At 44.9% G+C, this 121,896-nt stretch overlaps 1 protein-coding gene and 1 long non-coding RNA gene across 7 annotated transcripts; both read left to right on the top strand.

Annotated features, from left to right (window-relative positions):
• Positions 1-16,285: 16,285 nt before the first annotated feature.
• LOC135967374 (uncharacterized) lies at positions 16,286-31,122 on the top strand. Its single transcript, XR_010581445.1, has 3 exons — positions 16,286-16,757; positions 26,598-28,621; positions 30,619-31,122. It is a non-coding gene; the product is annotated as an uncharacterized lncRNA (long non-coding RNA).
• Positions 31,123-38,468: 7,346 nt separating this feature from the next.
• On the top strand, positions 38,469-63,215 carry PTGS1 (prostaglandin-endoperoxide synthase 1). Of its 6 annotated transcripts, none has more exons than XM_005580874.5 (11): positions 38,469-38,508; positions 38,608-38,694; positions 45,416-45,532; positions 45,950-46,090; positions 46,292-46,435; positions 48,803-48,984; positions 49,096-49,179; positions 50,951-51,197; positions 53,902-54,188; positions 58,043-58,190; positions 59,712-63,215. In XM_005580874.5, the coding sequence occupies exons 1-11, from the start codon at positions 38,502-38,504 to the stop codon at positions 60,065-60,067; spliced, it is 1,800 nt and encodes a 599-aa protein (XP_005580931.1). In that variant the 5' UTR covers positions 38,469-38,501; the 3' UTR covers positions 60,068-63,215. The 6 variants fall into 6 exon arrangements, with proteins under 6 accessions (XP_005580931.1, XP_065386188.1, XP_045229726.1 ...); XM_065530116.2 differs by having other exon boundaries at positions 53,902-54,077; positions 59,712-60,821; XM_045373791.3 differs by lacking the exon at positions 45,416-45,532 and having other exon boundaries at positions 59,712-60,821.
• Positions 63,216-121,896: the final 58,681 nt, after the last annotated feature.

Below are 121,896 nucleotides of genomic sequence, written 5' to 3'. Positions count from 1 at the left end.
ACCCGCCTCTATGCAGGGGAGCTGTTTTCTTCTTCCTTCCTTCTTTCTTGCCTATTAAACTTTTCGCTCCTTAAAACAAAAACAAAAAGAAAGAAGGGAGGGGAGCAGAGAGAAGAGAGACGCATATATAGGTGGAGACGGAGTGAGGCAGTTGGAGATGTAGGGGAGAGGGAGGGTGAGCCAGGCCCGGTGGCTTTGGGCAGCCCGAGGTTCTGGCTCAGGGTGTGGGTAAAGGAAGTGTCACATCAGCCCGGCCGGGGCTGCAGGGACTAGATAAGGATGCCTGCCAAAGGAAAGCAGGGGAAGGAAAGACGTTTACAAATGCCTCTAGGGGCAAAGCCAGGGAGGCTGCCCCAGGCCCAGAGAACAATGGGTACTTGACTTCAGTGGGTCATTAATGAGACAATTAATGGAAAGAGTAACATAGGCCTCCCTGGGGAGGACTTGGAAAATGGTTAAGTGGAATTATTGAGGGCTTGCGGTGGCTCTGAGTGGGGGGCCTTTTCCCCCACAACCCAGATGTCCAGTGTGGCAACTGCACCTCCCCTGCTCCTCCAAATATGCCCGGTGCTCCCTCCGCCTTGGACCCGTGCTTTTCTATCCCTATGCATTTGCTTCTGCCACATCCTCTACCTGGAATGTCTTCCCCTGATTACATCCATCTATGGAAACCCCACCCTTCAGCGGGTAAGTAAGCATCCATACGGTGCAGTGGTCAGCCAGGGTCATATGTTTCAACAAGAATAGGGCCCTTAACACATGATGGGCAGTGGAAGAAGCAAGCAGAGTCCTATTACAGCATGATGCTATTTATACGAATTGGAATTACATAGACACAAAGCAATTCCTTTAAAAAATGATGCCTACTTTGCATTATAAAATGTTTAAAAGGGCAGGGGGAATTGTGAGGGATACTTGCTAAATTCGTAATGGTGATTGACACTGGGGAGTGGGGGGAAGACTTAAAGAATACGCTAAAGTCATCGTGTGTGTGTGTGTGGGGGGGGGGGACATGTACTTGAAAACTTGACATAATGTTAATTTGGAGCTGTGAAAATAGGTGTGGTTGTTAACCTCGTTTTCTGTTTTTATTTCCCCTGTACTTTTAATATTTTTTTTCCCAGGGAGAGAAAGAGAGATTCTAGCTATCCTCCACACCCATCCCAAATACCTCCGACTGCAGGAAGTCTTCCAGGAATGCGTCCGCCAATCAGACACGGTCTCCCTTTTTCACTTGTACCAAACTCTCAGGGCTCTAAGCACTTTCTCCCTCACCTTTTCCCTTGTGATGTTCATGAGCCGCCCCTCAAGGGCAGGGACTCCCAGTACAGGGGTATCTGAGACTGAGCCTAGGTCTTCCACCCTCTTACTGCAGGAAGAAAGCCAAGAAGGTGCTGACTATTTCTCAGCTTCAACATCCACAATCCACTACGGTGTGGGGAGGTGGGAGGGTGGGGCTCCTGAAATTCCAAGCAGGGCTTCTAGAATGAGGATCTACCTCTAGTGGGGAGCTGCTATTCAAAAATGTTCAGGGAGGAAGGAGGAAGTCTTGTTTACTGTGGCCAAGGAATCCTTTGTTGCTTGTTAGCTGGTTGTTTATGGCCACATTGTTAACAAGGCCTCTAGCTAGCAGTGTTCCCCAACCCATCCTAGTGGGCTAGAGATGCATTTAACCCCTTCCACCCAAAGCTACAGATTAAAAAAGAAAACAAACCCAAATTCTAGCAGCCCACAGCGAATCCCAGTTGCTGGTTTAAATGGAGCCATTGTTGGCCAGGCATGGTGGCTCACACCTGTAATCCCAGCACTTTGAGAGGCAGAGGCGGGCAGATCACCTGAGGTCAAGAGTTTGAGACCAGCCTGGCCAACATGGCAAAACCCTGTCTCTACTAAAAATAGAAATCCCTCAGAATTCCTCCTGCCCTTTTAAACATTTTAGGCATTGTTTTTAAAGGAATTGCTTTGTGTCTATGTAATTCCAGTTCGTATAAATAGCATCGTGCTGTAATAGGACTCTGCTTGCTTCTTCCACTGCCCGTCATGTGTTGAGGGCCCTATTCTTGTTGAAACATATGGCCCCGGCTGACCACTGCACTGTATGGATGTACCATGTTTATTTACCTGCTGCTGAAGGGTGGGGTTTCCATGGATGGATGTAAAATACGGGCATGGTGGCGGGTGCCTGTAATCCCAGCTACTCGCGAGACTGAGGCAGGAGAGTCGCTTGAACCTGGGAGATGGAGGTTGCATGCCAGCGCACTTCACCCTGGTCAACAGAGTAAGACTCCATCTCCAAATAAAAAAGAAACAAAAAACAAAAAACGATTCCCCAGCCCCCAGCGAATCCCAGTTGCTGGTTAAAGTGGAGCCATTGTAGAGAAGGAAGGAGAAAGGACATCAGTCCCATCTCTCCCATCCAGGCAGCCACTACTTATGGAGCATTTACGTGATGCTCAGCCCCTAAGCCACATTATCTAACTTCATTCCCACAACAGCCCTTTGGGCTTAGATTTTTTTACAGATGAGAAAATGGGTTTAGAAAGGCCAAGTGCCTTGCTCAAGTCACAGGTGGCAGTGAGTGTTGGAACTGGGACCCCCATCTGACCTGTTGGGGGGGTCTCGAGTCTGCTATAGCTCTCCCCACTTCTAGACAGCTCTCTGTTTTACAGGTGGGATACTGAAGCACAGAGAAGGGAAGAACTCACCCACTGGCGACAGTCAGTAAATCGCAGAGCTGGGACTTGAACTCAGATTTCCTGATTCCTCCCTGCTGCTTTGGCTGCTGAGTGGAGTCTAACAGACAGCAGGTCAGACCACACCTTGGGATTTTTGAGCCACCGGGCTTTGAGGCGTCTTTAAGCCTTCATGGGGCAAAAAACTGCAGAGTTTGGGGAGCAGAGAAGGGTATTAGAGATAATCTAGTTTGGCACCCTCTTTGTAGTGATGAGGAATTTAAGGCCTAAACAGGGCAAATGACTCACAAGAACACTGATGTCAGAAAGTCCATGCCAAAATAAGCAGCCTCATGATCCACAGAGTTGCTTGGAGTCTCAGAACTGACTGATGCCAGCTTTAGAACCTGTGTTAATAACAGGTAACTTGGTATCAAAACCCAGAGCAGATTGGAAACTATAAATTACAATGCAGAGAAGGGCAGCTTTCACACAGAGATGTCTGTTGAATGAGGAATACACAAATGAATGAATGAATGGACTGCCAGGCTGATTTCTGGCTTCTACCTCACTTCTCTTCCTCCCATCTATCTCTCGCCGTCAGATTAATAACCTTAAAACACAGCCTAGGCCGGGCGTCTGGAATCCCAGCACTTTGGGAGGACGAGGCGGGCCGATCACCTGAGGTCGGGAGTTGGAGACCAGCCTGACCAACATGGAAAAACCCTGTCTCTTCTAAAAATACAAAATTAGCCGTGCGTGGTGGCGCATGCCTATAATCCCAGCTACTCAGGAGACTGAGGCATGAGAATCACTTGAACCTGGGAGGCAGAGGTAGCGGTGAGCCGAGATCGCGTCATTGCGCTCCAGCCTGGCAACAAGTGCAAAACTCTGTCTCAAAAAACAAAACAAACAACAGCAAAAAAACACAGCCTTTGCTATAATGTCCTGCTCAAAAACATTCAGTGGCTCCCCCTTGCCTGGATGACTGAATAGCCTCCTAACCAGCCTCTCTGTTCTTCATGCCTGGCCCTCTGATCGGTTTTCTCCAGAGGATAAACTCTTCAAATGCAAATCATGCCACTAGCCTTCAGAGGCTCTCTATTACCCCCAGGAAAAAATCCAAAATTCTTAACCCAAGGTCTTAACTACAAGGTTTGACTATCTCTCTGACCCCATCTCACCCCAGCCTCTCCTTGCCCTGGCTTCTCTCAGCTCCCCACCGGTGAGTGTCACTTCAGGGACTTTGCACATACTGTTCTCTCTGCCTGGGTCATTCCAGGCCCTACTGGCCTTGCTAACTTTTATACATCCTTTAGCTCTCAACCCAATGTCACTCCCTCCGGGCAGCCTTCCCTGACCTCCCCAGATTGGGTTCAGCAGGTCTGAAAGCCTCTGTTCTTCTCCCACACCGCACTATCCCGTCTGACTATATGTAATGACTTTCATGTCTGTCTCCTGCCCCGACTGTGAGCTCTGAAAAGGCAAGAACTGTCTCATTCACACTGCATGCTCAGTCCCCAGGAGGAAGCCTGACACACACTGTATACTCAACAAGTATTTGCTGAATGCACAAATAAATACATGTGACTGCTTAGTGAAACTGATTTAGCCATTCAACAAATATTTAAGCATCTTGGAAGATGCTTGTTGAGCACCTACTAAGTGCCAGGCATGGTTCTCCACACTCCACAAGGCAAACCAACCATCACAAAGTCCCTGCCTTTGTGGAGCTCACGGTCTACTTGGGAGAGACGGGCATTAAATCCATAGAGAAATGACATAGTGCCAGGCATAGCTGAGTGCTGTGAAGGAAAACAAAGCAGGAGTCAAAAGAATTGGGAGGGCGGTGTCGGGGGTGGGGGTAGGGGGTTGTCACTTTAGATGGGGCAGTCAGGGAATGCCTCACAGAGGAGGTGACATTTCAGTGACGAGCCAGGGTTTCTGCGAGACACAGACCCTCCCCTGCCTGGGGCTGGCTGGGCCACAGGTGTGTCCAGGTACGGCAGGCCCAGGTCCCCAAACTCTTCCTGCCTCTTGGTTGGAGGAAGGAACCCAGAAGAGGCCTTAGGTGAGGCTTTGAGGCCGGTGCAGAAGCCTCAAGCTGCTCTTCACAACAGCTGTGATTGGGCTCTTTCTGCATGGCGAGAGGCAGCGATTGCTTTGTGCACCGAGGACTCGGCTGATTGTGGTGGGTGCCGGGCGATTGGCACCCACAGACCGCGGCCACCAGGGTTTACCATACACCCCCAGCGCCATGGCGGGCCGTGCGCAACGCGCCAGCCCAATCTCGCCTCCTATATTCAGAGTTGATTAGACGCTATTTCTGCCTGGATTTTCAGAAGGCTCAAGAGCTTTTTTAATCACTACAGTGGCTCATTACGGTTTTGCAGTGACACTCATGTCCTTCAGTTCTCTTCTCAGATTAGATTCTATAGTCAGATGAATATTGGATGATTTCATTACATACAAATGCAATCAACAGTTTTGCATAAATTTCTTCTCTTTTCTTGAGTTTCAATTGACCCCAGCACCCATGGTGGCAGGCGCGATCCACATGCAAATGAGCTGGGTTTGCAGTGAGGAGAGGGGCCGGGAGGAGGCGGGCACTTGTACCAGCCCAGGGAGGCAGCAGCCTTGATTGCTCAGGCTTTGGGAGAGGGGCCTTGGAGGAGGGGACACCTGCAGTGGGCAGCCTCTGTGGCCAAGATTGGGCACCCCATTCAGGATAATGTTTTCCAGGTGAACTGAGGCACAGGGATGCTCCGAGTAGGACAGGCTCTCTCTCTGGGCAGAGACTAGAATGTGAAGTTAAGGCCTGGCAGCTGGGCTGGCAGGGGTGGGTGTGCTCAAGATGCTTGGAGCAGTGGCTATTTAACAACTGGTGTGGACATGTTTCAATCTTTTAACAACTGGTGGGGCTATAACAGTGCATTCCTGCTGTGTATTTGCTGCTGTTGTTATGATCATAATCACTGTCATTACTCCCTTTGGAGGGCTTGAGCTGTGACCCTGTGGGCAACCAGTAAGAGACAAAACCCAGCCCGAGGCAGGTGGGAAATTTTGGAGCCTGAGGCAGTTGTCTCCGGCATCATTTTCTGGATTTCTCTATTGCTTTATTGGGTGGAGGGCCAGGATATTCTCAGAATTGGGCCTCAGAAGTATCTTAATCCATCCATTATCTGATGCTTGAATCCTCTCTATAACACCCTTGTCCAATTGTTTGGAAACTTATCCTCCCCAGGAATGAGAAGCTCCTTCCCTGTAAAGACCCTCTTCCGCCTCACATAATTCCACAGTGAGAAGGTGCTTTCTGTGACTCCTGAAGCCACCCTCCCCAGCCCTGACTGTGCGCTCTGGGCCCAGCCCACCTCTGCTCCTTTGCCCTGTTATAGCCCCTGAGGTCAGCCGCTGGTGACTGTGCTCTCCTGGGTCACCTTCCTAGGGCTGGTCGTCTCGATTCCTGCAGCTTCCATTCCCAGAAGGCAGCCTCCAGCCTCCTATCTTGGTCTGCCCTCCAAATGCTTCTGGTGGCTGTCACGATTCATAGTCCAGGCCTGGACTTGACACCAGGCTCAAGGCTGGAGGGTGGGTGTGGGGAGGAAGAGGACCCAGGGCTAACAGCTGTATATCCCACACGCTAAGCATTAGAGCTAAGACAGGGGTCTGCACTTTGCAAACCTCACTTCCTTTGTGCAGCTTCTTTATAAAATCTTCAGACATAAACACAGACCTGATGGGACCCAGAGAGAGACATGTGGATGCACAAAAAGTCAGGGACCCAAGCTACTGCCATCACGGACACGATGGAAGCTGGAAGTGGCTAGCCAACCATGGGCAGGAACGAGACACACCTGTGCAGCCGCCGCTCCAGGCTCAGGTTCTTTCCCGTCACTGCCCTCAGCTCCCTAGATTGGGGTTGTAGAGGTGCAGGAATCTGAATTGAGCAGAGGGCTCCCGTGTGGCTGGCAGGACTACTGAAGTCTGGAGCGGGGAGGTCTGGGTAAAAAGTCACACAGCATTGAAGCGAGAGCCTCCTGATGCAGGCTGAGGGCCACTTTCTTGTTCCTCTGGCTGCCCCTGGGGACCATTCCCTCATCATTCTGTCCTTCTGTGTGTAGTCAGGAAGGTGTCTTCTTTCCTGGTTGAATGGACGCCCCCCTCATCCACTCATTGCCTACACCTCTGCCTCTGCTTCTGCTTTCGCTCAGCCTCCCTAGGCTCTTTCTGCTTGCATCTCTGTGTGCATTTCTCTCCTATCTCTCCTTGTCTCCATCTCCCTGTGTGTCTCCTTGTCCCTTCCTCCCCCATCCCTTCCCTTGCCTCCCTGTCCATCTCCCCATCTCCCTGGGTCTGGCTGTGTGTTCCCTTTCCCAGGCCACATCTGCTCCTTTGCTCTCAGATCACATGTTGCCCAGAGCTGGCCTCTGCCTGGGATTGGCAGAGTTGAGATCCTCAGGACTGCTCCCTCTTAGAGCTGTGGCCCTGGAAGGAGGAGGCAGGGGAGGGGCTCATTTCTGAACTCTGGAGCCTTCCTACAGTGACCTGCACTGGGTCATCTGTCCTTCCCTCCCAGGACAAGGGAAGGACGGCGGGGAAGCAGCCAGCTCTCTTTCATCACAGACCCATTCTCACTCAGGCTGGAAGAGGGGGCTGGAGTTGGGTGGGGAGGGTTCAAGAGGACTCCCACTGACTCTTCAAGCCGACTGGGATCATCCTAGACTAACCTGCTGCTGTCTGTGGCAGACTGCCCCCAAAGAAGCTCCCTTCCTGCCTCCCCTCCCCCAGGTTCTCCTGGCAGAATGAACCTAGCTTGCCTCTCCTTTCCCTACTCCCCTCTCTCCCACCCAGGCACAGAGGGCTGCCTTCCCCTACCATGCCTGCTTTCCAGCCTGCGCATTAGCACATGCAGGATGGAGAGGAAATAGCTGAGCTCTGGAGGCTGATAGGACCATGCCAAATCCCAGCTCTGCCACTTGCTAGCTGTGTCATCTCAGGCAAGTGACTGAACCTCTCTGAGCCCAGTTTCTTCCTCTATAAAATGCAGACAATACTCTTTCCTCTGCAAGGCTGTCATGAAGATTAGCTTATGTGAAAGTAGCTAGTACAGAGCTGGGCGCAAAGTAGACATTCAATAAAACATTTGTTATGAATAAATGGATGAGTAAATAATGAGTGAATCATAGAATTGAGACATGCATAAATGGGGCATGGAGACGGAGTGCCAGGTGTCAAAATGGTACAAGCAGAGGCAGGAGGTAAGAAACCCTGGAGAGGGGACAGGGAACCATGAACATGCGAAGTACAAATGCAGAGTCAGGGGTCGCAAAAGGAAGTCTTAGGACATGAGGCAGAAGTGGCAAGGGCCACATCCTGGCAGTGTGAAGGGCCAGGCTCAGGGGCTTTTTTTCCTTTTCCTTTTTAAAATTGAGCATCCCTTGTAGCAGGGAAAGGAATGATCAGAACTTACTGAGGGTCAAAAATGAATCAGGCAGCTAAGAGTGATTATGGCAGCAGCTACCGCAAGTAGAGGCCTCGTGCTGGAGCATCTGACAAGCATTACCTCATTTAATCTTCACAACAGCCGGTGAGGGAGATGCTATTACTATTGTTTTCACTTTACAGTTCAGGAAATTGAGATCTAGAGAAGTAAAGTGATATTCCCGAATCACGCTGCTAACAATGATCCCAGCTAGGATTTGAATCCTGGTCTATTCTGGCTCCAGAGCTGGTGCTCAGTCCCTTGGCACCACTTGGCCTTCTGAAGGGAGGACCCCCACATCCCTGGGCAGGTGAGGCCATGTGAGTAAAATGGCTTAAAAACACTTTGAGTTAGTGAAGGGGAGTACGAAGGGCATAAGCAGAGTGCCTGAATATGAGGAAGATAGAAGCTTGGCTTGGAGGAATCAGGGCAGGCTTTCTGGAGGGAGCTGGGCACAGAGGCAGAGGGGCAGCCCAGGAGTGAGGCTGAGGCAGCCCTGATGGGGGTGGAGGTGGGGTGGGGGCTGTCACCTAGGGCCTGGAGTACAGTAGCTGTGCTGCCTGCAGCCTGGGGCTGGGGCTCTTGGCCAAGATCTGCTTTTGACTGGGGTCTACATCCTTAACCCCACCAGGCCCAGCTTGTGTCTCATCTGCTGGTCCCCAGAAAAGCAAGAAGATCAGGGTTCTGGTGACTCCAGACCTGGGCCCCATTCCCAATTCTGCTACCGTACCCTCTTTTTTTTTTTTTTTGAGACAGAGTCTTGCTCTGTCACCCAGGCTGGAGTGCAGTGGCACGCTCTCGGCTCACTGCAACCTCCGCCCCACCGGGTTCAAGCGATTTTCCTGCCTCAGCCTCTGGAGTAGCTGGGATTACAGACATGCACCACCACACCCAGCTAATTTTTGTATTTTTAGAAGAGATGGGGTTTCACCATGTTGGCCAGGCTGGTCTCGAACTCCTGACCTCAAGTGTTCTGCCCACCTCAGCATCCCAAAGTGCTGGGATTACAGGTGTGAGCCACCACGCCTGGCCTGCTACCCTCTTGCTGCAGAACTTTGGCCAAGCTGATGCCCCTTTCTGATCCTTGCTTTCCCCACCTCTGAAATGGGGTAGATATGCCCACAGCTGGGTGCAGCAAGGGCCAGCAGGGTCCATACAGGGCCAGGTTCACAGCAAGTGCTGAGCAGTGCTAGCTCCTTCTCCCATCTCCAGGGGCCTCTGAAACTCTGAGCCGGGCCTGGACACCATCAGAGAGGGTGCGCGCTGCAGAGGTCAGACTCTGAAGCCAGTACAGTCTGGATCTATATTGCCTGAATCTGTATTGCTGTGTGGTCTGGAGTAGGGTACTTAACCCAGCTCTATGACAGTCTCCTCATCTGTAACATAAAGATTCTAAGTCCAGAGTCCCTTCTCTAAAACCTGTAAAGTTTGACTTTCAGAGTTTTTCTTATTCTAAAGTCTAATGCAAAACATATCCTGTGTGCTGCGTGACCTCCCAGTGGGGTCTATGGCATTTCTTATAATTAAACTCACTCATTTTTTTTCCCCAAAAACTTATAAATATTCATATCGGGTAGTGAAATGAAGACCTAAAATAGCCTCTCCTTAGTCCAGGTCAGATTTGGCATCAGACCTACGGAAAACCTTTTTGGTCACTGAAGCTTTTTGAATTTCGGTCTCGTGGTTAAGGGATTATGAGCCTGGAGTATTTGCTTGTGGGGCTGATGAGAGGATAAGATGAGTTCCCATACACAAGGCATTCAGAACCATGCCTGGCACATAGTGAGCACTTGAGACAGAAATGGCAGACAATGGGTTCCTCCCTTGCTCAAAGCCTTCCCATGGCTTCCGTGTCCTTGGGATAAAGTACAAACAATTTAGCATGGCATTTGAGACCCTTTATGGTTGGTGTCCTGCAAAGCTTGATTCTCAGGTGTTACCACTGCCCCTCATGCCCTAAACTTTAGATTCATTCTTTTGTCAATTCCTCAGTCACATCAGACCCTCTTTCTTTGGAGGCTGTTTCACTTGCTGTATTTTCTGCCTGAAATGCTTCCCCTCTTCCTAAACTTCCTTTATTCACTCTGTATCATCCTGCAAATCTCACCACCCTCATTTAAGCAAAAGTCACCTGCAATGACTATTGCCTACCTCCCCCTCTAGACTGTGGTCTCCAGGAAGGCAGGGGCCACGTGCATATTCTTCTGTGGCACACAGTTGGTGCTGAATGAATGAACATTCTCACCCATCAGTGGTGTTGCGTTTAGCTCTGGGACTGAATAGCATTCGTTGGATGAATAAATGAAACATAGCTTTGGAAGGAAGATCCCTAAAGGAATCTTCCATCCCTACCTCCACATGCACCCCAGGAGAAAATTCCTGGAATGCTTTCCTCCTGCCCTTTCTAACTCTCATCCCCCTCAGATTCCTTAAGTGATTTTAAAACAGGGGACCCAGTCCATGCAGGGGGCCATTGGGGCCTCCAGAATTGCAGGGCCTGGAGGAGGCAGAATCAGTAAATTAGGCAGAAACTACTTGTCCGGGGTTGGTAGAGGCCTCTGGGGCCCGGGGAGCAGTGGGTAGGGCAAAGCGGGCCTCCAACACTCTGCAGCAATTGATATAAAATAAACTCCATAATCAGGTAAATGCATTCGTGCGGGGGATGGTTCCCGTGCAGCTGTGGGCGTCCCCCAGCCGGAGGGGACCTGTCTAATCTCAGGGTAATGAAAACGTGGGTCTAATTACCGCAGAGGGCCGAGGCCTGGGCCGCGGCCGGAGTTGGCGAGTGGGGGCCCTGGCAGCGGAATTAGAACATTTAAGCTGTCACACCAAATCCGGGAGAGGCCTGATTACCTGGCCCTCGAAGAGGCTGCTTTGGTTTGGTGTCGACTATAATTTCCTGGCCACCAGCCGTGAAGCCAAGGGCCACCTTCTCTCCCCTGTGATGGGGGTCCAGGTTCTGCCTCTTTGACCCCCCACCCTCACATCAGACCCACCCGGGGGAGCCCGCCTGGGCCTCCCAAGCTGCCTGTGTGGGGTAGATAGGGGAACAGGTACACCAGTCACACATACTGGCTATGTGTATGCACACAGGTTATAGGTAAATGCCTTAAGGAAAGCGTGTATACTGGCAGAGGGTGAATGAACATGCGCAGATGTGTATATGGTACATATACATTTGTTGTGTGCACACTCTACTTTGGAGTGTATGTGTGGGGTGCAGGTACAAGTGGTATGAATATACTGGGTGTGGGTAAATGATAGGAGATGTGTCTACGTGGATTATGTGCAGGTGATCCAGCTTTTTTTTTTTTTTTTTTGACTTTTTTCTGAGACAGGGTCTTAGTGTCACCCAGGCTGAAGTGCAGTGGTGCAATCATGGCTCACTGCAGCCTGGACCTCCTGGGCTTAGGCGATCCTCCCATCTCAGCCTCCTGAGTAGCTGGGACTACAGGTGGGCACCACTGTGCCCAGCTAATTCTTTTTATTTTTGTAAAGATGAGGTCTTCCTATGTTGTCCAGGCTGGGCTGATCCATCAAGGGGGCAAGGGAGTGGTTCGTGCAAATGGGCTGTATGTTTATGATGCTACATATGGGAAACGTGCACACAGCAGGGCCACATGTATGCAGGTTACATGTAGTATGTATTCACAGTGGTGTGTGCTGGTAAGTGTCATGAAAGCAAGGAGGAAGTCTATTTTGCTGACTGCTATACCCCAGCACCTAGCCTGGCACATGGTAGATAGCTGTTGATTGTATAGATGCTCAATGACTAGAAGCCGTTATCTTCATCAAACAAACGCAGGAACAGAAAACTAAATACTGCATGTTCTCACTTACAGTGGGAGCTGAATGATGAGAACACATGGACAGATGGGGAGGAACAACATACATTGGGGCCTGTTGGAGGGTGGGAGGAGGGAGAGCATCAGGAAGAACAGCTAATGGATGCTGGGCTTAATACCTAGGTGATGGGATGATCTGTGCAGCAAACCACCATAGAACACGTTTACTTATGTAACAAACCTGCACATCCTGTACATATGCCTCTGAACTTAAAATAAAGGTTGGAAGTCGGGCTGGGCACACTGGCTCATGCCTGTAATTCTAGCACTTTGGGAGGCCGATGTGCGTGGATCACCTTAGGTCAGAAGTTCAAGACCAGCCTGGCCAACATGGCGAAACCCTGTCTCTACTAAAAATACAAAAATTAGCTGAGTGTGGTGGCGGGCACCTGTAGTTTCAGCTACTCGGGAAGCTGAGGCAGGAGAATCACTTGAACCTGGGAGGCAGAGGTTGGAAGTCAAATAAATAAATAAACAAATAAAACTATAGATGCTCAATGAGTTTATGTCTGTGTGATAGGTACAGGGGAACTATGTGAGGCATGGGTTAATGATGTGAGCATTTGCAGTCTACACGGAATGTGCCTGATGTGTGTGTGTGTGTGTGTGTATTTGTCCCCATTGTGTGATTGGGGTCACGAGCTCGAGACAGTACTATGGAATGCTGAACTGCCTCCTCCACTTACAGGTTGTCTGACCTTAGGCAAGTCATTTAACCCCTCTGAGCCTGACTTCTCATCTGTAACACGGATACTAATAATCAGAGCTAACGTTTACTGAGCACTTAGTCTACGTGTGGCACTGTACTATACGTTTCTCATGCATGATGATCTCACTGATTTCCCAACAACTCGAAAAAGGAGGTACTACTACCTCCTTACAGATGGGGAAACAGAAGCTTGCCACAGGTTAGATAATGGTGAAGCCAGGATTCAAACTCAGGTGATCTGACTGTGGTGTGAACTTTTGGCTGCCAGGCTAAATGAATAGAACCTGTTGCATAGGCCTGTCCGAAGGATTGAAGGAGGTCATCCACCCAGCACTGCATATGGCATGTAGTAATCACTTGGTAAATGTTATTGCTATTATTTGCATGTAGATATGGGACACATAGAACAGCTACAAGAATGTTTGGGAAATGGGTATGTAGTATATTTGTGAGAGACAGATGTGTAGGTGTGTTTGTGTGGTGTATATAGACATACATTTACACAAGGTTTATGACACATGTATTTGGGTATATGAATATATGATATATTTTACATGATGAACACAAGGCATGTAAATCCATGTCTTATGATGTCTTTGGATGTACTGTATCGATATGTGGCTTATGAAATTAGACAAGCACATACTTGAGGGGTGTGATACACATATGGTCTACCTGGGGTCTGCATATATATACATCTAAGCTGCAGGCATGGGCATAAATGTGCACATGGCACACAGTAGGACACCTGTGTGCATAGAAGTGATACATATTATAGATACAGATGCCATAGAGAGAGATCAGATGTAGGCCAGGTGGTGGCTTATGCCTGTAATCCCAGCACTTTGGAAGACTGAGGCAGGTGGATCACTTGAGCCCAGGAGTTCAAGACCAGCCTGGGCAACATGGCGAAACCCTTCTCTACAAAAAATAGAAAAATTAGCTAGGTGCGGTGGTGTGCACCTGTAGTCCCAGCTACTCAGGAGGCTAAGGCAAGAGAATTGCTTGAGCCTGGGAGGTGGAGGTTGCAGTGAGCTGAGATTGTGCCACTGCACTTCAGCCTGGGTGATGGGAGTGAAACCCTGTCTCAAAAAAAAAAAAAAAAAAAAAAAAGCATGTAGCAGATATAGTATGCATGTAACATATTAGACTATGTACATACTGTATACCATGCATTTATATGGTCTAGTATGTGCAGATGTATGTGAGGTGCTTATGCATGGGGTATTTATAGGCATGTGGATGTAAGCAGAGTGTGTTTGTGTAATACATATTCTTGGAGGTATATACTGTATATACTTTTGAGATATATCTGTTTGTGATACGTATTTTGTGCATCTTTGCTCCAGTGTCACCTTAAGTTAAAATATCCATAGCCACCCTGTTTAAAACAGTCCCAATTTCCCACCACAGTCCCTTCTTCCCTTTTCTCCATGAAAGTGTCGATTTTTAATATACCATATAATGCAGTAATTTAGTATGTTCTGTTGTTTCCTCCCTCACTAGAGCATAAACTTCAGAAGTCCAAAGCTCTTAGTTTTTGTTGTATTGGCCACCATCAATTACAGCCCACTGCAGCTTGTAACTCATGGGCTCAAGCGCTCCTCCCTCCTCACCTTCCCGAGTAGCTGGGATTACAGGCGCGCGCGCTGCCACGCCTGGCCAGCTTTTCTGTTTGTTCACGCTGGACCCCCAGTGCCTGGCACAGGGCCTGGCCCCTGGTAGATGCCCACCCACTCAGCCACCACGTGTGGAAGCAACACATGGATGTCGGCGCAGGCAATGCGGCTGTGTGGGGCACGTGAAGCGTGCAGTGGAGACTTAGGTGCATGGCACAGACACGCATGTCACAAGGGGTGCGACCAGCAGAAGGCGTGTGCGCGCGCCTGAGTACATGACGGTCGCCTGCCCGCTGCTGCCTGGCTATCGCTAGGTCACCTCGCACCCTCGCCCGGCAGCCCTCGGTGGGCGGCCCCGGCAATCTCCCGGGGCGCGACCCCCTGTACCCCTGGCTGCCGTCATTTTCCGGCGGCCGCAGGGCGGGGAGTGAGCTGGCCGCGGCCCGGCTGGGCCGGCAGGAAGCGCGCATTGTTTGCGGGCCGCGGCCCAGCAGGGAGTTCCCGGCCCCGCGAAGACATAAAAGGAGAAAGAGCGCCCGTGGTGCGGCCCGGGCGGCCGGGGGAAGCGCGGCCCCGCGCTCCGCTGACCCTGGTGTCCATTCCCGGCTCCGCCCCTTGGCTTCGATGCACGGGTTCGAATCCCGGCTCGCCGCATCCCTGAACCTGGGAAATGAACGTTGTCTGCTGGAAGCCTATCTCAGGGAAGACCCACGTGCTCGCCCCCTCCACTCTCCGCGTCCAGTTTCCTGCCCTGCTAAAAACCCAACAGTCTCCTGAAAAGAGAAGGTGCACAGTGAAACCCAGGATTTCGGAGAAAGGTTTCACCAGCTAGGAAACCTACCACTGTAGCTTGAGCCATGCCCCACATCTCTGGCCTAAAACACCCTCTTCTGAGGGGAACGTTATCTGCAGGCACTTTTATGGATGGGAAACTGAGGCCTGGAAGAGGAAAAACTTGCTCAAGGCCTTCAATCACAAAAACCCTATTGTGCAAAATTTTTACCAACTCAGGGACTTTCTCCCATGCTTAGAGGCGTAGCCACTTTCATGGTGGTTGTTGATTGAAAAACTGATGGAATGATCACTTACTGGGTGAACCGGCATCACACCTGATGCTTACTGAATCCTCACACCCCTTTTAGAGGTGGACATGAGTAAACTGAGGCCCAGAGAGATAAAGTGTCTTGCCCAAGCTGGTTGAGGAACGGGGCTCGTCGGCCTTGCTCTGGTTTGGGAGATGTTATTCCTGACAATGCTGGCACCATAATCTTGGGCGGGGACATATTTGCATAAGGGTTAAGATCTAAACAAGTCAGGAAAAAGTAAGGAGTTAGCAACCCCACCCATTGCAGCCCAGCCCAGCCCATAGTATTAAGCCTGGATTGTCCTCTTGCCTCTTTGGGGGGAAAAGGTAGGAAAGGAAAAGGTTGAATATTCACAGTTCCCACAGGGGCCCAGAAAGGTTAAGTGAGTGGCACCAGGTCACACAGCAAAATGGCTGTGAAACAGAGGCTCCACCCACACACAGCCAGACCTCTGTTTTTGGGGAGAACCCTCTTCTGCATTCTGAAATTCTGGGGACCTGTCCTGAGGTGTCTTCACCCACTGGGCCAGGAGATTCTGATTATGGAGAAACGGCCTACCCTCCACCCCTGTCCCTGCCCAGTCGGGGAACCCTACACCCGGGGGTAATTGAGATCAGATGCAGCTGTGGCTCACAGAATGCTCCCTAGGAACCTGGAAGCATTTATTGTCTGGAAGAGAATCCAGGGCCGTCCTCCCTCCCTTGCTGTCCCCTCCCCAGACGGCCCAGCAGAAAGTGGATCGGGCCTGAGGAGCCTCTGGTGCTGCCCCGGGTTAGAGCAGCGGCCTTGATGAATACGACTGCTGAAAGCGTCTTCCTGGCTTCCTCCTTCCTGGGGATATGGTTACAGGGGGTCAGACTTCCTGCCCAGCCTGCCTTCGCCTTTGCCTTTCTGGCAAAGTGTGGATCTGCAGGCTCTTCTCCTGCAGGCAGCTCCACACGCCCACCCCCATGCCTTGCAACTGGGGCACCGGCTGGCCCCATTTCATTCAGAGCCCAGCTTGAATGTCACCTCCTCAGGGAGACTCTCCCTGGCCACCCTATATGAACCACCCACCTACCAGCAGTCCTTCCCTCTCACCCTGTTTAATTCTCTTCATATCACTTATCTTTAGTTGGGTGGTTCATTTATTTTCTTTTAATAATGTTTATTTCCTCTCCCCACCGCAAGAATGTGAACCCTGGGAGGAAGGGGACTTTGTCCTGCTCACTGCTGTATCATAAGGCCTGGAACTGTGCTTGGCACACCTGCTCAGTAAATACTGATTGAAAGAACAAGGCAAGGACTGAGCGCCTACTTTTGGCCTCTGAACTTGGAAGTTGACCTTGAATCACATTGCTCTGAGGTGAGGTTTACTGTTTCTGATCTCCACCCTCTGGCTTGTCCTGATTGCATGTCTCTGGTATAAAACCCCACTTTCTTTTTTTCTTTTTCTTTTTCTTTTCTTTCTTTCTTTCTTTCTTTCTTTCTTTCTTTCTTTCTTTCTTTCTTTCTTTCTTTCTTTCTTTCTTTCTTTCTTTCTTTCTTTCTTTTCTTTCTTTTTTCTTTCTCTCTCTCTCTCTCTCTCTCTCCTTCCTTCCTTCTTTCTTTTTTTTTCTTTTCTTTTTTTTTTTTTTTGAGAAGGAGTCTCACTTTGTCACCCAGGCTGGAATGTGGTGGCATGATCTCGGCTCACTGCAACCTCTGCCTCCCAGGTTCAAGTGATTCTCCTGCCTCAGCCTCCAGAGTAGCTGGGATTATGGGTGCCTGCCACTACACCTGGTCCCTGGTCTCCAATTTCTTGTGTCTGGATTTTGGTTCCCTCTCCTCACTCAGCAAGCCCATTTTACATGGTAGTGCTATGAAGTCTCGGGTGGGGTGACTGCTGGCCAATACCATACCTTTGTCTGACTTGAGAAAAGGTGCTCCCTAATGGGAGGATGCAGTCCTGCTGGTCCCCAGCTTGATCAACAGAAAGTGAACTCACATGAAGAAAACGGACCATCTTTTTTGGCTGATGCAGCCCCACACTTGGGCACAGGTTGGCTGATTTCAGACTCCACAGGTGTGTGACTTGTGCTTGGTTTAATGCTCTACTGCTATTGTCTTGAAAATTTTAATATTTGAACAAGGGATTGCATATTTTTATTTTGCACAGGGCCCCTCAAATTACGTAGGTAGTCCTGATTCTACACACAGTCCTGGTTAAATGTTAGCTGTCCCCCTTATACAGATGGGGGAAGGTGAAGCCCAGAAAAGGTGACCATTAATGTGGCTCAGTGAAGCCTGGTGGGGCAGAGGCTGGTCTGCCAGCTCCCAGCTGGGTGAGGCTGGGCACACTCTGTTTTGGGGGAACCAGCCATGGTCCCCCACCCACAAGTGCTCAGGATCAGAGAGAAGAGAGATGATATTCACTTGTTTGCATTGCCCGGACAGAGCAGGTGCTTGGTACTTGTGGGGGACTGAGGTGCTGGGGCATTGTGGTAGAGGGAGTGATGCTTTCCATTAGGGGCTTTGGAGAAGGCTCCCTGGAGGAGGTGTCAAGGGATCTGACATTGAAGGATGAGGAGGGTTTGAATCAAGAGAGGAGGGGAAGGATATTCCCAAGAGAAAGTCCAGGACGGGCAAAGGTCACTTAGTCTGGATAGGAGAATGAGGATGACACTGGAGAGGTAGGGACCTCAGTGTCAGGGTGAAGATTTTATCCTCTGTGTGGGCTTGGGAGAGTCCCCAGCTTCTACTCCAACCAGAGCAGATCAGTGTAAACATGTTTTCTGTTTCATACATGGGATGGAGGTGCAGGGGGTGAGAGGGTCCTTGAATTTTGTTTGTAAAAAAAGAAGTTGCCTCTAAAAATATGTTTAAAAGCCACAGCTGTTGGGGATGGAAAGCAGAGAAGGAATTAATACTCCATCTGGCAGCTCTGGCCTTCTTTCCTTAAGGAGAGTTTGCCCTCTTTAAGGAAAACCTGGAGCCTCATAGAGGGGCATGTGTCTGCTCTGGGTCCTTGGTGTATCTAGAACCCAGGACTCCTGACTCCTAGATCGGTGCTTTTTTGACTCTGTAGCTGCAGGAACTCATCTCCACAGGCCTGTGGTCCAGTTTCTGTGGTCAGGTGGCAAAGCTGAATCTCCAGCAGCGATAGATGCTCCCTTTTCCCTCCTCTGGCCCGCCTGCCAGGCCAGCCCTGAAAAAAGGTGGCCTATGCTGCCACCTGGTGGCCACTCACAGGTAGGGGAGGGTGCCACTTCTCTGCTGGGAGCTAGCCACACTATCCTGGTAACTGATGGTCTAGACAAGGGATCCTGTGCTTGGGTGGGGATTGCCCTGTTCTGGGGCATTGACCCCTTTGGGAATCTGGGACCATTAATGGTGGTATGGCCCACCTCAAATCTGTTCTTCCTTCTATCTTTCCCAGTCTAAGGGACGTAATACCCTAATTGTCTAATCTGGAAGCCTGGGTTTTACCCTTGACTCTTCCTACTCCCTTTTCCCCTAAATCCGGTCTGTCCCGAAGTCCTGTCAAGCCTACCTTTTAGGCACATATGGCATGTGTCCCATGCTCTCTATTCCCAAGACCACGACTCAGGTCCAGCTGCTTCGTTGTCCTCACCTGGTCTTCTCCCCACTCAGGCTTGTCTGCAATCCACTCCGCAGGCTACATCCAGAGGGACTTTGTTAAAATGCATGGATACTTATGTTCTCCCTGCTTAAAACCATCAATGGCTCCCTATTACCCCCAGGACAAAACTTAGCCTTTTTGCCAGGAAACCCGTCTTGGGAATAGTCCCTTGCAAACCCTCTAGCTCTGCTTCTCACAGGCCCCCTCCTTCCCCTACTAATTGGGCAGCATAGCATAGTGGTTACAGGAGTAGATGCTTAGATGCTAGTGCCTGGGTATCTGCTTTTTTTTTTTTTTTGTTTTGAGTCGGAGTCTCACTCTGTCGCCCAGGCTGGAATGCAGTGGCACGATCTCGGCGCCATTCTCCAGCCTCCCGAGTAGCTGGAACTATAGGTGCCCACCACCACGCATGGCTAATTTTTTGTATTTTTTTTTTTTTTTTTTTTGAGACGGAGTCTTGCTCTGTCACCAGGCTGGAGTGCAGTGGCACGATCTTGGCTCACTGCAACCTCCACCTCCCGGGTTCAAGCAATTCTCCTGTCTCAGCCTCCCGAGTAGCTGGGACTACAGGCTACTACTGTGGCACCCCGCTAATTTTTGTATTTTTAGTAGAGACGGGGTTTCACCATGTTGGCCAGGATGGTCTCGATCTCTTGACCTTGTGATCCACCCGCCTCAACCTCCCAAAGTGCTGGGATTACAGGTGTGAGCCACCGCACCCGGCCCATATCTGCTTTTAAATTTCACTTTTGTCATTTGATAACTATGTGACCTCAGTCAGGTTCCTTATCTCATTTTCCCAATCTCCAAAATGGGGTTGATGATAATAGTGCCTAAGGGGGTTATTGTGAGGATTAACTGAAATATCATGTAAGAAATTGTGCTAAGTCGGGGCCTATTACAAGGTTAGAGGGCAGAGTCTCCACGCAAGACAAGACTTCCTTCCTTCCTTCCTTCCTTTTCCTTTTCCTTTTCCTTTCTTGATGGAGTCTCACTCTGTTGCCCAGGCTGGAGTGCAGTGGTGTGATCTCAGCTCACTGCAACCTCCAACTCTCAGGTTCAAGTGATTCTCCTGCCTCAGCCTCCTGAGTAGCTGGGACTACAGGTGCGTGCCACCAAACCTGGATTTTTTTTTGTATTTTCAGTAGAGACGGGGTTTCACCGTGTTAGCCAGGATGGTCTTGATCTTCTGACCTTGTGATCTGCGCACCTCTGCCTCCCAAAGTGCTGGGATTACAGGCATGAGCCACTGTGCCCGGCCCACCTTCATTTCTTACATTTTTTTAATTAAAAAATTAAAAAATCATTTTTGTGTTAATTTTTTTCCCCGGAGATGAAGTCTCACTATGTTGTCCAAGTTGGTCTCGAGCTCCTGAGCTCAAGTGGTCTGCCCACCTTGGACTCCCAAAGTGCTGGGATTGCAGGTGTGCGCTACTGTGCCTGCACAAAAAATTTTAAAGTTTTAAAGTGTATTCATTTATTTGTTTATTATTATTTTTGAAACAAAGTCTCACTCTATCACCCAGGCTCGAGTGCAGTAGTGTGATTATGGCTCACTGCAGTCTCGACCTCCTGGGCTCACATGATCTTACCACCTCAGCCTCCTGAGTAGCTGGGACTACAGGCGTGCACTAGCATGCCAGGCTGATTTTTTATTTTTTGTAGAGACACAGTCCCACTATGTTGCCCAGGCTGGTCTTGAACTCCTGGCCTCAAGAGACCCGCCCATCTCAGCCTCCCAAAGTGCTGGGATTACAGGCATGAGCCACCAGGTCTGCCCACCATCACTTCTGACACCTGCTACAAGTTCAAGAGGTTCCCTAAACCACCCTCAGGTTCTGTAATTTGCTAGAAAGACTCACAAGACTCACTGAAAGCTGTTATACTCATGGTTATAGTTTATTACAGGGAAAGGATACAGACTAAGATCAGCCAAAGGGAGAGATGTACAGGGCAGAGCCCAGGGGATTTTCTTTCAAGCATAAAGTAAAGCTTCCATTGTCCTTCTCATGGAATCAGAATGTGTCACTCTCCTAGTATCAATGTGACAATGTCCGTGGAGTATTGCCAACTGGGGAAGTGCACCTGAGCTTCAGGGTTCAGAGTTTTTATTGGGGCTCTATTTTCTCTTCTCTAATTTACTTTATTGTAAGAATATAGCATATTTTATATATATATAAAACATATAAAATATGTGTTAATCAACTGTCATGTTATTGGTAAGGCTTCTGGTCAACAGTAGGTTATCAGTGGTTAGGTTTTGGGGGAGTCAAAAGCTATATGTGAATTTTTGACGTATGGGGGTCAGTTTCCCTAATCCCTGCATTATTTTTATTTTTTTTGCAACAGAGTCTCATACTGTTGCCAGGTTGGGGTGCAGTGGCGTGATCTAGGCTCTCTGCAACCTCTGCCTCCTGGGTTCAAGCGATTCTCCTGCCTCAGCCTCTTGAGTAGCTGGAATTACAGGTGCCTGCCACAATGCCCAGATAATTTTTGTATTTTTAGTAGAGAGAGGGTTTCACCATGTTGGCCAGCTGGTCTCAAACTCCCGATGTCAAGTGATCTGCCTGCCTCAGCCTCCCAAAGTGCTGGAATTACAGGCATGAGTCACCATGCCTTGCCACCCCTGAATTGTTCAAGGGTCAACTGTACTAGCTGTTAATCCACTTGAGATGTAATCTACTTCTCAAGAATTCCTCAAAAGGGGAGCTCTCTGTCTCTGGGCCTTTGCACATGCTGTCTTCTCTGCTAAGAACACCTTTTCTCTGGGAAGACCCTGGGGACTGAGTTAGGTGCCCTGCATGTACCTCACCTGCCTCCTCTTCTCCTCTTTCCCAGGACTTATCTCATGGTCATTGTCCGGTCAGTGGTCAATGCCTGTGTCCCCCACCACAGTGTGGGCACCTTGTGGGTACAGAAGCTTCTGTCTTATTCTCCCTTGTTCCAGGTGCTTAGCACAAAGTAAGCACTAAGGAACTGGTTATTTTATTTTTATTTTTATTTTTGAGATGGAGTCTCCCTCTGTGGGTCAGGCTGGAGTGCAGCGGCGCAATCTCAGCTCACTGTAACCTCCACCCCTCGTGTTCAAGCGATTCTCCTGCCTCAGCCTCCCGAGTAGCTGGGATTATAGGCGCGTGGCCCCATGCCCAGTTAATTTTTGTATTTTTGGTAGAGACAGGGTTTCACCATGTTGGCCAGGCTAGTCTCAAACTCCTGACCTCAGGTCATCCACCCGTGCTAGGATTACAGACGTGAGCCACTGCACCCAGCCAGCAGGCACTGGTTATTAAGTTAAACTTTGAACTCCGTGCTATAGGATGTAACTAAAAAACTAGATTAGACTCAGAAAGGATTTGAAAATAAATAATACAAATCTGGTGAAAAGCCATGGCCAGAACAGGGGCATTTCCTCTACTTCATAATGACATTAACCATTTAAATGCCAGGTTCTGTGCCATGTGCTTATCCATGCTATCTCTTTTCTCCTTTAAAGCCCATGCACACAATTATCTCCATCTTAGTGATGAGAGTTTGGCCATTTAGGGAGGCAAAGTGACTTGCTCAAAGTCACACAGCTCGTAAGGGCTGAGGTGGGACTCATGCCTCTTGGAGGAGCTTGCCTCCAAGAGCTTGTCGCCTCTGGAAACAGTGATGCTGGCAGGGAGGGTGATTGCTGCTTATCCAGGCCTGGGTTGAGATCCTTCCTCTCTGTCTATCCCCAGTGCTGTTGGGGGTGGGGAGAGGGGTTCTGGGGAAAGAGGAAGGAAGAGCCAGTCCAGCCAGAGGTCAACAGAGGAGCCGGAGGAAGAGGGAAGGAAGAGGAAGAAGGGAGGGCTTGGAGCGTGCTGGGATTCCCAGCTCCCTCCAGTGCCTGAGTTCGTGGGTTCTGAGAAACAGGACACTCTCTGGGTTGGAGGTGGGCTGCCTGAATTTGACCTTTTGGGCAGATGGGGCAGAAATCAGGGCCCCAAACAAACTCCATCTTGAGAGCCAACTGGGGAAGGACCCTGGCCTGGGGGCCAGGAGCCCTGGATTCCAGCTCCTTCTCTGTTTCTTGTTCTCGGGCAAACTCCTTCCAGCTGTAGGCCTCAGTCTCCAGATCAGTTGAATGGAGGTTTGGGCTCAATGACTTGAGATACTCCCTACAGAAAGGCAGGAAGCTGGGCCTCAGAGAAGGCCTGGGGAGGGAACTGGAGGTTGGGTCAGGATGGGTGCTAGTGGCGCCTGTCCATGGGCCTAGAGCCTAGTTCCGCAGCCACCCCACCCCCTCCCAGCTTCTCCTCTGCCCACCACACAGACCACATGGCCTTCTCTTCTCCTTTTCTATATTCAGATATCCTAGAGTTCTGAGGAAGGCCCAGGCTGGTGCCCAGGAACTCTGAGCTGCTGATGGAGTCAACTCTAGTGGGAAGGATTGCAGTTAGAGATACAGCAGGTCACAGGCTTGGGAGGAGATAGCTGGGCTGCAGGAGGGGCCACCCTGAGTGCCGTGGGAGTGGTGAGGGGTCTTTTTGTTACCCTAGCCTGCCTCTGGCCCAAGAGCCGTCCCCCAAGTGCTGGTTGCTTCTGGAGTCTGGACTATCCAGCTGGCTGATAGGGGTCGGAGGGGGGAAGGTGGGTGGGAAGGAATGCAGCCCTGGCCTTGTCTGAGAGCTCACTCTGACCAACAAAGTCATGGAGGCTGTGCCTGGCTGGCTGGGGGGCCTGTGGCCAAGGGTGCAATGGCTGGATTCTATGTTCAGTCTAGACTAGAACTTGGTTTGACTTGAACTGAATTTAGTAGAGTTAAACTGAGTTGGGTTGTGTTGGGTTGGGTTTGGTTGGGTTGAGTTGATTGGAATTGAGTTTGATTGACTTGGGTAAGGTTTGATTTGGGTGGGTTGAGTGGAAGTAAATTGAACTGAGTTGAATTTAGGATAGTTGAGTCATTAAACCCCAGCCCTATCCCTCACAAGCAGCCACTCTGTGGTGGGAGGCCAAACCCCTGCTTCCTCCTCTCCCCTGGGCCTATGAGGCCTTCCCCCTGGTGCTCTCAGAATGGTGCCTGCAGTCCTGACCCCAAGAGGTGGAAGAGTTGGGGTCAGTGGTGGATGACTCTCATCAAAGGGACACCCAGAATCTTCTTGGCTCTCCTCCTCCCCACCCTCCAAACAATACATTTTACTAGAGAGAGGTACAGAAAGGCACAGAGAAGAGAGAGAGATGGAGGAAAAAGCAAGTCAGTGAGGCACTGCTCTGAGAAAGTAATGGCATGGCGATTGATACTTCTGTTCGCAAAGATGGCTTCTGGGGACAGACACTATTGTTTTCCCACCCACCTCCCAGCCTGATGCTCAAATCTCCTTAGTCTGGGTTCAGATTCTGGGTTCTCCAGCCTCAGGAGGGCCTCATTCTGATTCCCCTAACTCCGAATGATCTGGGGCAGGCCCCCTCCAGTCTCTGAGTCTCAGTTTCCCCATCCATAAAATGAGAAGATTGGCCTCAGTTTCCTTCCAGCTCTACTGTGTCTAATGCTAATTTTATGACTGGGGAAGTAGCTTTAGCTCCTGGTTCTCAGGCAGTCGGGGCTGACCTAGGGCTCCCCTGGTGGAGAAAGGGTGGAGGGGATGAAGGGACAGGGGCATCTCCGTTTAGGAGGAATAATTCCCCACCCAAAGCTTAGAACATGAAGCAGATTGTGCCAGAAACAGAGACAGAGAGGGAAGAGTCAACGAGAGGAAGACAGCAATACAGAATTATTGAAAGAGGAGGGGAATCCAAGACAGCCACACACAGACAGAGCAGAGATAATGAGAGAGAGAGAGAGAGAGAGAGAGAGAGTGAGTGAAAGAGCGCAAAGCTGATAAAGGCAGGCAAAGGAGGACTGGGCCATAAAAAGGAGGGAAGACAGTGCCAGGCAGATGGAGCAGAGAAGCCAGGGACAGAGTTTTCTGTTCCCTGGAGGTCAGCTCAGACCCTGCTTTTCCCTGCAAGGTATCCAGTCTGGTGGTCCCTCTTCTGCCCATCAAATCTTCTTTTGGAATTTTCCCTGCCCCCCAATCTAAATCTCCTCCAGATCTCACCTCCCTAGAGGTGGTGTGGGCAGAGGTGAAAGCCCTCACAGGCCTGAGGCTTCGTGGCCTTGGGGCTTCATTAAAGGGTAGTAGTAAATGGCAAAGTCAGGGAGGAATAATAGTTATTATATGTATGGGGATGTGGTTAGAGTTGGGAGAAGAGCGAGGAGAGGCAAAGTCCAAAGAAAAATCTCCCCTTCTTTCATTAGATCAGGTATTAACTCTTGTGTTCCATTTCCCTACCAGATATCCTATCGTTTAGGGATAAGCATTACTTTTTGTCATTTAGGGAATGACAGGATATCTGGTGGGGAGGTAGGAGGAAGGTCTTTATTGTTGGAAGGAAGGAGGAGATATAAAGGAAGAACTGAGCTGGACAGGGATGAGTTTAGTTGAGTTAAATTATGTTGAGTATAATTGGTTTTGTTTGGGTAGAGTACAGTGGAGTAGAGTTGCGTTGTTGTGTCATGTCAGGAAGGGTTGGGTCAAATTTATTTTAGTTTGGTTGAATGAGTGGAGTTTGGTTTGGGATTGGTTGAGTGGAGATGAGTTGGTTTGACTTGAACTGAATTTAGTAGAGTTAAACTGAGCCAGGTTGTGTTGGAATGGGTTGAGTTGACTGGAGTTGAGAGTTTGATTAACCTTGCATAATGTTTGATTTGAGTGGGTCGAGTGGAAGTAAATTGAACTGGGTTGGCTTGAGTTGAATTTAGGATAGTCAAGATGCATTGAGTTGAGCTGAATTAAGTTGGGTTGGTTGGGATAAGAAAGTTAAAAGACTCCTAGGAGACAGATCCAGGAGAATTGTGCCTCAGGAAGGTGGTGTGAGATTCCAGCAAAGAGAGACCTGGTGAGGGGAGGTGTCCATGGCTGAGATCTAAGCAGACTGTAAGTCTGACAAGATTTGGCATATAAATGATTTATCTCAGTGTTTCTCCATTTTCTTTTGTACTATACACTCTTATTGGTAATGGAGGCTCATGATGGCATGGGAAGAAAGCAATATCAGAATCTCATTGCATGTGCATGTGTGGTCACGTGTGTGTGTGTATGTGTGCGTGTGTAATTTGAAAAAATACCCAAAGGTAGGTCCTTTTTATTTTTAAAATTAATTTATTTTTAATTGACAAATAATAATTATGCATATTTATGTGGTACAATGTGTATTAGTTTGTTTTCATGCTGCTAATAAAGGCATACTCAAGATTGGGTAATTTATAAAGGAAAGAGGTTTCATCGACTCACAGTTCCACCTAACTGGGGAGGCCTCACAATCATGATGGAAGGCAAAGCAGAGCAAAGGCACGTCTTACATGACAGCAGGCAAGAAAGCTTGCAGAACTCCCATTTATAAAACCATCAGATCTTGTGAGACTCACTACCGTGAGAACAGTATGGGGGAAACCACCCCCGTGATTCAATTATTTCCACCTGGCCCAGCCTTTGACACGTGGGCATTATTACAATTCAAGGTGATATTTGGGTGGGGACACAGCCAAACCGTATCAAATGTGATTTTTTTTTTTTTTAGACAGGGTCTTGCTCTGTTGCACAGGCTGGAGTGCAGTGGCATGATCGAAGCTCACAGCAGCCTAAATCTCCTGGAGTCAAGCAATCTTCCCATCTCAGCCTCCTGAGTAGAACTACAAGCACATGCTACCATGCCTGGCTAATTTTCTTTTCATTTTTTTTAAGAGACAGGGTTTCACTGTGTTGCCCAGGCTAGTCTCAGACTCCTAAACTCAGATGATCTGCCCACCTTGGCCTCCCAGAGTGCTGGGATTTACAAGCGTGAGCCACCGCTCCTGGCTAATGTGATGTTTTGATCTGTGTATTTGTTGTGGAAAGATTCAATCAAGCTAATTAACAAATCCTTCACTTAACTGACTTGTAATTTTTTGTGTGTGATGAGAATGTTGAAAATCTTTTAGCAATTTTGAAACATATAACAGATTATTATTAACTGTGGTCACCATGCAGGTATAATAGATCACTAAAACTTCTTCTTTCTAACTAAAACTTTGCATCCATTCATCAACATCTCTCCCTTCCCCATCTCTCCTCCTCCCCACCTCCCTCTGCCAGCCTCTGGTAACCACCTTCCTATTCTTTGCTTCCATGAGAGTGACTTTGTAAGATTCCACATATAAGTGAGATCATACAGTACTTGTCTTTCTGTGCCTGGCTTATTTCACATAGCATAATGTCCTCCAGTTCTATCCATGTTGTGAATGTTTCCATCTTTTTAAAGGCTGTGTAGTACTCCAATGCGTCTACCTACCACATTTTCTTTCTTTCTATTTTTTTTTTTTGAGATGGAATCTTGCTCTGTTGCCCAGGCTGGAGTGCAGTGGTACAATCTCGATCTTGGCTCACTGCAACCTCTGCCACCTGGGTTCAAGCAATTCTCTGCCTCAGCCTCCCGAGTAGCTAGGATTACAGGCACCTGCCACCATGCCTGGCTAATTTTTGTATTTTTAGTAGAGATGGGTTTTACCATCTTGGCCAGACTGGTCTTGAACTCCTGATCTTGTGATCCACCCACCTCAGCCTCTCAAAGTGCTGGGATTACAGGCGTGAGCCACCGCACCCGGCCACCACATTTTCTTTATCCATGTATCTGTTGATGGACACTTAGGTTGCTTCCATCTCTTGGCTATTGGGAATAATGCTGAAATGAACCTAGACATGCAGTATCCCCTTGACATACCCCAAAAGTGATTCATAAATGCCTCCCAGGCTACAGCATGTTCCAGTGGAGAGTCAATATCCTGCAGAATCTTCACTCTTGCCGAGAAGTTCTGTTTGGATGAATCCCTGGCTGGAAACAATTTTTTTAAGGAGAACGAAGGGGAGCATAAAGGTCAGAAAGTCTCCCCTCTCCGTTTCTTAACCCAATTCTTAGGTAGCAGCCTTTGAAGAAAAGAAAATGTAATATTTATTGAGCACCTAATATGTGGTAAGTATTTTTGCTTCCATTGTTGTATTGAACACTCACAAAATATTTCTGTTTTATAGTGGGGGAACTGTGGCCCAAGGAATTGAAGCAACAAGGTCAAGGTCACACAGCTAGTTTGATGTAAACCCAGGTCAGTGTGTCCCTTTTTGCCAAGAGAGTGACAGAAAACCATAGGTGGTTTGGGGTGACAGCAACCAAAGGATGGTAGGGGAGGTGAGTGGGAGTGATGAGCTAGGGTGGTGGTGGGGTGCTGGGGGACTGAGAGGGAGGGTCAGAGGAGACAGGGGTGCAGAGAATGTGGGCTGAATGGTCTGTCAGAGAAGAGGTGAGAAGATAAGGGAGTGGGCAGTCCAGAGACACTTTGCAGGTGGAGGTCTGGTCATGGAACTTGTGGCCTCAGCAAGGCAGCAACAGGTCAGGTGCTGGTTTGTGCACCTTCAGCACTTGGGAATTGAGACCCTCCTAAGAATCTGGCAGGTGAGTCCCTGCAAGGAGGTTCCCAGCGTTCTCCTCTCTCCTTTGTTTTCTATTCCTGAGGTTCATCCCATCATCTCGGAGCTCCTTGAGAGCTGAGGACTCCCAGGGCCTGTCTGGAGGTAGGCCAAGATGTCATGTTCTGAGTGTTTGCAGGATGGGTGCAGTGGAACTGAAGGAATCACAAAGCGGCGAGGTCACTCCTGTGTGCTGGGTGTTGGGTGCCCCTAGGAGGCTCCCAGTTTCTGTCCTGAGGGTGGCCTGAGGGAGGGATTCAGGTTTGGAGTCTCTGGGGTGCTCACAGAGCTGGTGCTCCTCTCCTCCGGAGTGGGTGGTTGTGGGCAGCCAGCTGCACGTCCTACTCACCACCTGGTTCTTTCTTGTGGTCCTGTGGTCCTGGCTGGATGGCTGCGCCTCCTCCTTCCCCAGTGCCTTGATGACTCACATACCCCCTTCCCCACCACAACACACACATACCTCCCCCCAACACAAGCACACCACACTTACCCCACACAACCACTGGGCAGCCCCACGAGAGAGTCCCAGGTTGGATGGAGGGAAGACTGACTCCTCCCAGCTGTGGAGCCGGGGCAGCTCTCCCCATCAAGCTGCTCTGAGGGCCTGGGATCAGGATTTCAGCAACTCCTTCATTCACTTGCTCATTCTCGGCTTAAAATATGTATATTTGTGGGGATAGCATGCATAGAGAGAAGCCAGAGCCTGAAATTTTAGAACTGCAGTTCAACAAGCAGAAATCTCCAGCCAAGTCACCTCATCTCTCTTTGCCTGAGTTTCTTTATCTGTAAAATGTACATAATGCTCTCTTGCAGGGTGACGGAGGGGATCAAACAAGATAACAAAAGCCAAAGTGTGTGTGAACTGTAATCAGAGTTTATAGTTTACAAACATATAAATAGTCATTCATTCATTCACCCCATTGAACAAAGGCTGATGAAACCCTTGAGCACCAGGCAGTGTCCTAAGCCTCCAGGCAGTGTCCTAAGCCTTTTACAAGCATTAACTCATTTGATCCTCCTAAAAACCCTATGAGGATGATGCTAGGATTGCCCCCACTTTATAGACAAGGAAACTGAGACACAGAGGATTTAAGTAGCTTGCTCAATGCCATCTGGCTAGCAAATGGTACAGCTGGGATTCACACCTAGTCCTTTTTGATCGACTCAAGAGTATTCCATTCATTCATTTAGGGAACATTTATGAAATACTTTCTCTTTTTTTTTTTTTTTTTTTGAGACAGAGTCTTGCTCTGTCACCTAGGCTGGAGTGCGGTGGCACGATCTTGGCTCACTGCAACCTCCACCTCCCGGGTTCAAGCAATTCTCCTGCCTCAGCCTCCTGAGTAGCTGGGACTACAGGCACATACCACCACACCTGGTTCATATTTGTATTTTTAGTAGAGATGGGGCTTCACCATGTTGGCCGGGCTGGTCTTGAACTCCTGGGCTCAAGTGATCCTCCCTCCTTGGCTTCCCAAAGTGCTGGGATTACAGGTGTGAGCCAACACACCCAGCCAAATGCTTTCTCTAGGTGAGTCCCTGGGTCCATGGAAAGGAACCAGAGTTGGTGAGGTGGTTGAGGTCATCACCCAGGGGCAGAGGTAGCCTCCTGAGGGTGGAGGTTGGATATGCGGGGTGCAGGAAGGATTGCAAATTTTGGTTGTTAGCCAGCTAAGATTTCTGCCCTGTGCAGGACAGTCCTACACACATTGTCAACAGAACCCCATTGAGAAAACATTCAAGAAAAGAGCACAGGCTTTGGAGTCATTCCAGACCTGGGCCTTACCATTCCAAGATTGTGTGACTTGGCTTGGGTAAATCGCTTTATGTCTCTTAGCTTCAGTTCCCACCTCTGAAAAACATGATTGAAGACATTATATATGTGAAGTACCAGAAGTATCTAGCATGCCTTGGTTGCTCAATAAACATGAAGGTCTTTTCCTGCTCAAGCAAATACCAAGAAGTATGGAGAAGAAGCAGTTTTGGCTTCTGGCATCCTTGCAAACCTCTCTCCCTCTCTCGTGAGGAGGTCTGAAGCAATCTGGGTTCTGGACACGCAAGAGCGCTCTCACCACATGGCCCTCCCCCTTCTCTCCATCCAGGCCCAGGGCCCAAGGCCAGTAAGGCTCCTAACCTACCAGCTCTGAGGCTCCAGGCAAAAGCCACTTCCCCTCTTGGAGCCCTGGATTATTTGTCTATGAAATGGAGAGACGCAGTGCTGATGGCCGTCAGTTGTTCCTGCCCATCCGGCATCCCTTCCCTCTTCTTTGGGTGACTGCAACCAGTTTTCTATTGAGGAACATCCTGCTCCCATTCTCAGTTGCCTGGGCATGTGGTCTGGGACTGGCCAGTCAGCATGTGGACATTCCATCTTCCTGTTCACAGTCATTGGTTCAGGTACAGGTGTGTGAGCTATCCCTGGAGCAATCACAAGTGTCCCAGGAACTCCTGGTACCAAAGGCCAAGAAAGAGGCATTCTCTTCCCATATGGGATTGGGGCATGAGAACAGCATAAACCTGGAGCTGCCTGAGACCTCTGTAACGTCCCTTGGGGAGAACCTGCCTGAGGATGAGGCCAACAAGAGGAAAAGAGAGAGGAAAAGGAGGAGGAGATGAGAGGGAGGAGAAGAGAGGTGGGGTGGAGAGAGAGAGGGGCAGGGGTGGGTAGGAGAGAGAACCTGATATGATTTCTGGATATAGCCTTGCCTGTCCTTGGATTTTCAGCTTGAGAGAAAATACCTCCCCTTCTTTTGCAAAAATTAGTTAGAATTGTGTCTGTTGCTTGTAATAGAAATAATCTTCACTTATTCAGGGGCTAAAAACACTTATGTTGGCCAGGCACGGTGGCTCACACCTATAATTCCAGCACTTTGGTAGGCCAGGGCAGGCAGATTGCTAGAGCTCAGGAGTTCAAGATCAGTTTGGGCAACATGGTGAAACTCTGTCTCTATAAAAACAAACAAACAAACAACAACAACAACAACAAACAAACCAAAATCAGCCAGGCATGGTGGTGAGTGCCTGTATTCCCAGCTACTTAGGGGGCTGAGGTGGGAGGATTGCTTCAGTCCAGGAGGTCAAGGCTGCAGTAAGCCGTGATCATGCCACTGCACTCCAGCCTGGGCAACAGAGTGAGACCCTGTCTCAAAAAAACAAAACAAAACAAACACAAAACATCTACATCAAAAGATTGCTGTGTAGATCAAAAGGGAAGATAATGTAAGCAAATATGTTTCTCTATACTGTATATGGCTGAATGACGATAAGTTATTAGTGAAGTGTTAAAGCAGGAACACACATTCCATGCAAATGACGAGTCAGTCTGTCCAGTTCTGTTTGAAAGGCTTGAGAAAATGGACTTTTACGGTTCTTGCCTGAGAACAGAAGGAATTTTTGGAAGTGCGAAGTCTTGTGCCCTAAATTTTCAGTTCATTGGGTGCAAGTTTTCTAAGGATGAGGTGTCCTTGCATTGGGTCGCACTGTTTCTTATGTGACTTGTTCCAAGGTCGCTTACTTTACAAGAGGCCATAGTACAGTGAGGAAAGATACCTGGCCTGTTGGGGCAAGTCCCTGCCTGGCTCTTAGTCTCTGATTTTGTCACCTGAGTGGGGCTGGATTGGGCCTTCTTCTAGGGAGCAGCTGCCTCTGACCCACTGTGATCCTGCTATTCCCAGACCTTATCCTGGGACAAGAGAAGTCTGCTCACCTCTGTTGTCTGCAGCATGCACTGGTTACTGAATTCTCCAGAGAAGCCACCCGTCCGAAACCATAGCCCATGCCAGAAAGAGGCTCTTTCTGGAGTCTGGCAGACATTTTCAACTCACTGTCTCTTCCCTGTCTGTTCCAGAAAATTCGATTTCTCAACCTGCTTTGTAGCCAAGTGAGGCCACGTGACATGGTTCTGGTGAAAGAAATGTAAAGTGGAAATCTCCTGGGGCCGTCTCTTCCCTTTCCAACCTTTTCCTGTTTGGAACATGGGCATGAAGTGCTAAGTGCAAGGACACAAACTATTTTGAGGATGACGGAGCTGAAAGATGGAAAGAATCTGAACTCCTGATGGCACTGCTGAGATGCCGAGAAGCCACAACAGGGCTGGGTTGCTTACCTCTGGACTTCTTGTCATCTGAGAGAAATAATTCTCCCTCCTTTTTGGGCTTAAGCCTCCATATTTGGAGTTCTTGATATATGTAACCACATGCATTCCTGACACACTAAGCTAGCACTTGCCTGCAACCATTCTGTCTCTCTCTTTTGTTTTTTTAGAGAGATGGAGTCTTGCTAAGTTGCCCAGGTTGGTCTTGAACTCCTGAACTCAAGCAATCCTCCCACCTTGGCCTCCCAAAGTGCTGGGATTACAGGCATAAGCCACTGCGCCTGGCCACTATTCTCTCCTAAATTCTTTCTAGGCATGTAGTCCAACTTTTTTTTTTTTTTTCCTTGCATCTGGGGCCATAATGACAGAATTGGAGTAATTTTATACTTATTAATTATAATAATTCTACCAGCAATCATTATTTACTGAGTGCCTCCTGAGTGCCAGGAATTGAGCTAAGTGATTTTATCCTCACAACAGTCCCAGGAAACAAATACTGTTATTTTTCTCATTTTCAGATGAAGAAACTGAGGCTCAGAGATGACAAATGACTGGTTCAAATTCACACAGCTAGAATTGAAGCTGGCCTCTGAACCCAGGTCTGCCTTACACCAAAACTCCTGCTCTTCATCCTCAGCATGCCTAGTTCACCATGCTTAGTTAACATGTAGGGAAACTGAGGTCCAAGAGGAAGAGTTACTAGCCCAAGGTCACACAGTAATTTCAGGGGGTCATTTTACAAGAAATCAGATCGACTGGGTCCCTATTCCAGGGCTCTTTCTATGATATCCTGCTGCTTAGCAAATGCCAGGGCCTGAAGTCCAGGCTGAGGTCTGGGGATGGTGGGAGCTATTGAAGGTTCTAAACAGAATTAGAAGAGTGTCCCACATGCCAGAGGAGGGCTGTGGAAACACTTCCTCTCCCTTCCACTATGGTGGAGAAGGAAGTGGGGTGAGAGGACTGATGTTTTACAGCCCCATAAACTTCCTGAGCAATGTCCCCTGGCCAGATAATAGCTCTTTCCCCCGGTTTGTCCGTCACAGGTGGCTGAGTCCCCTGATCCCAGGAGCTGATATCTGATGCTCTGCAGATTACACTGATGGTGGGGGGGCTGGCTGGGGAGGATGCCATGGCATGACCACTCAGCCATCCTATGCCAATCAGATGGTGCTGGCTGTCTAGTGGAGAGGTCTGCGGGGCAGAGGGCCCTGCAGTGGAAACTCCCCAGATGAACTTGGGGACTCTCCACTTAGAGTCTCCCACTTGTTTATCTTCTTGGCCCATCCCTGGCAGGATCTGGGTGTTTGTTTAAGGATTCAGGGTTTGGGATCCAAGATAACCAGCGATGAGTGTCATAGGGAGTTATGCTTGTAAATGTTGAAATCATACAGGCCAGGGCTCAAATCCCAACTCTACCACCTATATGTAGCCTGTGGTATAGGCTATAGCAAGTCAGTTAATTTTCCTGTTTATAAAAATGGGGACAAGAGGAAAATCTACCTCATGGGGCTGTTAGGAGTTATAAAGGAGATGATGCACCAAAAACCTTTCGCATAATGTCTGCCACATGGTAAGTGCTCCAGAAGTGGTTAAAACTCCTCCCACTTTTCTTCCTCTCTGCGTAATCTAGGGAAATCTTTGAGCCTCATTTTCCTGTTTCGCAAAATGGGGATCATGATACCTTCTTCTTCCAGCTATTGTGAGGGTTTCAATGAGAAAGGGATGTAAACACATTTGGTGGGCCGGGTGTCGTGGCTCATGCCTGTAATCCCAACACTTTGGGAAGCCAATGTGGGAGGATCACTTGAGCCCAGGAGTTCAAGATCAACCTGGGCAACATAGTGAGACCCCTGTCTCTATAAAAACAAACAAACAAACAAAAAACAAATAAAAAAAATTAGCTGGGCATAGTGATGTGCACCTGTAGTTCCAGCTACTCAGGAGGCTATGGTAGGAGGATCACCTGAGCCCAGGAGATCAAGGCTGAAGTGAACCAAGGTCGCACCACTGCACTCCAGCCTGGGCAACAGAGTGAGACCCTGACAAAAAATAAACAACAACAAAACCAAAACATTATTTTGTGACTCTCAATTCTCAGCTTCTCAGCTGAACTATATTCCCTAAATTAGATCCCCCACATCGCCCCACAAGCCAACTACCATCCTAACAGAGCATTTCTGTTCCCTTTTAACTTCAAATGCTGGTTGGTTATGCTGGGCCTTGGGTACGGGTACCCGATATTCCAGAACAAAGGGGTTGGGCCTTGAAATCTGACCCTTACTAGTTGTGCATCTTGGACAAGCTGCTTCAGCACTGGGCCTCAGTTTCTTTCTCTGTAAGTGGAAGTGATAATACTGACTTTATAAGGTTGTTGAGAAAAATCACATGTAACAGTGCATTTAAAATACAGAGCATTCTGCCCTGCACATAGTAGATATTCAAGAAATATTAGCCATTATTATTATTACCTCCAATGGTCAACCCTAACCTGTTTCTGAACAGGTAAAGAGGAGGAACCCTCTTGCTCGGGTAGGGAGTAGAAGCAAGGGCCAGTAAAGAACTAGCATTGAGCTCCTACTGAATGCTGGGGATGCCCACAGGGACTATCTTACTTCATCCTCACAACAACTCTCGCAAGAGTGGCATTATTAACCACGTTTTTACAGATGGGGAAACTGAGGCCCACAAAGGACAGTTCACTGCTTAAGGTCACACTGAGAGGTCAGGTGGGGTGGAGGACTGGGATTTGAAGAGATGTTGAATTGAGTCCAGAGCCTTCCTGCCTGACTGCGAAGCTGCCTGCAGAGGTGGGGCCGGGTGGAGCTGGGTCCATGAGTGATTCAGGTAAGAGTCAGCTCTGGTTTTCCAAATAGTGGGTGGGGCCCAGCGGGAGTGAGGCCTCTCCAGGAGCATTACAATCCAGGCTGTAGCTAGGGTGAGCAGGAGGGCACACGATTGGTGTGGATAATGGGGAGGGGACTATGTAGAGAGAAATCTTACCCCTTCTCACCAGTGGGGTATAGGGAAGGAGGTCCTTGCTGCCTTAGCTGGAAAGGGCTCAGGGCCTCGGGTGAAGCTGTGGGAAAGTTGGGGGCGCTGGCCCATGGGACAAGCTGGAGAAGGCAGGGAAACTAAGGCAGGCAGTGATACTTTTGGTGGTCGTCACAGCAGATGGGTGGTTGGCAGTCACTTTGATGAGGCTGGTGCTGGACCTGTTTTTTTAATGCATTCACTACTCCTTTAGATACTCATTCACTTCTTTGTTCAAGCAACCAACATTCCCTGGATGTCTTTTATCTGCCAGATCCTAAGCTTGGCCTTGGGGCTACAAGAGTGACTAAGACTCTCATAGCCTCATAAGGTTGGGGGAGCAGAGGGACAATGTGATCAAGAGTGGCACTGCTGTGGCCAGGGAAGGCACAGGGGCTTCCTAGAGGAGAGAAAGGGGAGGAAGAGGCATGTTAGAGGAGGCCTCCCAGGAGACATGGGAGGTGGACTTGCCTTATGAGTGGAAGCTCACCATCTTGAGGACTAGCATGGTGACACCAGTCCCAGACATTTAGACTATAGGCTGTGCAGTAGGGAGCAGGAAAAGGTGGCCCTGTGCTGTTCTGTCTTTCCCAGGTCTGGTGCAAGGGCTGCCCCAGACCTCTCCCCTATGTATCCAGCTGTATGCTGGGGCAGTTGCGGGTGCTGGCCCATGGGCCAAGCTGGAGAAGGTTTGATCTCAAACACAAGAAACCCAAACCCAAATCCAAATCCCACCTACTCATGCCAGCTCCCCTCCCTGGGTATTACCACCAGCGTTGAGCCAGAAAGCTAGGTGTCTTCAGTAACTTTCTTCCCCTAAGCTCTAGTGCTAATCAGTCACCAAGCCCTGGCACCTTTGCCACCATTTCTGTCATCTGCCTTCTCCCCACTCCATGCTCTTGGTCCTGCCCCATCCCTGGAGGGCTGCCCCGGCACCCTGCCTGCTCTCTCAGACTCCATCCTCTCCTGTATTGCAGCTGTGTTGAGATCTGTGGTGCCGGTCACAGAGCCTGGCTGCAGTGAGGGCTCAATTGCTCCATGCTGGAACTGGACCAGTCCTCAAAGACCTACTCATTCTGTTGTTCAAATGGGGAAACAGAGGCCCAGTGAGGCCTAGAGGCTTGTCTGAGGTCACACCATGGAAGAAGTGACTTGAACTCACTTCTGATTCTGAGGCGAAGGCTCTTCCCATCAGTGCCAGGGCCACACAAGTGTTTCTTGTTTTGAGTGCAGATGGGTGGCTTGGAAGTCAGCAGGAGGCACAGGTGTGGTGACTTGATGGGCTCAGGGCCCAAAGGGAGGGAGGGCCTGGGAGTGGAAGATGGAACCTCATTCAAGCCTATCTCTCCTTTCTTCTCACCAGAAACTCCCCCTTTCTTTGGACAACTGGACCCCCACACCTCTACCCTGTCCCCATCCCTTTTGCTGATAATCCCATCTCCTTGCCCTGTAAATGCCAGGGGGCGCTTGGTCTGGGGAGGTAGGGAAGGCTGAAGCCAGTCCTGGCACCCTGAGAGCCCCAGGCCCTCCGCCTGCTCCACTTCTTCTCCAGGTCTGCCCTGGCTTGCTCTGTCTCCCTAGGGCAGCTGGCTTTTGTCCCAGGGGAGCATGGGAACAGCTTGGGTGAGAATGGGGGAGGGGCTTCCCAGCAGATCTCACCTCTCCCACCTGGCATAATTTCTACCCTGCACCCAGCGATGCCCAAGAGCCAGCGCAAGAACCTCTGAGCCCTCCTGCCGGCCTTCCCCACTGTGGGGCCCACAGGATGGCTGGGTGTGCTGGGGTAACTGAGGGAGATGACTTGTGGGTGCCAGGACCAGGGGACTTTGGGTGATTTTGGGCCTATTCCTTCCTCCTTCTAGGTGTTTCCTGAGCTGGAGAAAAGGAAAGCTGGATGCTGGGATTCTGCAAATTTGGTGGTGGATGTGAGACTAGCTAGAGCATGGACCCTGGCCAGCCCTGGAATCTGAATTCAGAGATCTTTGAAAAAAAATGCCTTCTGATAACTGAGCACCTACTACATGCTGGGCACTGCACTGGGAGATCTGTGTGCATTCTCTCATTGAATCTTACAACCACCCTCTGGGATGGTTTTTGCTATTAAGCCAAATTTGTAGATGAGAATACTGAGGGCTGGAAAAGATAAGTACCTTGTCCAAAGTGACACGGCCAGTAAGCTGTGGAGTCTGGTTTTGAACTAGGCTCTCTTGGACTGGAGCCCGATCTCTTCATTTCTGGCAGAGACCTGTGGCTTTAGGGGGCCGAGACCAACCCATGGGGGAAGTAAGTCCTTCCTGTTAGATCTGTCTAAAGAGTAGTGAGTTTTTCATTTAGGAAACCACATGCAGGCCAGGCTGGACTGCCCCATTTCTAGCCCCCTTTCTTCTCTGCGGACTGCTCCGTTTCTAGGTCCTTTTCTACCCTTTTCTGTAGAGTGCGTTAGACCCATTTTACAGAAGGGGACTCTGAGACCCTTTCTTCTCTGCGGGGCAGGGTGTGTGGTTCAGACGAGCCTCTTCCATCCTCAGTTCTGTCCCTAAGCCCTGAGTGACCTCAGCATTGAGCATCGTCTCTGAGCCTCAGTTTCCTGTCTATATCTAGTGCCACCAGGCATTAGAAGCGTAAGTGCTTCAAGGATCTCGGGTGAAAAGCCGCCTTAGCGGCGATCATACACTAATTAATAAAATGCCTTGGCCGGGGCTGGGCAGAGGAAGTAAGCAGGCGGCTGAGGTGACAGCTGGAGGGAGGGGCGGGGTGGAGCCGGGAGAAGGGTGGGGAGGGGAGGGGCCGGAGCTCCGGGCAGTGTGCGAGGCGCACGCACAGGAGCCTGCACTCTGCGTCCCGCACCCCAGCAGCCGCGCCATGAGCCGTGAGTGCGACCCCGGTGCCCTGCGCGGCCAGGAAGTTTCTTGGCCTCCTGGCGGAGCCTTGAATGCCAGGCTCAGCCCCTCGTCTCTCTCCTCTGCAGGAAGTCTCTTGCTCCAGTTCTTGCTGCTCCTGCTCCTGCTGCCGCAGCTCCCGGTCCTGCTAGCGGACCCAGGGGCGCCCACGCCAGGTAGGCGGCCCATCCCTCCCCACGGGAACCCCCGGTCTTGCGCCCCTGGTCTGGTTTCAACCCCCCCTTCCCCTCCAGCGGGCTCAGCTTTCCCTTTCTGCTCGCGGTGCTGAGAAAGGGGACTGAGGCTGAGTCTTTTGGACGGATGGGGGCTCTCTGAAGCCCCCCGGGAGTGTGGCCTTGGCTAATGGGCCCTTCAGGGGAAACAGCAGAGTGGGATCTGGTGCCGACTTGGGGAGAAGGGACAGTCCCTATCCACCCCCCTCACCTGTTCTGGGCCCGAGATGTCTAAGCAGCCTCTGCACCCAACAACCCCACTGTTTCCTATAGGGGCCTCTTTGGGAGGAAGCCGCAGGCACCAAGGGAAATGAGTTCCCTTTCTCCAGCCACTAACCGTCTGGGAGCCCATCCTGATTCCCATTGCCAGTGGAGAAGGTCTCCCCTGGTGAAGACTTTGGGAGAACACGGGAGATAGAAATACATTTAGGAGCCGCGATGTTTCCTCTGGGGTTTAAGAGATCCCCATTGAGCAGATGAGGAAACTGAGGCTCAGTAGGTGCCATGATCCCCCAAGCTCACACAACACATGGTGGGCCCAGGATCTGAACTCAGGTCTGTCTGCCTCCACACACTTCACAAGGTCTTTCTACAGAAAGCTGCTTCTACCCACAATGGACCCTGAGCCACTCTGGGTTTCATGGGGGAGGTTGATGGGGAAATTCCGCCCCTCCCTCCCCCATGCATGTGCCAGGTTCCAGGTAAAGGAATTCAGCTCCTCCCTCAGCCAACCTTCCTCCCCCAGCTTACTGTTTCTGTGTGTGTGCGTGTGTGTGAGCGTTTGTCCCAGCTGGACATCGTTTCCTCCACCACCTAGCTGTGTCAAATCTCTACAATGAGACCCTGAGAGGGCAGGAGGGGGCAGAAGGGGTCTGCACTTTCTGCTGTGATGCTCTGAGGATCTGGTGCTTAGGGGAGAGAGGAAAGATATGTACGTGGACTTTGGATCTGACCAAGTTTCCTGAAACAGAGGCTTTGGGTGGGTGGCATTTAGGGAACCCAAAGAGAGGATGGAGGGTGCTTTAGGAAAGGGTTTGGGTTGAATGAAAGTCTGGTTTATGGGAAGAAGAGGAGGAAGACTCATGTGGCCAGCACTTTAAAGTTTACAAAGGTTGGTTGTGGACATCCACTTCTTTGGTGCTCTCAACAGCCCTGCCAGAGACGTGCGTTAGACCCAGTCTACAGAAGGGGACTCTGAGGCCCAGAGGGGGTGAGGCCACTTGTCTGAGTCCTCACAGTGAGCTGGTGGTGGGGAGTAGAAGGGGCTCATCAGGCTGCCTCGCTGAACCATCTTGTCAGTCCCTGGATCAGCCCAGCACTTCCTCTGAGCCCCCAGCTGGCTCCATCCAGGCACTCTTGGTATACAGGGCTACTCGCCTGTGTTCTTTTTTAGTCCATTCACTAATGCACAATGAGCCACGGTCTATGCTCTTTTGTTCTTTGCCTTTTCGGTTTCCTTTTATATAATAAATGTTTACATGGAGTTGTTTTTTTTTTTTTTTCATTCCCAAGGGCTTATTTATACCAGTCTTTGGCTGGGGCCTGGAGACACAGAGCTGGGAGGAGCTCACAGGCTGATGGTGGAGCCAGAAATGCCAACAGACTGTCATCCAAGGGGACCAGGGCTGTGCGGAGCTCATGGGAGGAAGCAGGGCTGTGCGGAGCCCAGGGGAGGGAGCAGGGGTGTGGGGAGCCCAGGGGAGGGAGCAGGGGTGTGGGGAGCCCATGGGAGGGAGCAGGGGTGTGGAGAGCTCAAGGGAGGGAGCAGGGGTGTGAGGAGCCCAGGGGAGGGAGCAGGGATGTGCGGAACTCAGGGGAGGGAGCAGCTGCCTCTCAGTGCGAAGAATTGTGGGAGGCTTCTTGGATCTGATGACTTTTGGACTGGACCTTGAAGGAGGTGGCGGGTGGGGGAAACAGTAAGAGACTCGACCATGAAACACCGTAAGGGTAATTGGGAGCAGGAGGCTGAGAATGGATGCATAATGTCGGGATGAGACTGGAGGCCGGAAAACCGGTACTGAGGCTCCTGCAAGGATTTAGGAAAGAACGAATGACAGGTGGAGTGCAGGGGCAAAAGGTCTGGGTTGCCCTCGTATTTCCAAGTCTGCAAGTAAACTGAGGGTCAAGCTACTTGGGCATCTGCCCCAGGAAGCCAAAGCCTGTGTTTTGCCTCTAGAGGCAAAGGAGATGAAGAGATGAGGGCTGCACTCACCTGAGAGGGCAGGCGGAGGGAGAGAATGCTGCTTTCCCTCTCTGTTAGGGGAGGAGATGGAGGCCAGCCCGGAGGCAAGGCTGTACCGGTGAACCCTGAATCCTCAAGTACTTCCCCTCTAGTCTCTGGACCTGACTCAGTGCCCATCTTCTAGATGGGGATAGGGCACGACCTGGCAACCAGAGCTGTGTGCCAGGCAGAGGAGCCCCAGGCCAACTGACCCGGGCACATGGGGCAAGATCCCAGCCGTGCCAAGGCTGCCCAGGTGCCTGCACCTGCTCTGCCAGCACCAGCTGGGTCTGTGGACCAGGAGGGGGCTTCCTCTCCAGCAGGATCTTCCAGCTGCTGGGCCCAGTTGTCTAGGTCTGGTGCGGTGGTGCTTAGGTGTGGGAACTGGGACCCAGGCCAGACCAGTCAGCGTCCTTCACCCTTTTTTTTCTCTCTGGCTGCCAGGTCCCCAGAGCCTCTCTAAATATTATTCTTTAGGGGATTTGGGTCCTGCCTCTTCACTGGGCAGTCTTGCAGCCTGACGCCTCCGCATCCTGGAGGACCTGGTGTTCCCTGGCTGTGCCTATCCCCTAGTCACGCTCAGTCCTGGACCTGGAGCCCTGACTTTTGGGCTGGGGGATGTTTCCTTCCCCAAACCCTTGGAAAGGTTCTGGAACCAGGCAGTCCTGGACAGTCCTCATCTGTGGGGGTGGGGACTACCAGCTTGGCCTTTCCACCACGTGTGTCTGGCATGCAGTGTGGTGTGCTGGTCACGTCTGCCTCTACGTGTCTTGGGGACTCAGTGAGAGCAAATGGGACAGTTCTCTGCTGATGGGACAGTTGTGGGAAGGTTGTACTGATACAAATAATGGAGAGGGACAGATTGGTTCTACCCAGAGTAGAAGGCCTGGACGTCGAATGGAAGGCCTCCTTTAGCCCACCTGCTGCACCCCCTTCATGGGATATACAGAAAAATGAGGGTCCAGAGGTGGGAGGGACTTGTGCAAGAATGCACAGCCAGTAAGAGCATCCGCTCTCTAATACAGCTCTCCCGAGCAACTACTTGGTGTCTGGCCCTGTGCTGAGTGTGGGGGACTCAAATTGAATTAGACTCGGTGCCTGCATCTCCCTGGTTCTCTTTCTTGATGAACAGGGATATCCTCCACTGAGCGCAGAACTGAGTTGGTATGAAAACATGTAGGATTGAAGTTAGACCGAAGGAAGGCCTTCCTGCATGAATACTTCCTAAAGGTCTGGTTATGGCTGGAGATGGTGATCCCCCTGGGTCCTGGTTTCATTCATTCTGGATTTTCAAGGTTCACTTTGAAGGAATGTGACAAATCCACCTCACCTGGGTCATCCCCAGTCTGTGCATCAAAGCGACTCTCCCTTTCCATCCCTTCCCCAAATCCAGTCCTGGGCACCTCCAGGAGTAGGAGGAGGAGGAAATTTAAGTCTTGACTCTGCAACTTCAAAGCAGAGGGATCTGGGCAAGCCTCCTGCTTTCTCTGGGCCTCACATTCCTCACTGTGCAATGGGGAGTCTCATCTACCTCTCCTAGGGAGTACTGGGGAGATAAATGAGTGTTGGTGTGGAAGGTTGTGGACTTGGTCAGCTAGAGCCCTGGCTTTCTGGCTGGACTGTGATGGTCCGGCTGTAGTCTAGTGGCACCCAGTCTCCTCTCTGCCCAACCTGGTGCCCTGGGGCACCAGCAGCAGACCCACTGTTGTCCTTCCTGGGAGAACTTTTCCTGTCCCGGAGCAGCTGGTGTTTATGGAAAGAACATGGGGAGCGCGGGGGAGGAGGGGGGAAGCTGGACAGGCTGGCCTGGGAGGGAGGAGCCTCAGCTCTGCACAGCTTCTCTTGGCGGGGAGGGTGTGGGCAGCCATTCCAGCTTCAGCGTCTGGAGCTTGTGGCTTTTCTGCCTGCGGAGGCAGAGCTCTAGGGCCACAGCGGGAGGCCTTCTGGCTCCACCTCAGACAGCTGTTGAGGGTCTGGAAGATGAGGGACTCCCTTTAGTCAGGGTGGAGGTGGCCAGTCTCCTCACTTCATTTTATTTATTCCACGAACATTCGTTAAGCTCTGGCTACCACATCTGGATCTCAGACCTGGGTTAAGCCCCAGTTGTGTGCATAGCCTGTACTGGGGGAAGAGAAAGCCGGGGAAGGGAAGGGGTGGGAGTCCCTTCTCCTGGAAGCTTATGGTGGAGAAGAGCAGGTTGAATTGGAACCCGGAGCCAGGACAAGGGAGAGTGGGAGGAAGGGAGTGTGGACATTCGGGGAAGCCTTCTTGGGGAGGCAAGGCATGGGCTCAGCTGATTTGGAGGAAATGTATTAAGGAGGCTAACAGCCTGGATAAAGGATGGAGACGCTGAGGGTTTGGGGCTAAGGGAGGGGCTGGCGCACCGTGTTTGAACTGCGGGGACCTCTGGAGTTCATTTTGAGATCCCTGCTGTGGCAGGGATGGGGAAATTGAGCCTAGGGGAGGCCTAACCCCTGTGCCCTTAGAGTGGTAGAACTGGACCCTGAGTCCTAGAGGGCCTTATGTGCCAGGGTTGGGAGCTGGGCAGTGGGTGCTACAGGAGCTCCTGGGCAGTTGAGAGAGGCCAGCAGGAGGGGCAAGAAGGAGAGTTCCAGCAAGAGTGACAAGTCCTTTCTCGGGGGAGCAGACCTCTGAGCCAGCATGGGGGCTGATCCAGAGGACTCTTGGCCTTTCTGGGCCTGTGGCTGGGGGAGGCGGGGCTGGGGTACTGCCAGGCCCTTTCCCTGGATCCTGCCTGCCAGGTTCGCCTGTGGCTGCCTGATAAAGCCTTTTTGTCCAGCCTTCTTCCCCCGACCCCTCCCTCCTACACCCCTGCTGGGGCCATTGTGGGGCTGTAGGGAGTTGCCAGGGCTTAAGCAAAACTATTTGCATGATTCTTGTGGTCCTTGCTTGTGTGTGTGTGTGTGTGTGGTGGTGTTTCTGTCTTCGACGTGGGGACTAAGAGGACTCTGCTGCCCGGGTCAAGCCCTGTGCTGTGAAGTGAGGAGACTGAGACCAGGGCAGGGGATGGGGACAGGTCTTGCCCAGGGTCATGCTCTCTGATCCTAGCACCCCGAGATGACAGTATTTCATCCTCAGCTGCTCCCGCCTTTCACTACCCTTTTGACCTGCAATAACCAGTTGCACAAAGAATGCATGTTCCCTATAACGTTGGCTCTGAGCCCAGATAAGGAAGTATGTTTGCAGAAAGGAGCCCGGCGTTTTCTGGGTAAGGTCAGAGATGGAGCCTTCTGCCAGGAGCTAGGAGTTTTTGGTCTACCCAGCTCTGTTCTGTTTCGTTGGCCAAGTTGTTACCTCTCCCTGAACCTCAGCTTCCTTCACTGAGCAGTGGTGGTGGTGGGGGTGATAGTGGATCCTACTGAACCTGAGGAGTCTGTAACTTTGCTGCTAAAGAATCACGGAGGCAGATTTAGCAAGGGTGTGGTGGTCTGAGGGATCTGGGTTAGATGCTGAGAGGGACTTCCTCATAGAGTTTCTCCAGGAGGCAGCAGGGTGGACGCCAGAGCTCCACGCACCCTCCCAGGAGATCTTTCCAGTCCTATCTCTCCTATTCCCTTGGTCTGTGACCTTCCTCTGGATCCTAGAGCCCAGACCCCACCCTGATGCCGGCCAAGTCTGATTCCATCAGGAATGGGGGCTGAGGCAGCTGAGGCCTTGGAGTCCCCCTCCTTCTGCACACCCATCCTCTGTCCCCAGGGTTCTGGAAAACTTCTTTCCTTAGACTTGGCTGCTGAGGCTGTGGGGGTGGAGTGGAAGTGAAGGGATGGGCATTTGGTCTGGTGAGACTTGTGGGACGATAGGTCTGGCTCTCCCTTTTTCTGGCTTCAATTTCCCTATCTGCAATGTGGGCATAATGATACCTGCTCTTCTCTACCTTCTGCAGAAATGGAGGGGTGGTGAGGGATCTCGTTTTCCTAGTGTTCAGGTGCTCAGAGCCTGGGGTGGTGGTCTGGGAGAAGTCCCCCTCCTCATCCTTGTCCCTTTTCTGACCGCCCCCCGCCCCGGCCTGCCCTTGCTGCTGGACTCTGACTAGGCAGGAAGTGAACGCTCTAGAAGCTTGTGGCTGTGGAGTTTTATCAGCTCTTTCTTAACCTTCAGTGTCACAGCCGGGGCTCTGGACTCTTCTCTTGCTGCCATTTGGTGGCAATAGGGAGGGAGGGGGCTCTTCCCCTGGGGGCCTGATGTGGGCTAGGCTGGAGTTCCAGAGCAGGGCGTGGAAATGTCAGGATTCGGGCTTTATGTTCACAGAGGTGGGAACGGTGGGGGGCTCTTGGGGGAACCCTGGAGCTCTGGTACCCCGTGATTCAGGACGGAGCTGCAACTTAAGTCCACGCCTCTGGCCCCTCATTCCCCCATCAGGGGCTAGATGGGGGTTAGGAGGCCACCCTAGCATGGTCTCTGACCTCAATTTCTCACCCACAGTGAATCCCTGTTGTTACTATCCATGCCAGCACCAGGGCATCTGTGTCCGCTTCGGCCTTGACCGCTACCAGTGTGACTGCACCCGCACGGGCTATTCCGGCCCCAACTGCACCATCCGTGAGCTGGGCCTTCAGCCCTCACTCCTGCCCTCTTGCACCCTCCTGCTCCCTGGGCCCCTTCTCCTAGACCCTAACTTCCTACCCTCCTCTCTGGCCATGGCCCTGTTCTCCTTCCTTGCCTGGCTCTGCCCCTCTCCCTGACCTGGCTTCAGCATGAGCTCTCACGCTTGGTCCACCCTTACTCCCTGCTTCTGGGTTCCATGGTGAGTCTTCACCACATGCCCTGGCCCCTGTCCTCATGCCTGGTTCTGGCTCTGTCATGTGTCATTGCTCCCAAGGTTCCATCCTTACCCACTTCCCCATAGGTGCTACTCTGTTCCATCCCGGCCCTTGTCCTCAGTGCCTCATCTTCCACCCTGGCTACTTCTGGTCCTGCTAGGAGGGACGAACTGAGTGACTCCCATTGCTCCTGCAGCTGGCCTATGGACCTGGCTCCGGAATTCATTGCGGCCCAGCCCCTCTTTCACCCACTTCCTGCTCACACACGGGCGCTGGTTCTGGGAGTTTGTCAATGCCACCTTCATCCGAGAGCTGCTCATGCGCCTGGTACTCACAGGTGGGTGTGGGGCAGGGCCCCCTGACCTGGGGGAGCAAGCAATCCTGCCAGTCCTTTTGAATTCTTGACATCTGATAAGGGTAGTGGGTGGGGAGAGTCTATGATGCCAGATAAAATAAGCCCCAATCCAGGAGGAGGCAGGAACTGGGGTGGAGCTGGGGGTGGAAACACCCTTGTCACCATTATTTTTGCTCTCTGCAGTGCGCTCCAACCTTATCCCCAGTCCCCCCACCTACAACTCAGCACATGACTACATCAGCTGGGAGTCTTTCTCCAACGTGAGCTATTACACTCGTATTCTGCCCTCTGTGCCTAAAGACTGCCCCACGCCCATGGGAACCAAAGGTAAAATGGGGTGAGGAGCTGGACCTGGGGATCACAGGAGGTGCTCAGTTCTCCTCTTTGGAAAAAATCAGGCAGAAGAACAATTATTGACCCAATTCTGCAGATGGCTAGACCAAAGCAAGACATATGACATGTCCAGAGCCTGGGCTGAGAACAGGAAAGGGCAGCAGAGGGTCTTGCCTGAGGTCACGTAGAGTCAGACCGATGTTTCCATAGTTCCAGGGTGCCTCTTTGCTTGATCCTTTTCTAATGATGAGTTAGGTCCCGCTGAGGTGGATGTGACTTGGAAGTTATGATGTAGGAAAGAATGAATAGTGAGCTATTTATTGGGTGCTGTCTCTGTGTTTGGTTCTTTACAAATGTAAGTAGTTTTACTTGCTTCACCAGTGTAAGGTACAAATAAGTCACATTTTTTTCTTTCATTGCTCAAGACTCCACTTAGCCACACTGGCAGGGTTCTTCCTTGTAAGACCTTCCCATGCCACCTGCAATTATCCAAAAACCTGGGATATTATTCATTTCAGACCCATCTGTTCATTGTCAAGTACAGAGAGGACAAGAGAGGCTCATTAGTCCACTGCTGCTATACTTCAGTTCCTGCCACATGGTGGCACTGTTGAATGCCAGTCCTGTGCAGCCTCATGGTTGTGTCCTTTTTTGGGTTCAAGACCTCGCACCCTGTCCCTGCTTGGGGCACTACTCTGATGATTTTCAATCACATGGTTAGCTGCTATTCCCAAAGCATGACCGTTCTACCAGGATAGCTAGGTCTTGCCAACTTTGCTGAAATCAATGCTTGCCCAGTGTCAGTGAGTGATGATTCCAAATTACGGTTGATTGATCACTCCCTCTGACTTCCCTTTTGGTGGATTTTCTTTAGGGGTACTTGATATTTTTTGCTGCCAGAGGAACCCAGTCAGTCATCTTAATCCAAATAATTTCCATTGATCTTGAACCTTCAACAGCAGGGCTCACATCTTGATGCATTGTGAAGAGGTGCCTTTACCAGAACTCAAAATATTCTGTTCCTTTCTGTGAGGGCATTGGGTGACAACTCATTTAACACTGACATAATTAAGGAAGGCCTCTCAATACTTATTCTAAGGATGACTTGTCTTTATGCCAGACATAGAAAGATTGGCATCATTTAAAATAGGTTGACAGGGCCAGGTGTGGTGACAAACGCCTGTAATCCCAGCACTTTGGGAGGCTGAGGTGGGTGGATTGCTTGAGCTCAGAAGTTCAAGACCAACCTGGATGACATGGCGAGACACCTTCTCTACAAAAGAATACAAAAGTTAGCTGGGTGTAGTTGTGTGTGCTTGTAGTCCCAGCTACTCAGGAGGCTGAGGTGGGTGGATCAATTGAGCCCAGGAGGTCAAGGCTGCAGTGAGCCAGAGTGCAGAGTGGCACTGCACTCTGGCCTATGCAATAGAGTGAGACCCTGTCTCAAAAATAAATAAATAAATAAATAAATAAATAAATAAATAAATAAATAAATAAAAAAAATAGATTGGCAAACTACAGCCTGCAGGCCAAATTCAGCCCACCCCCCCATTTCTGTAAGTAGTTTTATTGGAACATAGCCACATGCATTTGTTTATGTGTCATCTGTGACCGCTTTCCTGCTACAATAGCAAAAACTGAATAGATGTGACATGTCTGTATGGTCTACAAAGACTAAAATGTTTACTATCTGGCTTTCTCCAGAAAAAGCTTTCTGATCTTTGATTTAAAAAAATTATACCCACTGGTTCTCTGCCATGCTTACATTATCTCTTGCAATCCTCAGATTCACTGTATCAAATGGGCATCATCTGCCCCTTTTTAAAGATGGAAAAATTGACACTCAGAGAGATGAGATGACTTATCTGTGTTCACACAGCTAGCAAATGGCATAGTCAGTTGCAGACACAGGCAACCTTGACTCAGGGGAAGAGAGTGCATGTTTGTTTTTTTCTGTTTCTTTATTTCTTTTTGGTGAAACGTTTCATTATGGCAAAATTGCAAAGATGCACAAAAGTGGAGAGAAAAGTAGAATGAACTAGGTACCCATCTTTCAGTTTCAACATTTACCCACAATTTCTTCATCTTATTTCATTTCTCACCTCTCATACTTTTGTAAAGTATTTTAAATCAAATTCTAAAAATCATGCCACTTAAAATTCTAAGAATCATGCCACTTCACCCATAAATACTTCGAGAGTCTTTTGGTAGAGTGAGTTACTTGGTGGTGGTGGGGAGGTGGTCCTGAGGAGGCCACTCTGGGCTTCCTGCTTGGGCCAGTTTGCCTGGTGAGCCCAGATGTCCCTAGGGCAGCAAGATCCAGATAGGAGAAGGTACTGCTGTTTCCTATCCCGCAACCAGGGAAGAAGCAGTTGCCAGATGCCCAGCTCCTGGCCCGCCGCTTCCTGCTCAGGAGGAAGTTCATACCTGACCCCCAAGGCACGAACCTCATGTTTGCCTTCTTTGCACAACACTTCACCCACCAGTTCTTCAAAACTTCTGGCAAGATGGGTCCTGGCTTCACCAAGGCCTTGGGCCATGGGGTGAGTACCTAGGAAGGGCTCAGAACTGCTCTGGACCTAATTTGGCACACACATGTCATCGACAGTGGGCCGGAACCCTGGTGACCTGAGGGACCTCCTCTCTATCCACAGGTAGACCTCGGTCACATTTATGGAGACAATCTGGAACGTCAGTATCAACTGCGGCTCTTTAAGGATGGGAAACTCAAATACCAGGTAGTGCTGGACCAGGGGGTAGGGCAGAGGGAAGGGTCTCCCATGGTCTTCCCTGGCAAAGACTGCTTGGGGGTGGGAGGGCTCTGGGTCATGTCCTGAGAGGGCCAACCACGGGAGTGGGAGGCGTGTGCCAGGAGTGACAGTATACCCTGGGAGGAGGCAGCAGGTGTGAGAAGCCAGTGAGGAGCAGACGTGGCCTCCCATGTCAGCCAGGGAGGTGGATTTTGGAGCTCAATAGGAGATGAACATTTGTAGTCTGCATGTATTTATTTAATTATTCCACAATATTAATTGGACACGAGAGTATACCTGGCACAGGTGATTGAGTAGTGACCATTATAGTTATGGGCCCTGCCCTCAAAAAACCACAGACAAACTCTAGGATGCTCATTCTATGAGGGCTTTTGTCTAAATCAGAACTGTCCAACAGAAATATAATGTGAACCACATACATAGTTAAAATTTTCTAATGTCCATATTAAGAGGGAAAAAGAAACAGGTGAAAGGGATTTTAATAATACATTTTACTTAATGCAATATGTCCAGGTGATTAGCATTTTAACATGTAATCAATACATTGTTAATAAAATATGTCACATTCTTTTTTCATGCTGAAGCTTCAAAATCTGGTATATATTTCACACTCACAGGACTTCTCAATTTGGATGCTCAGTTTTCACTGGAGTGATCTAATCTGTATTAAGATTTCATAAAATGTACAGCTGAATAAGTAGAGTGATATGTCCAACTTGTGACACGTCCGACTTGTTCCATGCATCCTTAAAGATTTTCCAACAGCTGAAGTATCAGTTTTAAAATTCAAATAGAAATTAAGAAAAACCTAAATAAAATAAACTAAGTAACATTCAGTTCTCCATTCACACTAGCCAAGTTTCTAGTGCTCAGTAGCCACACATGGCTAGTGGCTACCATATTGGATCATGTAAATCTTAGGCAAGCACCAAAGCAAAGTTCGATGCTGAATCTTTAGGACTAAGAACAGGACTTGGCATGTAGTAGTCTCTTGGCATGTATTTACTGAATGAATGGAGAAGTTGCCAAATAATTAGGTACACTTGTAGCTGCCACCAAGGAGAAGCTGTGAGTGCCACTAGAGTGTTTGGATGGTGGGTAAAACTTCCCTAGGAAGTTACAAATAAACCCAGAGTTGCATGAAGGATAAGGAGGAGTTAGGGATGCTAGGAATGGGAGAGGACTTTCCAGGTAGAGGGTTTAACAAGTACAAAGGCTTAGAGGTGGAGAGCAGCTTGGCGACTTGGAGGGAGTATAAAAATGGGAGCATTTGTTGAGCCTAGCGATCGAGGGTAACAATGACTTTATGGGAAGGTGGAGATGTCTGTGGGGACCGTGTTAAGAAATTCTACTTTCTGCCAAGAGCAGAGAGAGTATTTGGAAAGGTTTTAAGTCAGCTCATGATGTAATATTTTTTCTTTTTAATGTTTTTTTTTTTTTCTCTCTTTTCTTCTTTTTTGCTTGGGTGCAGTGTAGAGACTGGCCTGTCTGGGGATAGGAGTGGACATAGGGAACCCGCTTAGGGAAAGGAGTCAGAGTGGAAGATGAGGGTGGGTTGCTTGAGGTAGTGGTGGTAGAGATAGAGAGCAGGGGACTGATTTTAAGAGACATTTTGGAGGTGGAATCAACAGCCTTGGCTGAGGGGAACTGGCAGCTCCAGCAGGAGTGGGAGGGAGTTGGTTGTGGGCAGCTGGGGGTGACCCCCAACCTTAGGTTGCCAGGTGGCCCCATCCCACAGGTGCTGGACGGAGAAGTGTACCCGCCCTCAGTAGAAGAGGCGCCTGTGTTGATGCACTACCCCCGAGGCACCCCGCCCCAGAGCCAGATGGCCGTGGGCCAGGAGGTGTTTGGGCTGCTTCCCGGGCTCATGCTGTATGCCACGCTCTGGCTACGCGAGCACAATCGTGTGTGTGACCTGCTGAAGGCTGAGCACCCCACCTGGGGTGATGAGCAGCTTTTCCAGACGACCCGCCTCATCCTTATAGGTGAGGATTCCAGACCTGCCCTGCCCTGGAAGGTCATGCCCTCCATCCTGAGAAGCGGAGGGCTGGGGGGTATTTAGAGGTGGAGGCTGGGATTAGAATCCTTGCTTTTCTGCTTAGTGGCCAGAAGACCTTGAGCAGGCCCCTCAACCTCTGTAAACCTCGGTCTCCAAATCTGTACATTGGGGTGAATGATGATTGTAAGGATTTATTGAGATCATGGATGGGAAGGCACCTAGCACATAGCAGGCCTTCAGAAAAATGGATGACTGTGATGGTTGATTATTAGCTGGGTGACTCAGCACATTTGATTAGCCACCCTGAGTCTCAGTTCCCCCATGTGCTGCACCCAGATGCACACTTGTGGTCCCCAGCATGTGCAGGGTCAAACTCTAGCTTGCCTTGCCTTCAGGAATCTTCATGTTCCCTTCCCTGCATGTATCTACCTTCCTGCAGTTTGGTAGCTTCTAGATGACTCAGGGACAGGATATTTTTGTGTTCCCTATGGGGGCGAGTCTGCAACCTAAAATGTCAGATGGTTTCCTGCCTGGGAGCTTGGCCCCTGACATCCCTGTCCAGACCATGTTCACTCTGAGTCACCAGTAACTCCTTTCCCCCACCTCTGGGCACCACTGGGCCTGTCTGGTCCCAATTATAGAGCCTAATTCACTGGAGCCACAAAGAGCCAGGCACTGGGAATAGGAACAGTCACTAGAGGGAAGAGGGGCTGGTTCTGAAGTTTCAGCATCGCAGAGACCTTGACCAGAGAAAACTGGAGGCTGCCCAGCACACTGGCTGGAGATGAAGCTGTGACCAAAGGCAGGACCCTAGGGCACCACACATCCAGTGCTTCATTTAACTCCCCTACAACCTCATGAGCCAGGTATGATTACCCTATGAAAATCAAGATTCAGGGAGGTTAAGTGAATTCTCCAGGGACACTCAGCAGATGGAGACTTGAGGTCTGGTTGCCACCAAAATTTATGCTACTTCCACTCCATCACGAAGGGGTATCTTCTTGAATGGGAAGGGGTTGCAAGCCTCAGTCTGATCTTCTGTGACATGTGAGTATTGGAAAGGGATTCCCCCTCACGTCTACACTTAGTATTCCTACTTTTGGCCGACATATATGGACACACCCTCTTATGCCAGGCACTGTGTCAGCAATTTCGCTGTATTCATTATCTACTTTTCTCAACAACCGTAATATAGTATTGCATTGATGTTATTATTATTATTATTATTATTTTTGAGGTGGAGTCTTGTTCTGTTGCCCAGACAGTAGTGCAATGGCGTCATCTTGGCTCACTGCAACCTCTGCCTCCCGGGTTCAAGCCATTCTCCTGTCTCAGCCTCCCGAGTAGCTGGGATTACAGGTGCCCACCACCACGCCTGGCTAATTTTTGTACTTTTAGTAGAGACAGGGTTTTGCCATGTTGGCCAGGCTGATCTTGAACTCCTGACCTCAGGTGATCTACGGCCTCGGCATCCCAAAGTTCTGGGTTTATAGGCATGAGCCACAGCACCCGGCCACACTGATATTATTATAACACACATTTGACAGTTAAGGAAAGTGAGGTTTTGAGAGATTAAGTAACTCAGCCCAAGCTCAGGTGGCTCGAAGTGATAAAGCCAAGATTTGAATCCAGGTCTACTGATCCCACAGTCTGTAGCTCCAGATCAACTTCTAAAAGCCAATTTGTCTAATGGCTAATTGGCCTAAATATCAGTTTCTTTCAGTATCTAGTTGCCCAGTTTTAATTTTGTTACAGAATATTCAATTTGCATCTTCTCTGGCTTTTTGCTTTCTAGCTGGTTATAGCTACAAAGGGGGCAGAGTAAAAATTTATTTATAAGTCTCCTGTTATGTAAGAACATATAGGAAATACGTTTTTTGAAATATATTTAGGGCTGGGCTCCCCTTCTGTCCTCAGTATTCCCTTTTGCCACTGCAGCAGCTCTGAGTGATCTCCTTGAAGTCCCCCTCTATCACCAAGGGTGTTAGCATGATGATAGCTCTCACCAGTAAATCCTCCACTTTTCCATCTTTTGTAGTTTCTCCACCTTCTTTTAATGGGCTTCAGGAGGGAGGTCACGAGACCAATTCTTGGACACCTCCTTTGCATGTCCTGCTTAGCTGGGCCTACAACCTCCCTCTGAAATGTGGGAGTAGCTGGTGCTCTTGTCTTGAGACCTCAGTCAAAATAGACCAAAAGTTCTATTTTCACATCCTGTTACAAAGAGACAAAATGGAAGAGGCCAAACAAAATTAAACATCAACAGCAAAGCCAGGTATGATGGCTCACACTTGTAATTCCAGGGCTTTTGAGAGGCTGAGGTGAGAGGAGGGCTTGAGGCCTGCAGTTCAAGATCAGCCTGGATAACATAGCGAGACCCCATCTTCTCTTAAAAAAAAAAAAAAAAGCTGAGTGTGGTGGTGCATGCCTGTGGTCCCAGCTACTTGGGTGTCTGAGGTGGGAGGATTGCTTGAGCCCGGGAGGTCCTGGCTGGAGTGAGCTGTAATTATACCACTGTGCTCCAGCTTGGGTGACAGACCAAGACCTTGTCTCTAAAAATAAAAATAAGCATCAACAACAACAATAAACAGACCAAAAGCAAGCACCTCTCATGAACTGGCCTGCTTTCCAAGCTGGGCATCTAAATCACTGTGCTTGGCTGACTTTATTTCCAATCCTTCCCTGCCCAGGGGAGACCATCAGGATTGTCATCGAGGAGTACGTGCAGCAGCTGAGTGGCTACTTCCTGCAGCTAAAGTTTGACCCAGAGCTGCTGTTTGGTGTCCAGTTCCAGTACCGCAACCGCATTGCCATGGAGTTCAACCATCTCTACCACTGGCACCCCCTCATGCCTGACTCCTTCAAGGTGGGCTCCCAGGAGTACAGCTACGAGCAGTTCTTGTTCAACACCTCCATGTTGGTGGACTATGGGGTCGAGGCCCTGGTGGATGCCTTCTCTCGCCAGAGCGCTGGCCGGGTAAGCCCCAGAGGAGTGCTGGTGAGGGCAGGTGGGCTGAGGGATCCAGCAGACCTGGGTCCAAATTCCAGTTCCTCTTCTGTAAAATGGGGCTAATGTCACTTCTACAGGGCAGTTGTAAGCATTCCTGCATGAATTCTTTGGTTCATTTGTTCATTCCACAATACCAGACATTACGCCAGGTACTGGAGATGTAGTGGGAACAAGACCTATGTGGTTCTTGGCTCATCTTTTAGTGCTCACACCCTAGAAAGTGATGGCAGTCATATGACAGCTAACAGCATTAGGGCCCTTACTGTGTGTCAGGCACTGTTCTAAGAGCTTCTCCTATGTTATCAGAATTCTAAGAGTGTGCTATAAACCACAGTACAAAAACCCACCATGCTCTGGGAGTCAGGGAGGGACATCTGACCCAGAGTTGTGGGTTATGGGAAAAGAAGTGATGTCTGAGCAGAAATTGGAAGGAGGGATAGAGATTTCCCAGGGTAAGAGGTGGTGTTAGTGGCAGGGGATGGCTGTGTTCCAGATAGAGATTACGGCGTGGGTGAAAGGCATGGAAGTCAGAGGACATGGCAATTTGAGGAACATAAGGACATTCAGGGTATGGTAATATATGTAATGGGGCCTGCCTATGGTGTTTATTAAATCATAAGCCTCCACTGTGGGCTGAATTGAGGTTCCCCTAAAGTTCATATGTTGAAATCCTAACCGCCAGAACCTAGTATGTGACTGCATTTGGAGACAAAGTCTTTAAAGAGGTAATTAAGTTTAATTGAGGTCATTAGGGTGGGCCCTAATCCAGTGTGACTGGTGTCCTTATAAGAAGAAGAGATTAGGTCACACACACAGAGGGAAGGCCACATGAAGATGTAGGGAGAAGACAGCCATCTACAAGGCAAGGAAAGAGGCCTTGGAAGATACCAAGCCTGCCAACACCTTGATCTTGATCCTCCAGTCTCCAGACAGAGGAAATAATTTCTTTTTTTTTTTTTTTTGAGAAGGAGTCTCACTCTGTCGCCCAGGCTGGAGTGCAGTGGCCGGGTCTCGGCTCACTGCAAGTTCCGCCTCCTGGGTTTACGCCATTCTCCTGCCTCAGCCTCCAGAGTAGCTGGGACTACAGGCGCCACCACCTTGCCCGGCTAGTTTTTGTTTGTTTGGTTTTTTTTTTTTTTGTATTTTTTTTAGTAGAGACGGGGTTTCACCGTGTTAGCCAGGATGGTCTCGATCTCCTGACCTCGTGATCCGCCCGTCTTGGCCTCCCAAAGTCCTGGGATTACAGGCTTGAGCCACCGCGCCCGGCCGGAGGAAATAATTTCTATTGTTTGAGCCACTCAGTCTGTGGTACATTGTCATGGCAGCCCTAGCAAACAAACGCATTCTCTTTCCCTGCAATTCCCAGCCAACTCCTTCCTCAATCTCCCCTTCTCCACATTCGGAAGCTCCTATCTGCTTCATCGCAGTCTCTGGCTCCCCTGTTGCCTCCCAGTCCTCTGCTTCTCTCTAATCCTCGTCCCTAAACCCTGTCATGAAGTTGTGGCATACATGGATTTCCATTTCCTTCTGATAATTTGACTGAAATTAGCTTTTGCTGCCACAGGTGGGCAGCTGCTGGCTGTTTTATGGCCTCTTTATGGGTTTCTTTATGGTTCTTTGTGGGGACACAAGACATGATCAGAGACAGTAACCTTTGCGTGAGGCTGGACAGTTTTCAAAGCATTTTCAAGGAATGACCATGATGATGTGTGTGAAGAGCCCTGGCATCGTACCTGGCACAAGGCAGAAAGACCACAGAGATGTATTGACTCTCAAGATTTTTTTTTTTTTTTTAAATAGAGATGGGGTTTTACCATGTTGCCCAGGCTGGTCTTGAACTCCTAGGCTCAAGCGATCTGCCCGCCTAGGCCTCTCAAAGTGCTGGGATTACAGGCGACTCTCAGGATATTAAGAAGAGTGAGTGATGTTAAGACAGGCTTTCCCTGGTAACCATTGTGCATGGCTACCCTCTCAGGGGTTCCCATGTGACCAATACTGAGATAACAGCTTTGCATAGTTTATCCCATTTAAATAGACCACAGCCATATCAGGTAGATGCTTTTCCCTTCCCCATTTTTACATATGTGGGAACTCAAACTTAGCTCGAATAGCTGCCCAAGGTCCCTATATTAGTTTCCTTAGGCTGCTGCAACAAAGTACCACAAACTGGGAAGCTCAGAGCAACAGATGGAGGCTAGAAGTCTGAATTCAAGGTGTCAGCAGTGCCATGCTCCCTCTCAAGGCTCTATGCCTCCTTGGCTTCTGATGGTGGCCAACAGTCCCTGGCATTCCTCGGCTTGCAGAGGCATCGAGCTCCAGTCTCTGCCTCTATCATCCTGTGGTGCACTCCCTGAGCTTGTCTTTCCTCATTTTATAAAGACACCAGTTATTGGATTGGAGCCCACCGTAATCCAGTAGGATCTCATCTGAAATTGATTACTTTTGCAAAGACTTCATTTCCAAATAAGGATACATTCACAGATGCAGAGAGTTAGGACTTCAACAGATATTTAATATTTTGGGGAACACAGTTCAACCCTCAACAGCCCCACAGCTTGTGAAGCTGTAATTGGCACCATCCTCTGCTTGCTTTGCTCATATGATTTCATCCAACCATGCCTTTCTTTTTTGCCCAATTATAGTTGTTCTATTAAAATGACTATCTCTTAAGCATGAACATTATTGTTTCATCCTAAGCACCAGAGCCTTCTTTTCTCTTTCTTTCTTTCTTTCTTTCTTTCTTTCTTTCTTTCTTTCTTTCTTTCTTTCTTTCTTTCTTTCTTTCTTTTTGAGATGGAGTCTTGCTCTGTTGCGTGGGCTGGAGTGCAGTGGTATGATTTCGGCTCACTGTAACCTCTGTCTCCTGGGTTCAAGCGATTCACCTGCCTCAGCCTCCCAAATAGCTGGGATTACAGGCACCTGCCACCATGCCCAGCTAATTTTTGTATTTTTAGTAGAGACGGGTCTTTGCTATGTTGGCCAGGCTGGTCTCAAACTCCTGGCCTCAAGTGATCCGCCCGCCTTGGCCTCCTAAGGTGCTGGGATTACAGGTGCGAGCCACCGTGCCTGGCCAGCACCAGAGCTTTCTTTAGACTAATGCGCCTTAATTGTTAGTAATCAGAAGCTTTTTCTGCAGCCTCTTTTATCTCACCAGGTTACCTGAGCTTTGAGTCCTATTTTCCCTCCCTTCACAGGGGGTTACACTACCTGTTGGTGTAATTCAACGGACTGGGGAGCAGTGTGAACCACAAGAGAGGTCCTCTTGGTCCATTCCACACTTCAAAGATGAGGAAGCTGCCGGGTGTGATGGCTCATCCTGTAATCCTGGCAGTTTGGGAGGCCATGGTGGGAGGATCATTTGAGGCCAGGAGTTTGAGACCAGCCTGGGCAATATAGTGAGACCTCACCTCTACAAAAATAAAATAAAACAAAATTAGCCAGGCATGGTGGCACGTGCCTGTAGTCCTAGCTACTTGAGAAGCTGAGGTGGGAGGATTGCTTGAGCCTGAGGAAGTTGAGGCTACACTGAGTCAAGATCGTGCTATTGCACTCCAGCCAGGGCAATGGAGTGAGACACTGTCTAAAAAAAAAAACTCACACAAAAAAATGAAGAAGCTGAGACTCAGAGGGGCTTCCTGAGACAGCATGACAGCAGCAGGCCCAGGGGCAGGTCTACAGCATCACAGCTGCTAGGCTGTCCAGCACTCTCCATCCTAGCTCAGAAGGGACTCCCATTGGAAGTTGTTGTCCCAGGAACTTACCCAGGCTCCAGGACAGCCTGGCCTGGCTCCCAGACCACTGCTGTACTTCTCTCTCGGCAGATCGGTGGGGGCAGGAACATGGACCACCACGTCCTGCACGTGGCTGTGGATGTCATCAGGGAGTCTCGGGAGATGCGGCTGCAACCCTTCAATGAGTACCGCAAGAGGTTTGGCATGAAGCCCTACACCTCCTTCCAGGAGCTCGTAGGTGAGCAGTTGTTTCCTGGATGCAGTCCCTGCCCTTGAGGGACTGGCAGCAAAGTCAGGGAGACATCAAGGAAATAGAACGGGACCATACATGTGGCAATGTGTAACAACCAGACTTATAACGGCCGTGGAAGTGCTGTGCCGGGGTGGTAAATAATCCTGCTTGGGGAGAGAAGGTGACTTTTCGGCTGGGTTTGGAGAACAAATGGCAGTTTCCAGTGGGAGAAGAGAAGGAGGAGCATTTTAGGCAGAGCCATAGAAAGTACAAAGGCATAGAGGTCAGACAGCAGGTATCTGGGGAAACAGTCGTAGATGTGGCTGGGGCAAGGGGCTTATGCTGTGAGGGTGATTAGTGATGGAAGGTTGGGGCCAAACCGTGTAGAATCTTGGCTTTCATACTAAATATTTTGGGTTTTATTCTGTCTAGTGCTTTCTAAGTACCCACTTATGGGCCAGCTGCATAAAAATCACTTAGAAAGCTGATTAAAATACCAAATCTCAGATGCCTGTCCTACAGATTCTGATTCAACCATCCTGGGTGGTGCCCAAGAATCTGCATATTCATATGAATACAGTATATATACATATATATGAATATATATGAATAGAGTATATATACATATATAAATATATATGAAGAGTATATATACATATGTATACATATATACATATACACATGTATACATATATACATATACACACATCTATATAAATATGTATGTATATATAAATATATATGTATATATATAAATATATGCGAGTATATATATATCCCCCAAGATCCTCAGATATTGGGCAGCCAAGTTGCCAACCCTTGTCACATACAGTGGGGAGCCACTGAAGCAGGGTGTGACATGGCCCATGAGAGTTCCCAATGGAGGATGGATTTGAGGAACTGGGCAGGAAAGCAGGGAAGCTCCACATCTGTCTCCCATTGGCCACTATCCGTGAACATGTGGGTATTGCAGAGTGGAGCAGATTCTGTACCTGAGCTCCCTGAGATCCTGAAACAGCAATCTTTGTTATTCTTTAGTCTCCCATGGCAAATGGTCCCCGGGGCAGAAGGAACACTGCCACTGAATTTCTGTGTGAGCTCGGACATGTTACATCTTTGAGCTCTAGTAATAAAAGGGCTTGGCCCAGGCTAAGGTCTTGAAATCTGTCTGTGAAGGAAGCAAGATGGGGAGCATTCTCCTTTCTGTAATCATCAGGTAATTAGGGCCCAGAGTTGCTCAAGCTTACAGGCTGTTTGGGGGCAGATCTAGGCCTCTGACTTTCTCTTTAGTAGCATTTTCCTTCCCTAGACCCAGTCCCTGAGGAGGAGCAATTTGTGATTTTCTTCTTGACCCTTTTCCCCAGTGCCAACCAGGCCAAATTCTAGGGCACATGCTCAGTTGCTCAAGTTATTCTCCTGGAGTCCCTATTATCCCCAGAAAAAGGTGGACAGAGAAGGGTCACACCCCAGGTTGACCTTAATGGCATCATGGATCTGAGGCTAGCGTTTCCCCTTATCTCCTTGTAGGAGAGAAGGAGATGGCAGCGGAGTTGGAGGAGCTGTATGGAGACATTGACGCGTTGGAGTTCTACCCTGGGCTGCTTCTTGAAAAGTGCCATCCAAACTCTATCTTTGGGGAGAGTATGATAGAGATTGGGGCTCCCTTTTCCCTCAAGGGTCTCCTAGGGAATCCCATCTGTTCTCCGGAGTACTGGAAGCCGAGCACTTTTGGTGGCGAGATGGGCTTTAACATCGTCAAGACGGCCACACTGAAGAAGCTGGTCTGCCTCAACACCAAGACCTGTCCCTATGTTTCCTTCCGTGTGCCGGATGCCAGTCAGGATGATGGGCCTGCTGTGGAGCGACCATCCACAGAGCTCTGAGGGGCAGGAAAGCAGCATTCTGGAGGGGAGAGCTTTGTGCTTGTCATTCCAGAGTGCTGAGGCCAGGGCTGATGGTCTTAAATGCTCGTTTTCTGGTTTGGCATGGTGAGTGTTGGGGCTGACATTTAGAACTTCAAGTCTCACTCATTATCTGGAATATTGTGATTCTATTTGTTCTTCCAGAATGCTGAATTCCTTGTTAGCCCATCAGATTGTTAGGAGTAGTTCTCATTTGGTCTGCCAGAATACTGGGTTCTTAGTTGACAACCTAGAATGTCAGATTTCTGGTTGATTTGTAACACAGGCATTCTAGAATGTGGAGCTACTGATGAAATCTGCTAGAAAGTTAAGGGGTTCTTATTTGGCATTCCAGAATCTTGACTTTCTGATTGGTGATTCAAAGTGTTGTGTTCCTGGCTGATGATCCAGAACAGTGGCTCGTATCCCAAATCTGTCAGCATCTGAGTTTCTAGAATGTGGATTTGATTCATTTTCCTGTTCAGTGAGATATCATAGAGCGGGAGATCCTAAGGTCCAACAAGAATGCATTCCCTGAATCTGTGCCTGCACTGAGGGGGCAAGGAGGTGGGGTGTTCTTCTTGGGACCCCCACTAAGACCCTGGTCTGAGGATGTAGAGAGCACAGGTGGGCTTTATTCATGCCTTTGGTTGGAAGCTACCAGGGCTCTATCCCCATCCAGGTCTTGACTCATGGCAGCTGTTTCTCATGAAGCTAATAAAATTCGCTTTCTAAAGTTGCCTGTTATATATCTCTTTTGGTCCCATCCCCCAAAGCAGAGGCAACCGAATGTGGCTAGCCTTTCTCCTAGCCACAGCTGGGCGTGCTAGAGGTTGCAGCATGAGATTTTCTGCTGGGATCCTTGGGCCCATCACTGTGTAGACATGTTACCACTGGTGCTTTCTTTTTCCCTGCGGGCCAGGCACTGCCCTTTTCAGGATGCTCTCCTAAAATACCCATTGCCCCAGCCCCGGGAGATATAACTTTCAGTTCTCATCATCTGATTAAAACAACTTCCTCCCTTACAGAGCAAACAACAGAGGGGCACCCGGGGAGGAGAGCACATCCTGTGTGCCAGTTTCACACTTTCAATTCTCATTTGTTCTCACACCAACAGTGTGAAGTGCGTGGTATAATCTGCATTTCAAAACCAAGGAAGCAGCCTCAGAGTCGTCGTGTGACACGCCAAACGCAGGCTGAGTCCAGAGCTTGTGCTCCTCTTGATTCCTGGTTTGAGTCAGTTCCAGGCCTGATCTTGCCTGTCTGGCTCAGGGTCAAAGAATGGTGGAGTGTAGCCTCCACCTGATATTCAGGCTACTCATTCAGTTCCAAATATGTATTTTCCTAAGTGCTTACTATGTGCCAGTTCCTGTAACAGGTGTGGGGACACAGCAGTGAGTAATCAATACAGACAAGGCTCTGCCCTTATGGAGCTCACACACCAGTGGCGGAGAAACAGACCATAAATAAGGAAACAATGAAATAAGATAGATATATACAAGGTAAGTGTAACTTCCCCTCTAACCCCCTCTGCTCTGTCCTCCCCTACTGCGCTCTTCAAGATCAGAGACCCAACAGCAGTGATCTCAGGGCAGACAGCCCTCCACCCCAGTCCCGAGACCCTTTTCTCAGGACCTCTGTAGGCAGCCGAGAGAGAGGACAGAGCGGTAAGATGAGGGGTTGAGGGAAGGTTCTTCATGATCCATACTTTGGGTTTAGCATTTCTCAGGAAGAACTATGGCCCAGAAACAACAGGGGAAACTAGAGTTCAGTCTGACAGTCCTTGGCGTTAAGTCTCCTGTCTTATAGTCCAGAAAATCCTGTTTCTCCTTAGTTGCCTGGAAACTGCTCCCATCATTCCTTCTGGCCCCTGCTGAATTTAGGGAATGCAATCCTTCCCTGCTCTAGCAGTGGCTCTGATGTGGAAAGATCCTTTGGATGCTGGAAGTGTCCATGAAGAGCTTGTGTCCTGTCCTTTCTTGCAGATTCTCTTTCCCCTCTTCTGCTAATACCTCTTACTTTGCTTGAGAATCCTCTCCTCTCTTACTAATTTCAGTCTTGGTGGTTCTATCAGGGGTGCATTCTGGGCAAGGGGTGGGCCTGTGAATCAATCCTGGGCAATCAGACAACCTCTCCTTAAAAACTGGCACATGGAGACTGAGGTCACTGACTCTGATTCATCCCCACAGCTGGCTCTGACAAGATGGTCAATTTGTTTCTGCTTCTGAGATCCCTGGGGCAGCCTGGATCCCTGCCCTTCTCAAGACTTTAGCTTTTCCTTCCATCCGGTGACCTATTCCAGGAATTCCTCTTTTGCTTAAATCAGTTGGAGTTTGTGTCTGTTGCTTGTAATCAAGCCTTTATGGCTGCTGGGCTGAGTGACACAAGCACTTTAATGGCCTGGAGGGACTTTTAATCAGTGAAGATGCAATCAGATGAGTGTTTTGGAAAAAGCACCCTGGGGAAGGGTGGACGACAGAGCAGAGCAGGATGGACAGGAAGCTGGCAGAACTGAGGAGGCTACAGTTGTGGTCCAACCAGGAGCTGATGGCAGCCAGGGGAAGGGCTTTGGGGATGGAAGAATGGGATGGGTTCCAGAGGTATTCCTCTCTTGAATGCAGGTGCCTAGATTAGGTAGACTTTGCTTAGCACGGGCAACTGCACATGAAAGTTTTGCAAAGGGAAACAGGCTAAATGCACCAAAAAGGCTTCTTCAGAGTAAATAATCTTAATGCTTGTAATTTGAACATTTGTTCCTGGAGTTTTGATTTGGTGGATGTGATGGTTGGTTTTATTTGTCAGTTTGGCTGGGCTATAGCACCCAGTTATTTAATCAAACATTAATCTTGGTGTGGCTGTGAAGGTATTTTGTAGATGTGATTAACATCTACAATCAGTTGACTTTAAGTAAAAGAGTACTTAAATAATTTGGGTGAGCCGTACCTAATTAGTTGAAAGACCTTAAGAACAAAAACTGCAGTTTTGTGGAAAAGAAGAAACTTTGCCTCAAGGCTATAGCCATCAACTCCTGCCTGAGTTTCCAGCCTGCTAGTCTGCCCTACGGATTTCAGGTTTGCCAACCCCAACAATTGTGTGAATTAATTTCTAAAAATAAAGCTATATACAGCCATTCTTTGGTATTTGTGGGGGATTTGTTTCAGGGATCGCTGTAGATACCAAAATCTGTGGTTCCTCAAGTCCTTTATATAAAGTGCTACAGTATTTGCATATAACCTATGTGCAGTCTCCGTATAACTTCAATCATCTCTAGATTACTTACAATACCTAATACAGTGTAAATGCTAGTTCTTATACTATATTTTTTCTTTGTATTATTTTATTGTATTATTATTTTGAATATTTTGATCTGCATTTGGTTGAATTTACAAATATGGAACCCATGGATATGGAGGATATGTGCATATATATAGTATAATGTATCCTCCATATATATATATTCAAGATATATATATATGTTTATATTTATATATATATTCTCTCTCTCTCTCTATATATATATGTATATATATTTCTACCTCTCTCAGTAATAATGCAAGAACAGAAAACCAAATACTGCATGTTCTTACTTAATCGTGGGAGCTGAATGATGAGAATACATGGACACGTGGTGGGGAATAACGCACACTGGGGCTTGTTGGAGGGTGGGAGGCGGGCCATCAGGAATAATAGCTAAAGGATGCTGAGCTTAATACCTAGGTGATGGGATGATCGGTGTAGCAAACTACCATGGCCCACGTTTACCTGTGTAACAAACCTGCACATCCTACACATGTAACCAATAGATGTATATTATTATTTGAGTTCCAATAATCAAATAATACACAAACCCCTGTATTATATGATTATTGGAAATTAAATTATAATAATAATATACATATATTCTATTGGTTCTACTTCTCTGGAGAACCCTGACTAATACAATGGGTGATTCATTCAGGACTCTCAATGCAAACAACAGAGCCTTCTCTAGACTGTATAAACAGGAAGGAATTTATTATAGGACATTACATAGCTCATGGAGCCACTGGGAGGACCAGGGAATTAGGCTTGGAGGCTTTGCACCTAGGAATGGTGGCCACTGTCCAGTGGAGATGCCTCTGCTACTGCCATGGACACAGCCATCTCAAATGACACCTTTGCTGCCCAAACCCTACTACTGCTGCCCCCCAAAACAGGCTGCTTCTATAGCCAGTCTTGCTGGAAAATGGATTCTGTGCAATACTTGCTTCCTCTCTTTTTTCTACTTAGAATTAAAATTATCTTTATGTTGTGTCTGATCAGTGGAGCCCAGCTCATGTGTCTGTACTGCAGCTACAAGAAATAACGGGAAAGTGAGTTTTCTGGTTTGTGCTTTGAAAAGGAGGAACCCATAATGAGGAAAATTCCTCATACATAGGAAAGGTATTCAAAGGGGCTGGGAAACATGGAAAGTCTACTTCAGTGAATCTGAATTTTCTTACTTCTGTTCTGCCTCTGTAGTCCCTATCCCTAGAATGCTACAAAGACCATCACAATGGCCTTACTGTTGACCTAGTAGCAGCTCAATATGGTTGCAAGCAAAGAGCTTAAGAAGTGAAGTTATGTAATTACAGAACAACAGAGACACAAAGACTGTTGAGTACACACAGTCCACTCTTTTAGTAATTTTTGAGTTAAAAAAACGCAGGAGGCAGAGCAAGAAGGCAGAATAGAAGCTTCTACCAATTGTCTTCTCCACAGGAACACCAAATTTAACAACTATCTACACAAATGCACACCTTCGTTAGAACCAAAGTTCAGGTAAATTATTGCAGTACCTGGTTTTAACTTTGTATTACTGAAAGAGGCACTGAAGAGGGTAGGAAAGATGGTCTTGAATTGCCAGAGCCATCCCTCCCCCGATCCCCGGCAGGAGCCATATGGCACAGAGAATCTGTGTAGGGAGAGTGTAGTGGTTGTGGGATTTTGTGTTAGAACTCAGTGTTGCCTTGTTACAGCGGAAAGCAACATGAGGTCACACTCATCTAGTACCCATGAGGGAGAATTTAGACCAGCCCTAGCCAGAGGGGAACCATCCATCCCAGTTGCTGAATGGGCTAAAGGGCTCTGGGGTTCTAAATAAACTTGAAAGGCAGTATAGGCCACAAGGATTACAACTCCTAGGAAAGTCTGATCTGCGCTTGGAGCCAGTGGACTTGAGGGGCATGTGACCTGTTGAGATAGCCAAGAGAGTGCTTGCGCCACCCCTCTCCCAACCCTCGGCAGTGCAACTCACAGCTCTGAAAGAGACTCCTTCCTTCAGCTTGAGGAGAGAAGAGTAAAGAGGACTTGTCTTGCAACTTGGATACCAGCTCAGCCACAGCAGATTAGGGCACTGGGCAGAGTCCTGAGGCACCCATTCCAGGACCTAACTTCCAGATGACATTTCTAGACATACCCTGGGCTTATATGGGCCATATAAGGCAGAAGGGAACCTGCTGTTTTGAATGAAAGGATCTAGTCCTGATAGTATTCACCACCTGCTGACTAAAGTGCCATTGGGCCCTGAATAATCAGCACCTGTAGCCAGGTAGTACACACTACGGCCCTTGAGTGAGATTCTGAGATGTGCTGACTTCAGATGTGACCTAGCACTTTCCCAGCTGTGGTGGCTATGGGGAGAGACTCCTTCTACTTAAGAAAAGCAGGAGGAAAAGTAAAGGGGATTTCGTCTTGCAGCTTAGGTACTAGCTCGGCCACAGTGGGGCAGAGCACCACGTGGGCTCTCAGGGTCCCTGATTCTAGGCCTTGGCTCTTGCACAGTATTTCTGGATCTGACCTGGGCCAGAGGGGAGACCACTGCCCTGAGAGGTGAGTCCCAGGCCTGGCAGCATTCACCACAAGCTTATCGAAGAACCCTTGGCCTTGCGTGAACATTGGTGGCAGCCCAGGCAGTACTCCCCATGGGCCTGTGGTGGTGGTGGCCATGGGGAGAGACTCCTCTGCCTGTGGGAAGGGGAGGGATGAGTGGGAAAGACTTGTCTTACGGCTTTGTCTGCAGCTCAGCTGCAGTAGAATAGAACAAAAGGCAGATTCTTAAGATTTTCAACTCAAGGCCCTGGTTCCCAAACAGCATCTATGGACCTGCTTGGGGGAACTTGCTGCCCTGAAGGAAAGGACACAAGCTTTGGCTGACTTCACCACCTGCTAACTGTAAAGCCCTAAAGCCTTGAGTGAACAAAGGTGGTAGCCAGGTAGTGGTTATAATGGGCCTTGGGTAAGACACAGTGCTGTGCTGGCTTCAGGTCTGACCTAGTGCAGTCCCAATGGTGGTGGCCACAGGGGTGCTTGTGCCACCCCTCCCCCAGCTGCAGGCAGCTCAGCACAGAGACAGAGACTCTGTCTGTTGGGACTCTGTCTGTTGGGAGAAAGTAAGGGAAGAGAAAAAGAATATCTGCCTGGTAATCCAGACCTTATCCAAGATCTTATCCAAGACCACAAAGTGGTACCTCTGTAAGTCTGCAAGAGCCACAGCATTTCTGGGCTTGGGGTGCCTCCTAATGCAGATATGACTACAGTGACCAAAAACTTAGATCACAATACCCAGGTCTCTTCGAATACCTGGAAAGCCTTCCCAAGAAGGATGGGTACAAACAAGCCCAGAATGCAAAGACTACCATAAATATCTACCTTTTCAATGCCCAGACACCAATGAACATCCACAAGCATCAACATCATTCAAGAAAATATGACTTCATGAAACAAAGTAAGTCACCAGGGATTGATTCTAGAGAGATAAAATATGTGATCTTTCTCTATCTCTCAGAGAAACGTCATATATCTACACCTCTAGACCTTTCAGATAGAGAATTCGATATAGTTATTTTGAGGAAACTCAATGAAGTTCAAGATAATACAGAGAAGGAATTCAGAATCCTATCAGATCAACTTATCCAAGAGACTGAAATAATTAAAAAGAATCAAGCTGAAATTCTGAAGTTGAAAATGCAACTGACTACTAAGGAATGCATCAGAGTCTCTTAATAGCAGAATTGATCAAGGAGAAGAAAGAATTAGTGAGCTTGAATATAAGCTATTTGAAAATACATGGCCAGAGGGGACAAAAAGAATAAAAAACAATGAAGCACACAAACAAGATCTAGAAAACAGCCTCAAAAGGGCAAATATAAGAGTCATTGGCTTCAAGAAGTGGTAGAGAGAGAGAGAGAGGGGTAGAAAGTTTATTCAAAAGGATAATAGCAGAGAGCTTCTCAAACCTAGAGAAAGATGTCAATATTCAAGTAGAAGAAGGTTATAGGACATCAAGCAGATTGAACCCAAAGACTACCTCAAGGCATTTAACAATCAAACTCCCAAAGAGCAAGGATAAGAAAGGAACCTAAAAGCAGCAAGAGAAAGGAAACAAATAATGTACAACAGAACTCCAATATGTCTGGCAGCAGACTTTTTCGTGGAAATCTTACAGGCCAGAGGAGAGTGGCATGACATATTTAAGGTGCTGATGGAAAAAAACTTTTACCCTAGAATAATATATCCAGAAAAATTATCCTTCCAGCATTAAGGAGAAGTAAAGACTTTCACAGACAAAAACTGAGGGATTTCATCAACACCAGACCTGTCCTACAAGAAATGCTAAATGGAGTTCAACCTGAAAGAAAAGAATGTTAATGAGCAAGAAGAAATCAACTGAAAGTACAAAACTCATTAGTAATAGTGGGTACACAGAAAAACACAGAACACTGTAATTTTGTTATACTTAAGATATATATAAGTGGTGTACAACTAAGATATATGTTAAGTATACTTAAAATATACTACTTGTATCTTAGGTAGAAAGACTAAAAGATGAACTGTTAAAAATAATACCTACAACAACTTTTTAAGACCTAGACAGTACAATAAGATAGAAATAGAAACAACAAAAAGTTGAAAAGTGAGGGGAACAAGCTGAAGTGTAGAGTTTTTATTAGCTTTCTCTTTGCTTATTTGTTAGTTTTTTAAAGTAATCAGTGTTAAATTGTCATAAATTTAAAACAATGGGTTATAAATATTATTTACAAGCCTCATGGTAACCTCAAATAAAAAAATACAATGGATACATAAAAAATAAAAAGCAAGAAATTAAAACATACCACCAAAGAAAATCACCTTCACTAACAGGAAGACAAGAAGGAAGGAAAGAAGGAGGAGAAGACAACAAAACAATCAGAAAACAAATAAGAAAATGGCAGGATAAGTCCTTACTTATCAATAACGACGTTGAATACACATGGACTAAACTCTACAATCAAAAGACATAGAGTGGCTGAATGAATAAAAAGACAAGATCCAAAGATCCGTTGTCTACAGGAAATACACTTTACCTATAAAGACACATAGACTGAAAACAACGGGATGAAAAGGTATTCCAGGAAATGGAAACCAAAAAAGAGCAGGAATATCTATACTTAAATGAGACAAAATAGATGTCAAGACAAAAACTATAAGGAGAGAAAAAGAAGATTATTATATAATGATAAAAGATTCCAATAAACAAGCAGATGTAACAATTGTAAATATGCATGCACCCAACACTGGAGCACCCATATACATAAAGCAGATATTATTAGAGCTAAAGAGAGAGACCACAATACAAAAATTGGGGTATTCAATCCTACTGGATTCTTCAACACCCCACTTCAACATCCTGCTTTCAACACACCCCACTCTTAGCATTGGACAGATGGGGACTTCAATACCCCACTTTCAGCATTGGACACATCTTCCAGACAGAAAATCAACAAAGAAACATTGGGCTTAGTCTGTACTATAGACCAAGTGGACCTAAGAGATATTTACAGAACATTTCATCCAGTGGCTGCAGAATACACATTGTTTTTCTCAGCACATAAATCATTCTTAAGGACAGACCATATGATAGGCCACAAAACAAGTCTTAAAACATTAAAAAAAAAATGGAAATAATGTCAAATATCTTCTCTGACCACCATGGAATAAAATTAGAAATCAATAACAAGACGAATTTTGTAAGCTGTACAAGCACATGGAAGTTAAACAATACATTCCTGAATGGCCTGTGGGTCAATGAATAAATTAAGAAGAAAATTTAAATTTTTCTTGAAACAAATGAAAACAGAAACACAACATACCAAAATGTATGAGATACAGCAAAAGTAGTACTTAGAGGGAATTTTATGGCTGTAAGTGCTGACATAAAGACTTCAAATGTATCCAAGGATACATCCTAAAGAACTAGAAAATCAAGAGCAAACCCAAAATTTTTTAAAAAAAGATCAGAGTAGAAATAAATGGAATTGAAATGAAGAAAACAATACAAAAGATCAACAAAATGAAAAGTTGTTTTTTGAAAAGATAAATAAATACAATTGAGAAACTTTTAGCCAGACTATGAAAAAAAAGTAGAAGGCCCAAATAAATAAAATCAGAGATGAAAAAGGAGGCATTACAACTGATACCACAGAGATTCAAAGGGTCATTAGAGGCTCCTATGAGCAATTATATGCCAATAAATTGAAAAACCCAGAAGAAATGGATAAATTCCTAGGCACATACAACCTGCTAACACTGAATCATGAGGAAATCCAAAACTGAACAGACCAATAACAAGTAATGAGATCAAAGCCATAATAAAAAGTCTCCTAGCAAAGAAAAGCCCAGAAAACTGTTAGAACTGGTGGACAAATTCAGTAAAGTTGCAAGACACAAAATCAACATACAAAAATTAGTAACATATCTATATGAAAACAGTGAACATTCTGAAAATAGTAATCCCATTTACAATAGCTACGAATAAAATTAAGTACCTAGAAATTAATCAAAGAAGTGAAAGATCTTGACAATGGAAAATAAAACACTATGAAAGAAATTGGAGAGGACACACGAAAAACAGAAAAATATTCCATATTCATAGATTGGAAGAATCATTATTGTTAAAATGTCCATACTACCCAAAGCAGTCTATAGATTCAAGACAATCCTTATCAAAATACCAATGACATTCTTCATATAAACAGAAAAAACAATCCTAGAATTTATACAGAACCACAAAAGACCCAGAATAGCCAAAGCTGTCCTAAGCAAAAAGAACAAAACTGGAGGAATCGCATTACCTGACTTCAAATTATACTACAGAGCTACAGTAACCAAAATAGCATTATACTGGCATAAAAACAGACACGTAGACCAATGAAACAGACTAGAGAACCCAGAAATAGATCTATACATCTACAGGAACTCATTTTTGATAAAGTTGTTAAGAACATACATTGGGAAAAGGACAGTTAATCTTCAATAAATGATACTGGGAAAACTGCAAATCCATGTGCAGAAGAATGAAACTAGACCCCTATCTCTTGCCATATACAAAAATCAAATCAAAGTGAATTAAAACTTAAATCTAAGACGTCAAACTATAAAACTACTATGCAAAAGCTCTGTGGAAGCTCTCCAGGACATTGAAGTAGGCAAAGATTTCTTGAGTAATACCTCACAAGCACAGGCAACCAAAGCAAAAATGGATAAATGGGATCACATCAAGTTAAAAATCTTCTGCACAGCAAAGGAAATGATCAACAAAGAGAGAACCCACAGAATGGGAGAAAATATTTGCTAACTATCCATCTGACAAGGGATTAATAATGAGAATATATAAGAAGCTTAAACAACTCTACAGGAAAAAAACCTACTAATCCAGTTTAAATTGGGCAAAAGATCTGAATAGACTTCTTTCAAAAGAAGACATACAAGGTTGGGCGCAGTGGCTCACACCTATAATCCCAGCACTTTGGGAGGCCAAGGCAGGTGAGTCATCTGAGGTTAGGAGTTCGAGACCAGCCTGGCCAACATGGTGAAACCCCGTCTCTACTAAAAATACCAAAAATTAGCCGGGCACCTGTAATCCCAGTTACTCGGGAGGCTGGGGTAGGAGGATCGCTTGAACCCCAGAGGCAGAGGTTGCAGTGAGCCGAGATAGTGCCATTGCACACCGGCCTGGGCAATGAGAGTGGAAATCAATCTTAAAAAAAAAAAAAAAAAGGTACAAATGGCAAACAGGTATATGAAAAGGTGTTGAACATCATCGATCATCAGAAAAATGCAAATCAAAACTACAATGAGATATCATCTCACTCCAGTTAAAATGGAGAGAGACGAAAGAAGGACAATAACAAATGCTGGAGAGGATGTAGAGAAAAGGGAACCCTTGTATACTCTTAGTGGGAATGTAAATCAGTACAACCACTGTGGAGAACAGTTTGCAGTTTCCTCAAAAATAAGAATAAAAATTAAGAGCTACTGTACAATACAGCAGTTTCACTGGTCGGTATGTATTTACAGAGAGGGAATCAGTATATTGAAGAAATACCTGCACTCTCATGTTTATTGCAGTACTATTCACAATAGCCAACATTTGGAAGCAACCTAAGTGTCCATCAACAGATGAATAGTTAAAGAAAATGTGGGACATATACACAATGGAGTACTATTCAGCCATAAAAAAGAATGAGGTCCTCTCATTTGCAGCAACTTGGATAGAACGAGAGGTCATTATGTTAAGTGAAACAAGCCAGGTGCGGAAAGACAAGCTTTGCATGTTCTCACTTATTTGGAAAGCTAAAAATTAAAACAATTGAACTCATGGAGGTAGAGAGTAGAAGGATGGTTACCAGAGGCTGGGATGGGTAGTAGGGGATTTGGGGGAAAGAGGGATGTTTAAGGGGTACAAAAAATAGAAAGAATGAATAAGATCTTATATTTGATAGCACAACAGGATGATTATAGTCAATAATAAATTAATTGTATATTAAAAATAAGTGAAAGAGTAGAATTGGATTGTTTGTAACATAAAGTATAAATGCTTGAGGTGATGGATGCCCCATTTACTGTGATGTGATCATTATGCATTGCATGTCGGAATCAAAACATCTCATGTAACTCATAAATATACACACCTACTATGTATCCACACACAAAATACGTCACACACAAAAATACGTTAGACATGCCTACAACTCACTTTTCAACTTTATCATACTTTTCCTATAAAAATGAACTCTAACTTAAAACAGCTATGCGTGAATGACAAAAAGAAATACTAAAACTTAAAAGATACTTTTATTGAGTACTATTAAGAGTAATCACAATGAAGCACTTTCTTCACTATCTTACCTGTTATTCGTGTTTCATTCAAAGTTGGTTTCCCTCCACATTTGGTCAAGATACGTCTTTTGCTTTCAATCTTTTTTTTTTTTTGAGGCGGAGTCTCGCTCTGTCGCCCTGGCTGGAGTGCAGTGGCTGGATCTCAGCCCACTGCAAGCTCCGCCTGCCGGGTTTACGCCATTCTCCTGCCTCAGCCTCCCGAGTAGCTGGGACTACAGGTGCTACCACCTCGCCCGGCTAGTTTTTTGTATTTTTTGGTAGAGATGGGGTTTCACCGTGTTAGCCAGGATGGTCTTGCTTTCAATCTTTATCCTTTAGCCAAAAGGGATTTTGGGCCATTTGTACAACTGTAGCTAGGGTTTCAGAACAATGCGGCAGTACACCCTTGCAGATTTCTGTGGCAGTTCAGTCTCCCTCCTGCCTTCAACTGGAGTATAACATACAGCAAAGAGCACTAATCTTATGTGCATAATTCGACACATTTTTACACAAGTATAAACCGCCAAAGAAATCAAGATATAGAATATTCCCAGCACTCTAGAAGGCTCTTTTGTGCTCCTTCCCAGTCAAAAACCACCGAAAGGTAACCACTATTTTCGCTTTTATCGCTTTTGATTAGTTTTGTCTACTCACGAACTTCATTTGAATAGCGTCATAAAGTATGTACTTTTTTTGTGTGTTTGACTTCTTTTGCTCAACATAACATTTGTTGATATCCATGTTGCTGTGTATATCAGCAGCTTGATCTTTTTATTGCTGTGTAACTCATGTATATCACAGTTGATTTATCTAGTCTTCTGTTGATGGACATTTGGGTTGTTCCCATTTTTTGACTATTATGAATAAATATCATGCCCTCTATGGTAGATTTTAACTCTTTTTTTTTTTCTTTTGAAACGGAGTCTCGCTCTGTCGCCCAGGCTGGAGTGCAGTGGCGTGATCTTGGCTCACTGCAAGCTTCGCCTTCCGAGTTCACGCCATTCTCCTGCCTCAGCCTCCCAAGTTGCTGGGACTACAGGCGCCGGCCACCGCGCCCGGCTAATTTTTTGTATTTTTAGTAGAGACGGGGTTTCCCTGTGTTAGCCAGGATGGTCTCGATCTCCTGACCTTCTGATCCGCCCGCCTCGGCCTCCCAGAGTGCTGGGATTACAGGCGTGAGTCACTGTGCCGGGCCGGTTTTAACTCTTATAATGAGGGCTGTAATTAAAACATCATCTTTAAACACACTTATTACGGGAAATGTTTCCACTTCTTTATTCAAAATTTCTTTTTGTGTCTTATCTTGCTTCATGGACTGATGGAAAGAAAATAGATTCATGAGTGTACATGTACCATTACAGGAGAAAGGGAGCATATATTTACTAGACATCTACTCTGGGGCATGTATTTTACCTGCCTATTTTATTAACTCTTCCTAACAACTTTGTAGGTAGGTTTTCCTGTTTCACAAAGGATAAAATTGAGACACAGAAAAATTAGGTGACTTTTCTGGAGTCATACAGCTACAAAGTGGTAGAAGGTCACATGAAATTCCAAAGCATGCCCTTTTTCCACCATGCGCCCTGTCCAAATCATCTAGAACCAGAACCACAGTAGGGATGGGGGAGTGGAGGGTGGTGGGCATTGTTGATATTGATGCACTTCCAGATGATTCTATCTATAGGCCTCAGAGAGAGCCCTCTGCACTGTATCATACTGCCTTTGATCATTCTTTTTCTCTTTAGATGAATGACGTTTTCTTTCCTCTCCCCATGACTCACTTTTTCCAGGCTTGCTGTCTCCTTTCTGATTTATGACTCACACTCTGCCTCCTCAGTGACGTTCACTGCACATAACTGGTTATCTGAAATCTCAAAGCAGTGCCGTCTCTCTTCCGCCTGCTGCCCACTTGATCTTACCCCTTCCCTCACCAAGTGAGCCACACTCAGTGAGGCCCCAACCCAAGCTCTGCCTCCTTCACCAGGCTGATGCTCAAGGACCTGCTCTTGTCTTGATTCTCAGTTCCTGCCCTTACGGGAGGGATTCAGGACAGATCTAATTTCCTCCTCCTCCCCACTCACCCTATGGGATGGAAAAGATGGTCTAGCAGTTATTTTGCTTTCATTGTGGTAAAATACATGTAATGTAAAGTTGATCATTTTAAACACCTTACAGTGTGCAATTGAATGACATTTAGTATATTCACAATGTGGTGCAACCATCACCAATACCTAGTTCTAGAACATTTTCATCATTCCAAAGGAAATCCCCTAACCATTTTCAGCAGTAACTCTCCATTTCCAGCCCCTGGCAACTATTAACCTTCTTTCTGTCTGACAATGTTGAGAGCACTCACTACATGCCAGGCATTGTGCTAATATCATGATACACACACCTTATTAATTCTCATGCAAGCAGCTCTGTGAAATAGGGGTTCTTCCTTCCATTTCACAGATGAGATATTTGAGGCTCAGAGAGAAAACATTTATGTGAGGTCATAAAGCCTGTAAGTGGTAGATCCTGGATGAAACCACCCCCCCACTCCAGCCCAGCGCTGTTTCCAATGACTGCTAAATGATGACCAAAACCTAAGAGTCTTTCCTGTGATAAACATGAGTGATGCAGGTGTGGGTAACTCCTAAGCACATATATTTTCCATTCCAAAAGAATATTCTTTCCATTCCATCCTGAAGGTCAGTGGTAACAAAAACCAAAAAAAAAAAAAAACAAAAAGAAACCAAAAAAAAACAACAACGCAGTGAACACACATTCAAATGACTTACGCTCCAGGAGTTTTCTGGGATCTGTGACCCCAGAAACTGTCAGTTGACTTCTCAGATCTTGGGATGGCACACAGGGCAAGCAGAGTAAGAAATAAAGTGACTCCAAATGCATCACAGGCTGAGGGGGTCTCACAAAAGGAAAGGTTCTAACATCTACCAGATGGCTGTTTCTCATGCCTTGTCGTCTAGGATTCTTTCTTCAAGAGCTTGGGCTTTTGGTTGCTAGGACCATGTAGGCTGACTTCCATTATGGTTCCAGAAATGAAGGAAGCAATTGCAATCTCCATGTCCACAAAAAAAGGAGGAGCTTATTAGACTTGACAGAGAAGCTACCATATGACATGTAAGCAAGGCCGCATTTTCCTGACCTTCATGCAGTTAAGACAAATCTGTATTGGATGCCTCTTCCTACCTCATACCAAACATGTTAAAATGTAGCCTTATAGCACATTTAGTATAATTTACATATATATGTTGAGGTAAGTTTTAGTTGACTAACATAATACATTTTGTAGACATTTAATTAAATATTTATAATTTTCATTTTGTAAGTTTTTGGGACACTATATTATTTCTTCCAAGTCTCAAATAATTCCATAAGCCTTTGAAAAGGTCAGTGACCATCAGGCATTGTGCATTGTGTGGGTTTCTTGAACAGCCTTGCTTTGTGAGCCTCTCTGCATGATCGCTGTGGTTAAGTAGCATTCTGGTCATTGGTCTGAATCTGATTGCCTTTATCATTCAGCTAGACAAGAGCTCAGAGGTGGAGTCTCTGCTGATTTGGAAAAATAGGGAACATAAGTTCCCCAACTAAGTGTTCCAGTAGATTATTTTTACATATAGTGCTTCATAAATATAGCTGAACTTGTAGCTGCCATTCAAAATGACAGCTGGTCTGGACCCTAATTGTTAGCAATTTAGGGAGGGAGCAGGGAATCTCACCATTGAATGGACTTTGAGCAATGTAAAACTTGGTAAAGTATAGGGGTACCTGTGGGCATAAGCTTGCTAGCAGAAGAGTAGTGACCGAAAAATCATCAAAGTCTTAATAGTGAGGTGTCTTAAAAATAAATTTACAATGCAAATTGAGGCATATTTTACTTACATTAAAATGCACACATCTCAAGTGTACAGCTTAAACTTGTTTTTTTTTTTTTTTTTTTTTTTTTTTTGAGACAGGGTCTTGCTTTGTCATTCAGGATGGAGTGCAGAGGTGCGTGATCACAACTCTCTACAGCCTTGATCTCTGAGCCTCAAGTAATCCTTCTCCTCAGCCTCCCAAGTAGCTGGGACCACAGGTATGCAAAACCACACCTGGCTAATTTATTTTTTATTAATTTAACTAATTTATTTTTTTGAAACGTGTCTTGCTCTGTCGCCAGGCTGGAGTGCAGTGGCACAATCTTGGCTCACTGCAACCTCTGCCTCCCAGGTTCAAGCGCTTCTCCTGCCTCAGGCTCCCAAGTAGCTGGGACTACAGGCACCCGTCACCATGTCCGGCTAATTTTTGGTATTTTTAGTAGAGATGGGGTTTCACCATGTTGGCCAGGGTGGTCTTGATCTCCTGACCTTATGATCCGCCCGCCTTGGCCTCCCAAAGTGCTGGGATTACAGGCGTGAGTTACTGTACCTGGCCTATTTTTATTTTTAATTTTTTGTAGAGATGGGGCCTCCCTATGTTGCCTAGGCTGGTCTTGAACTCCTGAGATCAAGAAATCCTCCTGCCTCAGTTTCCCAAAGTGCCACAATTACAGGTGTGAGCCACAGCACCTGGCCTACCTGAGCTTTTTTTTTTAACCTAAAGAGGTAACTACTAGCCTGACTTCCAGCACTGTAGATAGTTTAGCCTGTTCTTGAACTTCATACGAATGGCATCATACTATATGTATTCTTTATTTTTAATTTAATTAATTTTTTAAAGAAACAGGGTCTCATTTTGATGCCCAGACTGGAGTGCAGTGGTGCCATCATAACTTGCTGCAGCCTTGAACTCCTGAGCTCAAGGGATCCTCCTGCCTCAGCCTCCTGAGTAGCTGGGACTACAGACACACACCACGCCTGGCTAATTTTTAATTATTATTATTATTTTTTGATATGGATGGAGTCTCGCTGGTCTTGAACCCTTAGGCTCAAGTGATCCTACTGACTCAGTCTCCCAAAGTGCTGAGACTACAGGCATGAACCACCACACCTGGCCTATATATATTCTTTTGTTTCTTACTTCTTGTGCTGAATGTAATGTCTTGTGAAATTATCCATGTTGCTGTGTTTATCAGCAGTTTGTTCTTTTGTTCTTTTTCAGTCCTGGGTGGCATTCTGTTGTGTCAACATACAGCAATTTGCTTGTTTATCCTTGCTTATCCTTGCTGATGGACATTTAGATTCACAGTTTGGGCTACTGTGAAAACAACTATTGTGAGTATTTGATACAAGTCATTTGTGAATGTAAGTCTTCCTTTCTCTTAACTAAATATCACAAATATTTGTAATACTTATAACTTCTAATAAGGATAAGACAAACAACCCAACAAGAAGGCAAAAGATTTCAGCAGACACATCATAAAAGAAGATATGCAAACAAATAATGTAATAGTTTTCTCTAAATAAATATTTGGAGTAGAATTTCTAGATCATATGGTAGATAGGTATTTACTTTTAAGAAACTGCCAAATAGTTTTCCAAAGGGGTTGTAATGTGCTGCACTCCCTCAACAACGTATGAGAGTCCTAGTGGTGCCACATCTTTGGCAACACTTGGTTCTCATATGTTTTTTTTTTTTTTTTTTTGAGACGGAGTTTCGCTCTGTCGCCCAGGCTGGAGTGCAGTGGCCGGATCTCAGCTCACTGCAAGCTCCGCCTCCCGGGTTTACGCCATTCTCCTGCCTCAACCTCCCGAGTAGCTGGGACTACAGGCGCCCACCACCTCGCCCGGCTAGTTTTTTGTATTTTTTTAGTAGAGACGGGGTTTCACCGTGTTAGCCAGGATGGTCTCGATCTCCCGACCTCGTGATCCGCCCGTCTCGGCCTCCCAAAGTGCTGGGATTACAGGCTTGAGCCACCGCGCCCGGCCGCTCTCATATGTTTTTAATTGAGCCATTTTCCTAGTGGCTATTAAGTGGTATCTCACTGTAATTTTAATTTTCATTTCCCTGACAACTGATGACATTGAGTATCTTTTCATATATCATTGGTCATTTGCATATCTTCTTTTATGATGTGTCTGTTTGAACCTTTTGCCCTTTTATTGGGTTGTTTGTCTTATCACTATTATAAGTTACAGGAATTACAATTAGTTTCTCCTAGTCTGTGGTTTGCCCTTTTATTTTCTTAACATAACTTTGAAGAATATAATTTAAAACATTTTAATAAAGCCCAACTTACCCATTTTTCCCTTATGGTTAGTGTTTTTGTTTTTTATCCTGTATAAAAAATTATATTTACTGCAATGTCACAAAGATATTCTCCTGTTTTTTTCTCTAGAAAGTTTTTAGTTTTACGCTTAGGTCTCCACTCCATTTTAACTTATTTTTTGCATAACATATGATAAGGCCATGATACAGATAGCGCCAAGGTTTATTTCTTTCCATTTAGACATTTAGTTGCTCTGGCATCATTTGTTGAATAGACTACTCCTTCCCCCTTTAATTGCACTAGCACCTTTATAAACAGCTAAGTGACTGGATATATGTGTGTCTATTTCTGGACTCTCCATTATGTTTCACTAATTTATTTATGCTTATGACAACATCACACAGGTTTGTAGCTTTATAGTGAGCAGATAAGTAGCTATTTAGTAAGTCTTGAAAATGTTCAGTATAAGTTTTCCACTGTGGTTTAAAAATTTTTTTTGAAGATGATTTTAGCTTTTCTAAGTCCTTGAATTTCCATAAAAATCTTATAATCACCTTGTCAATTTCTATAAAAACAGCTGCTGGGATTTTGATAGGGACAGTGTTGAATCTATAGATCAAGTAGGGAAGAATTAACATCTTAATATTGAGACTTCCAATTTAGGAGCATGGTGTATTTTTTCCTTTACTTAGGTTTTTAATCTCAGCATTGTTTTGTTGTTTTCAGTGTACAGATTTTGTATGATTTTGTTAAATTTAGCCAGAAGTATTTTAAAGTTTTTGATGATATTGTAGATGAAATTCTTTTTTTTTCCTACTTTCATTTTAGGATCAAGGGGTACATGTGCAGATTTGTTATGTGGATAAATTGCTGAACTGTTTTTTTTTTTTTTTTTAATTAACTTTGGCTTTTTTTTTTTTTTTTTTTTTTTTTTTTTGCCTAGTATATAGAAATACGTTTGACTTTTTGGATCCTGGAAACTTGCTAAATTTACATATTGACTTTAGTAGATTTATTTTCCTTTCATAACCTTTATGGCCTTCCTATGTATATGATAGTGTTATCTTTGAATAAGAACAATTTTACTTCTTTCTTTTTAACATGCATGCCTTTTTACTTCTTTTTCTTGCCATGCTGTATAGCTAGGATCTTTAGTACAATATTTAGTAGAATCAGTGAGAGAAGACATCCTTCCCTTGTCTCTATCTTAGGGTGACAGCATTTAGTCTTTTGCCGTTAAGTGTAATGTTAGCTGTGTTTTGTGGAAAGACCTTTCATCAGTTTGAGAGAGTTCTTTTTTATTCTGAGCTTACTGAGAGTTCTATTTATTGTTGATTTTTTTTTTTGCTATATGCTTTTTCTGCATCTATTGAGATATTAAAGTTGTTTTTCTTTTTTACTCTATTGATATGGTAAATTACATGGATTGATTTTTTTTTTTTTTTTGAGATGGAGTCTCGCTCTGTCGCCCAGGCTGGAGTGCGGTGGCCGGATCTCAGCTCACTGCAAGCTCCGCCTCCCAGGTTCACGCCATTCTCCTGCCTCAGCCTCTCCAGTAGCTGGGACTACAGGCGCCCGCCACCTCGACCATGTAGTTTTTTTGTATTTTTTAGTAGAGACGGAGTTTCACCGTGTTAGCCAGGATGATCTTGATCTCCTGACCTCGTGATCCGCCCATCTCAGCCTCCCAAAGTGCTGGGATTACAGGCTTGAGCCAACACGCCCGGCCATGAATTGATTTTCAAATGTGGAAACAATTTTGCATATCTGGGATAAACCATCCTTGGACATAAGGTCTTAGTCTTTCTATGTATTGTTGGATTCAATTTGATAATATTTTAAGTAGATTTTTTGGTTTATATTTATGTTTTTATGTTTATTTTTATGTTTTATATTTATGCTTATGTTATCAGGGTAATGCTGGTCTCATGAAATGGAGTGGGAAATGCCACACCTCTACTTTCTGAAAGAGTTTACATAAGGTTGGTATTATTTCTTCTTTAAATAATTAATAGAACTTATTAATGAGTAGATCAGAAAGCTGAACAAAAAGCAAGAATTATTAATAAGGCCACCTGAGGATGGAGAATCTGTTTTGGGAAGGTTTTAGGTCATTAATTTGATTTTAAAAGGAGATACAGAGTTATTTAGATTTTCTGTGTTTCTTGAGTCTTTTTCATAATTGTGTCTTTCAAAGAATTTGTCCTTAGGTCGTTGAGTTTATTGGTAGAGAGTTGTTCACAATATACCTTTATTATACTTTTTAATTTTTGTTTCTTTGAGACAGGATCTTGCTCTGCCACCTAGGCTGGGGTGCAGTGGTACAATCACGACTCCCTGCAGTCTCGACTGCCCAGGCTCAGGTTATCCTCTCACCTCAGCCTCCTGAGTAGCTGGGATTGCAGGTGCGCACCACCATGTCCAGCTTATTTTTGTTTTTTCTGTAGAGATGGAGCTTTGCCATGTTACCTAAGCTGGTCTTGAACTCCTGGGCTCAAGCAATCCTCTCACCTTGGCCTCCCAAACTGTTGGGATTACAGACTTTAGCCACCATGCCTAGCTCCTTTATTATACTTTTTTTTTGGTGAGGGGAAGACTGGAGTTTTATTATTACTCCAATCAGTCTCCCCAAGCATTCAAGGATCAAAGTTTTTAAGGACATCTTGGTGGGTAGGGGGAAGCCAGTGAGCCAGGAGTGCTGATCGGTTAGGTCAGAGAAGAAATCACAGGAAGTAGAAGCTGTCTTCTTATTCTGAGTCAGTTCCTGGGTAGGGTGGCACAAGATCAGATGAGCTAGTTTCTCGATCTGTGTGGTGCTAGCTGATGCATCAAGTGCAGGATCTGTAAAATATCTGAAGCACTGATCTTATGAGCAGTTTAGGGAGAGTCAGAATATTGTAGCCTTTAACTACATGGCTCCTAAACCATAATTTCTAATCTTTTTTTTTTTTTTTGATAGAGTCTTGCTCTGTCGCCCAGGCTAGATTGCAATCACACAATCTTTGCTCACGGCAAACTCTGCCTCCTGGGTTGAAGCAATTCTCCTGCTTCAGCCTCTTGAGTAGCTGGGATTACAGGCACTCACCACCACACCTGGCTAATTTTATATTTTTAGTAGAGATGGGGTTTAGCCATGGCTAGTCTTCAACTCCTGAACTCATGTGATCCACCCACCTTGGCCTCCCAACGTGCTGGGATTACAGACATGAGCCACTGTGTCCGGCCCATAATTTCTAATCTTGTGGCTAATTTGTTAGTCCTAAAAAGGCAGTCTAGTCCCCAGGCAAGGAAGGAATTTGCCTTGGGAAAGGCCTGTTCTCATTCTTTGTTTTAAACTATAAACTAAGTTCTTCCCAAAGTTAGCTGTGCCTATGCCCAGGAAATGAACAAGGACAGCTTGGAAGTTAAAAGCAAGATGGAGTTGGTTAGGTCAGATCTCTTTCACTGTCTCAGTTACAATTTTGCAATGGTGGTTTCAATCTCTCCCTTTGGGTTTTATAACACCTTAATCTTAAGGTGTTGGCTAAAGAAGATGGAAAACGGGTGAAGATCGCTCTAACTTCTTTCTGCTGATCAGGATGTAGTGGAGGTTGGTGTTGATCCCAAAGTGAGAGGAGTGGAACCACTTTGCAACTGTCTGAGCATACTCATGCAGGCCTGGCTGGGGTTCCAAGGCTTGCATGAAAAAGGCAAGGTATTGTTATCTATACTTTTGTACTGCGTTTAAGGGAACACCATATTATAAGGTAAATCATGAGTACTAGGGTAAGGAGTGCAGTTCCCAGTTTTAAAAGTAAATATTTGAAAGCATTAGTTTGGAGACTTGTAGCCCACAAAGACTTTAGGATCTAGTGCAAACTGCAGAAAAAAGTCAAGAACAGCTAACAACAGGTATACTATAGTTTGTTTTAAGCATAATTTTTCTCTCACCAGTTCCCATTTTTATTAAAAACAGATCATGATATAACTGATTTGTTTGCAAAATAAACTTTAGTTTTATTATATTTGGCCTATTTGCATAAAGTGCAGCAAGAATAATTATTCCCACATTGGCTTTTTAAATTGGCTTTGATGGAACTCTATTCCATAAGGAATCTCAGATAAGATTTTTTAAAAGCTGAGCCCATCCATGGGTTTGTACCCTCAAATTACTATGAGTGGGGTATATTCCTCTCCTCTTGAGGTCCCAGGATAACTTGGGGCTCTTGGGCCTGTTAAAAAGTGACATGCTTTACTTACCAAAGGTCAGGAACCCTATACAGGGACTGTATAGACAAGGTATGAGGCTAGTTTTACCAAGGGGCTTTTATTGGCTCTGTAAGTCAAGTTAGATTCCTTAAAGGAAAACATGCCATTCCAGTCTTGGAAAAGTAACCAGTTTCTCCAATTGTGTCCTGTTACAAAAGAAAGCAGATTCTTATTGCACTTATGCAATAACTATACTGTGATAAGTTGAGAATGCTCAAGTAGTTTCCAAATTTTCTGGAGAAATCAGGTAGAGAGAAACAAATATGCTCCAAATTTTGATCACAGGAGTATATTATACTCAATTGTTAAAAGCTATACATAGCTCAAAAGATAAGTTTTCTTGGCTCTGGAAAGAAAAGGATCAGCAATGTTTTTAGCAAAAAAGTAAAAAAAATGATTAGTTTCTTATTAGTTCGATCCATTCAGTTAACTCCTGTTCTGCTTGATATTCATGAACATTTCAGCTTTCCATGAGAGTCCCAAAAGTTTTTCCTCTATTCTAATGTCACAATCTCCAAAGTTATTCGAAACCTGCATTCAAGAACACCTCTCAAAGTCCTATAGCCTATTATAAAACACCTTTTGAAGAGGATTGTAATAAGACAACAATTGTCTGTAGATGACAGAAAGTCTTAGGACAGCCATTACTATAGCCACAGTTAACTAGGAATTTTGGTTGCCTCTGTGGCACACACTAATTTAACAGAAAAATTATCATTATTACTGATAACATATACTGAGTCATATCAGAATTATAGAAGTTTCACATAATTTTGGAACATATACCAATAAACATTTACACAAATATAGCCCAAAGAAAGCCAAACACCATTTTATATTCGACAATACTTCCTATATGATTTTTATACCAAATAAGCCAAACACATTATTTTTGGACTTCAGGGGACCTAAAGTCTAAAGGATTAGTTAGATCAGAAAATGACATACTTTATAATTTGATTTTGGAAAGGTTGTCAAATATCAAAGGTTTAAAACACTGGATATCACAAAATAGGACCATGGGTTGTTCATTTATCCAAAGTGGTAACTCGAAAAAGCTTTTTAAAAGGCAAAAACCTTTACTTTGATAGAAAAGACACAGCTTTCCAAACAAGACCCAATGAAGTTAGCAAGAGGCCATCTGAATTTTTCTCTTTTCTCTTCTCTTTTTTTTTTTTCACTGTAATTTACCCAAAGGGGCAAACAAAAACCTTTCATTATCTTTTAATATTACATAAAGATATTTTTCAAAAGAGAAAACCATATTTCATGTTTGCTTTACTGCATCTTTAATGCTAAAGCTAGTTTTTAAGTAAAATTTTATAAATCTATCTGGTTTTAATTAGTTTGACCCTAATGTAAGATTTTCATAAACTTTTTAGAACTCTTTACAATTTTCTGTTAAACAGTAGATCAATTTTCTAAGAAAATCCTGTTATTTGGACACATGGGCCCACATTCTGGCCCTGCATTAGTGTGCTTTTATTTTAATGTTCAACCTATGGAAGAAAGTTAAATAATCCCCTTCAAATCTTAGCCTACTTGCTCATACCCACAGAACTTTCTTTACAAGACCAAGCCTTCACAAACCCTTTTCACTTTGCTTAAACTTTCAGTGTTGTTCCATTAGTCTTTTAGGTTAAGATGATCTTTAAAACCCTCTGAAGTAGATAAAATTACATTCCCTTTAACAAAAGCCATATTCTCATGCCATATTCTCATTATAAAAGTATAATCTTTTACCAAAAACACATTCTACTTTCCTACACACCTTGTACATAAAACTGCTTCTCAAGTAGTCTCAATTACATGTTACAACGTTAACTATTAGCAATGTTTACTTTTGGTGGAAAAACTTCATAAGCAATTTTAATTATGTACTAGGGATGGAACCTAGGACATCAGACAGAAGTGCAGATAAGGTCTGACTCTTCCCAGCATAGCCAGAGGGTTGAGTGGGGATGGGGGGCATGGCTAACTCCATGTCTTCGGGCCTTATCTAGAATCTCATGCTACAAAGTAGGTAAATTGAACAATTATCAAAAGTCAAAGAAGCAGTCTATGATCTTAAAGCAGTTAGCAAATCTGTTGTCTGACCTTAAATTTAGAACAAATGCCTATGTTTTGAAGACATTTTTATTTTACCAATAAACTTTAAAACTGTCTTTTTCCCCCAAAATATTAATAAAGTCGTGTGAACAAAAAGGCATTAAAGTGTCTATTTTTCTGACAAAATATGATTTAAGCACTTATTTTTCTAAATCAATTAATCAGGGCTTTTAAAATATAAACATCATACAAACAAGACATAAATACACAGACGAACAGACAGACGGACAGAAGATCCAACAGTTGTAAGACTTTTCACTTGCTAGGTTTTAAAATTGGATTACTGGCTTCTGGGTGGAGTACTTTGGGAGAACAGGGTCAGGAAAGCATGCAGTTTCTAGGGCCTAATAAGGAGGCACAGCTGGAAGGCAAAGACAGTTTCCCAAAATTAAGGGTGCCATTTGTATTGTATTGTATTGTATTGTATTGTATTGTATTGTATTGTATTGTATTGTATTGTATTGTTTTGTATTGTATTGTATTGTATTCTATTTTGAGACAGTCTTGCTCTGTCGCCCAGGTTGGAGTGTAGTGGCACAATCTTGGCTCACTGCAACTTCTACAACTTCAAGTGATTCTCGTGCCTTAGCCTCCTGAGTAGATGGGATTACAGGCACCTGCCACCACGCCCAGCTAATTTTTGTATTTTTGGTAGAGACAGGGTTTCACCATGTTGGTCAGGCTGGTCTTGAACTCCTGACTTCAAGTGATCTGCCCACCATGGCCTCCCAAAGTGCTGGGATAGGGTGTTATTTTATACTGGATCCTGGATCCCCAAAAAGGAGGGAAATCCTATGGGAGAAGATAGTGCACTGCTTCTACCATGCATTTCATTGCAAGGCAACCCGAAGCCAATCAGCCCATTTTGTAATCAGCCCATCCTGCATGGGAGTCTTATGTCTCAGTGGGGATGTTGCCATATCTTCCGGGTGGCCAAGAGCATGCTTCTGTGTTCGAGGAGTACAAAGAGCCAAGTATCCCTCCATAGCTATACCATAAAGTGTATTTCCTACCTAGTTAATTACACACCAAGAAATGCCAGAAGAATGAAATGACTTTTGATGACCCTGCTTGCTGTACTATAGCTGTAGGGGTTAAGCCCCTTTACAACAGAAAATCACCCTTTTTTGTTTTATGGAACCAGAGACAAAAGATTCTCAATTTTGCAAGATGTTGCACAATGGGCTGCATAGAAAACTGAATTAACATTTTCCATCCCAGCTGAAGCAAAATACATGTAACAAAACAGACACTAGTCACCTCGTTCAGGACCCTGTATCAACATGGCAAGGCTCAAACTTTCTCCCATTGGTCCCTGTTGTCCTTGGTCTACTCCAGGTGGTGAGGCATGATCTTTGAACAGTAATTCAGTGGGTGGTCTCTGGGCAAGACAAAGAGTGAACAATCTCACCAAGTCAGGCCTGTTGAGCTTTCTGCAGGGCTCACTGAATGTGACCAGTCAAATAAGGATGGGGGATGTTCTCTGAGTTAGGCCTGCTGGACTTCTGTCAGCAATTCCTTCTGAGATCTGCTCCACATATACAAACACACACAAAGATGAGATAGACAAAGGCCTTCCAAATCAGATCCCTAGCCAAGAACTCCAAGAGTATCCCTTCTAACTATCCTCCCATTCTCCATCTGAGAAATCTCTCCAAAGTCTTCCTGATTGAGAAGTCTCCCAAACCAGGACTCTTCCTACTAGTTAGGGAGAGCCAACCAAGACCCCTCAGGAACCGAACTGAGACAGACACCCTCAGTGGGACTACAGACAAACTGTGACCCCTGAAGGAGCTGAACCAAGACAGACACCCTGTGGTGGAGCTACAAACAGACACCCCACAATGGGGCTACAGACAGACACCCTACCATAGGTCCACAGAACCAGTCAGGAGAAGGAAGGAGGCATTGGCAGCATTTGGATACTCACCAATGCAGACACCCTGCAGTAGGGCTACGGCAGACACCCTGCGATAGGGCTGCAGTTATGGGACATCTCCCCAGGACTTTTCCTCCACTGCAATTAAATCCATGCACATTGGGCTGGCAGCACCCTGACAGTAGAGAGAGTACCAGAATCAGTTCCAGTCCAAGAGAACTAGGTGGCTGCTTGGGCTGGCCTCTGGACCCATCACTGGAGGGGGGCTACTGGACTATGGGCAGGTAGCCACAAGGGCAATCCTGGGCAAGCCCCCAAATTTGTAACCACCAATGGGTTCACCTTACCTGCTGCCTAGACAGAGCTGGTTTATTGAGACAGGAGAACTGCAAGAGAAAGAGTAATTCACACAGAGCCCCTGTGTGGGAGACCAGAGTTTTATTATTACTCAAATCAGTCTCCCCTTTATTATGTTTTTAATGTATGTAAGGCATGTAGTAGTAATGTCCCCTCCATCAATCCAGATGTTGATATATTGGCTTTTTGCTTGAGTGTTAACCACCTTGCATTGTATAACCTGGAGAATGCCCTCAGAAGAAAAGCCAAGTAAATATGAATCTCACCCAGGTGATTTCCTTCTTGCAAGGTTAATTCCTTCCATTTTGTACCTGCTTTTGGTTATGCTCAAAAGCCTTCAAACAAAATTTTTTCCCCAGAGTTTCCCTACCAATAATTTAAAATTATTAAAATGAAAGGCTCAGACTGAGACAAGATGCTTTGCCATTACTGCAATAGAAATTCTAGTATCTTGCTGTATATTTTCTATTTATCCTGCCTGTTTTTGTTCCCTTTTCTCTGTTTTCTTCTTTTCTTTTAAATTACTGTTAAAATTTTGCTCTTCTATTAGTTTGTTAGTTATACATTTTATTCTCTAAGTTCTTGCCTTAAACATTATAATGTATATCATTTACTTATTAAAGCTCAATATATTTTTATATTTTTACCGTTTCATAGTAAATGCAAGAACTGTAGAACACTTTAACTCCATTTGCTCCTGTCCTGCCTTTTGAGTTAGAGTTTTGATGTATTTTAATTCAACACACATTTTAAACCTCACAAGACATTCTTACTATTGCTTTTAGTAAGCAATATTCTTTCAGAGTATTCACATTATTTTTCTTTCCATTGCACTGCACTCCTTGCATTTTGTGCTTTCACCTGCGATCATTTTCTTTCTTCCTTTAGTGTTTTTTTAGTACAGGACTTCTGATGATATATGATTCACCCGGTTTATGCTTGCTTCATCAATTCCCCACTCTGCTTTCAATATCATGGACTATTATGTAGCTAACCCTCACAGTAACTTTAAGGAGGCGTGTCTCTCATTCTTTCTCTATTCTTAGAGGTTCTAATCTTTTGTCTTTCTATTTCTTGCTATAAATACCTCTATTCTTTTTGTTTTCCTTTTCCCACTAGAGAGTCGTTACCAGTCTCTTCTGTCTTCTCATATCATTCACCAAGAACTTCTCTCTAGGAGTTATTCTTGTGCAGTACCCCAATTACTTAGATCAGTGCAGTAATTGCAACAGCAATCTGATGTTAAAAGTACAATGGGGAAAATTATTTATCCCACTTGAACCCAAGGATAAGGAAGGATGCTCAGGGACAGCTATAGGGAAGTCAGGCCTTGAAGGATAGCAACTAGGCATTGACTGAGTGAAGAGAAGGAGTGATATCACAATAACCTACAAAAACATGGAGGTGTGAAGAAGTGTTAAGTGTTCTAGGAATGCAGCATGGTTCAGGATTTGGTATAGGGCAGAGATGGAGAATATATAGCTTTCATCCTACAATCTCCCCCTTCCATGTCCATGACGGACATTGCTAATCTATCACAGAGCATTATTTCTCATGGGGATTGATTTGAACCTTTGAATCATCCTCAACTTAGCACTCCAGGGAGCTACTCTTAGTTAAATAGTGGCAGGGTAAGAGATGGAACCTATTTGTTATTTCTGGCAATAGAGAGAATGATAGATCATGAAGAGAAATGAGGCTAGAGAGTTAGGCAGGGTCCGGCTGGGAAGATGATTTTGATAATGGTGTTAGTTGGTGATCAGAACCTCTTGAGGAAACTAGGAGGCTTTGAGTGTAAAATATCAGAAAAGTTTCAGTGCGCATGTAGCTGCCTCTGTGGGGTCTGCTCCATTCTTGTTAATGAGGCCCCAGAGAAACTTCATTTGAGAATCTCCTGGCTCATCTGCTTCAATACTAATTAGCCACGCAGAGAAGGTCTCTGTGGTTTAATTAAGTGGCATCTGTGGTTAAAAGTTTGTCTTCTCCTAAGGGAACAATAATTAAAAATTAAGCGTAGTCTCTCCATGGATCAGTATCTTCATTGGAAACACAGCATTTGGCTGTCACCAACTCCGAATACTGGAGAAACAGGAACCTCTCTCTCAGGCTCATCTGCTCCCCTTCCCAGTCCAAAAAGTAGGGCCTACCTGGGTCTGGTTGGCAATGACACCTAGAGTTGAGGGACCAAGTTGGGGGAGATGGGTCTTGCATGGCCATAGTCAACCTTAGAGATATCCTCTGTGTTGAAGGAGGCATAACATTATAGAATGGGATTGGTAAAGCACTGAGGTAGTAGTGCACCTAATGTATTTAAGGAGTAGCAGACCAGTGTGGCTGGACTGGGCTTAATGAATAAAGAGGGGAAGGTGCTCAGGTCAGAATGGCCACAGGACCAGTTCACAAAGAGTCTTGTAGTCAGATTATTGCAAAGACTTTGGCTTTAATGCGAGCCAACTTTATCAATATTTTGTTTTTGCTACATTTTGATCTTATTTAGAAAATATTTCCATAGCCCAGGTTCTAAAATATGATTACTTTTATTTTCTATGAAGTGTTTTTTCTAAAATTAGGTTTTCTAAAGCATAATTTATGAACAATAACATTTAGTCATAAGAAGTATTCCATTTGATGAGTTTTGACAACAGTATGCCGTTATGTAACAACTGCAATGAAGATACAGAATATTCTTATTGCCACAAAAGTTCTCTCCTATCCATTGGTAGTCACTATCCTTCTCCCACTCCTAGCCCCAGGGAAACACTGATCTGATTTCCTCCTTCCTTTTCCTGAATGTCATACAGTTAGAATGATATAAGATGTAGCCTTTTTTTGGTTTAGTTTCTTTGATTTAGCATACTTTTTTCGAGATTCTTCCAAGTTGTTGCACACATAAGTAATTCATTCGTTTTTATTGCTACGTGTGGATGTGCCACAACTGGGTTATCCATTCATCATTGGTGGGCTGTCTCCACTGTTTGGCTACTGTGAATAAAGCTACTGTAAACATTGGCATACCGTTCTTTCCGTAAACATATGGTTTCTTTTCTCTTGGGTAAGTACCTAGGGATAGGATTGCTGGGTTGTATGGTAGGTATGTGTTAAACTTTTAAAGAAACTGCTAAACTGTTTTCAAAAAGGGCTGCTCTATTTTGCAATGAATACAAGTTCCAGGTGCCTCTCTCACCAGAGCTTGGTATTAGCCATTTTAGTGATGTGTAGTGGTATTTCATTATGGTTTTGATTTGCATTTCCCTAATGATCAGTGGTGTCAAGCATATTTTCGTGTGCTTATTTGCCATCTGTATGTCTTCTTTGGTTAACTGTCTGTTCAGATCCTTTGCCCACTACTTGAGCTATTTGTCTTATAATTGATTGTGAGAGTTCTTTTTTCTAGATAAAGTTTTTATTAGGTATGTGTTTTGCAAACATTTTCTTCCAGCCTGTGGCTTGTCTTTACATTCTCTTAACAGTATCTCTCAAATAGCAGAAGTTTTACATTTTGATGATGCTGAATTTAGCAGTTTTTTTCTATTATGGTTTTTGCTTTTTGTTTCTTATGTGAAAATTATTTGCCTAATCCAAGGTTACAAAGCTTTTGTTTCATATTTTCTTCTATAGGTTTTACAGTTTTAGCTCGTACATTTAAGACTATGATCCATTTTGAATTAATTTATATATGCGGTGTGAGTTAAGGATTGAACGTTTTTATATGGATATCCAATTGTTCCAGTATCAGTTGTTGAAACACGGTCCTTTCTCTATTGCATTGGAATTTTTGTCAAAAATCAATTGACCATATAACTGTAGATCTATTTCTGAACTCTTTTGTTTGATTGAGCTATAAAACCAAAAGTATACTGTCTTGATTATTACAGCTTAGTAAGTCTTGAATTGCATGGTGTGAGACTTCTTCCCGCTGCCAAAGTTATTTAGGTTCTTCTAGGTTCTTTGCCATTTCCATATAAATTTTATTTAAAAAATTTCAACTTACAAAAGAGCCCAATAGAATTTTGATTGAGATTTCATTGAACCAATAGGTCAGCAATTGCCAAAAAATACTTTCACAGAAACACATAGAATAATGTTTGACCAAACACCTTGTTATCATGGCTCAGCCAATTTGACACATGAAATCAACTATATAGTCTCCCTCCTGAGGAGTATCACCATCTTTACCTTCAGTCTCCATTAATGGACTACACTTTTACCAACATTCCTAACAAAAATTAGAATTTTACAGTTTATCTATAATTAGAAATATATTTTCATACTTAGAAAGAACGTTTATGGTCAGGACGTGAGACCCTTTATGAAGATGCAGATTTTAAAAAAATCTATACTTCTGCTACCCAGAGGTAACCATTGTTTCTACATTTTGGTGGATTTCCTCAAATTTATTTATATTTATGTCAAGTCTTACTCCTGAAGAATTTAAGGAAAATACAAGATAAGATAAATTGAAAATGAGGTTAGAAAAGAACAAAAGAGGGAATAAACAAGGGTGGAGACATAAAATTGAGCCAGGAATGACTCTGAAAATGCAGATTATGATGACTGTTGTTATGGGTGGGCCTCAGATTTGGCTCAAGCTTTCTGGTCAGTCACAGGGACCAAAAGTAAAAATAAACCTCTTGGTTAGGTGAAATTATACCATCTGCGGTTCAAAGAACAAATACATTGCATGGGGTTTCTTTTAATCAGTCTTAATGTAGGCTTTGGCAATCACATTGGGGTGCAAAAATTCACAGTAAGCAATAGCTCAGAGGCAGAAAGAATGCTATTTAGGTGCTCAGATATCCAGTGGTTTGGGTGGACAACATATTGGATTTTAGACTTGCAGGTAAGTATGGATGACCTGCATATCCTTTGAGCAATCTTCCCTAAATATATTTTCTTTTAGTTAAACTTCTGGTAAACACTGAGTATCAGTGACAACCAATAGTCCCTTGTTGATACCTAAGCTGTGGCTGTTGTCTATTATCAATCAAGTAGAGAGGTGAATCCTATTTAGAGTTGGCAATCAAACAACACACTAGTATTTAGTGCAGGGCTTTCAGTCAGACAGATGTTTCGGATTCTAACTCCATAACTCAACTAACTGTGCAGTAATAAACAAGTTAAAAATTTTGCCAAGTCTCAGGGTTCTCTTCCATAAAATGTGAATAACATTAGTGTCTGTCTTGTGGGGTTGTTGTTGGGATTAAGTATGATTACACAAGTAAAGTATTTAACACAATAACCAGTGTATAGTAAGTGCTCAATAAATGATATTATTATTATGTTTATAAAGCTGAGGAGACTAATGAGGACTTGTGCCTAGAAATAAGGCCATCAGACATCTGCTTCCAGGTGAGCTGAGACAGCACCCACTAAACGTGTTCCAGGACCCAAATAAAATCTTAACCTTAGACAACATAACTTTTGAATTAACTCCCAGATTCCAGTGTATTCTACACCAATGCATTTCAAGTGTTAGTCTGCGGATCAGTGTTTGTCCATGATGAAGTTTTCATTCGTAAACTAAAACAAAAAAACAAAAAAAAACCATGCAGGAGTAGTTATGCTCCCAGTACCCTTCTCTATCTTTAGGCTAATTTCTGTTTCTTGTAGGAAGCATTTAGATGGAACTTTTTGTAGCCATGGTGATAATCTTTATTTTTTAAACCTCTGGGAAGGAGGTAGTTAGAATATCTACGTTTGATGTAATTGGTGATAGGTTTGCGTTTAAACCTAGTTTTTTATTTTGGTCTCCTTCCTTTCTTTCTTTTTCTTTCTTTCTTTCTTTCTTTCTTTCTTTCTTTCTTTCTTTCTTTCTTTCTTTCTTTCTTTCTTCTTTCTTTCAGACGGACTCTCACTCTGTCGCCTAGGCTGGAGTGCAGTGGTGCAATCTCTGCTCACTGCAGCCTCTGTCTCCTGGGTTCAAGTGATTCTCCTGCCTCAGCCTCCCAAGTAGCTGGAATTAAAGGTGCGCACCACCACATCCAGCTAATGTTTGTATTTTTAGTAGAGACAGTTTTTCACAATGTTGGCCAGGCTGATCTCAAACTCCTGACCTCAAGTGATCTGCCTGCCTTGGCCTACCAAAGTGCTAGGATTGTAGACATGAGCCACCGCGCCCAGTCTTGGCATTTATTTTCTATTTGTTGTGTATGTTTTTTGTTCATCTTTTTTCCTTTCTTGCCTCCCTTTAGGTGGATTGATTATTATTTTTTAAAGTATTCTCTTTTATCTCCTCTATTTATCCCTTTTAAGTTATGCCTCTGTGTTTATGATTACTCTAGAGATTATAATCTTCACTTTCACCTATCACAGTCTATTCAAAAGTTGTTCTGCTACATTACAAATAATGTAAGCACCTCATAACGGGACACTTGTGATTCCTCTTCCCAGCCTTTGTACTCTTAATATCATGTTTTATTTCTACAAATGTCATAAACCACATGATCCATTGTTATCTTTTTTTTTTTTGAGACGGAGTCTTGCTCTGTCACCCAGGCTGGAGTGCAGTGGCCGGATCTCAGCTCACTGCAAGCTCCTCCTCCCAGGTTCACGCCATTCTCCTGCCTCAGCCTCCCGAGTAGCAGGCACCCGCCACTGCGCCTGGCTAGCTTTTTGTATTTTTTAGTAGAGACGGGGTTTCACCGTGTTAGCCAGGATGGTCTCGATCTCCTGACCTCGTGATCCGCCCGTCTCGGCCTCCCAAAGTGCTGGGATTACAGGCTTGAGCCACCGCGCCCGGCCCATTGTTATCATTTTTACTTTCAATAATCAACAGTTGTCTAAAGAGATTTAAAGACGTTATACATTATTATAAACATATTTACAATTCATTTCTATATAATTACAAACATGTAATTTTTTTTAAACAAAAGGTCCTTTATATTAACCTACATTTTATTTTCTCTAGTGCCTTTCTTTCCTTCCTGTAGATTGATATTTTTACCTGTTGCCATTTCCCTTTAGCTTAATACACTTCTTTTAGCATTTCCTATAGTGTGGGTCTGGTTTTTGTCTAAACATCTTTTCATTTGCTTTCAGATTTAAAGGATATTTTTACTGGATATAAGATTCTAGGTTGATAGGGGATTTTTTGGCTTATTTTTTAAGCACTTTGAAATTGATTCTCCATTGTTTTCTGACTTTCAGTATTTCTGATAAAAACTCAGAAATTGGAGGAGCAAGATGGCCGAATAGGAACAGCTCCAGTCTCCAACTCCCAGCACGAGCGACACAGAAGACCGGTGATTTCTGCATTTTCAACTGCGGTACTGGGTTCATCTCACTGGGGAGTGCCGGACGATCGGTGCTGGTCAGCTGCTGCAGCCCGACCAGCGAGAGCTGAAGCAGGGTGAGGCATTGCCTCACCTGGGAAGCGCAAGGGGGAAGGGAATCCCTTTTCCTAGCCAGGGGAACTGAGACACACAACACCTGGAAAATCGGGAAACTCCCACCCCAATACTGCGCTTTAAGCAAACAGGCACACCAGGAGATCATATTCCACACCTGGCCGGGAGGGTCCCACACCCACAGAGCCTCCCTCATTGCTAGCACAGCAGTCTGTGATCTACTGGCAAGGCAGCAGCGAGGCTGGGGGAGGGGCGCCCGCCATGGCTGAGGCTTAAGTAGGTAAACAAAGCTGCTGGGAAGCTCGAAGTGGGTGGAGCTCACAGCAGCTCAAGGAAACCTGCCTGTCTCTGTAGACTCCACCTCTGGGGACAGGGCACAGTAAACAATAACAAACATAGCAGAAACCTCTGCAGATGCAAATGACTCTGTCTGACAGCTTTGAAGAGAGCAGTGGATCTCCCAACACGGAGGTTGAGATCTGAGAAGGGACAGACTCCCTGCTCAAGTGGGTCCCTGACCCCTGAGTAGCCTAACTGGGAGACATCCCCCACTAGGACAGTCTGACACCCCACACCTCACAGGGTGGAGTACACCCCTGAGAGGAAGCTTCCAAAGCAAGAATCAGACAGGTACACTCGCTGTTCAGAAATATTCTATCTTCTGCAGCCTCTGCTGCTGATACCCAGGCAAACAGGGTCTGGAGTGGACCTCAAGCAATCTCCAACAGACCTACAGCTGAGGGTCCTGACTGTTAGAAGGAAAACTATCAAACAGGAAGGTCACCTACACCAAAACCCCATCAGTACATCACCATCATCAAAGACCAGAGGCAGATAAAACCACAAAGATGGGGAAAAAGCAGGGCAGGAAAGCTGGAAATTCAAAAAATAAGAGCGCATCTCCCCCGGCAAAGGAGCGCAGCTCATCGCCAGCAACGGATCAAAGCTGGACGGAGAATGACTTTGACGAGATGAGAGAAGAAGGCTTCAGTCCATCAAATTTCTCAGAGCTAAAGGAGGAATTATGTACCCAGCCCAAAGAAACTAAAAATCTTGAAAAAAAAGTGGAAGAATTGATGGCTAGAGTAATTAATGCAGAGAAGGTCATAAACGAAATGAAAGAGATGAAAACCATGACACAAGAAATACGTGACAAATGCACAAGCTTCAGTAACCGACTCGATCAACTGGAAGAAAGAGTATCTGCGATTGAGGATCAAATGAATGAAATGAAGCGAGAAGAGAAACCAAAAGAAAAAAGAAGAAAAAGAAATGAACAAACCCTTCAAGAAGTATGGGATTATGTAAAAAGACCAAATCTACGTCTGATTGGGGTGCCTGAAAGTGAGGGGTAAAATGGAACCAAGTTGGAAAACACTCTTCAGGATATCATCCAGGAGAACTTCCCCAACCTAGTAGGGCAGGCCAACATTCAAATCCAGGAAATACAGAGAACGCCACAAAGATACTCCTCTAGAAGAGCAACTCCAAGACACATAATTGACAGATTCACCAAAGTTGAAATGAAGGAAAAAATTTTAAGGGCAGCCAGAGAGAAAGGTCGGGTTACCCACAAAGGGAAGCCCATCAGACTAACAGCAGATCTTTTGGCAGAAACTCTACAAGCCAGAAGAGAGTGGGGGCCAATATTCAACATTCTTAAAGAAAAGAATTTTAAACCCAGAATTTCATATCCAGCCAAACTAAGTTTCATAAGTGAAGGAGAAATAAAATCCTTTACAGATAAGCAAATGCTTAGAGATTTTGTCACCACTAGGCCTGCCTTACAAGAGACCCTGAAGGAAGCACTCAAAATGGAAAGGAACAACCGGTACCAGCCATTGCAAAAACATGCCAAAATGTAAAGACCATCGAGGCTAGGAAGAAACTGCATCAACTAACGAGCAAAATAACCAGTTAATATCATAATGGCAGGATCAAGTTAACACATAACAATCTTAACCTTAAATGTAAATGGACTAAATGCTCCAATTAAAAGACATAGACTGGCAAACTGGATAAAGAGTCAAGACCCATCAGTGTGCTGTATTCAGGAGACCCATCTCACACGCAGAGACATACATAGGCTCAAAATAAAGGGATGGAGGAAGATTTACCAAGCAAATGGAGAACAAAAAAAAGCAGGGGTTGCAATACTAGTCTCTGATAAAACAGACTTTCAACCATCAAAGATCAAAAGAGACAAAGAAGGCCATTACATAATGGTAAAGGGATCAATTCAACAGGAAGAGCTAACTATCCTAAATATATATGCACCCAATACAGGAGCACCCAGATTCATAAAGCAAGTCCTTAGAGACTTACAAAGAGACTTAGACTCCCATACAATAATAATGGGAGACTTCAACACTCCACTGTCAACATTAGACAGATCAACGAGACAGAGAGTTAACAAGGATATCCAGGAATTGAACTCATCTCTGCAGCAAGCAGACCTAATAGACCTCTATAGAACTCTCCACCCCAGATCAACAGAATATACATTCTTCTCAGCACCACATCGTACTTACTCCAAAATTGACCACATAATTGGAAGTAAAGCACTCCTCAGCAAATGTACAAGAACAGAAATTATAACAAACTGTCTCTCAGACCACAGTGCAATCAAACTAGAACTCAGGACTAAGAAACTCAATCAAAACCGCTCAACTACATGGAAACTGAACAACCTGCTCCTGAATGACTACTGGGTACATAACGAAATGAAGGCAGAAATAAAGATGTTCTTTGAAACCAATGAGAACAAAGATACAACATACCAGAATCTCTGGGACACATTTAAAGCAGTGTGTAGAGGGGAATTTATAGCACTAAATGCCCACAAGAGAAAGCAGGAAAGATCTAAAATTGACACTCTAACATCGCAATTAAAAGAACTAGAGAAGCAAGAGCAAACACATTCAAAAGCTAGCAGAAGGCAAGAAATAACTAAGATCAGAGCAGAACTGAAGGAGATAGAGACACAAAAATCCCTCCAAAAAATCAATGAATCCAGGAGTTGGTTTTTTGAAAAGATCAACAAAATTGACAGACCGCTAGCAAGACTAATAAAGAAGAAAAGAGAGAAGAATCAAATCGACATAATTAAAAATGATAAAGGGGATATCACCACCGACCCCACAGAAATACAAACTACCATCAGAGAATACTATAAACACCTCTACGCAAATAAACTGGAAAATCTAGAAGAAATGGATAATTTCCTGGACACTTACACTCTACCAAGACTAAACCAGGAAGAAGTTGAATCCCTGAATAGACCAATAGCAGGCTCTGAAATTGAGGCAATAATTAATAGCCTACCAACCAAAAAAGTCCAGGACCAGATGGATTCACAGCTGAATTCTACCAGAGGTACAAGGAGGAGTTGGTACCATTCCTTCTGAAACTATTCCAATCAATAGAAAAAGAGGGAATCCTCCCTAACTCATTTTATGAGGCCAACATCATCCTGATATCAAAGCCTGGCAGAGACACAACAAAAAAAGAGAATTTTAGACCAATATCCCTGATGAACATCGATGCAAAAATCCTCAATAAAATACTGGCAAACTGGATTCAGCAACACATCAAAAAGCTTATCCACCATGATCAAGTGGGCTTCATCCCTGGGATGCAAGGCTGGTTCAACATTCGGAAATCAATAAACATAATCCAGCATATAAACAGAACCAAAGACAAGAACCACATGATTATCTCAATAGATGCAGAAAAGGCTTTTGACAAAATTCAACAGCCCTTCATGCTAAAAACGCTCAATAAATTCGGTATTGATGGAACGTACCTCAAAATAATAAGAGCTATTTATGACAAAACCACAGCCAATATCATACTGAATGGGCAAAAACTGGAAAAATTCCCTTTGAAAACTGGCACAAGACAGGGATGCCCTCTCTCACCACTCCTATTCAACATAGTGTTGGAAGTTCTGGCTAGGGAAATTAGGCAATAGAAAGAAATGAAGGGTATTCAGTTAGGAAAAGAAGAAGTCAAATTGTCCCTGTTTGCAGATGACATGATTGTATATTTAGAAAACCCCATTGTCTCAGCCCAAAATCTCCTTAAGCTGATAAGCAACTTCAGCAAAGTCTCAGGATACAAAATTAATGTGCAAAAATCACAAGCATTCTTATACACCAGTAACAGACAAACAGAGAGCCAAATCAGGAATGAACTTCCATTCACAATTGCTTCACAGAGAATAAAATACCTAGGAATCCAACTTACAAGGGATGTAAAGGATCTCTTCAAGGAGAACTACAAACCACTGCTCAGTGAAATAAAAGAGGACACAAACAAATGGAAGAACATACCATGCTCATGGATAGGAAGAATCAATATCGTGAAAATGGCCATACTGCCCAAGGTAATTTATAGATTCAATGCCATCCCCATCAAGCTACCAATGAGTTTCTTCACAGAATTGGAAAAAACTGCTTTAAAGTTCATATGGAACCAAAAAAGAGCCCGCATCTCCACGACAATCCTAAGCCAAAAGAACTAAGCTGGAGGCATCACACTACCTGACTTCAAACTATACTACAAGGCTACAGTAACCAAAACAGCATGGTACTGGTACCAAAACAGAGATATAGACCAATGGAACAGAACAGAATCCTCAGAAATAATACCACACATCTACAGCCCTCTGATCTTTGACAAACCTGAGAGAAACAAGAAATGGGGAAAGGATTCCCTATTTAATAAATGGTGCTGGGAAAATTGGCTAGCCATAAGTAGAAAGCTGAAACTGGATCCTTTCCTTACTCCTTATATGAAAATTAATTCAAGATGGATTAGAGACTTAAATGTTAGACCTAATACCATAAAAATCCTAGAGGAAACCTAGGTAGTACCATTCAGGACATAGGCATGGGCAAAGACTTCATGTCTAAAACACCAAAAGCAACAGCAGCAAAAGCCAACATTGACAAATGGGATCTCATTAAACGAAAGAGCTTCTGCACAGCAAAAGAAACTACCATCAGAGTGAACAAGCAACCTACAGAATGGGAGAAAATTTTTGCAATCTACTCATCTGACAAAGGGCTAATATCCAGAACCTACAAAGAACTCAAACAAATTTACAAGAAAAAAAACAAACAACCCCATCGAAAAGTGGGCAAAGGATATGAACAGACATTTCTCAAAAGAAGACATTCATACAGCCAACAGACACATGAAAAAATGCTCATCATCACTGGCCATCAGAGAAATGCAAATCAAAACCACAATGAGATACCATCTCACACCAGTTAGAATGGCGATCATTAAAAAGTCAGGAAACAACAGGTGCTGGAGAGGATGTGGAGAAATAGGAACACTTTTACACTGTTGGTGGGATTGTAAACTAGTTCAACCATTATGGAAAACAGTATGGCGATTCCTCAAGGATCTAGAACTAGATGTACCATATGACCCAGCCATCCCATTACTGGGTATATACCCAAAGGATTATAAATTATGCTGCTATAAATACACATGCACACGTATGTTTATTGCAGCACTATTCACAATAGCGAAGACTTGGAATCAACCCAAATGTCCATCAGTGACAGATTGGATTAAGAAAATGTGGCACATATACACCATGGAATACTATGCAGCCATAAAAAAGGATGAGTTTGTGTCCTTTGTAGGGACATGGATGCAGCTGGAAACCATCATTCTCAGCAAACTATCACAAGAACAGAAAACCAAACACCAGATGTTCTTACTCATAGGTGGGAACTGAACAATGAGATCACTTGGATTCAGGAAGGGGAACATCACACAGCGGGGCCTATCATGGGGAGGGGGGTGGGGGGAGGGATTGCATTGGGAGTTATACCTGATGTAAATGACGAGTTGATGGGTGCAGCACACCAACATGGCACAAGTATACATATGTAACAAACCTGCACGTTATGCACATGTACCCTACAACTTAAAGTATAATAATAATAAATAAATTAAAAAAAAAAACAAAAAACAAACAAAAAAACTCAGAAATTATTTTTATCTTCTCATCCCTTTTCCCTTGCATAGGATATGTCTTGTTTCCTGTGGCTATTTTCAAGAATATCTTCTTGCCTTTTGTTTTACTGGTATGCCAACATATACTACATTTTACTGGTATGCCTACATATGTTTTCATTTTTGTTGTTTTATTATTATTGTTTATTATTTTTATTTTTTTGTGAAGACAAGGTATCCTATCTTGCCTACGCTGGTCTTGAACTCCTGAGTTCAAGGGATGATCCTCCTGCCTCGGCCTCCCAAAGTGCTGGGATTACAGATATGAGCCACTGTGCCTGGCCAGTTATTATTTTTTAACTTCAACTTTTATTTTAGATACAGGGAATACATGTGCAGTTTCATTGCATGGGCATTACACCCAGGTAGTGAGCATTACATATGGTTTTCTTTGTGTTTATTCTCCTTGGATTTCAATGAGCTCTTTGGATCTCTGGGAAAAGTCTTAACCGTCATCTTTTCAAATATTCCTTCTGCCACATTTTCCCTCCTTTCTCATTCTTGAATTTCAATCTTAGATGTTACACCATTTTCTATTGTCCTACATTCACCAAATGCATTATTTTCCCCATCTTGTGTTTCAGTCTGTATAATTTCTGTTGACATGGCTACAAATTCGTTGGTTCTTTCTTTTGCTGTGTTTGATCTGCTGAGGAGCCCACTGAAAAAAATTTTTTTCTGTTTCAAAGTTAGTTGTTCTCTTTTTTGATATATATTTAAAGGTGTATGACATGATGTTTTGATATACATACACATAGTAAAAATTCTTTATATCCGATAATGTATTTTTTATTTCTAACAGTTCCGTTTGGCTCATATAGATATTATATAGTATATATGTAGTATAAAAGTATAAAAATATAGTATAGTAAATGTATACAGAGTATAGTACAGTAATAAAATATGTTATATATAGTATAGTACATATAATATATACTTGTATATAAATATATACTATATATAATATATATTATATCTACACTATAAAAGTTTCAATTTCACTTCTGAAACTCTCCATCTATTCAAGCATGTAGCCTGTCTTTTTCGGTACACCCTTTAATATTTTTATCATAGTTATATTAAAGTCCTTCTCTAATAATTCTAACATAAAAAGTCCTCTTTGAGTCTTGTTATATTGATTATTTTCTCTCTTGATGGGTCACATGCCCTTTTTCATATGTGTAAAATAACAGAGAATATATAAATAATATTTAGGCCCCCCAAAATACATGCTCCAGTTTGATTGTGGCTATTAGTGTGGGAGAATGAGTCAAACTAATTTAGAGTTGGGCAAAGTCTGGACTTTGTTGTGGCTTTAGTGAGATACAGTTCATACTAACTTCAAATGATATGAAGGCAAGACTGCAACTTTCCTAAAGAAGGGCTTGTGTATGAGTAAATGTGGGGTTTCTTTTAATTCTCCTGATCTTCACTTAGCCTTCAGCCAGCCCAATACACATTTGCCTGCTGAATAGGATGGTTCTCTTTGAGCTCTTCAGCCTCTTCTTCAGCCATAGGCAGCTGCTGCCTAGTATTCAGTGGAGGCCTAGAGTGATAGTGGCGTGTTTCTCAGTTCTATGGCTCCCTCTCTGCTTGCGCTTCAGGTAGAGGTCTCTCTTTGCTTTCCTACTTCCTTTCCCAGCTCTGGTGGCTGCTGCATAGAACTCAGTGAAGTCCTGCTGTGTCTGAAGGTTTCCTTCTCTGTTTGCCTGTCCTGTCTCAAGACCTCAGCATGCTCTGTGCTCCTGCATGCTGTGTATAGGAGGAGAGGGCAGGTGGTCTTTCTCAGATTTTCTTCACCTCTTTCAGACGTGGACAACTGCTGCCCCATAATATGGTTTAAAGGGACTGTTAAAAGAGATTGCTAAGTTATCAAACTGCCTGTGTGAGGTTGATGAGTTATGACAAAAACGAAACCCAGAACTACCTTTGTGAGTTGATGAGTTACTACAAAAACCAAGACCCAGGAGGTGGTCACAAAGAAACTTATAAAATTTAGCTTATTCTAAATTTCTCATTAAAAAAAAAAGCTTAGTGACATATAAGCTGTAAATTCTTTTAGATGCTTCTAGACAGAAACATTGAACATGGGAATACTTGCCTGAGGCATGAATTTGGTACATAAATTTGTAGAGGCCAAGATCTCAGCTAATACCTAGGTGGTTCACTTCTAGATTTATAAAGCAAGGTCAACTTGGTTTTGATCCGTTGCAAGCCACTTATTATATTGGGGCTTGAAACAGTACCTTACGTTGTATGGTGGATATGGACTTAAGCTGAAAAAATGATCCCATTCAGAATCACAAGAAGATAAGCTACTTAGGAATTGTGATGGTTAATTTTATGTATCAACTTGACTGTTTTAAGGGATACCCAGGTATTTGTTAAAACAGTATTTCTGAGTGTATCCATAAGGATGTTTCTGAAAGAGATTAGCATTTGAATCAGTGGACTGAGTGTAAAGAAGGTCCACCTTCATCAATGTGGGTGGGCATCCTCCAATCAGTTGGGAGTCTGCATAGAACAAAAAGGCGGAGAAGAGAATATTCATTCTTTCTTCTAGAGCTGGGACATCCATCTTCTCTTGCCCTTAGACATCAGAGCTCCAGGTTCTCAGGGCTTGGGACTCCAGATCTTACACTATTGGCCTCCCTCATTTTCAGGCCTTTGGGCACAGACTGAATTACATCAAGCATCCTTGGTTCTCCAGCTTGCAGACAGCAGATAGAGGGACCTGGGGCTCATAATCACATAAGCCGAATCCCATAATGAATCTCCTCTTATATTTATCCTATTGATTCTGTTTCTTTGGAGAACCCTGATTAATATACAGGAATAATGTTAATAAGATATATATGTATATAAAATAAGACATATAGGCCGGGCGCGGTGGCTCAAGCCTGTAATCCCAGCACTTCGGGAGGCCGAGACGGGCGGATCACGAGGTCAGGAGATCGAGACCATCCTGGCTAACATGGTGAAACCCCGTCTCTACTAAAAAATACAAAAAGCTAGCCGGGCGAAGTGGCGGGCGCCTGTAGTCCCAGCTACTTCGGAGGCTGAGGCAGGAGAATGGCGTAAGCCCAGGAGGCGGAGCTTGCAGTGAGCTGAGATCCGGCCACTGCACTCCAGCCCGGGCGACAGAGCAAGACTCCATCTCAAAAAAAAAAAAAGAAAAATAAAATAAGATATATAAAAATATATATTATACATATATAAAAGTTAATGATATATATATTTTATAATATACACACATATATACACACACACTATATAATATTAATATACATATACTTTAATGAAGACAATTTTAGACTTCTGCTTCCATTTAGGATGTAGAAAGTCATAAGAGAATATTGCTGCCACCCTAACAGTGAGAACTTTCTCCTTTTAGAGTGTAAATGCAAAACTATGTAAATGAACAAAAATACAGAAAATGGTGAATTCCTTTTAGGTAGTGTATTAGTCTGTTATCACACTGCTATAAATAATTACCTGAGACTGGGTAATTTACGTAGAAAAGAGGTTTAATTGACTCCCAGTTCCACAGGCTTAACAGGAAGCATGGCTGGGAGACCTGGGGACACATACAGTCATGGTGGAAGGTGAAGGCGAAGCAAGGATCTTCTTCACACTGTGGCAGGAGAGAGAGAGAGAGAGAGAGAGAGAGAAGGGGGAAGTGCCACATACTTCTAAACCATCAGATCTTGTGAGAATTCACTCACTCTCTTGACAACAGCAAGGGGAAATCCACCCCCATAATCCAATCACCTCCCACCAGGCCCCTCTCCCAACATATAGGGATCACAATTTGACAGGAGATTTGGGTGGGGACACAGAGTCAAACCATATCAGGTTAGAAGAGTCACAAAGCTTCACTGATCCATGGTGGAATAGCATATGAGGAGAAAGCTTCCAAAGATGAGAGTAAGAAGAAACAGTTGCATTTTTTTTTTTTTGATGGAGTCTTGCTCTTTTTTTTTTTTTGATGGAGTCTTGCTCTGTCACCCAGGCTGGAGTACAGTGGCATGATCTAGGCTCACTGCAACCTTCACCTCCGGGGTTCAAGCGATTCTCCTGCCTCAGCCTCCTGAGTAGCTGGGATTACAGGCGTGCGGCATCATGCCCAGCTAATTTTTGTAATTTTAGTAGAGACAGGGTTTCACCATGTTGGCCAGGCTGGTCTTGAACTCCTGACCTCAGGTGATCCACCCACATCCCAAAGTGCTAGGATTATAGGCGTGAACCACCATGCCTGGCCGGAAACAGTAGACTTTTTAACAAATATTTAAAGGCTAAATATGGGCTGGCATAATGGTCTACAACTGGAGCCTCAGCCACAGAGAACTTCTGTAGCCACCAACCTTTTCTTTCCCAAGAACTCTCACCAAGGACTCATGGGAAAGGTGGGGCAGAGACGGGGCAGAACCAGAGACTGAGAGAGAGCCCCGAGGTGTGCTGGCCTGATGAAAGCTGAAGACAGGGCATGAAACCTGAGAGGGATGTATCTGAGGTTTGTTATTATTTTTTCCTCTTGGGAAGCAGGTGAGATTAACAGACCATGAAAGATATGGCTCCAGTTCGCACTTTGTCTTAGCTATGCTCTTTTCCATACAACCTTGTCTTCCCATTTATGAGTAACACTCTCATGCTCTCTTTCAGCTGTTACCCTTTTCTCTTCCCCCTCAAAAGTAACTGATAGCCTGACCTCTAATACTACAGTTTAGCTTTTCTATTAAAATTATATACATAAATCACATAGCATGTATTCTTTTGTGTCTGATTTCTTTCACCCAACATTGTACTCTTGAGAGTCACTCATGTTGGTATAAATGACTGTAATTTGTTTGTTTCTATAGAGTATACATGATATGGTTTGACTCTGTCCCCACCCAAATCTCAACTTGAATTATATCTCCCAGAATTCCCATGTGTTATGGGAGGGACCCGAGGGAGGTAATTGAATCATGGGGACTGGTTTTTCCCATGCTACTCTCATGAGAGTGAATATGTCTCATGAGATCTGGTGGGTTTATTAGGGGTTTTTGCTTTTTCTTCTTCTTTATTTTCTCTTGCTTCTGCCATGTAAGAAGTGCCTTTTACCTCCCTCCATGATTCTGAGGCTTCCTCAACCATATAGAGCTGTAAGTCCAATTAAACCTCTTTTTCTTCCAGTCTTGGGTGTATCTTTATCAGCAGCGTGAAAATGAACTAACACAGTAAATTTGTACCAGTAGAGTGGGGCATTGCTGAAAAGATACCCAAAAATGTAGAAGCAACCTTGGAACTGGGTAACAGGCAGAAGTTGGAACAGCTTGGAGTGCTCAGAAGAAGACAGGAAAATGTGGGAAAGTTTGGAATGCACTAGAGACTTGTTGAATGGGTTTGCCCAAAATGCTGATAGCAATATGGACAATAAGATCCAGGCTGAGGTGGTCTCAGGTAGAGATGGGAACTTGTTGAGAACTGGAACAAAAGTGAGTCTTGTTATGTTTTAGCAAAGAGACTGGTGGCATTTTGCCCCTGCCCTAGAGATTTGTGGAACTTTGAACTTGAGATATCTGGGAAAGAAATTTCTAAGCAGCAAAGCATTCAAGAGGTGACTTGGGTGCTGTTAAAGGCATTCAGTTTTAAAAGGGAAACAGCATAAACATCTGGACAATTTGCAGCCTGACAATGTGATAGAAAAGAAAATCCCATTTTCTGAGGAGAAATCCAAGCCTGCTGCATATATTTGCATAAGTAACAAGGAACTGAATGTTAATTTCCAAGACAATGGGGAAAATGTCTCCAGGACATGTCAGAGGTCTTCATGGCAGCCCCTCCCATCACAAGCCTGGAGGTTTAGGAGGCAAAAATGGTTTCGTGGGCTGGGCCCCAGATCACTATGCTGTGAGCAACCTAGGGACTTGGTGCCCTCTGTCCTAGCCATGGCTGAAAGGGTCCAACATAGAGCTTGGGCTGTGGCTTCAGAGGGTGCAATCCCCAAGCTTTGGCATCTTCCAAGCTTTGGTGTTGAGCCTCTGAGTGAACAGAAGTCAAGAATTGAGGTTTGGGGACATTTGCCTGGATTTCAGAAGATATATGGAAACGCCTGGACGCCCAGGCAAAAGTTTGCTGTGGGTGCAGGGCCCTAGTGAAGAACCTCTACTAGGGCAGTGTGGAAGGGAAATGTGGGGTTGGAGCCCCTGCACAGAGTCCCTACTGGGGCACTGCCTAGTGGATCTGTGAGAAGAGGGCCAATGTTCTCTAGATCCCAGAATGGTCGATCCACTGGCAGCTTGTACTGTGTTGCCTGGAAAATCCACACTCAACGCCAACCCATGAAATCAGCTGGGAGGGAGGCTGGACCTTGCAAAGCTATAGGGATGGTGTTGCCCAAGATCGTGGGAACCTTCCTCATGCATCAGCGTGACCTGGATGTGAGACCTGGAGTCAAAGGAGATCATTTTGGAGCTTTAAAATTTGACTGACTTGCTGGAGTTTGGACTTGCATGGGCCTTGTAACCCCTTTGTTTTGGCCAATTTCTCCCATTTGGAATGGTTGTATTTACCCAGTACTTGCACCCCCATTGTATCTAGGAAGTAACTAGTTGCTTTTGATTTTACAGGCTCATTGGTGGGAAGGAACTTTCCTTGTCTCAGATGAGACTTTGGACTGTGGACTTTGGGTTAATGCTGAAATGGGTTAAAACTTTGGGGGACTACTGGGAAGGCATGATTGGTTTTGAAATGTGAGGACATGAGATTTGGAGGGGCCAGGGGTGGAACGATATGGTTTGGCTGTGTCCCCAGACAAATCTCAATTTGAATTGTATCTCCCAGAATTCCCATGTGTTGTGGGAGGGACCCAGGGGGAGGTAATTGAATCGTGGGTGCTAGTCTTTTGTATACTATTCTCATGATAGTGAATAAGTCTCACAAGATCTGGTGGGTTTATTGGGGTTTCTAGTTTTGCTTTATCCTCATTTTCTCTTGCTGCCACCACATAAGAAGTGCCTTTCGCCTCCCGCCATGATTCTGGGCCTCCCCAGCCATGTGGAACTGTAAGTCCAATTAAACCTCTTTTTCTTCCAGTCTTGAGTATGTCTTTATCAGCAGCATGAAAACAGACTAATACAATACATAATTGTTCATGTTGCTGTGCAGTATAAAAAATTGTATCTGCACCACAATTTATTTATCTATTCTGTTTATTAATGAACATTTAATTTATTTCCAGTTTTTTGGCTACTATGAATAATGCTGATATGAATATTTTTGGAAATATTTTTTGGTGAAAACCTACACATTCCTGTTGGGTGTGTACCTAAGAGTGGATTTGCTGAATGAGAGAGTATATGTATTTTAAAATCTAGTAAATAATTCTCAAGGGTTTCCCAAAGTAGTTGAATCAATTTACACTCCTTCTGGTACTATGTAAGAGTTTCCATTGTTCTACATCTTCATCAAAACTTGGTAGTGTCAGCGTTTTAAAATTAAACCATTCAGGTGGGTTTGTAGTGGCATTTTATTGTGTATGTTTTAAATTTTTAAAAAATTAAAAATAAAACATTCATAGAAAGAAGTGGCCAAATTATTAGTATACATTTTTATGAATTTTCCCAGGACAATGAAAACACCATGTAACCAGCACTCACCTTAAAAAATAGAACATTACCAGCACCTAGGAATCCCCATGATGCTCTGTTTCAGGCCCTACCTGTCCCAGACATAACCACTATGCTCACTTCTAACACCACACATTAGTCTTGTCTGTTTAGTACATTGTACACATGGAATTGAAATACTTTTTCAGGTCTGGAGTTTTTTGCGCAACATTATGTTTATAAAATTATCAATATAAGTATATAATTCTGTAAATTTTCCATAATTTATTTTTCTATTCTATTGTTGATGAGCACTTGGGTAGTTTCCAACTTTGGGTATCATGACTACTGCTGCCACAAATATTCTGATATATGTCTCCTAGTGAACATATGCATGTATATCTGTTGGGTCTATTTCTAGGAGTGAAATTGTTGGATCATAAAGTATGCATAAGTTCACATTAGTAGATACTGTCAGTTTTAAAATGATACCAACTTATATACTGTTGCTACTAGTGGAGAAGAATTTTTATTGCTCCTTAATCTTGACTAGACTTTTTATTTTTTGTCTTTCATTTTAGCAATTCTGGTAGGTGTTTAGTGGTATCTTTAACCTTTCTTAATATTTATTGGTCATTCGAATATTCTCTTTTATATGAAATTCCTTGTCCAAATTTCCGTCCAGTTTTCTGTTGATTTACAGGAGTTCTTTATATGTTCTAAAGATGACATGTGCTGTAAATGTGTTCTCTTACTCTGTGGCTTCCCTTTTCACTCTTTATAATCATGTACTTTGAACACAAGTCTTTAATTTTAATGTAGTCAAATTTATTGGTCTATTATTTTATGATGGGTTTCTGTTCCAGTGAACAAATCTCTACTTACCTCTAGGTCATGAAGATAGTCATCTATTTTGTTCTAGAAGCCTTGTCATTTTGTCTGTCACATTTAGATGTATAATCACTTGGAATATTTTTTCCTAAATGTTGCAAGGCAGATTCATATTTAATTTTTTAAATTAAATATGGATAGTCAATGGATGCAGAATGATTTCTTGAAACAAAATCTCCTTGTGAATTTGCTGCTCTGACATATCTGACCAGGCCAAGGGCTTTAGCTGGAGCCTCCACGGCTGGCTAGAAGGAAGGAAGCACTGTTATATCTTGCTTCATTTCATCTCAAGTACAAGCACAGAAACTCCTAGGTGACCACAGTACAGTAAATAAAAAACTATACGTGTTAATAATATTTTATTGAAGGTTCAGGAATGCTGAAAGTGTGTAGTTATACTACAGAAACTAACAAGTACAGCACAGACCCAAATTTCCTAGGAATTATTTTTTTCCTTTTTTTTTTTTTTTTTGAGACAGGCTCTTGCTCTGTCATTCAGGCTGGAGTGCAGTGGTGCAATCCCAGCTTGCTGCAGCTGCAACCTCCCTGGCTCAAGCAATCCCCCCCATCTCAGCCTCCTGAGTAGCTAGGACAATAGGTGCATGCCACCATGCTTGGCTAATTTTCTTTTTAATTTTTTGTAGAGATGGTGTATTAGTCAGGGTTCTCTAGAGAGACAGAACTAATAGGATAGATATACATCTATAAAGGGGAGTTTATTAAGTATTAACTCACTTGATCACAAGGTCCCACAAAGGCCATCTGCAAGCTAAGGAGCAAAGAGAGCCAGACCGAGTCCCAAAACTGAAGAACTTGGAGTCTGATGTTTGGGGACAGGGAGCATCCAGCACAGGAGAAAGATGTGGGCTGGGAGGCAAGGCCAGTCTAGTCTTTTCATGAGATTTTTCATTTGCCTGCTTTATATTCTAGATGCCCTGGCAGCTGATTAGATGGTGGTCACCCAGATTAAGAGTGGGTCTGCCTTTCCCAGCCCACTGACTCAAATGTTAATCTCCTTTGGCAACACCCTCACAGACATACCTAGGATCAATACTTTGCATCCTTCAATCCAATCAAGTTGACACTCAATATTATCCATCAGAGATGGGGTCTCACTATATTGCCCAGTTGGTCTCAAACTCCTGGACTCAAGAGATCTACCCACCTCAGCCTCTCAAAGTGCTGAGATTGCAGGTGTGAGCCACTGTACCAGCCTGGGTGCAGTACAAGCAGCATTCTTGTCAGACTGGCTGCGAATCTGTCTCCACATGGACAAAGATGCTTCATCCCCGACCTTGAGACAAAGGCCTTTGCATACTTCAGAGTCTGAGTCGAACAGGCTCTCACGACTCCTAGAAGGAGAATTTCCCCTTAACTGGCCTCATACCTCATAGCCCCATTGTGCTCAGCCATCTATAATCATGTTTTTACAGTTCTGTGGGAAGGATTAGTGGCTAAGTATAGGGAAGTCTCTGAGGGAATTTTTAAGTCATAACTTTATATAAAGGGGAACTGCTAGTTCCACAATAAAATCTAAATAGAATTTAAATGGTTAACTAAAATTGTATATTCAAAATTAAATTTAAAATTTAATATTTAAAAATTAAAAATTTAAATGGGATAAAAATAAAATAAAAATAAAATTTCTAATAAAATCATTAGAATATTCAAAACATATCTGAACACATGAGCAGAAATTTCACGTTATTAAAACCTCATACCATAATGTATGCTAGAATTGAAATAAGATTCTAACACATGGACTAGAAAGTTTGCAGCCTAGGTAAGTAGCTGGGCTTTGTAAAGCCCCCTTGAGACAGGTTTGGGAAAGCATGCTTCTCTCCAAGGACTTGTTTGCAAGAACCTCTCTATAATAAGTAGGGGCCACACATGATTATGGGGTCTCTGAGAAGGCCTGATAAATAGGACAGAGGGATGGTAGATGGAAACCACCTTTATTACTGATAGAGATGTCACTGAAGGATGTGGCTTCAAGTAAAAGTTGAAAGGGCTAAAATTAGGCTGCCTAACTCCCGTGCATAGAGAAGCAGAGAGGAATTCCCAATCCCTGTAGGTGAGGACTGAGTCAAGCAGGTGACCAGCATGACTTTTCATTCCTCTCAGCTTGACTAAACTCCAGATAGGTTTCTTCCTGACTCTGGGTCCTTGACATTCTTTTTCTTAGAGCATTTACTTTAGAAAACTTGTAAAGTTTTCTGTATCCCAATGAGATGTAAACCTTTTAAAGAGCCTCTTGCCGGTTTCACAAACTAAAAATGTCTCTCTCATGGTCCTGGGAGCCATCTCTTTGGAAGGTAAACACCAAGGAGGTAGCACTCCTATCTCCAATCTTCTGTGGGAAGGCAGGAGTCTAACTTCAGCAGGTGCCTTGCTCCACATTGCAAAGTAACCTCCTGTTATAAGGCCTGAAAAGTTTATTTTTCCTTTGGATAAAGTCAATTAGCAAACACAGGTGGTCTACGACTTTTCCCTAATGTTCTTCAGTACATTTCCATTAGCTCACCCCAGTGCTTAAAAACCCTCCTGCCCTTTGTTTCTGTGGAGTTGAAGTCAGACTGACTTCTGGATTCTCTCCTGTATTGCAACAGCCTTGAATAAAGTCTACCTTACCTGTTGAACCTTGACAAATGCAAATTTTGCTTTGACACAGGCTGTATTAGTCCATTCTCATGCTGCTAATAAAAACATACCCAAGACTGGGTAACTTAGAAAGAGGTTTAATTGACTCACAGTTCAGCATGGCTGGGGAGGCCTCAGGAAATTTATAATCGTGGTGGATGGGGAAGCAAACACACCCTTCTTCACATGGTGGTGGCAAGGAGAAGTGTAGAGTGAAGGGGGGCAGGGGTGGGAAATGCCCCTTATAAAACTATCAGATTTTGTGAGAACTCATTCACTATCATGAGACCAGCATGGAGGTAACCTCTCCCATGATTCAATTACCTCCCACTGGGTCCCTCCCTTGACATGTGGGGGTTATGGGAAATTTGGGTGGGACACAGCCAAACCATATTACAGGCCAAATATATGCCTTCCCAATGTACTTCCTGGAGTAGAAACAGTAATGAGGCAAAAAAAAGCAAGGGTATTACATTAATTAAACTCTCTTCATGTGCAAGGAAAGATCACCAATAGAAATAAAGTGCTCCTGCCAAACAATGACATTTAGCCTTTCTGCTTGTAGATGTTCACTCACAATATCAATTTTTCAACTACCTTCTCAAGTTTTCATTTCTTACCACAGGATCGATATCTTCTGAACCAAATGAGGGTGACATTTATTTACAGTGGAAAGCTCTACGGCCCAATAAAATTATAACCAATGTCTAAAACTGGTACATTTTCTAGATTTTGTGTGATTTGGACATATACCTTGTTACAAAATATCACTGTTGTCAGTTCTGAAAACGAAGAGTCTGAAACTCCTTAATATTAAACAATTTTTCTGAGTTGTAAGTGACCTTTGATATCCTCTAGTTCAATTGCTGCCCGATGTATAAAGTATCTTTATCATACCCTCTTCTAGGGGTAGTGGACTTCACTTTTCAATAACTCTGACTTTTGAGTTTTTTCCTTACACTGTGCCAGGAATTTATCTCCCAATTCTTACACATATTGGGTCTTGTTCTATTTTCAAAAGTCATTCAGAATAAACTTCAACACAAAAGATGATCTATTTCTTGGAATAGGCAGATAGATTGATGGTAATGATGTTGGAAATATAGATACCTGTAGAGCAAATGACCCCAAAAGGAGGTTCAAGAAGAATGATGTACCAAGTGTTATTGGGGGAATGGAGGGAAGGAAACCAGGGTAGAGACACAGAAATGGAACACACACACGATATATGTTACAGTGACTGAGAAGTGTCTGATAAAGGAGAAATTAGCAGCAGGCGGCTGAGCTAGGCAAAATGTGGAGGACAATGGAAGGGATATTTGGTTGTGGGAATCAGGGTGGCTGGAGTTAGAAGCACACGGTGGGGAGAGGAGCAGGTGTTGCTCGAATTAGAACAATTTTTCCATCTTTTTCCCCCATTCTATTATCTGTCAGCATGGGCTTTGTTTATTCAAGGATCTCCATGATCTTAGCTCCTAACTATCTCTTGAATCTTGTAACTATACTTCCTCTATCACCACTGTGGGAAAATCCATCGTTTCCCATCTAGATTATTGTGGTTTCATTTCAATGGTGTATTTGGCATTTCCATATCCCCTCTCGACATCTGCTCTTGCATCCATTTTCTGCACTGCTACTACAGTGATCTTTTAGTAATCAGTATTTAATCATCTAACTTTTTAAAGTCTGTGTTAGTTTTCTGGGGCTGCTGTGACTAAATACCGTTGCCTCTGGTAGTTTAAAACAATAGAGATTTGTTCTCTCACAGTTCTAGAGGCTAGAAGTCAAATATCAGGGTGTCAGCAGGGTTGGTTCCTCCTGGAGGCTCTGAGGGAGAGTCTGTTCCTTGCCTCTCTCTCAGCTTCTGGTGGTTGTATATGATCCTTGTTGTTCCTCGTCTGGTAGATGCATCACTTCAATCTCTGCTTCTGTCTTCATGTGGCTGTGTTCTAAAGGCATTGGTCTCCATGCCTTTGCAAATCTGTGTCTACATTTCTCTATTCTTATAAGGACACCAGCCATCGGATAAAGGCCCACTTTAATCCACTATGGTCTTATCTTAACTTGATTACATATGAATAGATGACTGTATTTTCAAATAAGGTCACATTCTGAGGTTTAAGGTGGGCATAAATTTTTGGGGAACACTACTCAACCCCACACAAAGTCTCTCTTCATTTAGTAAATATTGATTGAGTCCCTACTCTGTTTCAGGAATTCCAAAGCCCATTGATGACTTCCCAAAAGTGATGGCTGAGCTGATTTTCAAAGGGCAATAGACAAGTAGGAGAAGCATCCAGGATGAAGACACCATGAATGAGCCAATGTAGGCAGAAGCCTGGCACATTGGAGAAGCTGGATGGAGCCCCTGGGGAAAGTAGGCATGGGAAGAAGAGCTAATCAGCATTTATCAAAGGATAAATTTGGCTACCTACATTGGCTCATGATGCCGTCTTCCAGGATGCTTCTCCTACTTGCCTGTTGTCCTTTGGATGTTAGCTCAGCCATCACTTTTCTGGAACAAGGCACTCTGTTATATGCTGTCATAGAATTCTGTTTCCTTCCTCTATAACTCTTATCATGATCTATAATTATTTATTAATTAATATGATTAATATTTCTCATCTCATTGACATAATACACAGGGATCTTGTTTCCTTTACCTCACCACTATATTCCTGGGGCTTAGTACTGTGTCTGGAACATTGTGGGTGGTCACTAAATATTTGTTGAAAAAATGAAGTTACACCTGGCGTTGAAGCTAGGGGCACCTCCTGTCAAAAGCCAGAAGAACTAGGTGTAAAGTTTAAAGTAGTGACTATGCAGTGCATCCCTGACTTGCTTATTTGTACAGAACTTGTGTCAGAGATTCCTGATGAGGTGTTTGACTAGACTATGTTCTGGTCACATGTTCACCTGAGCTATAAACACAGACTGGACACAGCCCTTGAGTCCTCATTTTCCACACCCAACCTATGGTCACATCCTGGAGATTCTGCCTCTCACACGTCTCGCAGTCTGTTCACCTCTCTCCGTCTCAGCTCTTTCTGCCCTCATGGAGACTTTTATCATGTCTTGTCTCCAAACCAGGCTCCCTGCAGAGATCACGGCCCCCTTTCAATCCATTCTCTACATTGTAGGCAAATCAGTTTTTATAAAATGCAAGTTTGAATACATCATTGCATTAGTTTGCTGGGGCTGCAGTAACAAAGTACCACAAACAAAATGGCTTAGACAACAGAAACGTACTGTCTCACAGTTCTGGAGGCTGGAAGTCCAAACTTGAGGTGTTGTCAGGATTGGTTCCTTCTGAGGGCTGTGATGAAAGGATCTGTTCTAAACCTTTCTCTCTGACTTGTAGATAGCTGTCTTCTCCCTATGTCTCTTCATATTGTCTTCCTTTCTGCACGTGTTTCTGTTTCTGTATTCAAACTTCCCCTCTTTATAAGGACACCAGTCATGTTGGATTATGACCCACCCTCATGACCTTATCTTAACTTGAGTATCTCTCTAAAGGGCCCCATCCCCAAATAAGGCCACATTCTGAGGTACTAGGGGTTAGGACTCCAACATATTTTTTTTGGAGGGGGCATAATTCAGCCATAACAGTGACCTTTGTGCTGCACAAGCTTCCTCATGGCCTGCAGACTTAAGGCCAATCTCCTTCCATGATGGGCTCTTGCTGGGCTCTGCTCCATCTCTTGCCTTTCTCCATGACTTCTTGCATTCCATGTGCCCACTGTAAAATATTTCTTGCTGCTTCTTGCCTTAGGGACTTACTATTCCATCTGTCTGAAAATGCCCATTCCCCTTCTCTGTTAATCCTGGTGATTAGTCCTCACCCTGTGGCTCAGATTAGATATTGCATCCTTTTGGAAGCCTGCCTGATGTTCCTCCCCGACAGGCAACCCTCTCACACACACGACCTGGAACTGAATCAGGACTTACAACACTGTCTTCCCCACTAGACTGAGAGCTGCCTGAATACAAGAACTGTGTCTAGTTCCTTGTTACCCCACCCCACCTGGCATGGTGCCTGGGACACAATGGCCCCTTGATAAATATTTTCGAGATGAAAGAATGCTTGGATGGACATTTAGAATTAAGAACAGATGTAAAGAAGAAATGCAACAGACCTCAGGCCACTATCTAAAGAGCAGCATTCCATTTAAGTCACTACAGATGGGACAGAGACCAACCAGAATGGTGGGAATGTCTCTCCTTGAAGGTGCCTCTTGGTCTCTTACAGCTTCAACTTTAAAACAGACTCTTAGGGATTCTGAGTTGGAGAAATTCCTAGTGAGCCAGTAGGATCATTTTAAAGAAGGGAGAAATTGGAGCATGATGGGAGGAAGAACCTTAATTATCCTGACATTTTTATTGTTAGTCAAGACTGAAACCTGGACTTCTTGGCTTCTCCATGAAAAAAGTAAATGCTTTGCCTGTAATAGAAGTCACGTGCATGGAGGTTAAGAGAATGGGCACTGGTCCACTTTTTAGGTATGTGGTCCTGCCTCTTATCAGGCAAGTGATCTAGGGCAAGTCACCTAACCTCACTGTGACACGGTTTCTCCATCTGTGAAGTGGGGACAATGGGAGTACCTATCTCAAAGTTGAGAAGATTCGCTGAACAAAAGCAAGTTAAAGCACAATGCCCAGCAGGTGGTCAACATCCCTACCCACAAATGTTAGTATTTATACTATGAGGAAGAGAAAATATTTTAGTAAAGTAACCAGTCATAGCTAAATCTTGGAAGCCTGCCTGGTCTGCACTTAGATTAACCAAACATGTAAAAATCAGAGGTTTAGTCATAGTGACCCCTCATTCCTTTCTGTACACATGGATAGTGCGTGATTTCCTTGGGTTCATTTGGACAATAACACATGAATAAGCCTTCCCTGATTCACTGGGGTCTTATGAAAACACTCAGAGTGATTTTTTGCCGATGTTTGACTCATGGACATTTTGGAACCCACCATTCTCCCATGGAGGGCAGTGAGGAGGACATATGTGATAGATGGGGCTATTTAGTCATGGTGCTTCCTATGTCCAGATGTTTTATTTCCACTGTCCAGAAGCAGAAGACTTTTCCACACTGTGTCTGCAAGTCTACTCAGAAACCACACTTCAGTTGAAGACTCCAGCCACCTGACATTTCCCACTCATTAACTCCCTAGAGGAGAACAAGGATACAAGAAGAGGGAAGCAGAGTGACCATGGTCATAGGTTTTCCTGACACCGCTTCTGATCCCTTTCTCATTCCTCACCTCTGGTCCCCAGCACCATCCTGACTTCCCATCCCAGCAGACAGAGTGACCCAGAACCATTGAGTGAGGACCTGTGTGGTCTGGAGACCCTGTCCCAACTGTGATGCTTTAATCTTCCTTTGCCAGGTCTCCTTAGGGCCCTTTGTGCTCTGAAGGAACAGGGTAGTCTCTTTCCCAGCTCTTCCCTCACGGAACTCTGCTCTGTGCCTTCTCCAAGTTTTTTTGTTGTGTTTTGTTTTATTCGTTTGTTTCTTTTTTTTTCTCTGACACAGAGTCTGGCTCTGTAGCCCAGGCTGGAGTGCAGTGAAGTGGTCTTGGCTCACTGCAACCTTTGCATCCTGGGCTCAAGTGATCCTCTCACCTCAGCCTCCTGAGTAGTTGTAACTACAGACATATGCCATCACACTTGGCTATTTTTTTTTTTTTTTGGTGGAAACAGGATTTTGCCATGTTGTCTAGGCTGGTCTCACACTTTTGGGCTCAAATGATCCACCCGCCTCGTTCTCCCAAAGTGCTGGGATTACAGGTGTGAGCCATCACGCCTGGTCAACCTTTTCCAAGCTTAGCAAGCAAAGTACAGCCCAAGAAGATGGAGCATGTAATTGTCTCTTGGTTAGTACCGAGAATATTCCCAGAGCTTTCATGGTCACATCTCACAGGTGTGACTCAGCTTCCCCATTTGTAGGTGACTCAGGTTGAGGAACAGAAGTGACCATTTTGGAATATGAGGGATGTCTATAAAAGTGAAATGATATTTTGTCTTTTGGTATGAGGTAGCTTAATATTGGGGGACAATAATTTTCAGGTAATGGAATAGTGTGACTTGGGGTGTGTGTGTGTGTGTGTGTGTGTGTGTGTGTATTTGTGCTAGTCCAGGGACAAGTGATGAAGGTAGATTAGAGTTATGTTGGTTTATGAAATACTATCAGGTTTTTTGGATTCCAGGGATATTGACAATGTCAAAGGCTCTTTAAGTGCTGAATTTTCAGCATGCAGTAAGAATAGTTTTACATGATTTAGCTATTGGGGAAGCTCTAAGAATTGTTCCAGTTTTAGTTGCAATAGTGGCCCTCCAGCTCCTTCCAGTTACTGGCCTCTGAAAGAGCAGGAGTACTGTTATCTTGGACAAACAGCTCCACTTTAAGTTCCAGTTCCTTTTCTAACTTCATGCATTTCAAGGAAATCACTTATCTTCTAACAACAAGCAGCGAGAAATAGCAGATAGTAAAACACAGATAAGACAGCTTGGGCACAGAGAGAGGGGGAAAGTCTCTTGGGTAACCATCAAACTTCACACTCATACAATGGGTCCCAGTAAAACAGTGGGCCCTCATAAGCACATTCGTTTCTCTTTAGGTGCACGAAGATAGGAAAGCTAAAAGCAGACTCGCGGGTATGCCTGCAGCTGCAGGAAGATATGTGGGAACAGACACAAAAGCCCTCCTTCTCAGATAAGCAAGACAAAGAGACAAACATTCCAAGCCTGTGATAAGCTCTCCTTCCTTGAACCCTTAAAAACTCTCAGTCTGTAAGAGAGAATGCCTCTGACCTAACTTGGCCAGAAGCCCCTCTCAGGCTTATTCTTTTTGGCTGTTGAGCCACTTTTTGTGTTTCTTTCCTCTTTCTTTAATTCTTATAGCCTCTGTCACTGGGCATGGAGTCATCTGTCTTCTACAGAGCACCTCTGTCTTTTGGTCAAAGAGGGAAAATGAAATCCTGGCCCTGTGGATACTGGGAAGCATACTTAAGTATCTCTGTACATATCAAATGAGACGAGGGCTTGTTCAGGAGAGAGACTAGACTTTCTGTTAATCTATACTTTGGGATTCCTGGAAGTTGCATTCTGAGATGCTCCAGATTCGCATGAAAAAAAACCAAAAAAACCAAACAAGCCAAGTGCTTGGCTGGCTGGGTTTCTTTCCTCTACTCCTCCTTCCTTTCCTTATTTGCTCTCTCCTTTCCTTCCTTCCTTCCTTCTCTTTCTTTTCTTTTTCCATCTCATTCTGTTTTAAAAAGAATAGGGTTGTTTAGAAATATACATACAACAAACAAGATAAAATAAATTAAAAATAGTTGAGGCTGGGTGCTGTGGCTCACATCTGTAATCTCAGCACTTTGGAAGACCAAGGTGGGAGAATTGGTTGAGCCCGATGAAGGGGGCCAGCCCCTCCACACCTGTGGGTATTTCTTGTCAGATGGGACGAGAGACTGAGAAAAGAAATAAGACACGGAGACAAAGTATAGAGAAAGAACAGTGGGCCTAGGGGACCAGCACTCAGCATACGGAGGACTTGCACTGGCACTGGTCTCTGAGTTCCCTCAGTATTTATTGATTACTGTTTTCACTATCTCAGGAAAGGGAATGTGGCAAAAGAACAGGGTGATAGTAGGGAGAAGGTAAGCAAGAAAACATGTGAGCAAAGTAATCTGTGTCACAGATACGTTCAAGGGAAGGTACTATGCCTGGATATTCACCTAGGCCAGATTTATGCATTTCTCCACCTAAACATCTTAGTGAAGTAAAGAGTAACAGAGCAGTATTGCCACCAGCATGTCTCACCTCCCACCACAGGGTGGTTTTTCTCCTGTCTCAGAATAGAACAAATGTACAATCCAGTTTTATACTGAGACATTCAGTTCCCAGGGGCAGACAGGAGACAGAGGCCTTCCTTTTACCTCAACTGCAAGAGGCCTTCCTCTTTTACTAATCCTCCTCAGCACAGACCCTTCACGGGTGTCAGGCTGATGAATGGTTAGGTCTTTCCCATCCCACGAGGCCATATCTCAGACTATCACAGTGGGGAGAAACCTTGAACAATACCCAGCTTTCCTGGGCAGAGGTCCCTGCAGTTTTCCGCAGTTCATTGTGCCCCTGGTTACTTGAGAATGGAGAATGGCAATAACTTTTACCCAGCATACTGCCTGTAAACATATTGTTAACAAGGCACATCCTGCACAGCCCTAGATCCCTTAAACCTTGATTCCATACAACATATGTTTCTGTGAGCTCAAGGTTGGGGCAAAGTTACAGATTAACAGCATCTCAAGGCAAAACAATTGTTCAGGGTACAGGTCAAAATGGAGATTCTTATGTCTTCCTTTTCTACATAGACACAGTAACAGTCTGATCTCTCTTTCTTTTCCCTATACCCAGGAGTTTGAGACCAGCTTGGGCAACAGAGCGAGACCCTGTGTCTACCAAAAAAACAGTAAGGTAAGAACAAGATGACGTTTTGTGCAAGGTGAGTACACAAAATCAGTGGGAAGGCAGGGTCTTATGTAGGGATTGACAATCAAGTTGATGAGACACAACAGGCTTCACCCAGCACCACAATTTATGTAGCTTTACAATAGTACAAATGATGGGCACCACGCTATGCACTGCAACAGCACTGTGGAGGCCTTGCTTGTCCTCCGCTCATCTTCCTGTGTCTACAATCATTTCACACTGGAATATGAATGGTCACAGAGGTAGCCAGACTATCTCAGCTTGGGCATTGCACCAGATCTGGGGCTCGTTTGGCTTTTACCTGTTGATAGTCATGTAGCCCTCTCTGAGATGTATTTCTAGCTCTCTTTTTTCTGTGCAGCTGCTTCTTGTCAATTACTAGCAATTACTGGTTAACCAGTTACTAGTTAACAAATCAACAAAGAGGTGCAGCATGTTGGTTCACTACATAGCAGGATCCTAATTTATCATAGATCTGGTATGCTGTACATTCTTTGAATTACTGTTGCAAGAAATGAAACCAAGAGTCAAGTCCTCAGATTTTCTTGAGGCTGAAAAAAGATTACACTCCACCTGTTAATTCTTTCCTCCCAGTTTACCTCTGACTTTTGTCAATACTTCTTTGCCATATGTTCCTTAGGCATTTAAAAGATAATTATACATATTAATTGACAAATAATAATTGTATATATTTATGTGGTACAGTGTGATGTTTTGATCTATGTATACATTGTAGAAAGGTTAAATCAAGCTAATTACTATATCTAACATTTCATCTACTTATCTAAAAAGTAATGCTTTGCCGGGCATGGTGGCTCATGCCTGTAATCTCTGCACTTTGGGAGGCTGAGATGGGCAGATCACTTGGCGCCAGGAGCTTGAGACCAGCCTAGGCAACATGGTAAAACCCCATCTCTACTAAAAATACAAAAACTGACAGCGCTTGGTGGTGTACACCTGTAGTCCCAGCTACTAGGGCAGCTGAGGCAGGTGAATCACTTGAATCTGGAAGGTGGAGGTTGCAGTGAGCCAAGATTGCACTTCTGCACTCCAGCCTGGGTGACAGAGCAAGACACGATATAAAAAAAAAAAATCTTTAAAAAGTTTTATTTAATTTTAATTGACAAATAATCACCTATATTTGTGAGGGTATAATGTGATGTTTCTACACACATATACATTATGTAATGATCAAGTCAAGCTAATTATCATATTAATCAACTCAAATGCTTATCATTTCTTTGTGGTGAGAATATCTAAAATCTACTCTTTCAGCCATTTTGAAATCTATATGTTATTGTTCACTATAGTCATCATACTGTGCAACAAATCCCCGGAACCAGTCCTCCTGTCGAACGGAAACTATGTACTCTTTAAGCAGTGTTCCACCTTTCTCTGTCCATTCCCCCATCCCCATCCTTGGCTAACCACCATTCTACTCTTTACTTCTATGAATTTGACTGTTTTAGATTTCACAGATAAGTGAGATCGTGTGGTATCTGTTTTTCTGTGCCTGGCTTATTTCACTCAATGTAATGTCCCCTAGATTCACCCATGTTGTCACAAATGACAAAATCACCTAGCTTAGAAAGTAATACTTAATGTAGTAACTTCTACAACATTTTATGCACAAAAGTAGACATTTTAAAACTCTGCAACCATGAGGACCATATTATTCAATGAGCAGTTGGAATTCCTTCCCAAGAATCACATTGGGCCATGAGTATATTTACTTAAAAATTTCTATTATGTCTTTTTCAGTTGGACTATTCTTCCTCTTCCCTTTTTTTCTGCTATCACCTGCATTATTATTATTATTATTATTACTATTATTATTTTGAGATGGAGTTTCGCTCTTGTTATCCAGGCTGGAGTGCAATGGCGTGATCTCAGCTCACTGCAACCCACACCACCTGGGTTCAAGCGATTC

This window comes from Macaca fascicularis, chromosome 15 (assembly GCF_037993035.2).
Source record: "Macaca fascicularis isolate 582-1 chromosome 15, T2T-MFA8v1.1".
Classification (NCBI taxonomy): Eukaryota; Metazoa; Chordata; class Mammalia; order Primates; family Cercopithecidae; genus Macaca; species Macaca fascicularis.
The sequence above is the reverse complement of the archived record's forward strand: the minus strand, read 5'-3'. Positions and strand labels throughout refer to the sequence as shown.

Bases quoted from the DNA above. Each gene is read 5' to 3' on its own strand.
- PTGS1 (XM_005580873.5), top strand. From the start codon at position 38,502: ATGAGCCGTGAGTGCGACCCCGGTGCCCTGCGCGGCCAGGAAGTTTCT. The intron at 49,180-50,950 runs GTAGTGCTGGAC...CCCATCCCACAG, and splicing joins ATGGGAAACTCAAATACCAG to GTGCTGGACGGAGAAGTGTA. The intron at 58,191-59,711 runs GTGAGCAGTTGT...ATCTCCTTGTAG, and splicing joins CTCCTTCCAGGAGCTCGTAG to GAGAGAAGGAGATGGCAGCG.